Source organism: Sylvia atricapilla, chromosome 10 (genome assembly GCF_009819655.1).
Source record: "Sylvia atricapilla isolate bSylAtr1 chromosome 10, bSylAtr1.pri, whole genome shotgun sequence".
Taxonomy (NCBI): Eukaryota; Metazoa; Chordata; class Aves; order Passeriformes; family Sylviidae; genus Sylvia; species Sylvia atricapilla.
The window spans coordinates 11,191,509-11,333,321 of NC_089149.1; the positions used below are offsets into that span (position 1 = coordinate 11,191,509).

A 141,813-nucleotide genomic window follows, 5' to 3' on the forward strand; every position below is an offset into this window, starting at 1 on the left:
CCTCAGCACTGGATTTGGATAGTCTGCTGGGCTTCCTGTACACCTGTGTATTCTCACTGAGCATCATGAAAGCATTTTGGCAAGCATCACAGGTAAAAGTTCGCTTCTGTTACTAATATTCTTTTTCCTGCATTTTAATTTAATTTCCCCTATCATTCCTTCTTTTTCCACTGCACATTTCCCCTTGAAAGCTAAGATTGCATGAACGGATGGATATTTTTTTCTCCCCAAGTGCATGTAGCCTTTTCTGGTGTTTGAAGAAATTAACATTTGGGTTGTAGTGTACCTGCAATTCCCATTAATGTAGCAAAGTGAAACCAATCCACTGGTGGAAGGAAAGAAGCTCTGAACTCCCTTCCTCTGACAACAGATCTTGTGAGGAAAAGAAAAGGCCCCAGAAGATGGCAAGGGAATCTGCTTTCCATGCCTGGGCAATTTGTAGGGTGTATGGCTGCTGATGGAGCCTGCATGCCATCAGGAGCTTTGCTCAGGACAGGAATGCAGTGCAAACGATTCTTTTTAAGAATTTAACTCATACTGGTATCACCCATAGATATGTGACCCAGATGGATGAGCTAAAAACTTCTGCAAATGAAACTGTGTACGTGGAAGCTCTACAGGTTGGAGGAAAAGGAAAAATGAGGGGATGGGGTGAGGGGAAGGAAGTGCCTTCTTGAATTTAGCTATGCTGCTGAGTGGTAGGAGGTTGGGAAGCAATTTTTCCTCTGGTTGTTTATTTTGTGATCAACCATGTAGGGCACTTTATATCTTACCCTACAGTTGCATTTTAGGATTTCTGTTTGGATAGAAATATGTTGCACACCAATGAAGAAGTCTAAAATAGAGAGGAGGCACACAAAGAGGAACAGTGGCAATTTTGCTGCTTAATAGTGCAATGCTGGGGTGTAATTCTGGTCCTCCAATCCAGTAAAAATGAGTAAAATTGTCACACAATCTGTGCATGAAGAGCAAGTGGAAAATAAAAGTTTTAAAGCATTTAAGTCCAATATTCCAGTCAAATTATTCTTAGCAAAGTGAGTCAAGTTATTTATTAAGAATGCGTTTTGTGAGGAAATAACTCCTCTGTTTTGTCCTTGTCTATCTGTTCTTTCCCAGTGTACTTGTTTTTTGCCAGATAATTTGGACAAGCACAGTTGTAGTGTGTTTCTGCTTTTGTTCATATAAGCTGATCCTCATTCCATGTTTGTGGCACATCCAGATGATGGAGTATTTTCCTCTTTTCTGAGAGGAATGACCCAAGTGCTATGGAACTGCTGGTAAGGCTCACAGAAGAACAGTTTGCTTTGTGTGAGGAATAAAGCAAAGTCTCCAAATAAGACCCTGGGTTTCAAGTGCATGCTGTGTCTTGTTAGTGGATCAAGCCCTGAAAAGTTACTGGGGACAGCAGGGGGTGGAGGAAGGATGTCCATACTGTGCCATGCAATGTATGTCTAGGCTTTGCCTTCCAGTAAGGCTTCCCCTTGCTGCTCTCTTAACACAAGATTGTGAAAACCCACCTGGTGTTTAGGTATCTTGCTGGCTCAGGTTACTAAAGATAAGAGCAGTGTATAGGACAAGTTTTCTCTTATCCAAAAGGTGGATCTGTTTTGCTTCGGGTGCTACAGGAGCTGACTCATGGGGAAAAGGTGAAAGAGTTGAGAAAGGAGATGGCACCAAACTGATTACAAAGTGTCCACAGAGAGTCTTTTGCAAGAATTGCAGGAAATGGGAATCTTCAGGCTCTTCACCTATGCTGTCTCATGTCTTGTTCTGAGAGCATGAAGGCTGTGTGCATCCCTTCAGTCTGTAGCAGGGTAGCCCATGTTGATGAGATTCTGTGGAGGAGCTCATCTTCAGCCCTGGTTTGTTCCAAACAGTTGTGTGGACTGCTACTTATTAGGATCTGTAATGTCCTGCTCCTGCTTTAGCCATTCCCCTCAGACCTCGGCTGCTGACAGTGCCTCAAGATTGTTATATCTTGAGGGCTTTGTTCTCAGCCCTTCTTCGTGGTGGGGGCCTTCTCCAAAATACTCTTCCAGCTCTCCTTTCTGTGTGCAGCTGACAGGGAGTGTTGCCTCTGCCAGCTGGAGCAGATCATCGTCTTCCACCTCACACCCTGTATCTTTTCCAAAGGATGGCTCTTGGTGCTTTGTGCTGGGGATTGAGATCAAGGTAGGATTGCACATCTCCATGGTGGGCAGCAGCCTCAAAACCAGCTGCTGCAGCGCTTTCCTTTTTCTGTGCAGAATTCCAGTCATACTTGCATGATAGTCTTCACTGTGTGAGGCACTCAGAGGATTTTACTTTGATGTAGGAAGGGTGGGTAGGACAATATTGTACCAACACAGTCGTTGTGAGTGATAGATACGATACACATTTCTGTAGTTTGAATTTCAGCACCTCAGGAGTTCATCTGAAAATAGGCGGAAGGAGCAGAGGAGACTTTAGCATGGGAAGGAAAAAAATGCAGAACAGATTTTCAGCCTGCAAGATATCTGGATCCAAACTGTGTTTTTTTCTTTTCTGTTTCTTTCTTTAGAATAGGAAATGAATGCCTGATTCAAAACTGTATTCCTCATATAAATCAGGAGTAGCTGTTCAAGCTGAAAGGGTTGAAAGGGTTTAAAGCAAACAGGAGCAAACCTGGGCCTTTAAAGTTCAATGGACTGTTAAAGGCAGGGTTCCTGACATCTCAAATTGCTGCTCGCTGTTGCATTGTCTCTCAGTTGCAGGGATTGATGCAGCAATGCAGTTTGGGTTTGCAGTTTCTAGATCAAGGCATTTGCAGACCCCAGCAAGCCAGAATACAGGACATGAAAGGAGAACAGGGGAAAAGAAAATGAAAAATAAATTGCATAGCCAGCTGGCAAATATTCCCAGGCCACAATTGTCTTTGGCACCCCTCCGCCCCCCAAGGTCTCCAGTGGTTCTCTGGCCTCCACCACAAGAAAATCAAGGGTTTAAAAATGCAATAATTAAAGAAAATCTTGATGTCATTACGGTTTGGGAGTATTTGGACATTAGTGTGTGAGCGTGTTTGCACGTGTACACCCTGCTTTGCTGAAGCCTGAGCTGTTCAATGGCTGAAAACTTCTATCCTGGGGGCAGAGGGAGGACGTTCCCACTTGTTCTCACTCTGAGAATCTGAGAACTGGGGGGATGATAAGGCACTTCTTGTGGAAGAACTTTTAAGGTGACAAGTCCCCCCTTTGCTTCATGCCAGCTCCTCCCTCCTGACCTTCGGTTCCTTTGCAGGGGTGAATAAAATGTGTACACACTCATGGCATGGTGACACAGTCACCTTGATCCAGGTGATCAGGTGTTTTGTGGTTCCTTCAAATGTGTACAGGAGCAGAAAGGTGATGGGGAGGGTTCTGTTTGTACATAAGTTGTGGAGCAGACCCAGGGAGTGCTGACTGGAACCTCACCTGTGGAAGGAGGAGACAACAGCATGTCCAACAGGATCATTCATCTGCTCTATCCAAGACAGTCTCTGCTGCAGTAGGGATCCATTTCCCTTCCTGTCCTGCTGGCATCCTTTACAGACAAAGCAGTTTCGCCCCTGAATCTTTTTTTATTCCAGAATGGCTGGGCCTCTGCTGCTGCTGCTAATGGGTACAGGCAACTGTTCTCTCTGTGGAAGTGCCATAAATGTGGAAGAGTAGTTTTACCATTAAAAATACTAAAATCTTCCATATGGAAGAAAGGGTTTGAATTTTCTTTTTTGGTGTTTTAATTGCTATTTATTTTTCTCATTGTGCCCTAAATATACATAGCACCATCCAGCTGGCTAACCACAGTGCAGAATAAATATCTGCCCATCCATAAAGGCACAAACCTATAAAGTGCAGATGACAGACTGAAATTTCAAATCTTTGCTCTATTCACATATATGGAAGTTTACCATTGGCTTCAATGAGATCAGAACCAGGAATTGGCTTACATGAAAAAGTGTTTGCCAAATGAACACAAGCACATGAGTCAGAAGTTTTGGGTTGATTCCTGATGTTCCACTGTTTGGCTGATTTCTTCACTGCTTTCAGCCTCAGTTTCCCCTATTTATCAGTGCATATCAGGCTAAGGATATCTCACCTATTTACTAATTTAATTAGAAGAACAAAACTCACTTTACTGGTTTGTAAAAGGCTTTTGAAACTCTACAGGAGGTGTGATTTGTTTGGCATAAAACCTGTTTGCGTCATAAGCACTATCACTTCTGCCATGAATTTGTTATTCCCCATGGTTGTGTCTACAAAAAGACCATGGCATTGTTTATACTGCAGATGTCCAGGTACAAAGAAGCCACAGTCATACTTAGTGTTTGATTTTCTAGAAAAGGATGAGAGCAAGGAGCTTCCCATTTCCCCCACAGATTGTAGGTTGGTTTTGGGAGGTGTCTATCTGCAGAGGTTCTGCAGCCACAGCTCCAAGTGAGATGAGGTCACCACTGCAGGGCTGTGGCTGTGGTCAGCACAGACACCACTGTGACCATCTGAGGGCTGAAATCCACGTCCATGGCTTCCTAGAGAAAGCAGAGTGGAAGAAGCCACTCAATGGTATAACTTGGTGTTATTGTCGGCGGATTTCAGCTTCTCTCTCAGATGCCATCTTTGTGCTTGATGCATGGTTTATCTGAGAGTATTGCTGTGGTTAAAGTGCAATCCACAGGACAGCAGGGTTGGTGTTAATAAGGCAGTAATTTAGTAATGGTTGTTCCTTGATTCAAGCACAGCATCTCTACTGCTGAGATAGAAGTATTTTTTTTTCCTGGACTCCAGAGGCTTTGTGTCACCCTTCAAAAGCATTATTTTTCTGTTTTTTTAGCTTTATTATTCTAGATCCTCAGATCTCCTGCCAGGCTGAGATTATATCTTTTTTTTTTTTTTTTTTTTTTTTTTTTTTTTTTAATATATATATTTATTTGGTTTCCCATTTAAACCATCCATTCATCCAGTTTCCATAAAACCCCTAATAACTATTTTAAAGTTTTTGCTCTTGGCTCTTTCCAAATCTATAAATGCTGGTTTGAAACCCAAGCTGAGTTCTGTGCAAATAATCCTCTCCACCATCTCTTTTCCTCCGGTTACAAGAGGGTCCTTCAGTGTTTTGCTTCCCAGCACTTGTTAGCCATCAGCAGTCCACATGCCTCTTGTTTGGGGGTGAAAAAAAAGTAGATAAGGCATGTGATCCACCTGACAGAGGAAATATGAAATACGATGGTTGTGACAAAAAGGAAAATAGCAGCAGTTAAAGTAGTTTTAAACACAGTTGCACTCCAAAGGTGCCTTTTCTTTTTTGCCTTCGTGCAACCCCATTTTCTCATGTGGGAGCCCCTGAGTGAGGAGACAATTCTGCTTTGGAGCAGCTCTCAGCCTTCATGTGGCAAATACCAACCAAGCCCACACCTGTGCAGTGAGTGCTGCTCCTGCATGAGGGACTCCTGACCTGCCCCCAGTGATCTGAATTCAGTCTTGGGACGTGTTGGGTGGGTGTGGAGAGAGGAGACTGCACTGCCACGCCCAGGAGCTGACCTGTGCTGCTGTGCAGCTTGAGACTCAGCATGGAGGGAGAAGCAGTAGAGAAGTTCCAGCAGAATATCAGTGCCTTGGAGACACAGGAGAGGTCTTTTGGATGAGAAGTCAGCCCTGTTATCTTTTTCCCTGAGATTAAGACTTGGCATTGATAGCTAAGATGATGTCTGCTTATTATGGGAAAGTTTTGTTCTTATAAAGAGCAGAGCCTTTCCTGCAAAGCTCATCCCTTGGAGATTTCTCGCTACAGTTGTACCAGTGATGGTACGAGCGAAATCAAGATGCAGAGAGAACTGGCATGGATCTCAGGACAAGTCTGTCAGGAGAAGATTAGGATCAGGCTCTTCCCTTTTCTTTGTGTTGTGTTTGTTCTCTACATTGTGAAGGTGCTGGCTCCTGATGGCAATGGAATTGCCTTTACAGAGTCATTTAGGTTGGAACAGACACCTGAGCCCTTGGTTCAAACACCACCATGTCAACTAAACCACAGCACTAAGTGCCATGTCCAGTCATTTCTTGAACACATCCAGGAATGGTGACTCCACTGCCTCCCTGGACAGCCCAATCCAATGTTTAACAACCCTTTCAATGAAGAAATTCTGCCTTTTTGTGCAGCTATAGACACTGGATTTCCTATAGCTATCAGAGGCAGCTCTTCACTCAGCAAGTGCCTAAGTGAGCTGGATCCACACATCCATTTCAGGCCCTTCACAGATGCTCAGACTAACTGGTATCACAAGCAGCAGGCCAGACCTGGAGCTCAGTGGAAAGAAATCCATATGTCTTCATATCTTTGGATCTGCACCAGACATAAAAAAAAAATCTTCCAATACACTTTTTCTGTGTAGAGACCAAGTGGGGCCTCTGGCCAACATCTCAAAAACCAGGGCCTAAAATTAGACCCCTAAAATACTGAGAGCAATGTGTGGTTCCAACTGATACCAAGTTAGGAAAAAGGGCCTGAAATAAACAAATTCCTCAGTAACCAAGTTCCTGTTTTTGAGACAAGTGTTCATTCTCACAAGTCAAAACAAGAAGAAACCAAAAAGAAAAAAAGAATGAAAACATCAAATCAAATCCCAGCAAACCAATGATATTATCAGCCAAAACATGTCTTACTAGAATGTTTTGCAAAATTCCTCTGGGAGTACCAGTGAGCCATGAAGAGGACAGTGCTCTTTTCCAAAGTAATAAACTGGGGGTCTTTTGGAACACACTGCATTTATGTGACAAATCTGTTCTTCTTTTAGATCCTGCATCTGCTCTATGATTTTTCTCCCTTGTGAAATATCTTCCTTTTCGGGCCTATGCTATTGTATATATATTTAAACCTTTTTTCTTGTAGCCTTCCTGACTTCGTGATGGTTGGTGTGCTAATTTGTCTTTTTTGGCAGGTGAAGTAAGGAAGCACTTAGCTTCAATGAATACTTTGTTGAGACAATAAGATTCATGTCCAGGGACTATCTTGCTTTGAGAGGTGTGTGCAGACATTGTTCAGAGCAACCCTGTTTCCTGGCTAAAGCTGCTGGGAGCACCGAAATATGAACATAGAAAATTCTAATAGGAATGACAGCAGTCCTGAAAAGATCTCTGACTTCTTTAGAAATAGCTGTTGAATCTGGTTTTCAGCCCTCTTCTAAGTTGGTGGATTTGTTCCTTTCTGCGTATGATGAAAGTGGCCATGGTACTGCATTTAGTATTATCTTTATGTCTCAGTTAGGAATATCTATTTCATGAGTTCAGGATGAATGACCAAGCAATAAGGTGTAGGAAGCCTTACAAGATGATAAGCTCTCCCCTTTTTTTTTTGTAATTTTATACATAATTGTATATATTTAGCATATATTTATTGTTGTACTTCAATTGTTGTATTGTCCCAGAACCCTTCTTGTCAGACAAGATCTCATGGTACAGTTGCACAACCAGAAGACAGCTTCTGATCCAGGAAATGAGGCTTGACTCCACCAAGGAAAGGAGGTTTCACTCAAGAGCTCATTCATGCAGTCCCCAGAGTGAGTGCATGGAGCAGTGCAGGCTGCTTTGTGCATCAGCCTATTTTTGGTGTGAATCTGGAGAGAAATTGGGAGAGTGAGTGTGATTCCTGGCTTAGCCTTCAGGCGTTTTTTTTTTTTAAATATAGATTTATATAAGTGACATCTCTGAGAATATGCCCCATGAAATCCACATGTGAGGAAGCACTTTAAGGGCACCTTGAAAAGAGCAGCAAAGAAAAAATGGTGTCTCTGTGGCTGTTCAGTACCAGAAATACAAACTCTCCTCAGTTTTGCAATCTTTTGACTTGGTAAGGCTGTGACCTGTTTTGGGACCACAGTGGGTGGCTTAGCTTCTCATTGGCATCTTGCTGTTCTGCATCTCTCATGCAAGCAAAATTGGTTTGTCACCTCCAGCTTTCTGCACAAGAAATAAAATTTATGCTGTCCATCCCCATCCTTGTCCTTTAGCAGAGGCAGAGGAACTTGTTCTGCCTCGCAAGGAATATTCCTGAGAAGCACAGAAGCATGGGTGTGAAATACTAGGGCACCAACCAGCCCAGAATTGGATGTTGACCAGTTAGGGTTAGGGTTTGCCAGCTGAACGCATGGCAAAGGAGGGACACAGCTGGAGCCATGAATTTCTCGCCTAAGGGTGGAATATCAAACATCCCCCACTCACATCTGCTGAGGCAGCCCCTTTTCCAAAAGCCAGTGTGCTCAGGTTACACAGTGCTCAAAAGCCCTCGCTGTTCCCAGAGTATTTCCTTGGCTGGTTTGTCCAGTGAGGGGCACAAGGGAAAGCAATTACTGCAGCCAAGGTGGAAAATGGAGGTAACGTTCAGTCTAATCACCACCCCACCGTGGAGAAAGCTGCATCTCTCCTAACCACAGAGGAGGTGTTTAGTGCTCAGGCTCAAGGCAAATATTTCCTCTTCACTCAGCAGCAGTTAGACAGGACGTGCCCAAGCCAGCCAGGTCATGCGGCGTGAGGAGAACGAGCTGCATGGAACTGTCATCAGCAGCAGGAGTCCCCGAGCTCAGGCTCAGCTCTCCTCATGGTGCTGAAACATGACAGCCACAGTGCACACATGCAGAGATTAAACAGGCCTGAGTGCAGAGCTACTGGCTGGTCTTGCATTTAACTCTTCGAAATGGCAAATGACACTAGTACCCTTCTAGCTAAAGTCTAAAAAACGCTAACCAACCAACCAAGTTGGCAATGCCAACTTGCCAGCTTCCAGGGGCAAGTGGGCTGGTGCAGTGGATCCGTTTTCCTCCAAATGCTTGCCTTTGTAAAGCATCACCAGGTTTGCGGAGGGGCAAGAGGGGTTCCTTAGGAGATGTGCTGTGGATGTTCTAACATGATGAATGTATGGATGGCTCCAACATGCTACAGTTGAACTGTGATCAAACTCCTACCCAGATCCAATGGTGGGGGTTTTGTGTATCACCGTAACTATTTTAATATAATTGAGCTGGTTTTGACTAAGGTATTGTTCATTTTCTTCACAGCAGCTGGGGTGGGGCTGTGTTTTGGACCTGTGATGGGAAGTTCTGAAAATTCCAGGGGCGTTTCAGAACCCTATTGCTGAGCAGCACTTACACAGAGCCAAGGCCTTTTCTGTCTCACCTCCCCCCAGCAGTGATGGGTCTGGGGATGCACAGAAAGCTGGGAAGGGACACAGTGGGACAGGTGACCTCAGCTGACCCAAGGGATATTCCAGACCACCTGACATCATGCTCAGCAAGAAGCTGGAGAGAAGGTAAGGGTCAGGCAAGGCTGCTCAGGGACTGGCTGGGCATCAAACAAGAAATTGTTTTCATTTGTGTCACTAGTCCTTCCTAAGGGTTATTTCTCTCATTCTGTCCATCACCTTTTCATTAAAAAATTATTATTGTTATCCTATTTCAATTATGAAATTGATCTTAGCTCACCAATTTTTTTGCTTTTACCCTTGGAATTTTCTTTCCCCCACTCTGGGGTCAGAGAGTGAGTGACTGTGGTGCTTTGTTCTTGAGTGGGTTAAACCATGACAGCAATGAGTAAAGTGAATGCACAGTAACAGCCTGTCTGTGTTCAGATCTCAAAATAAAGATACAGACCTGCATGTGCTTTAGACAAAGTATAGACTTTTCCTTTGAAAATGTGGGTCTAAAGCTTAGGAAATCCTGCTTGCACTGTTGTAGACTATTGCATCATTTCAGACTGGTGTCCTGCATGTTGAACTCTTTCTGCTGGCCAGCATTAGTTCTTTACTTTCTCTCTAGATTAAGTCCCAGAGGTGGTATTTTATTCAGGAGTAAATTGCAACTCAAGTCCAATTTATGACAGAATACTTGATGTAGAGGGTGCTGAAAGAAAACCATCCAAATGAACCTTCAAGAAACTTCAGTATAAATTATTGCTTCTCTGCAGATTGATCTACAGATTTATATACAGGCATGCCAGACTGCACTCATATACTGACTGTTCATCAGGGAGGGATGCTGTGTACCAGCTATTGGTACCTCATATGCAATTTTTAAGCCCCTAAAAAGTTATTAAAAAGACCTCACTAATTACAAAGGAATTGTATGAAGAGCAATTAAAAATGCCAGTTAGATATTTGCAATATCAAATGCCAAGCCACGTAGTTTTGTTTAATGAAATCAGTTTCCAGTAGAGTTCATAACATCATCAATGACCTAAGCAGTGCAGCTGACAGCTCAGCTGCCATCTCCAGCTATAAATCTCAGTAACTAATGGTATATCAAAGAAGAAAAGGTCAATAAATGCAGAAATGTGTGGAGAATCTAGTCTTTCCCTGGCACTTGTTATTCCTCCCTTCTCCCTCTTATTCTATAATCTGTCACATTAAACTAGTCATGCTTGGCCAGAGCCTGATCAGGACAAGTTCCTGATAAAGCTGCATCTGTTCTTGCCACACATCATCTGATGGACTAAGGCAATACATGACTGCAGCCCTGGAAACCTCTCTTCTGGAAATGCAGTTTAAGAAGGAGCCAAAAATGTGTGTACATAAATTAAATTTGTGAAAGAGAAGGGAGAGATTACAGAAGTCACTCATCTCTTCATGTACAATTTAAAAATTTTTATGAGGTTGGTTTTATTCTGAATAAAACTGCTACTGTTGAGAACAGAAATGTCTTAGGCTTCTGAGCAGTAGAGCTGGTAGTCTTTCTGTCTGCCAGCACATTTTTTCCCTGCTTCACCCAGTCCAGAAAGAAATGACTCAGTCAAAAGGACTTCCTTCCTGTCCCTTGGGTGATTATTCCACAGCCTATTAGGTCTCCCCATTAGGAAATATTTCCAATATCATTTTCCCTGCACTTACTTTTAAAGCATCCTTCTCTGACTAGAAATTATCCTAAACAGTGCCTTTCCATCATTAGTGTTTCCATTTCTCCTGTGCTTCTCTGTGGTTATCACATGTCCTGTAGCATTTCACTGGAGTTTAGTTGGGTTACAGATGTTTAATGTATTTAACTTTTCTCCGTATGCCAAGCACAGGACTGGCACCAAGGCATTTATACACCATTAAATAAGGGAGGCGCCTGCTAAATGTAATGACTTTCTTCTGGTATTTTCATGGTAGAGGTTGTGCTAGAGAACAAGGGCAGCTTCTATTCAAACTCCATGGAAAAGGTGCAACTGCTGAAGAAGAATGACTTATAAACAGACTATATATAGCAATACATTAATTTAGCATCCAGTCATGATAAAGTCCACAGGGGAAGCAGTGAAATTTAATTGACATTGGCCTCTCAAACAAAGATGTTGCATGTATATGTGCACACAAGAAATTCCAGCCAAACTGAGGAATATCATTAAGTTTACTAGGATTCTGTATTTTTACTGCAAAGGATACATCTAAACCCACCAGAGTCTTTTAGACTGTGGGAAACATTGCAAATGTCACCACACTATGTCTGGATGCTTAATATACACATATTCTCGTGTGTTGGTTAATTTGAGTTCTTTAAATTTTAAGATTTTTATCTGAATTTCTTCAGCTCACTTCCTGAGCAGTTATATCATTGCTGTACTGTACATTACCCTGAATTGTTGATATGTGCTATCCATTTAAACTCCAAATAATTTTTTTAATTAAAGACAAGGATAATAGTTCTGTCTCTAATTGAACTTCCCTTTCTTTGTTGTTTATGAATTTACTAAATTTTAAGTCTTTGTGTTGCAACTTTCCATGCCAACGCTATCTATTGAACAAAATATGGGGGGTGTGTGAATGTAAATGATCATTTCAGGGATTTATTTTTTTAGGTTTTTCTGAGAACAGAGCAACAGGAAAATGTGATATAAAAGTGCAAGAACAGTCATACCAGGTCAGCCCAGGCATCTGTCTCGCTCAGAGTACTCACTCTGACAGTGGCCAATCCTGCAAGCATATTTGACACTTCCTTCCAATATTCTCCCAGCTTCCAACAATTTGTGGCTTAGGGATTTTAGAACCAGACACAATATTTTGTACTTAATAGTCTCCTTGAGGGATTTTCCTTTGGTGACTTTGTTTTTGAATCTGTGTAAGCTTTTGGCATCTAGAATGTAATTTGGTGAGGAGTTCCACTGTTAAAATTCACTCTGGTTGACAAGAAGTCCTTTCTGGTTTTTAAGCGTATTTCCTGTCATTTTCAATTCAAGATCCCAAGCTGTTACATTGGAACCAATCATTTTGAGAGCCAGCTTCTGCCATACCCCCTCTTGCTCCTCATTTCGGATCAGGAGCAGTCAGCTCAAAGCCCTTTGCTATGCAGACAAAGTAGAAGTATTTAGGATTGTTTCTTCCTGTGTGCAGCACTTCACATTTATTGACACTCAGTGTCATCTGTCCATTTTCTGGGCCAGACAAACCATCTTTCACCTAAAGACAAACCAACCTTCACCTAAAATTTTCCACAATCATTCCTTAATACTTTGGAATACCTAATTATTGGTAGCAAACTGTCTTCTAGCTATTGTCTGTCTTTTCTAGATCATTGCACAAAGCTTGTTTTTCCAAGTTGAAAATGCCAAGAGGTTTTTTTGAGCAGCTTTAGCCACTTCATATGATAAGAAAGAAGAAGGTGGGAGTCAGAACTATGCATATTGCTATGCCCATGAGCATCCCAAAATTTCATGAGCCGTGTAAAAGGGAATGTAAATTCATGAATCATGTAAAAGATTCTTGACAGCAATGATTAAGCAAAATTGCAGATGTTCTGTTTCAGTGAAAGATTAGTACCTTTTATTTATGTAACTTTAAAGAGATGACTTGAGATACCACAGGCCAATCGATTTTGGTTAAAAAAATTAAATAGCAGACCCAGAGCTGACTGAAATTGAGAGTAAATCTTGCTTAGAAATGTGCTCTATCAAATGTAAAAATAATGTTCCTGTTAAGAATGAATAGGAACTAGTCCAGGAAAAAGTTAAATGAACCTTCAACTGTACATGCTTGAGTAAATATTTTCAGTGGGGACACATATTTTGAAATTGAAAATCATACCTAAATCCTTTGCTGGACTTTTTGAGGAGTTGTATAGCTGTTTGCAAATATTGAATTTATGTGAATTGTTTGAAATAGATAACCAATTTGAAAATAACTACTTTATCAGAGGGCTTCTGACTGATCATTAGTTGATCATTTGTTTTTCATGGATGTCTCCTAGGTTCCCTGTGAGCTGCAGACTGAGAATCTTCTCTGGGGTCTGGTTTGGTCCCTATGGAAGTTAAAAAGTGGCAAAGTTCACCAAAAGAGTATCAACAGGATTTTACTTTTTTTCCTTCAAAAGAAAGTTTCTTAATCTTCTCCATTCCTTCCCCCTGTTCCTCTCCAGGAGATCCATTTCACACAGACCATTGTGGAATTTTGGCCTCTGCCTTATATGCGTAAGAAAAGCAAATTTCAGAATGTTGGAACTTCCCACAGATCAGAAATTCCCTTTTCCAGACAGTTCTTCATGAAAGCGTCCTAGTGGCTTCTGTGGCACTTGGTTTCCTTATGTAGGATTGTCAGGCAGATGTAGGAATCCCTGAATGGGGGAGAAGGAATCGCAAGGTTACAAACCCATCACCTTGCAGGGGGTGAAGCTCCTTCTGCCCCTGCAATCAAACTGGGGACTCCCAGCCCTCCTGTTCTCCAATCCTTTGTGCAACCTGTTCCAGACTCTGCTGAGTCAGTTTAACCTCTCCAGCTCTAAAGGAAGTGAATATCTTCTTAAGTGATGGGATTCTCACAAGTTCTGAGCAGGGCAGCTGCCACCTCTGAGCAGCTTTCACGGGAACTTTTCAGTCCTAGCCTGGCAGTAAGAGGGAATTTTGAAGTGTGCCAGGAGGTTCCTTCTTCACATGATAGCTTTTCCCCAGCATAGAGGAAAAGAAATAACAACAGAAGCAGGAGATTTTAGTAGTTAGTAGAAAAGGAATTTAAATTGTTCTAGTGTCTCCCTTTACATTTTCCCTGCTGCTTATATTTTGCCTTCCAGTGTATTTTTTTGTTGTTGTTGTCCACTCTCCAGACTACTCTGTTAAATTTCCTGTAGGAGTATAACAAAGCAAAATTCAACTGAAATGGAGTAGAAACAGGGATAAGGGGAGACAGGAAGCTCGTTTTTTGTATAAAAAAGATAGAATTTAAATCGTCTAAGAAATGCGTCTGGTGGCAAGGCATGGGCAGTGTGAGGGAGATCCTGAAGGAGTTCTGCTCCTCTGCTGCCACATCCTTTCCACACCAACTGTGACTCTGCACATGCATTATTGAGTGTAGGTGGGCCACTGCTCCTTGTTCTCTGAAGTACATCTCCTGTAGTCATTTCCACGAGTAAGAGAATATGTAAAAAGCCATGTTTTCACTGTTTCTGATTTGTCTGTTTGCTTGTTTTCCATAGAAGAGGGCAGTAATAAGTTCACACTTATACAGATGACAAAATCACCAGAGCAAATTTTATAACACTTCCTTTCACAAATGAAAATGATTGGCCTTTTCTGTGCTGGAAAATAATAATCAAAGGAGGCCAAGGTGGTCTGATTTGTTTGCAGCACACTTAGTCTATGACTAAGTCCATCATGAAATGTTCTTACAGAAGTTGAGCAGTGAGAAAGGAATGATGAAATACTGACTAATTGAGAAAAAAAAGAAATTAAATTCTTTCCAATGTGTCTTAAGGAACCTCAAGGCTCCCTGGATTTTCTACCTTGCACCTAGGGAACATAAATATTTTGACCTTCTTGAGCATCTTTGTGAAAGACTTACCAGCAGTGGTTGAAGAACCTTCCACAGTTCTAGAAGAGAAAAGGAAATCGATTCCCCCACAGCAGCAACTTCATGTGCATTTAGTCTAACTTTAAAAATGATCAGGGAGGAGAGATAAAGACAAAACCAAGGAAATGAGTCAGATTCCCAGAGAGAGGATATGAGGGATGGTGGGATGAAGGTATGTGCCTTTCAGAGCCTTGAAATAAAGGTCAGAGGAGATTCTTTGGACATGCCTTTCATACCACTGCCTGGCACTGTAAACTCTGATTGTGATACCCCAAAAGCTGGCTGGCTGCACTTTTAATAGAACTGCCTCAGAGCTGTCCCTGAGGACGTGCTGTTGGAAAGGGAGACAGAAAATGGTTGTTTCCATTTATTCTGGTGGAGATTATCCATGGAAAATACCACTGCTGTAAGGCAGAAGCTGCTTTATATGGCTCAATTCAGGCCTCAGTCTGCTTTTATCCAGGGCTAACTCCTTGAATTTCAGAAAATTTTGTTTTTCTAGTTGACACGAGTACGAAGAGAAGAAAATCAAGTGATAAAAATCTCTTCCAGTAAGTGATCCTGGAGCTGTCTTTGCCATTAAAGTCTCTCTTCACAGCAGGGTCTTAAGCAAGTTCAAGGCAGGCATGTCTGTCAATTCAGGAACAGGCACAAGAAGTGCCTTCCTGAACCACTGCCTTAAAATAACTCCCCCAATGGCCTCTTGTGCAGTGACATTTTGGAATTGTGCACCACCTTATTAGAAAATTCGACTGTGAGTACCAGGCACTCTACTGAGGTTCCTGGGATGTCAGTCCAGGATCTCAGCAGCCTTCTCATCTCAGCATAGCTCAGAGAGGCAGTTTTTAAACTAAAATCTTGCTGTAAAATAACTGACATTGTGACATGGGAAGCCTCATAAATTGAAAAATGTCAGTTGGTTTTGCAGAAGTTGCTTACTAATTTTCACCTCATAAAGATTTCAGAGGGGATTCTAGCACTCTGTTAAACTGCTGCAGTGAAGTCTCCCATGTTTATTCATACACACCTAGTAAACTCCCTGAAGTAGCCAAAGGGCCTGGTTTCATCAGCACACAGCTGGGGACTTATCTTGTTTTTGTTGTGCTGAATTAATGTTCTCAAATGTGAGCAAAGTGTGTACATTAAATGCAGATGTTTGTTCCCAGAGGAGCTGTGAGAGCTCAGCTCACCTCTCTAGTCCAGGTGCTCTTGTCCAAAGAGGGCTGATAGTTAAATGCCCTCCTTTGTGTATCCCTACTTTTGCAGCTGCACCCAAATCTGTTTTCTCTTTGGAGCTATTGGCTTGATTTCAGCCTCTGTCCCCTCGGCATCTTCCCTGTCACACTCAGCACAGGTGGGTCCACACTCTGCTCAGGAGCTCAGAGGGCAGGATCCCAGCCTAACACAGGTTGGCCCCGCTCCAGCCAAGTCTATTGCCCAAAATCTCAGCTGTTGGGAAGTTGAGTTAATTTAACATCACTGTGAAAATCTCTGCAGTGATTTGTTTCCCCTTTCAGGATATGTGCCCCATGGAAAGCTCCTTAAGCTGCTGGAGTAAAGTAGTGTTTTCTCTGTTTTCAGCAGGTCTCAGGGTCCTCCAATCCTCCTGAGCCACGTTTTCATTTCAGTTACACCAAAGTAAATGCCACCGAGGACAGAGGAGCTACAACACCAAAATAATACTGTGAATACAAGAAACCTTATACTTTTTTTGCTAGTTTATTCTTCACCTTGTGCTTGTGTCCTTGTGTGTCCCTGACCCTTGTCCAGCAGGATCTCCTCAGGGTTCCTGCCCCAAGCTTCCCCTGGCAGTGTTCCTTCTCAGCCAGACAGGGGTTGGCTCTGGAGTCACTCACAGGGGCACTCAGGGTACCCCTCCTGAACACCCCCAAATGCATTTTGAAGGTAATTTTGGTGGTTAAGCTTTGCCCCAGTGCAAGTCAGCAGGAACCAGCGAAGCGAGCAGTTTGGGGGCAGTGAGAGGGAGAGAAGTGTCAGGGTTAAGCTGCAGTGCAGGAGGTTTCTGCATGGGTGTTAAGGGCTGTGCTCCTGGCAGACTCAGCCAGGGTAGCTTAACTGTCTGGACAACATCTCCTGCATCTGTGAGGGTTTTCTGCTTCATTTTTTCTGTTGAGCCATACACCTCCCTCGTCTGGAATGCCTCCATTGGTTTTCGTGGATTTCTCAGGATAATCATCCCCTCTAAAGAACATTTAGTTCATTGCTCATAGTACTGACACTACCTCAAGCCTGCAACAACTGCAGCAGATGGGCCAAAGGCAGAGTTGGAGTAGGCAAGAATATCCTCCATTGGAAATTCTGGGGCAGATTTTGCAATCCTCTCTGTGCAAATTGAACCCAATCAGCGTGTAAGCTGGCCAGAAAAAATGTATCTAAACAAAGCTGGTATGAAGTGGGTGTGCAAAATGAGTGGGACTTCCCTTTCACTGGGGCCAAGGGGAGGTATTGAACAGCATGAAAGGAGAACTATAATGCAGAGATGTGTGTGGGCATTTTGCTGCATGAAGAACAAGGGAAAATAAAACCCTGTACAGAATTATGCTATTGGTGGAGCTAGCTGCTGGTATTTTGGTGAATTATTGTTGCTATTACAGCCATCTGGAGCATGGAACAGGGATGAAACTTGTCATTTAAAAAAGGCATTTAGGACAATTTTCTTAGTTGCCAGCTCTTTGGAGGGCAGTACCTAAAGCAGTTCTTGTTCACTGTGGGAGGGGAAGGGGCAGGTCACCTGCTGGGGGCTCACCTGCAGGATTCTGCTGGGGTCTCCTGGAGATGCAGCACTGGCTGCACTCCTGGGCTCCCCAGAACCTGCAGTGCCTGCCTGGGTGTCAGTGCTCAGTGTGCTCAGGGGCTGCTCCCAGCAAGGCACATGGGTCCTGCCAGCCCTGAAATCCATCTCTGCCACTCAGGTTTGATGCTTGTCCTCGTGCTGTGCTGAGCACTGACTGTGTGGGGCAGGTAAGGAGCATTCCCTCTCTCCTCTACCTCCGGAGTAAGTGTGACCTCTGCTGCCCTGGTGGAAGGGGAAGGGAATGTGTTAATGGCTCTGTGTGGAGAAGGATGATTTTTCCTGGCAGCACTTTTAGGTTTGCTTCCAGAATTTGTACAGTTATCATTTATGTGCCTTTAAATTCTTTCCTTTGCTCAGAAGAGGTCAGTGCATAGAAAGAGAATTTGGATTATGAGGCTGCTGGCACTGACCTGCATTTTCCATTGTGTGTGCTTGGAATACAGGTTGGTGCTCCCCTCCTCAATAAGATGTTGGATTTCTCTTTTAATGATAAATATTTTAAAATTTTAAGTGATCTGTTAAATCACTTCTTTAATTTCTCTGGTAATCTTAAAGGTTGCACATTGCATGTCCTGAAATGTGAAGAGCCCAGTGAAATGATTGAGGGATATTAGTGCTTTAGTCCTCAGTGTGCTCAGAAAACACCAAACTTGTGTCCTTGCTACTGGAACAAGAGCTTTGAAAATGTGGGATGTGGTCCTGTGAGGTGTCATAGCTGTCACTCTGAGCTGGTCAGTTTGCAGATGGGGAAGCTGCTGATGGGTCTCTGGGAAAGGAGAGCTCCTGGCCTTCTAGTTTTGAACCACTGTTAGTGTCATGATAAAAGCCACCTTGGTCTATGTGATATTTTGGCTACTTGGATTCAATGTTTTTCAGAAAGTAGTTTTATTTAAAGGTAGGAAAGTTGGTTTTTTATTATGAAGATAGTTGTAACTAGGGAGTCTCCGTGGTGCAATCCATCAGCGTGCTCAGCTCATAAATGAAAACCTGAGATTCGAGCCCATGCACAGGTGGGTTTTCCCTTTCCTCTGCCCATGTCAGGAAGGTTGGAATTAGATCACCTTTAAGGCCCAGTTCAACCCAACCCATTCCATGATATTGGGCTGCAGGGGTTTGTCCACACAAGGCTGTCTGTTGTAAAGTGGGATCTGTGTTTCTGATGGCAGTTCCCAGTACAGAAGAGAAAAGGAGTTGCCCCTGTACCCCCACAGTGATCTCAGGGCTTGGGAGTGGGGAGATGGTGCATGTCCTGCCATGTGAAATGACCAGGGATGCCTATGATGGGATGATAATAAGTTGTGGTTCCTAGGAACCAGTCCTATTTCAGAGCACATAATGCAAATAATACTGCTTCTGCTGCTGTTTTGCTCTAAAAGAGATATTAATGTAAAAAATAGAGTAATTTTGAAATAAGTGTCTTCTCCCAGCTGGCTGTCATGACAGCAAAAGCCCCATAACAGAGCCATTCCCTGAGCCAAGGTTATTTCTAAAATGCTTTTAGTTCGTGGAAAACAATTTGCAAAATTTTCAGTGGTTTGGGAAGAAGAAAAGTCATTTTACAAATCATTGTCTGCTGCAGGAAAAGCAATTGTCATGGACATAAAAACACAATATGGGTGTTTTTAGTGCATCAAATCATGTGCCAAAGCAGAGGGCTACCGGAGAACATAATTCAACACTGTCAAACAGCTTCTGCTCTGTCTGTGCAGCAATTATCCTCTCAGTTTGCACAGATCTTTGCACTCCTGTGGTGCTTTAACTACATCACTGTAACCCCCTGACATTTGGGTAACGTGAGGAGCAGGGAATTCTCACAGCACCTACAGTCATCAGTCACTGTCAGCCCTGAGCTGAGTTTCTCCTCTCTAACTGGGGCTGCATGGCTCAGACAGCTCTTTCTGACACTGTGCTTCCCATGGCCCCCAGAAAACAACCCGGAGAGTCTCTGGATGATGTGCCTGACTGCCCACAGGCAGCAGGAGAAGGGAGAGGCTTCAGTTCATGAACCCTGGCTGCTCCTCAGGTGACTGACGCTGCTCATATCGAGTTATTCGTGTGGCAGGAGAGCGAGGGACCTTCTTGGGATGGAGGGGAGGGGGGAAATCCCTCTTTGGTCCAAGGAACTTACAAGACCAAGTGGTAAAAAGAGATGGTAGAAGGGCAGGGATGAGATGCTTCATGTAGTGACTGTGTGGATAAATGCCTTGAAGAAAAGGCATTTTCTGAGTTTTTCTCCATTCAGTCTCTGCAGCCAGGCTCTGGCCTTGTTTGTACTGGGGTCAGTCACCGTGCCTCTGCTGACCTCAGCGCAATGACAGCATCCTCTGCTATCAATGTAGTCACTTGAGAGCAGTTAGTCCACTTCTAACATGCCAGAAGGGAAGCCAGTCCCTTGTCTGGGCTAGGAAGAACCAGGGATGGTGAGTAGCCTGTTTGTTTGGTCTCCTGTGAACTAAATTCATCCCTCCACGAATCAGGCACTCCCTGCTCCTGAGAGCATTGGAGCTCTCTGTGCGTTCTGTGTGAGCAGGACTGACAGCAGTGGTGTTGCTGTGTGCCCAGGGATGTCTGTGTGCAGCCAGACACGGCTCCACCCAGGGCAGGGCTTCTGTCCCGCGGTATGAGCAGAGATGAGTTACCTGTGGCAGTGTGCCAGCTCTGTTACTCTCTCAGTAGCAGCCTCAGTAGCCCACCTCATTTTTTATTTTTGTTTAATTTGCTCCTTGTGTTCTTTATTGTGTACTTCTATTATGTGTTACTTTCTTGCATATTTTGCACAAAAAAAGTCAACCACTTCTATGTTTACCTTAGACACATCTAATGTTCACAGCTTCCATGCTCTCCCAATGCCATTTTTCTCTCGAAGGCAACCAGAGTTTGCTGTGGTAAGGCTGGGCTGTATGGGCTGTGGTGAGTGTAGATGCTTCAGATCCCAGAAGGATCCTCTTATGATGCAACATTCCAGCTTGTGTTACATGATTTAGTCCAGTAGCCCAGCTCCAGATCATCTCTGACTGGTCACTGCAGTTGTGTGCTTGGTGGCAATGTGCTTGATTCGGGGCTGTGAGACAGGGTGTGGGGTGCCTAGTCAGTATTTATCTGTTCCATCTCACTCCTCTGGTTGGTTAGTTCCAAATATAGTTTGGAGACCTAATCATTCCAGAAGAAATTTCTAGAAGAACCTCAGAAAAACAGTCCCCAGTGTATAAATTACTGTGTTAATGTGACTGAGCTCCTGTGGCTGAGATTGCAAATCATTTTCAGATGCTGTCAGCATCTTTTTTTTGTGCTTTGTCCCTGTCCTCCCGTGACCATTGCTTGGAGAGCCGTGTACACACTCAAAGGAATTGCTCTGGGGAGAGAGCTCAAATATCAAAGTGGAAAAAAAGCATTCAAACCTAAAAGCTGACCATAAAGCCCAGCACATCATTTTCAGGAGCAGAACATTGTTGTTACTCTGCTGACAAACTTCTTTTGAGGGCAGCAGCACGGTCCAGCACCATTTTAGATTTGTGTTGAAGCCGCACGTAACCAAAATAAATATATGGTTACATAAGAAACTATATTATAGTCTTGCTCCGTGGTTCCAAGTGTTATTGTAAAGTAAGCACAAATGCAGTGTGTCTGCCCCTGTGGAGGCTGAGGGCAAACCTCCTTCCACACACAGTTCTGTGGGTTCACACCTGGGATTGATGAGCCAAGTAGTGCAAGGGAGGTGAGTTTTTCCCCTCTTCTCAGGCCCTTGTATAAGATGTGGAGGGCTCCTCTGGAGGTGAAGACAAGGGACAGGTCGGGAGAGGCACCAAACAGGCTCCAGAGAGCAGCCACGTTGCAGGGAGGGCACTGTGTGGATTTTGGACATCGCTCAGCTTGGTGTGAGTAACTGAAGCTCAAGAGGATTACACAGCTCACATGAATCCCTGGTGATTTATGCAGCTGGTTAACATGCCAGCAGCAATGCCTGTAGTTCCAGGGACTTGCTGCTGCATGGCACGAGCCTGCTCCCCACTGTGTGTGAGCAGGGGAAGAGTTGTGCTGAGGAACTGTGGCAAACCTGCACTTCTAGAGCTGGGCTTTGAAATCTGGCACATGATCATTGTGCTTCTTTGCTCCTGAAGGTGTTGTGAAAATATATGAATCATTGTTTATTTTCAAAGGGCTTGGACACTGTAATTTTGAACAGGATAGAAAAACCCATGAAAGAGCCCAGAGATCTCCATGAAAGAAAAATCTTGGCCTGCAGAGAGGAAAGGTCTGATTGTGTGGCTGGCACAGTGCAGAGGAGGACAAAGAAACACACAGCAAGAGTAAGCTGGCAGTGTTAAGACCTTGAGTTTTCTGAAGCTGTCAGTCTCTCTGTTTTGATCAAGCATGAATTTTTCAGTTCCATGCAGAAGGAACTGGACTATGTTCACTGCCTTGTACTCCCTATGGGATTAAAACTGGGGTTTCTCCCTCATTTTTTGTCTAGAATACAGCAGCCAGAGATGGGAAAAAAGCTGTTAAGATGAAAGGACATTTTTCATGTAATAATGTTCTGAACAGGACTTTATAGCACTTGACCATGGGATATTATACAGTGCTCAGTCTTCTGTCCCTGTCTCTAGGGACTATATACATACACACATATATATAAAATAATATAATATATATGTATGCATAAGCACCTAAAGAAAATATAAATTAAATACAATCTGAGGCACCTGAGCAGCAGGACAGTGACTGCTATAAAAGCCCACATGGAAGTGAATATTGCCAATATGAGGAGCCACACATTAAAGGAGGATGATGAGATATTTACCTATGAAGGACAAACTAAATAACACCTACATCAGGTAACAAATTTTGAAATTGCTTTACAGAAGAGATCAGTGATATCAACACTGTGGAAAGCAAGGCCCAGAGAGCTGAATCCCAGGCCAGCTAGTCAAGGCAGAAGTGAAGCTGAGGCTAACCACATGCACCTACACAAGCTGTGGGCTGAATATCTGGAAAACAACTTTTAGAAAAGACTTGGGGGTCCTGGTGGATGCATTGACCATGAGCCAGCAGTGACCTTGCAGCAAAGAAAGCCAACAGCACCCTGGGCTGGGTGAGTGTGTGCACACCTGGCACTCTGGGCTTCCCAGTATAGGAGAGGTGTGGGCATACTGGGAGGGCCACATCTTGGAGCATTTGTCTTATGTGAGCAGACGGTGAGAGACCTGGGTTGTATATCAGAGGTGACCTCATCAATGCATATAAACGCTTCATGGGGGAGGAAAAGACAGAGTCTCTTCAGTGGTGTGCACTAAAAGAGGCAAAGGGCACAAACTGAGTACAAGAAATTACATTTAAACATCAGCTCTTTTTTTTTTTTTTTTTTTTTTTTTTTTTTTTTTTTTTTTTTTACTGTGGCAGTGACTGAAGAATGAACAGGCTGCCCAGAGAGGTTGTGGAGAGCACTGGCAATAACTTGCTTTTGTTGACCTTGCTTTCAGGAGTGGTGTTGGACTAATCAATCCCCAGAGGTTCCTGCCAAGCTCCACCACGCTGTGATTCTGTAACAGAACACAGCTCTCCTGAATCTCAGGGTAATGATTGAAGTGAAATGTTTGCTGGATCCTGGGCATCTGCTCTATTTTGATTAAATACTGCACACAGAAGTATATGCTCAGTTATGGAGCTGCACATGTACAGGTGGTCAGTGCATATTGCATGGTTACCTGCAGAATCCCTCCATGTGCAGGCAAACCAGCACATCCAGCCAGCCTGTCAGAAGAAAATGTAAGTGACTGCTAAATTCCACCTAGATGGAATTTCCAGCTGGAAAAAAAGAGGAAGGATGTGTCTGGGGAAACCTGGCCATGTGCTGTTCCTGCCTCCAGGATCTTGTGTTCAGTCTCTGCATAGAGCAGCTTCTCCTTAAATATTCACCTAATCAAAGAGGGGCTTTGCACACCAGGAGCAGTACATTCATGACTTGATTATGTGGTGGGTTAACTTATTCATCACTCTTTGTATTCTTCTCTTTAAAGTTTCCAATCTGTTCCAGACAAGGGATGTGTAATGTGAGTGTGTAGTTGTGTAGAAAGGCTTGCTGCTTTGCTCATACCAGCACACCCAGCTCATGTGGGCGCAAGCAATTCCTGCAGCTGTGCCACTGCTTTAGTTTATGCACGTTGCTTGAGAAAAAGAGTAAGCTGTAACGAGTTTAGTCTGGCAGTTACTTTTTACTGCTTTTTATTGGAGTTGTGTCTTACAGTTCTCTGTCATTTTACGTGTTTCACCCCTCTCTGCAGTCACACGGCTGCAAAATGCGTGGAGGCAAAATGCTGCCAGCTGGACGAGCTCGAAGGCGGAGAGACAAGGAATATCGGAAGAGCTGGGAACCGGCACCCAGCCCTTTGTGCCCGTAAGAGCACCTGGATCTATCCAAACCATCCAGCAGCTTCCTCCCGCCTCCTGCAGGAGTGCCCGGGCTGTGGACTGCAGCGAAGCCGCTCAGCCCCGCGCTCCTCTAGAGGGCGGTGATGGCCTGGCGGACCTTCTGCTCCGGCGGGAGGATGTCCGAAATATCCCGCGCTGATCCAGCCGCGAGTTGCAGCTGTTTGGGGAATAGCAGCTCCCCTGCAGAAAGGTGCAGAGTCTAGCAGATACAGCTCTCTGTCCGGGTGAAGCCATAAAGGAGTTCAAGTGGATAAGTAATGTACCAGAATTCGGTTCAAGTGTTAGGATAAATTTACAAACTCTAGTGAGATGGTTAATTCCCAGAAACAACAGAGACCTCCATTTCTGTAACAGCATTGGTTTGCTGTTTCCTCGTTTGCTGGTTCCCTTGAAAGCACCAATCCATAAGCACACGTATACTAGAGCAAAGCAGGGAAAAATCAAATCGGCCAGCACAAAATTCTCTGAACTCCTGGGTTTACAGTAACAGCATGCTCTGTTTGGATTCCAGCACAGCACAGTCCTGCTGTGCAAACCACCCTCCCAGGGGTGGACTTACCAGGAATGAGGGGATTGAACCTTCCTTATTAATACCATTTGGTGCAGGAATTATTTCCATGGAAAAACAGCTTCCCAGCCCCACCTTTCACATGACTTCCTTTACATGTCAGGTAGGAAATGGGTGGGGAGATTTCGTGCAGCATCCTGTGATGCTGTGAGTGGTGCACATGGCTCTGCCCAGCTTCCACACCTCCGCATCTGACTGAAGAGTATCTATCCCTCCTATCCTTCCTATCCTTCCTTTTTTTCCCCTGTCTGTTGTCATCATTTTGCTGATTAGCTGCTTTCTTTGCTTCTGCATCTCTTCTCCTTGTGCCAGTAAACAAAACTCCACTGCTCTCAGTTCTGCAAGAAAATGATGAAAAGTTCTTTGAAATAAAGTGTGAGGTGAGGACAGTGTTTCAGGGCAGACACATCTTTTCTTCTTTGAGCATTGCTAAATTCGACCTGCTGCTGCACATTCAGTGCTGTGCTGCATGGCCACATTTTGTGCCTGGCTCTGGAGCTGAAGTGTGCTCGGCAGCCAAGGTGCACACTTTGCTGTTCTGTGCTTTGTGCACTGTGACACCAGGGTTTGTGGGCCACAAAGAGTTTGTTTCAGTGACAGGGGCCATCAGCACACAAGCCTTTGACAAGGCAGGCAGTGTGAAAACATCAACACTCTTCCCGCCCAGAACAGAAAGATGGGGCTGGTTCCCAGTTTGTTATCTTTATATTTAGCATCAACTCCAAGAAGTGTAGTTAGAGGGGATGGAAGCACAATCTACGCATTTTCATTTCTGTGTTGCCAGTTGGACCAGGCTGTCACTGGCCCAGAACTATCACCATTTGCTTGGTACATTGAGAGATCTGTATGGTTTTGTTACCCCTTGTCCATTAGCTCATGGACCACTGTGCCCATAGCACAAAAGGTCCTGTTGCTTTTCTTGGCCAATTTCATTCCTCACGTCCTCCTTGGGCTGGGATCCAATGGTGTGGGTACCAGAGATAAAACATCTTTTATTTCCAAATACAAACTTCTGCATCAGAGCATGCCTTGCCTTTCAAGAATCTGTCCTTTTTGGGACTTTTGCTTTGTTTTTTAAGAGCTTTTAATGAATCCATACATGTCATGACCCAGCACCTGTCACAAGCACATAACTACAGCACAAAGGATTTTTAAAAAGTACATATATAGAAACTGCTAGTAGGAAGCCTAACATTCCTAAAGATTGTTACTGTCTTCAGTGCTATTTTCTACCTTCACTTTGTGGGGTTTTTTCCTCCAACTCTATCTAGCTGCAAGGATTCATCTTAAATGGAAGAGACACAGCAAAACCTACTTTGATAGTTTTCAAATTTAAAAATAGCTGCCTTAATACAGGTTTTCCTTCCAAGGTAGGATGTAGCTTCTATTGGAAAACATTCATGCACATTATTAGTATAGGGTCTCTTTTCCATAGTCTGTCTTACAGTGAATCATCTGCTCTCTGGGTCTGTGTATCTACATGCAAATAGGAGAATAGCTTGGTTTCTGAAATTCTCTCTTTTGTATTGACTGAAAATCTGGGGTGGTTATTTTTAAATGTTTCCCATTCTCCAGACAAGATATGAATGCAAAAGCAACAAAAGTAATGTTGGATGTTGTCCCTGTACCAATAATGTAGCTGTAAAATGCTGTGTTTTGATTAATCTGGTGGAATGCTATTCCTCTTTCAGACTGGTGTCAGAACCAGGCCAATTTTTTCTGAAGAGTTTATTGTCTCAAGAAGTAAAAATAAATTGAAGCCACTGTAGTTTGGAATATCTCAGTTTTTTATCTCAGGGCTATATGAATCAGTATCAGCTGAGCACCTGGCTCATGGAAACCAGCTCTTTATTTTGAAGAAGGTAGTTTTTAATTTAACAAGAAAAGAAAAAAGCACTTGGATTATTCCTTAGAATTTTGGGGCAAACTTGCTAACCTGGAAAAGATGTCCACTTTTGCTAACTTCACTGTGGTGTTGTTCTCCCATGTTAAACAGAGAACTGGACTATTCCTGATGACACACTCAGTGTTTAGTGAAAATATCTATAATCCCATTAATCAGAATGGCTCAGGTCACAAGCCTTTACTCCATGCCAGATGAATAAAAAAAATCTTGAGGAAAGTTCTTTTGCTTTGGCCATAACAGTTGCTGGACCTGCACTGTTCATGTTGATCTGTGAGTGACAGATGTGTGATGCTGTGTGAGGAATCAGTGGTTGCTGGAAAGGGTTACACAGTTGGAAGAGGCTGGAAGGTGAAGTTCCCATGGGATATCTTAGTGACAGGAGGAGGAGGATCCTGTGTCTTGGATCACAGGGATGTAACAGCACTGCTGCACGTTTTAGTGGGAGAACGGAAGCACTAAAAGTGCAAAAGTATCACGTATGGTGCATTCATGTCCCAGCCCTAAGCCTTTACAGACAAGGTCTGACAACCCCAAATAGAGCTTCCACAGGCAAGGGTGCTGAAGAACAAGATTGCTCAACCTTAAACAAGTGAACCCCTGCTAACTCCTGCTCTCTGAATCAGAACTGTCTACTTAAGGAAAACAGCCAGCTCAACTGATTTGCAAACCAGTGTTGAAAGGTTTATGGAAATTCTTGTCTGACCATGAGGGCAGCAGGGAGGTGAGTTTGTTTTTCTCTTGGATGGTAACAAAAAGATCTTCGTGTCTTGTGTCCTTACCTCCTCCAATTTCTTTTTTTTTTTTTCAGAGTTGAAAACAAATCACATTATATTTTTTTATTCATTCATGGTTAAGACAATAAAGACTCCTTCCAAACTCTTGGTTGCCCTAACTTAATTATATTCTAAGTATAATTAAACCACAGTGTTGTTGAGGATATTGAGAAAATTTTGATGCCACTTCTTTGACATCCTCTTGGAGCCAAAGGAGGTGACACTATGGCTGCACTTTTCCTGCTGTTTTCTCTGCAGTCCTCCCACTTCTCCCTCACTCTTGTGAGGTGCTGAATTGTACATGGCTGAATCTCAGCTGTTCTCCAGACTTTCCCCTGTGTTTTGAAGCACCAAAACACCTTTGCTGCCAGCACTCAGGTCTCTGTCATCAGCTCACTCACAGTGTCACAGCCCAGGTCTCCTACCAGCCACATCAGCACCAAGCATGGTGGCAGAATGGAGTCTGCTTGAAGACCTCAAGATAGGACCTGTAAAAACTGCCAAGAGGAGTAAATGCCTGTGAGTGCCACCTTGTGTCTTTCCAACAGAAGAAAGAAGAAAATGAGTGCCTGGAACTGCAGTAGCTGGTCAGCAGCACCTTGTGGTCATATGTCACTAAGGTACCCCATGAACTAATAATACCTCATTGTTAGATTGTTTTTATCTTTTTTCCTTTCTTTCTTTCATTTTTTTTCCCCTGACATCCTGCTTGCTTGTTTAAGACACATCAGTCAAGTGCTGCTGTGTCCTTGGACTTTGCAGTAAAATGGACCTCAGTCCAGTTCTCTTTGTGCAGCTGCATTTTCAGCTGTGTTTCAGCAGTCTGGTGGTGTTTGGCTCTGCTCTTTTGATTCTCTTGCTCCTCCAGTACCCACAGAGCTCATTTGGACTTCTGCAGCTGCCATCACTATCTGTTACATCCTGCAGTGGGGAAGAGTCTCAACCTGCCTGACACTGATGTGGCTGCTCCTGTGGCCAACACATTTGTGTATTTCTGCACTATTTCTGCACAGTTTCTGCACTATTTCTGCAGATCTGCTCCAGGCCACATTCCCATATCAGCCTGTACTGAGAGGTGCTGTAGAAACACAGAACCCCTTGGTTTGGAAGGGACCTTAGATGTCCCCTAGTGCCACCCCCCTGCCATGGGTAGGAACACCTTCCCCCAGACCAGGTTGCTCAGAGCCCCATCCTGCCTCACCTGGAGCATGTTCAGGGATGGGGCAGAAGTCCTTGCTTTGCCTCAATATTACAAAACTCTTATTTTTCTCTAATCACTTTGATCAAGACAAATGAAATCAAAGCATTTGCTTCCTGGCTGGCATTTTTTCCCCCACATACTGCAAATTTCTTTTTACTGTCTATGGCTTGTAGGAACAGCTTTTGGCAAGTCAGAGTAAAAACTACTGTGAAAATACTGTGCCTATCTATTTAGGGAATAAAATCACTGTGAATTAACTCTGGAGGAGTCTGCACTGGTTAGAATTTTAAATCCTGAAACAGGTCTAAAATGTTCCACAAATCTATTAAAACCTGAGATTTTTAAAAGGGGGCAAAAAAGAAGATAGACTTATTCCAAGGAGGCAAACAGGGAAAGAAATATGTCCTCTGGTACTGCCTAGGAAGGAGAAGCATCTCCAAAGCTCATGCTTTACAATGCAAAAACTTAACAGTAACAGAAATGAAATGTCTGAAAGACTTAAGTTATTGTCACTTGCTTTACAAATCACATTCCTTTTCTAATGCTTAGCTTACAGTGCTGTTTAGTCTACTAAAAACACACTAATTTCTTTCTGAAGCTAATACAGTCCTTCTGATGTCCCCAAGAAACAAAGCTTTAAAAACCCCTCAGGAACAACTCAGGACATCATGTTTCTGTACTGCAGTTTACAAGAGTGAGAGTTTAGAGGAATGGTGATGTTGCTGAAAATCTTTCTATTCCCATGACTGTCTGAATCTTGAAATTAAATTTAAAAAAAGGAAGAAAAACCCAATCAGAACAAACCTCTAGACCCTTAATTGTAATCTAATCATTTTGATCACAGCAATAAATATATCAAATGTGAGACAAGTATGTGTGTGAGAGTGCAGGACAGAGAAAGGTTTAGGGCAAGGATCAGTGGAAAATCTTTAGAAATGATGTAAGAGAAAGCAAAGGCAGGGATTGGAGTTTGTAGCCTACACCAGAGACTATAAAAACTCTGAAAGAAAGCTGAACATTAAGGATAAGTTAGGAGGAAGAACATAGCAGGGCTATTAAGGTTGGAATTGATTGCATCCAATGCAAGGTAAGAGGAGTGAGGGCAGAATGTGTTGGGGATGTTTTGTGTCTTCTGCTTTCTTTACAGAAGCTTTCTTCCCTTCCGTGTTTTTTGTTTTGTTTTGTTTTGTTTTGTTTTTTTGGCGGGGGTGGGGGGGGGGTGGGGTGGAGGGGGTGTTTGGTTGGTGGTTTTTTTTTTTTGTGTTTTTTTTTTTTTTTTTTTTTTTTTGTTTTTGTTTTTTTTTTTTTTTTTTTTTTTTTTTTTCTTTCTACTAACAGACATGCAAAAGGTATAAAGGTGCCCAGATCTGATGGGAAAAGCACAACTACTTTTTCCAGTTTGGAATTAAGATAATAAGGTGCCTATCACCTAGGATTTTTGGTAGTAGAACTGAGCTAATATTTAGTGGAAACTTATTTCTTTCAGTTAATCAGACAATATTTAAACAGAATGTGTCAGTGCATTTTACAACAGTGACAAATTATTTTTATGCCCTTGCAGTGCTTTGCTGTCTGTGTATATTGTTATGGATTTTCCTTTTGTGTAAGTTATTGTCAAATGCATATTACTTCTTAGAATAAGCTGAAGAGCTGTGACAAAATAATTCTTTTGCGTTAATAAATATCATATGTGGTAGACAAGTTTGCTACGTCTAACATATTCGAAAACATGAGATAAATTATTTAGGAAAAGTCTCATTTATGGATCTGCAAAAGGGTTTTACTATATCCAATAGTAGATAAATGATCCAGATTCTGCTGCATTCTTGCAATAGTAGAATAACTGCAAAAACATTCCTACACCACCAGAGTAATTATCATTATCCAGTGATCTGACTAGTTCAGTTTTGTACTGCTGTAAGTGAAGGCAGATTCTGATTCTGTGATAGTCATTGTAATTTCTCCATTCTGAGCTCAAAGCTATTTCACTGTTTTTTCTCCTCCCACACCGAAGTTGTATAAGTAAATACATGCAAATAACATTTAGTTCAGATGTCTAGAGGCTACAGTAAAGTTCAGAATCCACTAATTTTTTAAGCACTAGCATGCAGTGCCCTTAGCTTTCCTTACTTGGTTTTTCAATTTGAAATTATTATTCCCTCATGGGGAGTGCAGAGCTGAAAGCTGAGGAGCTGAGAGGACATTTTGTGCCTCTGCCCACTCCTTAACTCAGGAAACTTATTACTGCATTTATCTATCTCTGCTCACCTGTATTCACAATGCAGCTCTATCTACTTTTCCTGTAAAAGACTTTGAACATTATGAGGAAGAACAGGCAAAAATCCTCAGTTCAAACCAAGCAAATCTATGGTGTAAATTATAGGAAAACTGCAAAACACATCTGACTGGACCAGGCATTCTTCACTTGTTATAAATACCTGCCAATCTGATTTCAGCAGATTAGGACTTTGTTTTCACTCTTTGAATGAATGACAAATGCCTTTCTGGGCTTCTTGAACAGCCAGTTAAAACACACAACAGTTTTAAGAGCTCTGTTTTTAGACCCTGTCAAAGATTACAAGTGTTTGCAGCTTTCCTTTTTTTCTTACTTAACTCAGAGACATGGGTTACTCTCTAATTTACATTTGCAATGCATTTCCACCAAGACTTTTCTTCTTCAAGCAATATCCTTGATTAGAATGTTTAAATGTTTATCCAGTAAATCAGTATTCGTGTTTGAATCTTGTTAAGAAATTCCTATGCTATTCTTGTCTCTTAAAATCTTATCTTGAGTGATATTTTTATTATACTTTAAATGGTCTGGGTTTTATTGATAACCTATTTTGCTAATATACTCTTTATACCCGGTGTGAAGATCTTCTACTTGTCAATCCAATGCTGTTAGGAAAGAAAATGATTTTTCTAATGCAGAAAACCACAATCTATTTCTTGATTTTTCTTGATGGAAAGGTTTCTTATTTTTGCTTCAAATGCTGAAGATGGCACTCTAACAATGAAAAGTTTTTTGGCTTTTCTGGTAAAGAAGAAAAAAAGCTGAATGTCAAGTCATTAGAAATGTTAAGAGAATTTGGCATGTTTAGTCAGTACATATATAAATAGTGTAGGGTTGAGAGCTTGTTGGCAATGAAGAATAGTCTAATAATGTTTTGTTTTCCATTGTACACACCAGGAATACTGCAGCTCACTCAATTATCTTTTGAGAAAAGGTGCAAATAGGTTTTTCCCACTAAGAGATACTTTCTTGCACTTCATAGCTTCCTTCTTTTTTAATAACCCCTCAGCTTCTAGATGGGCTTCATCACTTCTGTTTGTCTGTTGCTTCATGCTCTCCTACTTTTATGGTATATATGTGAGATTGGGGTTTTTAATTTTTGAAATCTGTTGCTAAAAATGGATTTATTACACAATGTATGAGTGTAAAAGTGTCGGCAGCTTTGCAAGATGTCCAACCTGTGTCTTTCCTGCCTACCCTAAAGAAAATTGTCCTCATTTGTTCTGTATGACCATTTGGTTTCATGCCCTGTTTTCAAAGGAAGAGATGAGAACCATGGCTGACAGTCTTTCACAAGTGTTTTCCCACCTCTGTCAGTTAATTTGTTCCTGAATCATGATTGTTTCTGTTCAGCAAAGGTGTCCTGGCAGGGCTGTGTTCATTTGTGCACTTCTTGAACTCCTCATGGGAATTAGAGGGTCATCTTCCCATCCTTTCTTCACACAATGCTGGTGCTGGTCTCATGAACGTTGTGTCCCTTGGGCAGGGTCCAGCTGAGCCCTGCAGCGACCAAACCATGACATAAATCTCTGGTTTATCTGAGTACACGTGGTAGGAGCAGCTCAAGCATCTTCTGAGCCAAAGCACAGCTGCCAAAGAGGCAAAGGTGACTAACATGGTGATACAAGAACATGCCAGGACCGAGCTCTGGAAATCACGTAACAGGGAATGCAATTATTGAAATGAAGACTTTGGAAATCAATCAACAAATCGTGACTGCCTTGAGAAATCTTGAAGGAACTTCATTTTCAGGAAGTGGAACATGCTTGGCCTTGCAATACTGTCTGACAAAAAGTTTTGTTGGGGACACAAAATACCTAGTTATCTCAAAATAGCTAATCATAGGTCTCTTGCATAAGTTTATGAATTGAAAGTTCTCTCTAGTTCCACTAGATGAAACCTGCCTGCCTCTATTTATCTATAGAGTCAGGGAACAGAAAATAGGAGGAAATTGACATTGTAGAAGTTGTCAGTGTCTGTACCACATATAACAAAAAAATGGCATTGTTTAAAAATCTACGCCTACTCCAGAAAACACATTATTAATAACATAAAGGGCCTGACACTGGCGGCTTACATTTCATTTTGTCACAAATGTCCCATCTTGCAGTGTGTGGCCTCAGTATGTTTTAGAAAGCAATATGTGAGAAATGCTCCATATCTCATCTGTGGGATGAGGACAAAAACACCACTCTAACCTATTTTTGAGTCTTGCTTTTTTTTTTCTGAGGATAGGATTTGTTTTGATTTTTCTCCCTTTTCCTCGAAATTTGCATAACTACAAGATTGCACCTGAGAAGCACAGGGTCCTTCAGCAGCTCTGAAATCATTTGGATTGGTAGTAGGGGTAGTATTTCTGGCCTTGTGGAGACACCTTTTAAAAATGTTGAAAGTAAGTCAAATTTGTTCCAGCAGGAGCAGACTTAGAGCTTCACACTAGCCATTTTTAAGTTGTTCTTTTGGTAAAATAATCATCCATAATGATCTTTTTGCCAACGTATATTCCCATCAGGTGTGCTACACGGACATAGCAAAGCCAGTGTGAGTACCTGATCTGATTAATCAATTCAATTATGATAGGTTAATCGCAGCAGTTGATATTCTTTTTTGTGGTGCTGGAGTAACTAAATAGCTCAGTAAGTGGCTTGCAGACACAGCTCTGATTTTCCAGCTGGCTGGAATCTGCACAGTCCCAGAGACCTTCCTGACCAACGGGTGAAGAAGGCTTCTCAGTGCACTGGAGGCCAAAGAGGCACTGCCAGGAGCTTCCCAATGCCTTTGGGACAGCCAAGCCTTGGCATCAGGTCATTTTGGCACCCAGGGCAACCCCTCAGGGGTCTCTGGGCTTGGCCACAAGGTGCTCATTGCAAGAGCAAGGTCCTCGTTTGCACTGACTCAGGCATGTCCCGTGCTGGTGTCACAGCACCAAGCAGAGCACAGACATCAATACAGAGTGGCAGCTGGAGTGAAGGATTGCAGAGCAAGGCATGATATCTTGCCTCAGTTCTCTTGTTAACAGGCCAGTAAGAAAAATAAGTCCCTTGTGATTTATGCTTGCAGAGTAATCTCCGCAGTAATGTGAAATATCGTAGTTCAAATGGGTAAGAACAATGATGGCTGTTGCCATTTCTGACAGGCAATGGGTTTGGAGCTTGGTGATAAATTACATTCTGTCTGGGGTTTGTTCAGCCCACTTATCTTCAGGATGTCATTTTGGGTTGGTTTTTTTTTTCTTTATAAGAAAAACATCTTTTAAGTCCTTTGGTTTGATGTTGGACACTTAACAGTTTCTGTTTGGTAAAGCATTTTGCTTTCTTGTGATCTTTTCTTGGAAAATGGCTCTGCACAGGTTCCCAAGCAAAAGTTTTGTATATTTATCCTCCTTTGATAAGGTAGAATACTGTTCTTTCTTTTATCTTTAATTTTTATTTTAATTGGACCTGAAACAAAGATACCTAATTATATGAGGAATTCCAGTTTTGACACATTTCAAACTAAAGTATCACTAAGGCACATAAATATGTCTGAATTTCAGATTTGCAATTACATTTAGAGAAAGGAAAAAAATATTTTATGTCAGATAACACAAGACTCTGAGATACTACAGACATGGAATTACACACCAAACCCTTGACCTAGCTCTGTGAAGTTGTTGGTGGAGAATTTTCTGGAAGGATGGAATTTCAATACATATAGTCAGGGTGCATCTTGAAAAGCTTGTCAGAGCTTTGCTTATTCTCCTTCAGTAACAAATACTGTCCAGCCTGTCTTAAAGCCTCTCTTGGAATGTGTCACGGTAAAATATGGATGGGGTGAAGCAATAGCCAGTGCATGGCTGGGAAAACCCCTTTTTGGCCAGAGGGCTCTGCTTGGCCAGCTGCAACAAATGAGCTCAAGGAGAAATACCAATAACTTCTTTAATAACTAAGTCCTGTGACATGGCTGAAGGTGGTAAAACTAAGTGCCAGACTGGCAGAAGAAAGTGTGAATTTAATTGTATTTACATAGTCCTCACTGCATCATTAATTTTGCAATTGCTTTTCTACAGCCGAACTACAATAACCCTGCCTTTTTCTCCTGCCTTGGTCCCATTGCTGCATGAAAATCAGTACAACAGGGTCCTGCTGGACTTAAGTTTTTCTCCCTTTTCAGTCAGTGACACCACCTCTTCAGCTGCTTATTTCTTTAAGAAGTAGAGCCAAACTTTAAGTCCTTACAATTTCCTCCACTTCTAATTTCACTGGCATCGAGTTCTAACCAGTTAATCAAATGTCTTTAGTGTTGCAGGTGCCTTACTGTTTATTTTCATTAGTGTACCAGTTGCTATTTTTAGCTCTTTAGTCTTTGAGTTGGATGAATACCAGCACAGATCTTAAACCATAATAAACATATGCTTTTAACCTTGCCATTTATTTTTACATCTCTGTATCCAAATAATCAGGATGTGGTTACCTGTGAAGGTAGTAGACTGCTACTTCAAATTTCAATGCACACCCACATACAAAAATATACACTGTAGAGTGTTACAGCTTTAAAAACACCCAGACAAACCCCCGTGTTTATGTCAAGCAATGGCTGTTGCTGTCAGACTAAGAGACAATGGTGCCACCTGGCTTAGTGCTTTGACTTGGTCCTTTGATCCCAGTGAACTGTCTGCCTCACCCCTGCAGAGTAACCAGCACCTTTCTTCCTAACTGCCCATCCCTTATGGACAATAGAAATAATAATTATGTATATATATATATATATAAATACACTCTCTGTGTTTCTGCTTTTTCCAAGTGGAGAGTCAGCAAAGAATGGCAGAATCAGACTTGAATTATACTCTGGGGCAGGACCTGGAGACAGGGAAATCAGCAAATTAGCAGATGCCTTTGGCAAAAGGCCCCAGCTCAGCTCTTCCTAACATCATCTGAAACATTCCCACTTGGGAAATTGGAGAGGCACACCAGGTTTTAAGATCTGGATCCAAACAAAGGCTTAAACTCTGTAGGTTAAACCCATGTCCAGAGGTAACCAAGCCCCTTCCCCATCCTGAGCCCCCCAAACCTCCCTGAATTATTTAAAGGCTTGGTGGGCATCCTCAGTTCTGCAGCTGTGACACATGGTCAGCCCACTCCCAGTCTCAGCAGCACACCCCTTTGCAAGTTATTGTGAATAATTTGATTGCAGGATGCCACTGGAAGTTGTGGCTCCCAGTAGCTTGTGTTGAGAACTAGCAAAATGCAGCCTTGCCCTCAAAATCCTCCTGGAGGGATATATGACTTCTGTCACATGTGGGGAGGCCAGGCTCAGCCTGGGCTACCAGCCAAAGTCTCGCTGCTTACAAGTGACCATCCAGTTCATCTGGTTTTAAGGCAAGCTTGCATTCCTCACTGCTGCTGCTGCAAGGATTGCACCACTGTGCAGAAAGGAATTAAAACTGGCAGAGCTGTACGGGAAGGAGCAGAGCAGGGAGCTGATTCTGCATGCAAGGGTGAAGAGCATTCAGATGGCATTATCTGGTTGTTGATTTTTATGCAGTGACTCAGAGATAAAACTTATTAACAGCCATGGGGAGAGTCTCCTTTTGTTTTTACTTCTTTAGGACCTGTGGAGCAAGATTCCTCCGGGGATGCAGCTGTGGAGTCATTTACAGATTGTTCTCCTTTGCAGATGCTGCAGCTCCAGCTCGTGGTGGTGCATTTGGCCCTTGTGATTGCCTTGCTGTGGTGGGACTCCAGCTCTGTGCTCCTTGCAGAGGCAGCTCCAGAGGTAAGTGAAGGTTTCTGGTGGCTGTCACATAACTGCTCTTCCTTGGCCGTTTTTAGGCACAGAATGAGGAAGACACTGGAGTATCCAAACACTGCTGGGAGGTGAAGGCTCAGTATTGACTCAGAAAGGGCCAAGGAGGAGCCTCAAGAAGAGAGAGATGCAAATTTCATGGCTCTGGGGGCACAGACTGAATGCGGCCTCAGCCAAATTCTCACAGCCTCCCAAAACACCTGGGGATTTCCTTTGTGTTCGAACATTGTCCAGTGGACAGAGAGCTTCCTGAAGAGGGCAAGGGGGTGATGGCAGGGGGCAAAGTAAACCTCTCTGACACTGAAGGGAAAGTTTAATTCTTCTTCTTAAAGACAAATAATAGCATGAGAAAGTTTCAGCTTTCAGAAGCCATCAGGAGATCCCTGGGAGAAGACCACCTGCACAAAAATTATGAATTAAAGGAGATGGGCTAGACCAGGAGGGGGAAGGAGCAAAGTCACTTGCCTAAGCTTGCAAAGAAAAGCAGCAGATGAAATGGATGAGTTGTCTCATGTTTCACCCAGGATGATATGCAGGGGTTGCACCTGAAAATACTTCTGCTGCATTCCCTATTTTTGTCATCTTGACATAAGGCAGATTTGGCAGAAAAGGTGTTTATGTAATTGTTCCATGCCATAAAAAAAAAGTCAAGTATCTAAGAGTTTACTCAAAGTAGCACCGTTTGCCTCTAGGGTTTTCACATAGGTTTTAGAATCAACTTAAACATTAGATGGCTACTGAAGAATACTGATGTATGCTTCTACTTTGCTCTCTGTCTTCACATAAGAACAACCTGATTCTGCAAAAGTGCTGTAGCAGCTGCTGTTCTGGTGCCACAGACACCTGGTATCCTGCCTCCATCAGCAATAGATTTCTGTGAAAAGAATATAAGAACAGAACACCTTTGCAGAGTTCTAGATCTAGAGACTTGCTCTGGATCAGGACATGTTTCTGATGATGGGCCAGAATTTTTCTTTGAACCAGTTAAAAATCTCAGTATTCATGACATTTTTTGGCAATGCATTCCCCTTCATCTGTGTGCTGTGTTTAAAAAAATAACTCCTTATATTTATTTTAAATCCACCATCTGGTGACTTCACTGGATGGACTGGGAAGCTCTTTCTCCTGAGGAAAAAATCACTAGTTTTTATTCATTTCCTTGCTGTTCCTAAGTTTGCAAACCCTCCACTATACCACCTACACCCACTCTAATCTCTGCTTATCTGTGAAACTGTACTTTGTTCAGTGGTTCACCAGAAGAAAATTGTTTTCTACTTCTGATTATCATTTTAGTTGTCACTTTACTTCTTAGAATTCTATTTTATCTTCTGAAGACGAAATAAGTGGAGTTGCAAGGTATTCAAGAGCAGAGGCTCTTTTTGCCCCTCTAGTTTCAACTGTTAGTGTAGATATTTATCCCCACGAACCAGAAGGAGAAGTTCAGTCTTTTTCAAACGCATCATTTGGTTGTAAACCTCTATGAAAGTTTTATAACCCTAAAGGGGAACAGAAAGGACTGTTCTGTGTACTTGAGGCTCACAAAAAAGCAGAGTCAGGGGACAATGTGAGATCTTATAAAGGTTTCAGCAGAGCTGCACCATTATGTGTGGTCATTGTAGTCGTGTGCTCCTCCTTGTATAAAAGTCACAATTTTATGCACTCATCACTGTCTGCCACCCATCAGCAGTGGGAACATCCCCACCACAACTGGAGCAGACAAGGATGCTGCATCATCCATGTGCTGCCTTCCTGCACACTTGTACTAAACACACATGTATGAATAACAATGATAGTGCTGTGCTTCTAAAGACAGAATAAAACCTGTTTGATGGTGTCACTTGTAATGTTTCTATCTAATTCTGTGAGGATCAAGTGAACAAAAGGTGCATTTCATGCAAAGAGACAATGACTTGGGTTTGCTTTTGTAGACTAACTGCTGCTCTGCATTTTTCTGTTACATGCAAAGCAACTATTTCACTTTGATTCATTTTATTTCTTTCTCAATAGATCCCAGTATTCTCAGCTATTCTTATAGCAAAGTTTGGTTTTGAAATGGAGTTAAGTCTAATGTTGTAATTAAGGTTCAAACTGCTGTGTCAATTCAACAGTGTTCTTTCCTCCTCCTCATGTAGTGTTACTACAAAGTTTCTTTGAATGTCAGGGCTTAGCAAGTTTTTGGGGACATTTTTTGCATAACGATTAATTAATCTGTCAGATATGGATGGAAACTTCTGTAGAAGTTTTCATTACTACTTATTAGCATTCGTTTAGAAAACAAAAACCAGTTTCCTGAAGGAGTCAGGCAATGATGATTGCATTTTCAAAAGGATTAAATTACTCAGCTCATGCTATAAGTGATACTAATCACAGTGTTGAGATAGGAATAGTGGGATGACCTGCAGAAATAAGCTTTGCGAAGTAACAAATTTTAATATTTACTCAAATAATGATGAAAACAAGTTCAGTTCTATATTAAAAAAAAAAAACCACAAACAAACAAACAAACAAAAAAAAAAAAACAACAAAAAACAAAACCAAAAAAAACCCCAAAAAAACCAAACCAAACCAAACAAAAAAAAAAAAAAAAAAAAAAAAAAAAAAAAAAAACAAAAAAAAACAGACTTTGACAGCAAAATCCTGTTGGTGGAAAAAGGCCACATTTCAGAGAAGGAACTTGGTTTTAAAACATTGTCCCAATTTCACTGTCCTGGTAGTTCTGTATTTACAGGACTGCTCCTATGAACCTGGTTGGGGTTTTTTTGGTTTTTTTTGGTTTTTTTTTTTCTGGGACTTGAGCACTCAGCAAACTGAAATTTTACTGCTTTTTCTGCAGCCTCTGGAGCCTTCTTCTGCTCTGGGCATGGGAGACCATCCCCTTGCCAGTGAAGAGCAGTCAGCCACCAACCTGGCAGCCAAACTGTTCCTTCTTGATGACTTGGTGTCTCTGGAAAACGAGGTGACCGAGACCAAGAAGAAAAGAAGCTTCCCAGGATTTGGCTCCCCAATTGACAGAATTTCTTCTTCCTCTGTGGATACTAAAGGCAAACAGAGGTAAACTCTTAAGTGCTCCTGCCCCTGATAAAGTTGGAGGAAGGCTGTTGCTAGGTACTCTGGACACAGATGGGTTAGCTTTAGCCCTCAGCAGGTTTGCTGGTCAGTTGTGAGGTGCCTCTGATCAGAAACCATTCGCAGTGTATCACCCTTCAGCTGTGATGTATAATGTGTGCACTAGCTCATTTTCACTATTGATCCCTACAGTGCTGCACAGCTACCAGACAACATCCCAGTACGTGGGATTTTCCAGTACATTTCTTTCCACTGGTGTGAACTAACATTCAGTTTAAAACTACATTTCTGATCATGAGCTTATTTAATGCAAAAAACGTGCCTGAGGTTCACAAGCAGAGGGGCAGGGCTGGGTGCTCCTGAGACTGGGATGGAAAGAAGGTGTGGTGGAGTGGAGGTTTGGAACAGAAAGATGAAGGACACATCATGAAAATGGGCAGGCAGGCAGTAGAATGAGCTTCATGACCTCCATCAGCTTTGGATAAGTCAGGGTTTAATTAATACAGCAATTTGTGTTTGAAGATAAACTTGTTTATAACAGGGCTAAGCAATGAATGATGCCCGATGTGGCTGGGGAGAGACAGTGAGTTTGGGGCACAGATTTAGGGGCTGCTCCCTGTATCTTCCCTGTCTTGTTCTGCTCTCCTGGTAACTGTCTTCTCTTGGATGGAATCCCTAATGCCAGAAAGTATTTAATAACATGCTTAAAGCCTAATCTGGAAATGGAAAGTATTCACGAGAGCCAGTCCATATTACAAGTACTTTTGCCAAACAAAGTTTTGCAATATTTTCTTGTTGTTTTTCCGTTTATCCACCCAGTCTGCCACTAGGACTGTCTGGCTGCAGCCAAAAGTGATAAAATACAAAATTCTTAAAACCTTAAGTATAATTATTCTGTTCTGTCCACCTCTTCAAGATATCAAAATCATCTCACTCTTCACTTGCTTCTTAGCATGTTTTCCTTTTCCAGGCAAAGGGGGGAAAAGGACATTTTTTAAGCTATGCTTTTTTTGCAAAAGTACATGATATTCCAAATTTTTCTCCTTTGTTTTTTTTTTTGTTTTTTGTTTTGTTTTGTTTGTTTGTTTGTTTGTTTGTTTTTTGTGGTGGGGGGGAGATGGAAATCTTCTATTCCATGTGCAGTACAAGGGAAAAACTAAATAAAGAAGCAAACAAAAAAAATCCCCAAAACAATTAAAACAATTACAATAAGCAAACAAAAAAACAAAAGGGAAATAGTGGTGAAAACCAGCTTATCTCTGAATAATGAGCTGATGAAAATGAGTTACACGCTGCACAAAATTCCCCCTTTCCCAGCAGCATCAGCACGGTTTGCAGCTTTGAGTTGGGATTATCATTTGGGGCTGGGCTGTTTAGCTTTTAAGTTTGGTGTTGAACCATTTATTAGAACCACCTGAGCTGCTTTGCTCACTGTGGTGATAGTCTGATCCCACCACCAGCATGGACCGCAGAGCAGATGGATGCTGTGAAAGAGTTATAGGGCTTTTGATAGAAAAGTACCTTTGGATAGAAAGGGGCAGAGGCTGCTGCACTGAGAGGAGCAAAACCGACGTCTGAGCATCTGTCTCTCGACCAGGAGATAACAGCTCGTTCCTGTACCAGCTGAGCCGGTCACCTTTAGAGCCCACGACCCTAATTTGTGAGGGCGGATAAATGGATTGAGCCCCCCGAATCAATGCGGTGTGTGCAGTGCCTGGCACAAAGCAGAAACTTTGGGAAAGAGAAGGTCAAATGTTAGTGCAGATTCTGGTCTGGCATCAACATCCATTTGTAAGGCTTTGAAAAGCACGGGAAAAGTGGGCAGGGAGGCAGGAGAGACAGAAAGATCCTCAGGTAGACAGAGAGAAAAAACCTCCGAAAATCCTAGACAAGGCTGTTTTAAGTAGAATAAGCCACTTTGTCCCTTGTAGGCGATGACACGGGGACACCGCGGAGCGGAGGGCGCTGCCGTGCTGAGCGCAGCAGGGGACGCTCACATGGCACCGCTGCGCATCCCTCGGCATCCCTCGGCATCCCTCCTCATCCCTGCACATCCCTCCTCATCCCTGCACATCCCTCCGCATCCCTTCTCTGAGCGCAGAGCACGGCAGAGCACAAACACCGTGTTCTGGGACACAAACACCGCCCTACCCCACTGTGGCCAGCCGGTTCCAGGCCGGGCAGTGAATTCCCCTGTTCTCCAGGCAGGCAAGGGATGGCTCTGACGGCCCAAGGCTCCCGCCTGCGCTTCCCCTGAGGGAACAGGGTGAGCTCTGCCTTCCCCAGGGCTCGGTGCTTGAGGAAGGGACAGGCCGAACTAAAGGCTTCCCTTCCTTTGCCATGTCCTGTAATGCTCCAGCCCCGATGTGGCGCTCCCCTCACGCGGGATGCAATTCCCATTCCCTGACCTCATCTGAAGAGCACATGGAAAAGAGTCAGCGGAGCTGGAACGATGCACGGGGACTGCAGCCCATGGCCGAGAGGTGTGAGGGAAGGAGCCTGCTCAGCCGAGGCCGAGGGCTGCACAGCTCTGGGTGGGGTGTGCACAGCCCCAAAGCCCCAGGGGAGGCAGCTCGGCAGTGCTGGCACAAAGTTAGGCTGCAGTGCACCACAGCATTCCCTCCTGCTTGTTGCTTTGCAGTCACCAACTTACAGAACAAAACTTATTTTTATTTATGTTCCTCAGCAAGGACCAATAAAGAATTAATCTTCCAGGGCTTCTCTTGGACTTGCATTTTGCTGGCAAGTATTTCTGAGGGCAAAAGCTGAGGTTATTCTCAGCTGCAGGAATTCTTGCTATTTCCACAACTAATTAAAATAAAACTCCTGCTGGTGGAAAAAATGCTCCAAAAATGCTGAATTAAGATAGGAAAACTTATTGTTTTATATAAAAAGAATTGCAAAAAAAATATAGCTCTGTAGATGTTCTTTCAAATGTTCCTCATGCCCTCATTTATCAAATTGTCAGGAAATTTACCATACAGAGGGAAAAAAATCAACCCCAAAATCTTCCCATTTTCAAACTCATCAAAGGACTGCTGCTATACAGTTTTAATGAACACTACATTGACAGAGAACCTATATAAAAACTCTACTATAGCATCTCTGTCTTGTCCCTTCTACTGCTGTGCAATACCTTCTACCTCCTTGCTTATCTTAGCCCCAGCTGGCCCTGGAGCTTTCAAAGACCCAGGCAATGGGTCACCTGCAGTATGTGATACTGTGCAGGAAATGGCTCCCCTTTATAAATACAATGTATCACCTCTCTTTATGAATAGCAGTTAACCTGTAAAGTTAGTTTGCTGCCAAATAAAAATAGGGATAGTGGATCAAGCTCAGCTAGTCTGTAAAACAGCTGCAGCTGCAGCCTTTTGTTAGACAAGTGCAGCATCTTATTTTTAAACACTCATATCTTTGGCTGTTCCTGCCCACTGTTCTATCTGAACAATAAGGTGTTAGTGGGATGAATGGAGGGATCAAACATGTAGTGACATTTTGATTATTCATAGATGTCTTTCCCCATTTGTTTCCCTCCCTCTCTGCTCATTTTCCTTGTGCAGGAAAGTGCTTGAGCTGCCTAAGAGAAGGTTTGGGGTTCCTCTGGACAGGATTGGAGTGAGCCAACTTGGCAACACCAGGGGTTAGCAGTTCCTGCAGGTAAGCCAAAGTATTGCAGGCATGGGCAGGCTTGGGGAGCCCACCTGTTCTCTGTTGCTGGAGGTACTCAGTCATGTCAGCTCGAGAGGAGTGACTTAGTGAATGAAGGCTTCTTAAGATATGGGATGCCCTAATTTCCCACTGAGTACCTCTCTACAAGCAAACAAATATTCCTAACATTTCAATTTCCTCTACTCCACCTTACAGTGTGTTTTCCCCAGCCTTGCATTCCTGACACTGGAAAATGCAATGTTTACTGTTTGTTTTTTGCCTACAGATGCTTCTATTCTGAATGAGTGATGCTGTATTGGAAACATTACAGAGACATGGAGGATGCCTCACAGCATGTCTTGTCTTTGCCTAAAGATACAGCACTCAAGGAATTGACCTCCTGCAAAATCTGTTTCAAGTTGCATTTTACAAATGTTGCATTTACAGATAATAACATAATTAGTCCATCAGGTCAGAATGCTCTCACAGCTGCTCACAGTGTCACTGGTAGGAGGGAACACAGAATATGTATATATATTTTATTGCATGGCATTTTTCTGTTAAACTTGTAGAATTTTATTATCCTAGTCAGGACTGAGATTTTTTCGATTGAAAATAAAACTTCCAGAGATGCCAACAGCAGTCCATGACAAGCAGAGAGTTTGCTTTACACTTTTCTTTCTGGAGGGGAGCTGTTTGGAAGATGAAGGGAGGATATAACAGTTATGGGACAAAGCTAAAATGCATTTGATCTGCTGTTTGGGAGGAGATGTTTTCTGCCTTCACTCGGAGTTAGTCTGAATAAGAACAGTGACAAGACCTTAGTATTTGTCCTGATGTTTTGAGTAGTCTTTCTCTTATCTCTGCACCATATTTAGACATGTTTTCATCATATGGCAGGTCCTGAAATGTGGTGAGACTTCTGGTTGATGAATACATTTCACTCCTCCCTATGTGTAACATAGGAGAGTGTCCAAATATGAGATCATCCACTTCCAAGGTCATCTGCATCATATGCCTTATTTTAGCCGCTTGGTGTGTGCAGGGCATGGTCAGAATTCAGCTCTAAAAGTTCAAGTATTTCTCACTCTGGCAAAATGTAAACATGTCCTCTCCACTTCATTTCAGAGTAAAACAGGTTATCTTAAGTCCTCTTTCATCCTTCTTTATAGATTATAAAATATAGCTGAGAAGAGCTGCATGCTGACATCTCAATGCTCAGATCCCTAGCTGATGGTTTCTAAACCCCACATTCTCTCTCCTTCTTGGACTGGGGTCCATGTCAGCTGAATTCCTTGGATTGCTATTCTTGGGTACAAATCATCCTTAGCATTGCAAAAGATCAATTGAGAAAGGAATTACGCAGGATTAAGGAGAAAAAAAAAGTTATTCTTGCCAAACACCTCGTGTTGGGCAGGAAGTAATGCTGGAGATGGGAATTAAGTGTTAGTTTCCTGATTTTTTATGAGGCACAAAGCACCTGGCCATCAGCTAGAAAAATGGGGGGAAATAGAGCCAGCTAAAAAAAAAAACAAAAAAACAAAAAAAAACCAAAAAAAACCCAAAAAACACCACACAAAAAAACCCAACAAAACAAAAACAAAAACACACACACACACACAAAAAAAAAAAAAAAAAAAAAAAAAACAAAAAAAAAAAAACCACCACACACACACACACAAAAAAAATAAAAATAAAAAGGACTTGGGAAATCAATGAGACTCAAAAGCTTTTGTGAAGGTTGGGACTTTGGGATAATTGCCATGGTTCAGCTATGGTGGGAGGTGAGACCCTCACTCAGAAGGGCAGATAACATCTAACTTATATTTTCTGACAAATCAGGGGCCCTTCTCAATTTCCTCCTTGCCTACAGCCCTGTACATGGACCAAGACTAGTCCAGATAAAGAAAATTTGCAAGGAACTTCACTTTTCTTGATATTTCTGATATAGGCTAATGTGCTGAGAGCAGCAGCACAAACCAGTGACTCACATCAAGAGGTGTCCCTACCTTTGCCATCTGCCAGAGCACTGCAGCTGAGTTGGGAGATCATTTTCCCTTCGAGTTTGAGAACTAGACACTCAGTGGGTTCCTGTAGACTGACTGACTCAAGAGTTTCAGTCCATGCTAGAAGCAAGCCTGCGAATGCAGCCCCAGGCAGTCCTGTGCAGTGCACTGCCACCATCCATCCTGAGCCTGCCCTGCAGTGTGGGGAACATTTATCTATTTCCACTGAGCTCATCCAGACAGGCTACAGATAATCTGCTTGCAGGGAAGCCATGTGTATGGGGCTTGGGCAGATTATGGAAGTGGTGACCTGCCACTCAAACAGCTGCCAGTCAAAAAGAACCATGGACAGGGTCAGTGTGTGACATATTTTTGGAGACTGAGACCGGAGAAATCTAATGCTAACAGCAGCTTTGCAAAGACACTGCTAGATCATAAAAGTATTTAATAGTTGACAGGTATTAGCTAGGGCTTCAAAATAAAAGCAGGGTTTTAAAGGCTGAAAGCTGTGCGCAGAAATTGCCTTCATCTGAAGGGAAATGTGAAAGCAAAGCAGGACAGAGGGATCTCTGGTGGTGTTGGTAACTGCGAGCTGGAATCTTCAGTCCTGCTCCCCCTGCACTGTGTGGATTATCTGGGAGAAAGCAACAGTCTTTCTGTTCTTTTGCCTCATCCATCAATGAGCACACTGAGGCTTCCTGTGGCTCAAGAAGCACTCTTTAAAATCTGTAAATTGGCAAGTGCTGTTTCAAATAGAATGATGTATGAAAGGCCAAACACCATAATTTGTTTTTGTAGACAATGTTGGATGGCTCCAGCCATTGTGCACAGTATGGAGATCAGCAAACATGAAATGAGGATAAACTGCAGCATCCATTGCACACTAGACTTGCCCTGTGCTGCCCGGATTCGCAAATCCATTCAGATGTCTGTGAGGATTTTCTTCTAATAAATCCACATGATCTACTAGAGTGTCTCAGGGAAATCCCTTTAATTATTGCCTGTGGGTCATTAACTTTAGCAAGAGTGACTGCCCAAGCATGAGTAGGGTGTGAGCAGCCACTCTGTGGAGGGGAAGGGTTTCTGTTTTGTGTTTAGGAGAAAGGACAGGACGCCCACAGTGCCATGTAGAGGGTAAGCCTGGGGGATACAACACCACCTCTGCTTCTAATTAGTTAGTGAATTGCATTCAATACATGCTGATCTCTGCAGCACAGGCAGCTAATACAGCAGCATAGAGTGCCTGTCAGGAAATAGGGGGTAGTTTGGGTACCACAAGCACTTAAATAACTGCACTGATAGGATGTAGCAGAAAATCACTACTAAGCAGCATGATGCATTGCACTCCAGGGAATTCCTGTCTAAGGTCAGAGCAAGCTGTTAAATATCCGCAGACCCGGTATTTGTTTTCCTGACTTGCTGATGAGTTGTCACATGGGGTCAGGAAGGCATGGCTACAGCAAACAGGTGACAGATGGAGCCTGCTGCTTCGGCCTTTCCTTGCACTGGGATTTCCTGCAAGCTGAAATCATCTGAGCTCAACACCAGCTTGGGGCACTCAGTGCAACTCTTGGAACACACCTCCCTTTCAGCTGGAGCACCGGACTTTTAAAGAAAGAGAGAGACTATTCTTGTCCACAGGGTATGATTTTTTCCTGGATTTGGTGCCAATGTGAGGGGATGTGAAAGTGTGCTCTCACATACCTTTTCACTCACACAAAAGCAGCAGAAAATGGGAAATGTGTTCTGAACCACCACCAAAGAAATAACAAACAACTAATGGTAACAGGAAACTGTATTTTGCATGTCATTAGACTTCACTGATACAATCAGGCAAGCTGGCTTTATTCCCTAGATGCTGGCTTTGGCCTGCAACAGGATGAATAGGTCTCCTGTTAATGAAGTACTGCAAGGTACTGCTGTGGTAAGGGTGTGCTTCTTGCCAGAGCCCAAGGCAATGAGTGTAGGATGCCAATTACAGCTTTGGGAGAGGTAATGTATGGAAGAATATGCAATATGCAAGCTGCAGTTAAATCACATGGCTCAACAGTTCAGTGCTAGTAAAAATCATTCCACACATTCACAGTGGCTACCAGATCCTGCTCTCATTTACGTTGTTGGAAACCGCAAAGTTAACATCAGGATTTATTTTGAATTTACATTTTCGGGAATGAGGTCCTTTGCTTTTACAAATAGATGTGGGTAAGGTGACTTGAGATGAATATATGTAGAAGTCACTAATGCATTGTGATCTTTTCCTTTTAGACAGGGCCAGATATAATTCTGCAGTAGAAAAGGCCAGGCTAGCACCTGCACTGTCCAGCCAGATGAACCAAAAACCTCTGCTCAAAACATCTATTTGGGGTGAGTAGGTAGAAACCAGTGTGTCTAGTCCCATCCAATGAGGACAGTAGCCCATAAATATCTATGGAAAAGATCCAGCTCTCATTCCTTATCCTCGCCAAAAACAAGGGTCTCTTTCTCAGGCACATTAAAACCCTAGGTGTTTAATGGGAGCCTTTCTTCCATTGTGAACTCCACATGAACCATTAAGGTAACAAGAGCCGACATCAAGGGAAATGTGCTGCATTTTGGGTCCCTGCAGGGCCTGAGAAAGTAAATAACACGTGCTTCTGTGCAACAGAAAATCTTTATTGGAATGGTATCCAAAGGATCCAGAGCTCTCTGCCTGCCCTCCCCTGTGCACGCTGTGGGACACGGCGAGGAGCAGCTCCGGCTCAACATCCAGCCCTGAGCCCTTCACATCACACCCAGCCTGCCTTCCTGCCCCAACAGCGGCCACAGGGCAGCTCAGAGCTGCTCAGGAGGCGACAGGAGCCCCAGACACCACCGAGAGACACGTCTGCAGGGGTGGGCAGAGCCCCTAGGCTGGGGAAGCTGAGCTAGTGTTCGGTGCCTCAGGGGACCTGGTGAGAAGGGGGACAGTGAACAGTGGCAGCAGCCTGAATGGCACACACAGGACAGCACAGGAAGTTGGGAAGCATCTTCTGAGTAGATCACGGTAGGTTAAACCTGGAAGAAAGGAACAGTAGAGAGAGGCAGTGGGCTGCCAGCTCCTGTCATGTCCCCTGTTAGACTTGGCTGTGGTGCAGTCGTGGAGGATGGCTTCCAAATTAGCAGCACGATGAGGGAACAGAACAAATTCTTAACATGTTAATACCCAGCAAGGCAGTTTGGGGAAGGGCTCATCTTCATCCTCCAGTCCTGACAAGCCTTCAGATGCAGTATTTCCAAAAGCAGGCTGTGGAGAGATACAAAAGAAAGATGTCAGCATACAAGGGACTTCTTCCAGCTTCCCACATAGCCCTGGAGAATGTTTCAAAAGACACACGTGTTGAGAGAGCTGGAGCATGCAGCCAGCATTTTGCTTTCAGGACACATCTCAAAAACCAGCTTTGAGTTCATATAACATTTTTAGAAGGTGTTTCTTTTAGCCCCTCATACTGTAAACATGGGGTCTAAAAGTTATCTTTGTGTTGCTTGATTTAAAAGGTTTCCTTTTGTTCTACTTCAGCAGTGTCAGGGCCCAGCTTTTTCTCTCCTGTCTACTGGTCAGCAGTTTTGCTGTTTCAGATATGTGTGCAGGGGTTTTCACCTTGGCTGACTGGAAGAACAGGATAGTGACTTGGAGAGACTGGATCAGGTTCTTACTTTTTTTTAAACCCAGTCATTACCACTCTGCTACCAACCATCCTCCAAACAACATTGATTTCTTTAGAATCTTCTATGACTAAATTAGGGAAGGATGTATATTTTGGTGTTGGAAAAAGTAACTGTACCACAACCAGCATGAATCCCATGTGAGTTTCCTGTTATCAAGTATGAGAGGAGATTTATACCTGGTTTTGAAAGCAGGATCTTGGAAGAAAACTCCTACTGAATCAGCAGTGCTCATGCTGAGACATGAGCTCCTCCCAGACTGGAAGAACTTTAGATGAAGACAAAAGATTCCCTGCTTTCATTTCTGTCAGAATCTGATTTAAACCTGGCAACGGGAAGTAGTTTTATCAACATTAAACCTTCCAGACTGGTGGGGGCATGAATTACATTAGCCAAATTAATGACAGCCTCCAGGGGTGCTTATAAATTGCATATTGCCTAAGGATCACCTAAGCAGCTAAGCAAGCCTTGCACAAAGGGATTTTCTCTTGGCTGTCTGGCTGTTGTCAGCTTCCACGTGCACAGAGCATGTGGGCTGAGGGCAGAACCAGCTCTTTTGTTTTTAGGCCAGATCTGTCATCAGTGACTTCTGGTTCACAGCTGCTACTGCTTTGTGGAGGAATCCATTGAAAGCCAGTGTGAGCAGCATTGTCCATGTGTTTGTCAGGGGCAGCTTCACAGGAGCACTGGGGCAATATTCTCCTGAGCCACTGCACACAGAGAGGACAAAGCTTGGAGGCCAGCTGAGGGGCATACCAGACCTTAGTTCCCTGCATTCTTGGTTGATTTCCACATCCTTTTTAGCTGTTTTTCAGCAGCAGACAAGTGCTCCTTTTTTCTCTGTGGGGAGGCACTGACCTTGGCAGAGGGGAATGCCTGCAGTCCACATGCCTCATTATGCCTGCAGCAGTTGCTTTGAGGCCAGAGCAAAGCGAGGGGTGCACTGTGGGGACGTGTTCATACAGAACCTCCCCTCTCCAGGGCAGGCACTCATGGCTCCTATCACCCCACGTTCTTCTGTGAAAAGCAGGATGTGGCACTGCCTTGCCTCCTTGAGTCCTGGGTGTGCAGACCTGGTGTATCTGCCTTGACAGCACACAGGGTTGGGGGACACAATCCTTCCCACCAGCTGCTAAACCAGCCAGCCACAAGAGAGAACCAGGACTGCTCAAAAAGCTGTCAACCAGCTGTTTTTCAGCATATTTGGGACATGTTTACTGTGACTGTCTTTGTTGCACAAGGGAAGCCCTGGAAATGAGAGTGGACAGGATGGCTGCAAGGCTCAAATTCAAAACCTACCACGTTTTTTGGGCTGGGATGCTGAGAGACTTTCCAAGGCATAGGCCACCTCCGACCCATCCTCAGCTGAGAGCTGATCCTTCAACTTCTCCAGCTGTTTAAACAGAGAAACAGCAGTAAACAAGGGCCCCATCATGAGGAGCTCCACAGAGTGCTGGGAAATGCAGGGCAAAGGAGCTGTAGATTGGTTACAAACATGCAGATTGGCAGGCAGCATCACTTGGAAGAACAGAGTGTTCCCTGGAGCAGGACCATTCCCAGAGGATCTGCCTTTGGAGCACTCATACCTCCTCATGGCCTCCTTCATTAAGCTGCTTGTTTGGTGGCAGTGGTGTGGGCACTCCCTGCTCTTTCCCTCCACTCTGGGTGTGAGTCCCTGTGGAGAGGAGGCTGTGTAGAAGGATACTGCAGTACTAAGGGTCAGGGCAGTGCTGGGGCAGGTACTCTCCAGGTATCCAGACACTGCAGCGGAGGGCATCCATTCTCCATTGCTCTGGGTTGTCCCTTCTCTCTCTCCCTCACAGTCCTTGCTACCTTCCCTTGGTTTAATGCGGACAGTCTGCTTCATTTCTTCATCTTTAGCTACCCTTTTCCTGTGGACTGGGAGCATCTACAGCCATGACCCCGACTTTTGCTTTGGCAGAGATACTCTCAAACAGTCAGAGCTCGTGTCCCTCAGAGCTAGTGTAGGACCTGGAGAGACAGGCTAGTGTAGGACCTGGCAGCCTCCTGCCTGGCATGCTGCAGTGGTATTTTTCAGTCTGAAATAAAAAGTGCCATGCAGAACTCAGCTGGACCTCCAGCACTCATACAAACAGCTGGAACAGCTGGACCTGGCCTGAGAAGGAGAAAAAAGCACTTCCACTGCTTGCAGGGTTTGGGCCTCAGTGAGAGCCATGCCAAGGTTCCTGCAGACCTTTCCCTGTTCCTGGGTGGTGTAGGATTGGGACTGTATTTGTGTGTGTGTGCTCTGATCAGCCCAGCAGGGCTCTGACCTTGAGTGGGGCCACTCTCACAACCAGAGCACACAAAAAATTCTGGTTTAGGCAGGCAGTGGATTTCCCTCCAAACTGTTAGCTGATGCAGCCAGCTCACACAATGCCTAGGAAGGCAGCATTTCCTCCTCTTCCCACTCCCTTCTCTCCTATGGAGATTTCATTTCGCATTTAATTCTTTCCTGGCTTGGTCTTCACTGGCCTTTCACTGGTGACAGAGGCAGAAGCTGCTCAGCTTTTATTTCACCAGCTTACAGCCCTGTTCTCTTTCCACCTTTTCCAGCTTGTGCAGCTGTTTATCCCAGGTTCTGCTTTTCCCTTTTCTCGATGCCATGTTTAAATTAGAGCAGCAGGGGCAAGGGTAGCAGGGTGCAAAGATGGAAGGATTGGGCATAAAGACAGCTTACACAATTGTTTAACTGCCCATGCAAGAACATGCATCTGTGTGTCTGTGCAGTTGCTCCTCTCACCTCTTCAAGCTCTTCAAATTTCTTTGCCATCTCCCAGTCTGCAAGAAGGGAGAGAGTAACATCAGTAACTACATTGTTTCTTGAAGCTCAAATTATAAACTATTTCTTCATTTGCCCTCTCCAGGACAACAAGCAAAGACCTAGTTAACATTTAACTCCTGTTAGTGATCTTAAAATGAATGACAGCAAAAACAGACAGAAAAGCAGGTTTTCTTTGCTGAATCCTATGGGGTCTTATCCTAATTCTCCATTATGAGGAAGGCTTCTTTTCTGCTCACCAGGCCATTGGGGAATTGGCCCAATGAGGTCACTTACTGTGTGATATCAATTCAGGTGAAACTCTTGGCTGCTTTCTTATTTTTATCCTGCTAACTGCAGATCTCTGCAAAACTGCTGGCTTTTCTGTCACTGGCTTTTATATGAAATCCCATTGCTTCCTTTAAGAATTGTTTATCCTCACATCACCCATGCAGGCAGAAGTCAGAAGACACAAATTTATCCTAGCATAACTTACTGATTTATAAGCCAGCAAAGATCTAGGCTGGCGGAGTGGAGCAACAGGAAAAGTCACATAGCAGTAAGTGCATGGATTCCACACTTCCAAACATTAGGGGAGCACGAGGAGCTGGGGCCCAGCCTCATAGATCAGGCTTAGAGGGCTCAAGGCTAATTAGTAGTGTACTACTGTCAAAAAACTATGCAGGTGGATGAATGAACTGCCCGTGCAGAAAGAGGAGAGGGTTAGGTGCCTAAGAACAGGATCTGAAACATCCAGTTGAACTGAGAGGAGCCTGGAATAGCAACAGGCAAAGCTGCAGAGGTGGGGAATTTCACTCTCACTGCTCTGGAGGACTGAGGTACCTTATTCCAGACCCAAACTAATGTCATAACCAGCTAATTTTTTAATAAGACAGATGAGCTCAGTCAAAGCTGAGTGACTGGCTACAGTAGTTCTCCTGGGAGGGGAGCACAAAGGGATCAGCTGGTTTAAAAGTGCTAGTTTGGGAAAAAATGCACTAAAATAAGCAGAAGAGCCAGGAAAGAGCTAAAGAATGTTTTTGCTGGGCCCCACAAGCAAACCAAAAAACAGTCCCAGAACTGGCTCTTTTCTCTGTTCCTAACGTGGCAGCAGGCATTGGTCTGGATCATCAGGGGGATTTAATACAATTCCCCTTGATTTCAGATTTCAGATAAGATTTCAGCACACAGCATGCATTGCCAGACTTTTTTTTTTAATGTTTGAAACTGAGCAGGAGAGTGCCAAGAAAGAGCTGACTGCCCTCTTGGTTTCTCCTTCAAGAAAGAAACAGTTTTGTTGAAAAATCCTGAATATTTTCTGATACTCATCCAATGGTAAAAGCAGCAGTTCCTAAGCAAATCCATTACATTAGGATTTGATTTGAAAAATGAGATGGGGATGGGGGTGGGGATGGAATCAGGAGGTGTGGCCTCTGTTCCTGGCACTATCAGCAATGACCTCAGGCAGATTCCTCCTATGCCCATAAGGTAGAGACAGACAGACCCTGGCATATCTATAAGTCAAAAGTGTTGGTTAAGAATTAACATTATTGTTATTTTATTATTATTAAAATTTTTACCTCTTTCAGAGTTTCAAGTGCCTGTTTTGGCTTGACTGTTTGCAAACTAAGTTTGGCCAATGACTGCTATGAATAGAAAATGAACAGCGGTTGAAATTTGGAACAGATTATCTCAGACAGGGAGAAGGAAGTTAATTTATAGATGAAGCCTTGAGAAACTGCCTGCTGTAAATCCTCTGTCTGTGCTCTGCTCAGAGATTCATTATATTCAATTGTCTGGCAAAAAAATGCAGCCTTTCCTCTAGGAGTAATAAGTGCAATAATCCATAAACTTATCATAAAAATGTTATTTCTTGAATGTATCCCTTTTGCAAGAAGAATGCCTTTGTTAGTATAAGGGCTTGATTTATTTATGTTTATTTCTTTGTCCCAGGCTTGTTTAACCACTGCCTTGCTGCATTAACAAAGGTCTGGGGAAGAGCACTGAGTGAGTTTGATAAATGGATTTGGATAACGGGTTTTGCTGGGCCCCCTCTCAGCTGTTTTCACAGAGAAGAGCAGCTTCCTGTTCTGAGACCACCACGTCCAGCCCAAACCCTGCCCTGGCTGCAATGGCCGTGGGAAGAGCTGACCTCTGAAATCCGTTTGGTGCTTGTGATCGCTGTGCCTCAAGTCAGGGACAGCCCAAGTTTCTCTTCAGCAGGTCTGAGTTTAGCCACTGGCAAGTGCCTTTTAAATTTGGTGTCTGTTGACAGAGCACAGACAGAAGGAGCCTCTCCCTGGCTCATCTTTGGTGGCTGTGTGGGAAAATCCAGTTGTCTCAACCTCTTCCAGCAGTAGCAGGGACTTAGGCCCAGGCAGGAGCTCCCCCTGCCCAACTACAAACCTGCCTCAAACTACACCTGATCCCAAGGGATCTTACTGGAAAATTCTGATGAAATTCCCCTGCCCCAAATGATAACAAGATGTTGCTGTGTCTCAAAAGCACACAGGGCTGTGTGGGGTGTGGGCAGAGATGTGATTCCCAAAGCTGATCCATGCACGGGGCAATGCACACAACATCTAAGGAATGGCAGGGCCACAGGGACTCAGCAGAAAATTTTCTTGGGTTTACTTAAGTACAGACACGTGTTCCAGCAAAATCTTGTGTGTCTGAGGATCTAGGGTACGTGGGTTTTGGTGGCTTTACTTTGCATTGCAAAAGCAGGTCCCAGAGCCCCATGACAGAGAGCATCTAACATCAACCACATGCAGGCACCATACGAGGTGCTGCTTCCACTTTCTGAGCAGTTGGTATGTCTGAAGAACCTGAGAAGCAGGTTCCTTGCATCCATGCAAACACAGATTCAAAGAGCAGAGATCTCCCCTCCCCTCCACTTACCAATATTTTCTGGCCTCCGCCATGCGAATTTCTTATTAAGGAGCAGAGTCAGCAATGTGTCCTCGTGATTTGTGTCTTCTCTTTCTGGAAGCACTCGGTTCTCTGCAGCACATAAACCACATCTTTCTCAATCTCATCAAATTAAGAATCAATTAATCAATTGATGCCATTAATCTCTTAATCAAATTAAGAAGGATAAGAAGTGGAAGGAAAACGTCTCCTGTCAGCGCTCATCAGGGTGGAAGGAGCACGGTGTAAAAGGAAGGTGTGTGAGCACAGAGTACAATGTCCAGGCAGCGAGGGCTGCGCAGTGGAAGGGTGTGGGGTGGGGAGCCCTCCCTGCCAGCCCCGGGCTGCTGGCCAGTTCCACTGCAGCCTCATCAGCAGGACTAGCTGCAGAGAGCTGGAGACACCACCTTGATTTACACAGTCCCGAGCTCTTCTGCAGGGCGGGTGGAGTAGGCGCCTCTGCAAAGCCAGACAAGAGCCCACAACATCCTCTCCTCAAAACTGCAGGAGTTCCCCCGCTCACTCCATGCACCTTCCCAGGGCTGACAGAGGTGGGAAGTCCCTCCCCACCGAGCTGAGGTGTGGGTACCACAGCTGAAAAGCTCTGCAGCCTCACAGCCCTTTCTTTCAACCCCACTCGGCCATGGGGCTGCTCTGTGTGATTGCCAGCGGTACTGAAGGATTCTTCCTGAACTGAGCTCAAGAGTGGAGGAACTTAAAATAAGACCATGCAGAATTTTTCCAGGAAAAGCCTCCCAAAGTTGCTGTCTTTAAGCAACTTGGAGCTCTCTGAGGCCCCTTTAGGGCACTTTCTCAGTGGTTTTGCTTTAGTGGTTGTGGCTATACCCTCAAATGAATGGTTGTGAAGGTCAAGGGTTCAGCAGAAACCAACAGACACACGGGATGGGGCTGGTCAGTGCCCTGAAGGCTCTGAGACCCTCCCAGCTCTGCTCAACAGATTTCCAGAGTCATCTGAGACTAGAATGTTGCACTAATTTTTGAGAATGACAGAACAGGAGCCAGACATTATAGGGAGAGTAGCCATTCAAAGAAATCTTTGGTCTGAACAGCCCCACCCCACACTCAGACCCTACAAAGCCTTAGAAGATGTCTACAGAATTCCATGGCAAATACTAAGAAATTATACAGAAAGGCTTTTTTTCTCTTCTTCTAGAATTTTTAGGACTTCTGCTCAGTGCAGTCTCATATGGCTATCAGCCCCTCCGAGGGGATGAATGCAACTATTCTCGGTGCACACAAAACAAAACGTTGTAGCAGACGAGGCTGGAGGATGCTCAAGGAGAGTGTGTGGGAATCAGCTCCATTAGCTAACGTCACATAAGTCTGCAGAAGCTGAGGGACTCTGGCCAAAGGGATGCTCCAAGCATTTGGCCAGACTCAACCCTGCCTCACGCTGCGGCTGAAGCCGCTGGTCCCGATTGCGATCTCTGGAAATAAACCCAGGGGAGTGAGCAGAGCGACCTGCAGTTAGCATGGAGTGCCATAAACCTCATTCCTAACTATGAAGGACAGCTATAATTTTAAAATAGCTACTTTCAGTTGTTTGGGGGATTTGCTACAGGGGAAAAATACCCAACACTATAAACACTCCAGTGAAAGCTAAACAGAAGCAGGATTTCGATAGAGTGGCCCAGGGAATGTTTTGGTTGTAATTATAAAAATAAATAGGTGATATAAGAGGAAAAATAATTTGAAAAGCAATGTTATTTTCAAACCTCTATTTAGTAGCTCTTTCTTTTTTAACACTGCCAAGCCTCTCTAAGAAAGAGCACTAATGATTGACATTTCCCTGCAGTATAAATTCAAGTTAAGATTAATTTAAATTATGGGACAAGTACATATAAAAAGAAGTTTGCGAAGAAAAAAAAAAGTTCAGCATCGCCAAACTACTGACATTTATGAGCTGTCAAATCTCATATGGTACATACTGGAATTGCTACTCCCTGATACTTTAATTTTTATTTTTTTTTTTTTTTTTAAATGGAAGAGAAAGAGCTACCCTTACCAGATTTTACCAGATCTGGTATTTTCACTGATTAGCAGAAGGTGTCATACAGCCAGCTGCAGAGCAGAAGGACAGCTTTAGCTCACAATAATATGAACAAGCCTCTTGCTAGCACCCATATTAACAGATTGTTCAATATAGCTCCAGGTTCCTTTTGTTTCCTTTCCCAGAGAAGTGAGTGTTGCATTGGCCATGGCAAGCAGTGAACAAAAAGATAACCACCTACCTGTGTCACGTAGCCCATCTTGCAGCTTACCTTGGAGTAAAAAAGGGTCTCCATGAGTGGATGGGACACACAGAGCCATGGTCAGGATGGTTAGCACTGCCAGACACAGCTGGGCAGACCACATCTTCTCCACGTTCCCAGCACCCAAAAGCATCCTTCCTTCAGGCACCGTGGAGGACTTCAATGCAACCAGCGCCAGATGAGCTCACTTTTAAGAGGCAGTGGATGTGCTGTGATTGCAAATGGCCTTTGGAGGAGGGGAGAAAAATATCTCTTGAGATATAATTCAACCTGTCAATATGATTCACTCTGTTGGGAGTGGACAGAACAACCCAGTAACATATGTCAGATGGAACCTGTTCAATATATCTCATATCAGACTGATCTAATGAATTCTGATGTTCCCACAGGCGTGCACTGTTCACGCACGTTGATATACATTCCATACATACACACATTAAAAATACTTTTTCAGGGCTGCTGCTTTAACAGAGTTCAGGCATGAGGACTCCCACGTTAGCATGGAAGATTTGTCTAATGTAAAATTTGTCAATTTGTCTAATGCTGCCATATTTTGCCAGTTTGGACAGAATCAGGTTAATGGGGTTTTGTAATTTATCATCTCACTTCCTAGTGCCTGTATTAATTAATGTGAGATATAATGAGTGCTGAAGTGGTGGGAAACAGAGGGGGAGAGCCCTTTTCATTTAACTGATTGGAGAATGTTGAGTGTGTCTTGCTCACTGTGACTTATGGCTTTGTCAACGGGAAAGGCATCACACCCTATTTTGGGATTATGTCTGAGTGGGGGAGTGCAGATTTGGCAGTAGGTATGGAATACGTCAAGGATGGGCAAGAGTCTTCAGTTTTTTTCTTGGGGAAAAAAAAGAAGTGGAAGGTCAGATGCTGGTTCTGGCTACACAGCCTTGCTTTATAATTTTAGAGCAAAGTACTGAGACACATTGCATATATTCCATGCCTTCTCAGGCCATGACTGCATTTTGGTTTGACTTCCACTTGTTGCCTATCCATCACTATTGATCAGAGACCTGTTACTACTTTTCCACAACAACCTTAGCAAGAGAAATATTGTAATAGTGACACTGCTAGGCTTTGTTCTTCACTTCTCCTCTTCCTGCAGAACTGAATCATCTGTACTTGTTGTGGTTTAAGCCCAGCCAGGAACTAAGCACCACAGAGCTGCCAGCTCACTGCCCCCATGGTGGGACAGGGGAGAGGATCAGGGCAAGCTCTGATTTGTACATACACTCCTAGTGACTCACTGTTTGTGCTTTTTTGACACTACGTCATGCCAGATTACCCAAGATAGCTTCATCTGATGGTACCTGCACTTCATCTCAACTAAAAGACAGTATAATTTCCATGTTTGGGCTTTTGGCTTCAGGCCTCCAGCTCTCCCTACAACTTGTTCTGTGCCTTGGATCAGTATTGAATGACAAGCCTTTTAATAATCCTTGTAATATTTGATATATTATTAACAAAAAATCGAAGGGGAGAGGCTCAGACTTTTTGCTGGGCATGCCTATAAAAATGAATGTGGTGCTTCCATTAATGAAGAGTTTGACACTGAGAAAATTTTCCTGGAGACATAATATGTACAAATTAACCAAACTCACAGTTTCCCTCAGACTTGAGAACTACTGAACAGCTATCTGAGGTGCTCACCTTCTTCACAAAGTTCTGTTTGGACTGAGGGACACCTATGTCCTACTGGAACACTTTTCCAACCACCTCTGTCTCCCTAAGGTGCCAGTTTCACACTGGTCAGAGGTGAGCAGCTCCCATGAAGCAGAGGCCATAACTTGATGAGCACCACTTTGCACAGGACTCCAGTCTTGAAAATAGCAGCTCTGACTTAAAACTACATCCCTAAGGGAAGGTCAAGTCTATTTTGATTTAGTGCTAAATGGCTAAATCTCAGTCCATCTTGGGATCTGCTGTGAAATCAACTTGGCCTGGATACAGAAGGTGAGTTTGTCCATCTCATCTAAGTTTGTGCAAAATCCACAGATCTCTGACACTTTTTCCTTATCTTTGGATGCAAGATCTCATGGGCTATTGGCAGGCTCTTTCAGGAAGTTGAGCTATTCCTGGGATTTCCTCTCTCACTGCAGAGGAACTTCAGTTCTGGATCATTGCAACTGTTCAGCCCCCAAAGCAGCTCATGTAGAGAGTGTGCCAGACCTTTCCAGTGGTGGCTCTGGTGAAGGTGAGGAACTGCCATGCTACATTTACATATGAGAAGGGAGATGACTGGATGCTGTGAGGAGTGGATGCTTTCAGGGGATGGGTTGGGGGAGAGAAGCCTGGCAGTTGCTGCCAGACATTAGTGGAATTTTTTAATTTAATTTTTTCCATTTAGGAGATAATTCATTTGCACTGTTGGGCTTGTCTAAGCTCTCACCTGGAAAATTCCTTTACTTTTACCCCATTAGTCCAGGTGCTGCAAATAAGATCACATTTTATTGTTCATAGTGAAACAAGGCATTCTCCACATTCTTTCTATTACTTCACTCATTGATTATGTCTGATAACTGATAGTGTCATTGATAATCATCCATTTATCTGGAGTTCAAGAAAAATGAGAACATGAAGATGGGAGCTCCATCTCTACCTCCCACGGTCCCAGTCTGTCCCTTAGCATAGAAGTTTCTCTTTTAACAAAGCTGTGCAGACTTCAAGTAACCCAACACAACCAAACCGGAAAATTGGCAAGAGTCAACAGTCCAGAGGGCAGGAATAGAGAAGATTTGGTTCAAGCAGTGCCACCAAATCCAGCTGCAGCAGCTCTCAGTGTGAGAGAGATGAATTGGAGTGTCAGTGCCTGGAGGATGTTAATGGTCCTGAGCATCCTCAGGTGGGGCCTTAACACCCTCTCTGCCCATCATCTCAGGAGACCCATTTAATCTCAGCCTGGTCTCCTGGTTATCTCAGAGCTATGCTGGAGGAATTCTGGTCAGGAGTTCAGCTATGTCTTTGCCTGACCATGGTCCTTATTGATCTGGATTCAGACCTGCAAGTGGACTTCCCTGCCTGACTGTGGGTATGTCCCCTCTCTGTGCACCTGTCTGGTGCTCACTGAGCTGTGTTTATCTCTCACAGGCCTGATGCTGACCAGTGTATTGACTTCCATCTTGACCTAGGATCTGTCTCATCATCATGGGCTTGTCTGAACCCTGGGGCTCTTGACTGAACCTGGCTGCAGTCTCTGATCCTGCCCTGCTTTCCCTCTCAGCATGGGTCCTTGTCCTGCTGTCAGCATCACTGCACTTGGCTCCCTGTTCCTTAAGGAACAGCTGGCCCTTGCTTCCCCCTGACATCATCTTCCTCAAAATGTTCATAGACTCCTCTTCCCTGCCAGGTGGGTTGGTAGATCTTGCAGCAATTAAGGTTTTGGGATATGTTATATAAAATCCCAGTTTGTCTGAAGTTGCTTTGGGCTTTGCAGTTATCTCTAATGAAAGTAGGACTGCAGCCTCCAAGAAGCCTAACCTGAGTTTAATGCTAAAGCAGCTACCCCTGCTGTTCCACAGCAAGCCTCAGATTGATGGAATTCACTGGAGGGGGGAGTGAGTGACTTGATGCAGGAGGCAGTGTTGAGCTGCTGAAAACAGGAGAGCATAAAAGGGCTACTTTCCAGAGCCAGCTTGGAGTGGCAGGTTTCCAGACCACTTTGTACACTGTACATTTGGGGTTTGGAGTAAAAAACCCCACAATATTCTCTCTTTTTCAGAGTTTTCTGAGAACACATGAAACATCACATGCACCATTTATTTCAGCTGAACCTCATCAGCATCCACAGACTTTGTCATGGTCTTATGGACTCCACTTAACCATAGCTTGTTTCATCCCAAAGCAAACAATGTGGTGAGGGAGGACCTGTCAGGGAAGTGCCTTTGCTTAAGGTGCTTAAGAAAGCACATATGAACAGTGCCACAACCTGTGCACTGACTGTGGGATTTGGCTGCAAGTAGGTAGCCTCAACTGGTGGAGACAGGACTTCAGTCTGCATATGAGAGAGATTCATGTATCACTGTTTTCCTGCCTAGAATGGTCCTAAGAATAAGATGAGAGAGAAGAACAACGAAGAAATTTGGAAATGGGGAGTGGACATGCCTTGTAGAGGGGAAGGCAGAATGGGGGATTGACAGCACCAGCAAATCAAGGAGATAAATGCTCAGGTGAGCATTTAGCAAGCAAGAAAAGAGAGCTGCCCTTATGGTAGGGGTGAAGTGGGCTTTGTACACAATGTCAGAAACACCAGAGTCATCCTGCTCTCCATCCTGGGCAGTGGCTTAGTGTTCCCACTTGTCCCATCACATATCTCTATCCCCTCTGTCTATTCACTTGCACAACAAACAGTTTCCATCTTCTAGCCAAGTCCTTCCTCTCTCCCACAGTGTCTGCCTTTCCTGCCTGTATCACCACTGCACACTTATTACTATTAATCTCTTCTGTCTACATTCCTATTGCAAGTCTGTTCCTCTGGGTCTCCAACTGTGCTTTATCTGGTAGGAATTAGAGGAGAAGGTACTGAAATGCACCCTGTGCTCTTCAGCCTTCATCTCTTATGCATTTAATGTCTGATTTCTCCTCTAACCAAGTCACTTCTATGCTGAAGTCAACTTGAGAGAACAAAGCCCACTCCAGAATGTTTATAACTGAGCACTGGAAGGTGCTCAGATACCCTGCTGATGTGTGTACAAAGTCCCAGCCAGAGCAACTTGACTGCAGAGAAGAATTAAAATATTGTGCTCATAAGCCAGGAGACTAACTCCTCTTGCAGCTTCCTGAGAGGAGGGAGTGCATAATGGGGAGGGAGATGTAGTCATAAAATGAGATTCTCTGATCCTTAGGGGACTGTTAATACCAGCCAATATTTATGAAGCTTTTAGTCTGACTCACGCAATTTGTTCCCCTTTCTATGTGCTTGTCTTTGGGCTCAGCTGTTGCTTGGCCTGTTACTGATATAAAATCAGATGCTGTGGTTCAATTGCATCCTTGCTCAGAGAAAGAAAAGGGAAAGGTCCAAGGCAATGTGTAGAGAAGCTCAGCTGCCACCTCACTGCAGGCAGCCAAGGATCACACACAGAGGGGAAGCATCACCAGCTCACATCCCATGGGCATCGTACTAAAGAGAACCAGTTCCTCGAGGTTGAGGCTGTGGAGGGAAAATAGTGAAGCTGGGCTGCTTGTCTGGCTTTCACTTCCAGTCCAGGGCTTGCCAGGAAACCATTCAACTCCCAGAGAGTAAGCCAGCTGCAAAGTGTGGCCTGGAGTGAGGGGCTGAAAGAGTAAATCTGGAATCGAAAGGTGTTGGCTGTGGGAGGAGGCAGCCTGTGGAGAAAACAGGGAGCAGAGACAGTCATGCCCCAGTTCTCACTTCTGCCTCTTAATCCTGAACTGAAACACCTCCTCTGATCTCAGCCTCCCTACTGACTGGGGTGACTTGGCTGAGGTTCCTGGTGAGGAGAGGAAGGCATAATGGAAACCTCCTCTGCTTTGAAATGTGCCATGACCTGCTGCTTTCAGAGACACTTCCAGTGATGCTCCTGAACGGTAAATATTGGTGTGCCTGTGTAGGACTAGTCTGACCTCCATGCCAGGATAGTGTCCTGAAGAGGCATGATCTGGAATGACCTGGTTAAATCACAGATTTACCCTGAGCTTGACCCCTGTCTCTTATGACTTGCCTTCTCCAAGCCCCAAGTTCATCCAGGATGATGAATGTAGCTTGTGCATATATTACTTTGAGTAAAGACAAGGCTGGGTAATTTCCTGCTAAAAATAACAGTAAGGGCACTTTTAAGGTGGTGAAGGTCAATTCTATCTGCTAACAGTGCCAGCTTTCACTGTCATTCTCCTTTCCCTCTCTTCCTGCTCTCAGTTACCATCTGATGTTTTGGTTTATTGAGAAATGTTGCCCATTTTTTTGGAAAACTGTCACTACAGATCACCCAAGGGAGGATTTGGAGCATACACAGAGCTGTAGTGTTTTGGTGAATCTTGTGCAGGTAACCATAAACTTTACCTTTTGGAGAGCCCATCTTCTTAACTTTTCATTTGCACCCTGACCTACTGAGACTCTGTGACAATTCTGCACATGCAAAAGGGCGTTCTGTTGAATTAACACAAATATTTTATGGCTGTAGACTTGCATATACAAAGTGACTTGAAATGAGGGCTCCAACTGAGTCTGTATTCATGCCTTACCACCCTGCAGCTTGGGAAGCAAGTTGGCACAAGTGATAACACAGGATTTTTTAAATTTTTATCTTGTGTATATATATATAAATCCAGAAGAATATGGGCACCTGCAATCATATTAGATGATTTTTTTTTAAAGTAGACCTAGAAGTTTTTTTCTGAGTGAAATATAGCAAAGTCACTGCACTTACTTCAGCCCTCACCAAATTCCCTTTTACAAAATCAGTGTTTTGAGGTTTTATGCAGGTGGCAGTGGCTGTTAATACCTGAGAATAACCAAGATGCTTCATCACTAACTGCCACATTTGTTGTTTCTTATGTCTCCATTGCCTGGGCTTGCAGGCAACTCCCTGCAGTGCACTAAGTGAATAACTTATTCTGGTGGGTTTTGTTCTTCTGACATAAGAGTAAGGAATGGCACATTTAGCTACTTTTTCCTTCCCTCATCTACTATGTAACACTTTCAATAATACTTTCCTCTAAGGGAGATTATTGGAAGGCATACTTCATTTCAGATTGCACATGTTTACTCTCCAACATGCCAGTCAAAAAAAACCCCTTGTTCTGTTGTGGCATGGCTCATGATTGTTCTAGTGCTCCTCGTTATGTTACCTGCAAGCACAAGCTATGTTTCCTCTGCTCATTCTTTGCAATCACCCCATTCATTACCCCGGTGAGCTTTATAATACCTTAATCCTTGCAGGCTTCTGCTCTCCTTGTTCTTCAGGGAGCCTGAATTCCCACAGGCACCATTCAGCTACCTACGGAAATTACACACCTGCTTCTTGGTGCTCTTTGCCAATGCTGTAATGTTTGCTTCCTCTCATCCACCCCTTCTGGCACAGGACTTCAAACCTCTCTTGAGGTGATTTAGCTCAGAAATGCAGGGAGGTTGATGTCTGAAGTGGTTTTTTTTTTTTCCCCTGTCTGTTTTTAACCCTGCATCACTACATCACCTGCCTCCCTCCCTGGGAGGCCCTGCAGCATCCTTGCCTTGGGCTGGGAGCAGGGCCTGTTTGAGCCTCCAAACCTTGGTTTTTATTTATCCCAGGGGGAAAACAATGCACTCACATCCTTCAGGCTTCCTGCAGATTGAATGGAGTCCTGTACTGTGTTTTATAGTTTTATACAAGGATTTGACTTTGGAGAGAAAAGCCACAGCCCGTGGGATGGTTTCCTCTCTGACTGCCCCAGAAGGGTCAGTTCCCTGCCATCAGTCACTACCAACACACAGGTTTTGGACATGGCCTTATGCAGCACCTGATAGCATGAGAGACCTAGAACCATTTTTTTTCCATCCCCTTGCATTAACCATTAATGGATGCACAAGCTGCTGCCTGTAGGATTATTATCCTCTGTGTCTATCTGGACAACAGTCTCATCAGTTGGAAGTGAGCTTTGCCGTCATTAAGGAGACTTTAACAAAGACTGTTCTGTCGAAAGTGAACATCTTGATGAGACTTAATTTATTTCGCAGTTGTTGTTATGCTGTTGACCTAAAATGACAGCAGGAGACTTGGAGAGGTGCCCAGTTTATTTAAGAAGCTAGCACAAAACAGTCTCTCCCTGCCTGGAGAAATATCTTAGCAGCATAAAGCAATCATAGCTCCTCGTCTCAATGCTCTGTCTGGCACCTCCTGCTCATCAAAGCTCACTGTGGCTTTTCTGAGGGCCAGTCCAGATTGTGTTGCTTTTTTTCCTGTTTTTAAGTATCCCAGCCTCTCCTCTGTGCATCCTCTCAGGAGTGTTTTCAGTGCTGTGAAAGCTGGGAAAATGTTGTGTGGTGTACCAGCATAAGAGTCTGGGTTTACTCCAGTGTATAGGGGCAGATCAGGTGTCTGGATGCAGGTAGGCAAAGTGCCCAGTGCTGGAGCTCCCTGGTGTTTAATACTTGTGTGGTGGCACAGTCCAGCTGCTGTGCCATGTCTGAGCCCCTGCCCAGGTGTCTGGTGGAGCACAGAACTTCAGAGATGTGCCTGGTAAATGTGATCTGCCATGGAGAGGGGCAGCTGCAAAGCAGAGCCAAACTGGACACACAGTGCAAGGACAAGCATCCAGATTTGCAGGCTGCAGCCAGGAGAAGTCCACAAAGACACAAGGAGAAAAATCACAGTGGGAGATGGTGTGACCTTTAGCCTTGGACACTTCCAAGCCTCAGTTGGGGAAGGCACTGAGCAACCTCATCAGATTTTGAAGCCAGTCCTGCTTTGAGCAGGGGGCTGAGTAGTGCCCTGCAAAATCTCTTCTGAATGAAATTACTCCACAAGAGAAGAGCTAAAGTCAGATCAAATTATGCTTTTTTCATGGGAAACAATATGGACTTTTCTTCCAACAGAAGATCCTGTGAGAATAAGTACCTGCTTTTATAAAAGATTGGAGTGTCATTGTCTTGTTATCTTCAATAAAAGTAGTGGTAACTTTTCCCAGCTTTTTTGGGATTCTCCTACCTATTGCAACATGTACTGCTTGTCAAACTAGGGGCTGTACAATTTGCACAGGAAAAGCTGATGACAGTTACTCATAACAAACACCTTTCATGCTTTTTGCCTAGAAGTTGCAGCTTGTAGACACAAGTGAGAATTTGGAGGGTTATTTAAGATCATCACACTGAGGAGCCCTTTGGGGGAGCCTAAGATGTGACTGCTGCAGTGCTAGCATTACATCAGTAACTCATTCCCTGGTTCCTGTTTAATTCCTTCTTATCCTCAGTCCTGCTGTGATCATTTTTGGATCTTCTATAATCAAGTGATTCTTGCCATCTTCCAGTTTCAGAGACATGATCTGTATAATCTCTCAAAACTCAAGCTAAAATGAGAGAGAAATCTGATGTCAAGAAAGCAAAGAAAATACACTGCCTTAGGGAACAGGTTGACAGTGTTGACAGGGTTTTGCCTGCATTACCCTTCCCAGGAGCCTGCTCCAGCCTTTCTGTGCTCTGACAACTGGAGATGTTCCCTGCATTTCCAGGAGCAAGAACAAAGTGTCACTTACTTTGTGTTCCTGTAGTTTCCTTAGGTCCTAACACAGCTCACCATCCACTGGCTATCACTGAGCTTCAGCAGACCTTGCAAGATAAATAAATATAGCTACAGGAAGGCATGAGGAGCCCATAATTTGTGTAATAGGAACTTGAAATCAGGAACTGCTCTGCCGTGACTTTGAGCACTGGGTACCAGATCTCACTTTACTGAAGTTAAAAACATCCAGGAAGATGGTTCACTCAAAACAGCGGCCAAAGCCACATCAGCCCAACGTGGAACCTCCTGAATGCAGTGTAGATTTATTACTAATTTATGTTGCTGGTTTTGGCCCTAGACAGACAACTTAATATGATATAAATTCATTACTGAAGACTAGAGCAAAGAGCAGTGCATGTGAAGTAAAGTGCATGACCATTGGGATGGACAGCTTTAAAGCTTTATTCATAAAAGTAGGATCATAAAGTGGGTCTGTTGCATTAAAGCTGCTGTGTAAATGTGAATGCTCCAGAATTTCAGCTTCTGCTGCTTTGACTTTGTAATGAGAGAAGGACAGGAGAAAACTGTACTCTGGGTTTGGAAAGCTGTGACTTGTGTTAGATCAGTACATTCATTGCCACTTCTCCTGTATAGTCCTGGTTGCTTGGCCTCTTCTTTTGTCCTCACTTTTTCCAATAAAAATCTTATTAAGTGATCAAAAAGCTTGGTAATGATGAAAGTGAAGGATGTCCAGAGGAATATACTGAGTTCAGAAAACCTCTGATTTAGGGGAAACTAGAAATTAACCTGTCATTAGCTTGGAGCTGGCTGAAACCATGGGGATTATTTGCAAGAAGTCCAGTTGTACTACTTGTGTGGATGGCAGAGGGATTAGAAGGAGCTGGGCAGAGCTGGGACTGTGACAGGAGATAATCTGTGTGAGCTGCCCCTCGGAGGGGCAAGACGCTGCGACTAATCCTCATCTGTGTGATCATATGGAGAACCTGTGGAGTGGGACTCAGCTGTGCACCACTCACCTCTCTGTAAATACATCCCTCTAGGGATGTACCACATCCCTCTAGGCAGGAGGCCCAACAGCTCTCAGAGTGTGCCAGCACACAGGAGAGGTGTACTAGGTGTGTGCAAAATGAGAAGGGATCACAAATACACACAATTCTGTGGCTTTTTCTGTGCAAGAGGCTAAGAAGTTGAAGGGAAGGTGAAGGCAGTCAGATTTAAGAGTCTATGTGTACCCACACTGGGATTGGTGAAGTATCATTTGAAAGGGGCCGAATTCAGGACAGACAGTTCCTGAGTTTCAGGAAACAAGACTAGAAAATTCAGGAGTAGCACAAGGATAACCTTCTGGAAATAGTTCTTTGTCATTTTCTTTAATGTTTTTGCTTTTTAATAACATTGAAATATTATTCCCTTTGATTTTCTTTCTGTCTTCCTACTCTATCTCCCTCAGCTCCCATCCCAGTAACCCACAGCACAGAGCTTCCCAGAGCCTGTTGGAGAGGGGGAAATGGGCTCAGCCTCTGTACCCGCCTGCTCACCAGTGGCATGGAGGCCATGGGCCATGGAACAGGCACTGGGAGCAACTAATTTCGAATGTGGCAATATTAACTTTTTCTTCTGCTCACATAGTTCTCAGAGTTACACATTTATGATCAAACGTAACAGCTGACATAAGTGACTGGTTGTGCTGAGCACAGCCCAGAGAAGCTCAGACATCCCTAAACCCCAAATCCTCTTTCTCTTATCTTCTCCCCTTTGCCAAGTGAACATCATCCGGTTCTGTTTCTTTGCTGCCGGCAAATCAAGGTGGGCAGCAGCTGCGAGTCTTCCCATCTTCGTCGAGCGCTGGCACCAGCCCGTGTGTGGCAGGGCACTGCTGGGGTTCAAAGGCCTCTCGCAGCGCTCCGTGAGCGGGAATCTGTCCCCTGCACTGCCCGGCTCGAGAGGGGCCCGTCCCAGCCCTTGTCACCGCCCCCGCCCTGGGGACAAGGTGCGGGGACCGTGCCCGCTGGGCGGTGGCTCGGAGGCTTCGCCGGGACACGGCTGCTTTTCCCGGCCGGCGAAGCAGCGCGAGCAGGGGGTGGGATGCTCTGGGGATGAAGGGGCAGAGGCAGCCGGACCCGGTGCGGGGGAGCTCCGGGGGACCGGAGCTGTCCGAGCGCTCTGACAGCCGCCCCGGCGGCGGGAGAGGATCGCCGGCCGTGGCCTCAAAGCGGCCAACACAACCAGCGCCCCCACCAAACAATAAAACATTAATAAAAAAAAAAAAAACCGAAAAAAACCCAAATGTATAAATAACTGGCCTCGGAAGCGGCCCGTCCCGCCGAGCGGCCGCCCGAGCCCCGGCGGGGAAGGGGAGGTGGCAGCAGCCCGGGACGCCCCCGTCCGCCTCCCCGGAAGGGGGGCGAGGGGCGGCGAGGCGGCCCCGCTCCGCCCCGCCCGGCGCTTTCTGTCCGCTCTCCCGCGCCGTACGGCCCGGCCGCGCCGGCTCCATCCGCTCCCAACTTTGCGGTGCGGGGCGCGGGCGGCACCGCCGCGCTGCCCTCAGCCGGGCCGCCCTCCGCGGGCCCGGCCATGGCCGGCATCGGCATCGACCACTCCAAGCTGCCCGGAGTCAAGGAAGGTGCGGCTCGCCCCGGCGCGGGGAGGAGGGGGCGCTGGACGGGACGGGGCGGCGCGGGGGAAATGGGAGCGAGGCAGGGGAGAAACTGTTGGTTTGGGGTGCTTTTTTTTAAAAAAAAAACAACATTGTTATTTTACGATTTCCAGGCGTCGCGGCGGTTCGCGGCGCTGGCGGGGAGCCGGGTCCGCGGGAGGGGACGGGGCGCTCCGTGCTCCGGCCCTGGCGCTCCCGGGGCTGTCCCGCTGCCGGTGCGGCGTGCCCGGCGGGTGGCGGGAGGGGACGGGAGGTGGAGGCCGGCGGCGAAGCGGCGGCAGTCGCTGGACAGAGAGCCGCGGCCGCTCTGCTGGCCTCGCTCCCTGCTCCCCTCCCCGGGCGAGCGGTGGGGGGCGGGCTGGCAGCGCCGCTTCTCCCCGGGAGAAGACGAGGAGCGGCGCTGGGGGAGGGCGCAGCCCTTTGTCTGCGCCGGGGCCGAGGCCGCCGCCTCCGCCGCGCCCGGGCTGCCGGGCTGGGGCCGCGCTCCCGCGGGGGATGAGGCGGCCGGGGCAGGCACCCTGCGGGACATGGACGAGCAGGGATGTCTGTCTGTCTGTCTGTCTTGTCCCTCGCGATTACGGCTCGGTTTCGAGGCTGCGCTCGGAAAAATGGGAGCAGAGCTGTGAATATCCACGGATTTGGCTATTTGAGGGGGTCTGGTGATTTTGAGGGCCCGATTATAAACACTTAGGCGTACTGGTTTTTATGAAGACTGGCCTGCACTGAGCTTGGGAGCGCCGAGCAGCCTCTCCCGGCCCGCAGACCCCGTGTCCCCATCGCTGTCCGGGTCCCGCTGGCTTGGCCTGTGCTCAGAGCGCGGATCCACCTTCTCTTGGGCCGAGCTGGCCTCGGCTTCCCTGTTACCGCGGCGTCTGCCTCACACGTGTGCCTTTGAGCTCAGTTAAATGTGCCCTGGAGCTGCTTTGGGTTTGGAAAGCTTTGTAGGAGATAGTTTGTTCTTTCTGACAGTGATTTGTTATACAAACCAGTAGAAGCTCTGTCATAATCGAGTTAGTTTTAGATTTACTCTCTAGTAATAGAGAGCAATGGTTTCCTTCCTAAAAGAAACCAAACTTCCTTAAACTTGTTCCCCTTGCCATTGGACTTTTTTTTTTAAATTTCAATTCTTACAAAATAGCAGTTGTGAATTTGATGATTTAGCCGGCCAAGAGTGGAAAACATATTTCTGCGCAGGCAGCTGGAGATTCCTTTTGACCTCCTGTCAACCTTTAATGTTTCACTTGGTGTTACTGGGACAAAAGTTGAAGCTGACGTTTTGGGGGTTAATGTTCGTCCTTTTAAGTCATTAGCTGAACTGTTATTGGCCGTTTTAGTGTGGTCAGGATCTCATCCTTAGAGTCTGTCCACACATGGTTGGCTACTCAAGAAAATGAATCCAATTAACCTTTCCAGTGGGTTGGTTAAAGTGAGTTAAATCCCTGTGTAGATGCTCATAATCACAATTTAAGTAGGCTGGATTTGATTTACGCTTATTAATTTTTTGAATTGAACTAACTGGACTGAGCTAAGGTCGCTTACATTCTGAATGAAAGTACATTTACAGCGTTACAGTGTAACTCAACCGGTCCATGGGAAATTTGCACCTATGGCATAGTGTGGATTAAACTTCAAGGGTGTCCTATTACTACGATCTGTTGTTACTTGATAGCAATGGGATTAAAGTAGTGTCCCAGAGCAACGTGCAAAGTACATGAGGTTTGAGCCATGTTCTGCAAAGCCTCAGGCATGTATCACGCTTTTAGCTTAATGGCATCACTTGTTTTTGTTTTGGGAAGTGTTGAGACTGAGCTATGATTTGGATTAGGTCTTTTCATGCCCTATGTCAATGCCAGCCAAGGAAAGACATGCATTGCCTGCCGTACCGAGGGAAGTATTTATTGTTCCTAATAGAGAAATCACTGTTGATCCTTCTGGAAAAAGCATTCCCTTTCTTTGTCTGGGGTAAAGGTAGGCTTAGTCATTCATTAACAATAAAGAACTGCATTTTGGTTTGAGTACTTTGTTCTTCTTCAGCTCTGCTTTGGGAGAGGAGGTGCTGTGTCCGGATTCTCCCTGTCTGCAGGTAGCCAGGACTGCTGACTGCTAGTGTCATCCTCCTCTTCTGGAGTGAACTCAAAAGCTCTTCTGAAAGTGGGACCATTTCAGTGCAACAATGGCAGTGAAAATCTGGGAACTGGAGCTAGGTGCTGCAGGAAGTCTTGCTCCTTGTGTTTACTCTCCTCTTTTATCTCCAAAAGCATTTATATCAGCTGAAGACCTGATATGGATGGCATTTTGCTGGAGAAAACCACTTCAGCTGGTCCAGTTTATTTTGTGGGCAGGGCCTTACTGGTGCAAAATAAACCTTCAAAACACATTTTTCCCAGTATAAACTACACCTTGCTGCTGCACCCTGGTGTTACAGACCCGTTTTTCCATGAATAGTAGAGTGGGTCTGACCTCTGTGGTCAGTAAACCTCTTGTAAGTTACTAGCTGAAGGTTTTGGTGTTAGTTGCAATCTGTGGCCTGTGCTTCTCTGCCTGCATTTCTATTCACCTCCCAAGAGTCTGTGACATGTTTGCTTTTCACAAAGCAGTCTTTGCTGTTTGCTCTTTTGACCTGCCTCAGGAGATTGCTCAGCTTTGTGAATGTAGATCTTTTTTACTAGAGGTCTCATTTATGAGCCTTTTGGTGATAATCCTAGAAACATTATTCTGATTAGCTACTTATAAAGGAAATAAAACTGTCTTTGGCTCTGCTTGATCTCTGATTGCCTCTCATCCCTTGTGACCTGATGCATTATTAGGGGCTGTGTTTGTTGTGTTTTTGACTGCCTGCTGTGAGTGAGCCCTTGGACTTGAGAGGCATTTCTGGCTGCTTGCAGGCAGGCTGAGCTGCACGGGAGGTGTTTTGGAGCTGTGCAAACCATACCCCTCTCTGGAGGATGTACCTGTGGTCCTGTCTGCTGTTACCTTCCCAAAGGACTGAGGCAATATCTTTATGAAGGGAAAACCTGTCTGCTCAGGCTGAGGCTCAGTCCCTCATCCACTACAGTCTCCAAGAGCCATCAGTTGTTGGCAGCAGCAGAAAAAACCCAGTTCGGGCATTCTCTCAGGGGCTCCTCATCTTCCTGTCAGTTTGAATTGTCTGTGAGGAGAGAGAAAAGGGAGAGGTGGGATGGGGGGGAGGAGGGACTCTAAACTCTCCCCCAGCAGTGTGCAGCTCTGGAGAGCTGTGGAAATTTGCAGTGGGTGAAGTGTTTTTATTGAATTTTATTTTTAGCAGTACTGTAAAGAAATGCAGAGGTGGTATGTGTGGGCTGATGATTAGAACTGACCCTGCCACTGCTGTCTGAAGCTCCAGCCTTGACAAAGGCTGGTTGTCGCACCTGTGCTTGGAGAGATACAACAATGCTCACACTGTGCCTTCTACTCTTTGTTAAGCACCTGATTTGACTTTTGGGAGCTCCTGAGCTGTGCATTCAAATGCTGCTGGTTGTAACCTGCTGCCCGAGAGGCTGATATCCCAAATGTGGTGGTAAAAGATACAGCTCTGACTGCGACCCTGGGGAAACAGGAAGAGTTTGAATATTTTCTGTCTTGGCAAAGCATTCTCTGGGCCAGGCAGTCTGGCTGGCTCTCTTTTGCCTTAGCATAAATTGAATAGAAGTTTGCTGTTAGCATCAGTCTTCCCCTTCCTCCCAGCTACAGCCCTTTCTGCTGACCTCTGCAGCTTAACATGACCTGTGCTGAGACTCCTGCAATAAAAACCTCCTGGCTGCTGACCCTCCAAGTGACTGCATGAGCTCTGAGGTGTAATGTGTCAGGCTCCCATAGAAGAGACTGAAGTTACTGGCTTATAACGAGGCCGTTGGTGCCTGTGTTCTCAGCAACAGTGGACAAGAGAAATTTGATGTCTGTCAGAGGTGGAAGAGGATTGAGGAACTGTGAATGGCTGGCATGGTGTCTGATGAGGAAAGATTCTGCTAGGGGTTTTTCAGGGGAATGGTTTTGAGGGATGAACTGTCAGCTGTATTCATCTGAAGGAAGCATTGGCCTTTAACTGGATTAGTATAATCAGGGCAACAATTCTGAGAGCAGCTGAGGGTCAGCAGGGTCATTGTGAAGCCACCTGCCCCATGCCCTTAGGCTTCAGCTGGGATTTTTTCTTGCAGCATCATGATTTTCTGCTTTTTGACTTCCTTTTTTAAGAGCTCTGAGAAATTCAGGCAAGATGGATGGCTTGAGGGCAGCGGGAAGGTGGAGAGTGATGGGACAGAGACACAGGTCGCTGGTTCACATCCAGCTCTTCTGGGTGGTAGCAGATCTGTTTTTCCAGCATGCATGAATTCAGTAGCTGAGGCTGTGGCACTCATTTCACTTCTGGTTAAAGCTGGGTGAAAGTTTCATTATGCATTCAGTGGTTCTGGGTCTGCAGTACTTGGCAGAGATGGGCAGGATTAGCATATTTCATGCTCTTGGCTCTGAAAGGTAACTGAGCAAGCAGGTCTGCCTCCTCCCATCCCTAAATCCTTAACACTTGTCCTCTCTGAGCTGCTGTGGAGGTTGTACTAGGCAAAAAAATTGCTTGAGAAGCAGTCTTTGGCAGAAAGACACTCCAAGACTCCTGTTGATGCTTTTTGCAGAGATGTTTCCTTAGCTCCTGACAGATTTTTGGATGGGGTAAGAGGGGATACGGCCTATTTTTGCACTGATTCCTGGGGATGCAGGGATAGCAGCAGGGGGGGTTTTCTCCCATTACATTGTCCATCACCCATAGCTGGTCTCCGAGTAAAGCTCCCAGCTGAGGGGTGTGTTTACAGTCACCACGAGGCCTCTGTTTAATCCTTCATTTCCTGTGGCCATGGGAAATGTCAGAGGATGCCAGGCAGGAGCTGGGGATGGCTGCTACAAGGAGCAGGAAAGGCCAATTCTGCTCTCTCTGGTGCAAGAAAAGCCCCACATGGAAAAACAATGAGATATGGCTTGGGGCTATGTGAAACTTCTGTATTGCTGGAATAGGCTTTCTTTTTCTTGCTCAGAGTAATCCAGTTAACATGAATGTGGTGATTTATAGGACGAAGTAACAAGTTCCCTGCCTGCTTCCTTCTCCCCTTTCCAGTGTGTCTCTAGCTGATTGGCTTCCTGCTCCTTCACTGCTGCTCCTTGTGTAGTGCTGGTTTGAAGGCTGAAGGACTGTGAGGAAGGAGGTTGGTCTTCTTGAGAAGCTTTAGGTCCATTTTCTGGCGTCACACTTGCTGCTGGTTTGACCTTCAGCTGTTGTCCAAGAAGGTGATAACGACAGCTGCAGTTCTGCTGCTGGTTGGCTGCATTGCAGGGAGCAAAGGGCATGTTTGCTGGACATTTCCAGCGAGAAAGCTGCTGCCTCCCTGGAGGCTGACGTGTGTCAGCAGTGCTCTCTGTTCACCTTGCAGCCCTGGCTTTTCCACAGAACATGTATAGGACTTTGTTAAGGTCCCTTGACACTTCGTTTGTACTTCCTTTAAAGAAATAGGAATTGGAACCTTCCTGCTGTTTTTGTTCTCGGTACTTGAAAAGATACCACACAGCTCACTGGGTGTTGTGTGGCCTTGACACTGTATGGCTGCTGGGAGAGACTTTTAGCAGGGCTGGAAAGAGAACAGGAGAGTGCAGCATCAGGCTGTCTGTGAAAGGGATGCAAGGCAGTGGTGCTGTGAGCCTTGCCTTGAGCAATGGGGATCAGTTAGGCTCATAAAATGTACCCTGTAACCCCAGGCACCCTGTGAATTAAGCTTGCCAGAAGTGTTACTCTTCCTAGGGAGAAAGGTGTAGATGAAAGCCTGCTCAGAGCCTAGCACAGCCCTTCTACACCTGCCCAATTATTTTGTGTCAGGCTCCTGAAGCTCAACTGATGATTATTTTAATTGCCCACCAACCCATGATGTCACTGACACAGTGCTCTGTCAGCCAAACTAAAACAGTGAGATCTTTAAGTCTTCAGCCTGGGTTGAAGGTAGAGATTTGGTTTTTGTGCTCTTGGTAGCTCTGCCCTGCATTAAGTGCTCTTCAGGACAGAAAGTCGAAGTGGGCTTGTAAATGAGTCACTTTTCTTCACTTCTCTTTTCAAAAGAGGTGTAACAAGCCATGTGCAGTAAAACTGAGTTCCTGTATGCATTTTCGTTCATCCTTTCCGGAGCCCTTTTGCTGAACCAGAACTTGGTAGCTAGAGGAGTGAACTCTGGAGGGAAATGTTCTGTGGGCACAGTATGTGGTGTTCAGTAAGCGATGACAAAGGGGAAAAGGACGTAAGTGAGGAAATATATGAAAACACTGAGACACAGATGTTCCATAAGGACACTGACACGAGTGACATGAGAAGTAATGATGGGGCAAAAAGGGAAGAAGGAAGTTTATGCAAGCAGGAATATTTCCTGGCAGTGAGAAGGCAGGGGTTTTAATTCCTTTTTGCATTATATGTGTAGCATTGGCTCTTTACATCCAGACAGAACAAGAAACGGGAGAGTGCTCTGGCTAGAAATGCTCCTTGCAGAGAGGGACTGTTGCCACTGACTTGGCACATGAGTTGGGGTAATGCTGCTCTGGCTCAGGGCAGCCTCCCCAGGTGTGGATGGAAAGCCTCTCCACCTCTGCACAGCACAATGACTTTGCACTGCAAAAGCAGCTTATATCTATCTCTTCTGGATATAGTAAGCATTTCTTGTAGCATTCTGGTGCAAAGAAATGGCCTCTGCTCTGGTGTTGGTTTTATTATTGGGGTGCTGGCTGGTGGATTGGGAAGGATTTGTGTCCTAAATTCACCAGCAGTTCCTGGAGCCTTTGGCAGTGCTGCTGAGGTGAGGTGGTGGAACACAGCACAGAGAAGGTCTGGGAATTTTCCAAGGCACCAGGGTGTTGGCTGTTTTCATGGCAAGCAGAGAGCTCTGCCATTCTCAGGGCTGTGCTCTCCTGCAGGCCATCTGGTTGGCGCCAGGTTTCCGAAGGAAGTTGATGCTGGGAAGAGGCTGGGCTCTCCTGACCTTAATTGCAGTGCTGGAAGGACTGAGTCCTTGGCTAGGGCTGCACAGCCCTGCCTGAATTTCACACATCCCCAGTGCAAGGTGGAAAAAGCAGGTTTGTCTCCAGCTCAGTGCTCAGCTGCCTGGTATTCCAGGCAGCTGGCATTGCTCATAGCATCAACTCTGGCTGTCTAACAGGTGAACTTAACTTCATCCTGATTTAACTCTCCTTTTTTTTTAACTTTTTCTCCTTTTAAGAATCTGTAAGTATGCAATATCACCTGAAAGTTATACAGTTCCCAAAGCAAAAAATATTACCTTTACTGACCTGGACCTCATTTAGTGCTCTTGGAGAGGAGAAAAGGCTGCTAGCCTGCTTCTTCCTCATGCTTTTCAATGCATTTGAGCTGTGGGCTCAGATGCCACAAAGCAGTTTGCTTCAGAATGATGCAGGGAGCTCTGCCTCCCTGTCCATCTGGCCTCAGAAGCCAGGGACTTATTCTTACCCTTCTTTGCCAGTGTTTTAAATCTGTAGTTGCACTTATGGCAGTGTGCCAACACAAGGCTGTGACAGGAAAGGGGACATGTATTGTTAGTGCTGCAGCTTTACTGATTTGTGACTTGTAGATGGATGTGGAATTTTGACTGATCTGGGGCCAGCTTTGGTACTTTGTGTTCCCCAGAGCTGACTAATAAACCTGGACCACTTAAACACAGGAAGCAAGTGGGGAGAGTACCCATGAGGAGCTGGCAGAGCAAAACAAAAGGATTTTGAAACAAACCAACAGCCTAGGTTAGTTAGGGGACGGATAGTTGTTCTTGCAGAGCAGCTTTGCAGTGCTGGCAGCAGCTGAACGGGTGGCAGGCAGGAGTCTTTGCTTGCATCCTAGCAGCCACCTTTCTAGGGAAAAGGAAGTTGATGGGTGTCTGTGCAAGAATTGGAGCTGACTGCAGGATTGGTTCAGATACCTTCAGCTTCAAATGCAGCAGCTGGCAGGGTTTCTGTCAAGGCTGGGAGGCTGCCCAGAGGCCCATCCTGCTGGAGCTTTGCCTCTCTTGGTATCTGCTCTGGAGGAACAAAACCTGGCTGGTCTGGATGTGCACTGACACTGGTCTGTCCTTTCAGCTGCAGCTCTGGTTTATCTACAAGGCATGGAGCAGTCTCAGGGTTGGCTTTAGTCGTGGCTGTTTAGCAGTCTCTAGTCATCTAAAGACTGAAGAGAAAGTGGCATCTCTGGGGACTCTTTATTCTGCTTGTTTTTTTCCAGAGGTTCTTGTTTCTCTATAGAACTGCAGGTCACTGTCCTGTAAAACCACACTGTGGGGCTTAGAGAGGAACTTGAACCTTTTTTTGGCACTTCACCGCATCTGTGTGGGTGTGAGGTTTCCACAGTCAGCCTTTTGTAAGCAGTCACCAAACTGAGTCAGGGCATGAAGTTGTACCAGAGGGGAATTCAAACCTCCCTTTTTGCATCCTGTCTTCCTTGTATTTTGCTACATTATCTTTCAGGATTAAGCTGGAGGAGAATCCTGTGAGAGCTGACATTTTGGATTATCCCTCCTCCCAAATGCCTCTTTGGAGCTGCTGTGTGAGGTTATTCACCACAGCCTGAGAGCTGAGAAATGCTGGTGAAATATCTGCAATCCGGGGTGCCATGGCTTGGAAAGCCACCCTGAACCACAAAGTGGGCCTGCCAGCTCTCTGCAGAGAAACTGCTGAACTGAACAAGGGGGTTAGCTGTGCATTCATCAGAGAACGGAAGTTTTGCCTACCTGGGAAATTTAGCATGTCCTTCTGAAAGTTTTGTGTGGTGTAGAATTGGCTAAAATGATGAAATAAAAGCTGAATTAAACAGATAAAGCAACAGAATACAGTGATTGCCATTGGAGGTTGGTTGGGTTAAGGGAGTGTACATATAGTGCGGATCTCTTGAGATGCAAGCTCCATGCCCCAGCAGTTTTCTGAGTGGGTGGTGTTTTGAGTTGCACTTGAGAAGAGACTGTTTTTCTATTCCCCCTCCCTTGCACCAGTTTAAATGAGTGGTGTTTGGCTTAAAGCTAAAAGTGCCATGACATTGTGTCTGCAAAAGAAGCCAAAAATCCTTCCAGAAAAGGGGTATTGTATGATCCACGGGGCACAGCTGAAGCCATGTGAGCTAGAGTGGTGCTCAGGGATTTTGACCTCTCCTGGTGAAGGCAACTCCTGCCCTGCTCTGCAGTGTTGTGTATGGTAGTTTGCCTTTGTGCTAAGTGAGGGTAGAGCACAGCTGTTGGAGTCAAGTGTTGTTTGTTTTGCTGTGGTCCATGTTTGGGAGGCAGTGGTTAAAACTGACTTCTAGGAAAACTTCTCCCTGCCTTTATTGTTGGTTGTTCCTTTTGCACATGTGGTATTAGCTGAGTCAACTGAAGCTGTGTCAAATGCTGGAGAGGATGAACTACACAAACAGCTTTTGTTCTTGCTGATGATTGAGATTATCTTCTTCCATACACAGACTCAGTTCCATCTCAGATGTTGTGAGGGAGGCGTTTGGCTGCCTGAGGTCTTTTTGGCTGTGGTGTCAAACCAGCCAAGGCATACTTGACAAGTATACCTACCTTGAAGTTTACCTAGTTGTCCACCTGGTGTTACTGGTGGGTCCGCAGTGCAGTGGCTGAGCTCACTGGTGGTCTTTTGGGTGTAGGCAGTCCTGGACAGGTGGTTGGACATGGGGCAGTCAAGAAATTTCTGTGGAGATGAGTGTTCTGAGCCTGGCAGTAATGAATGACTTGCAGTCATTAACACATATTGTATTATCTATCTGCTCTCTGCTTTAAAGTGTTAATATATTCTGTGTGTTGAGCCCCTGCAATAGAAGACAGCAGCTGTAACAGCAGTGTTGGCTGTAGGACTTGGCAGTATTGGACAGTTCTTGTGACTCAGGGTACTCTGTGTCTGAGGGCCCAAGTGAACACGGCTGAAAAGGGTGAATTTTCAAAGCATGGGTGTCATTACTTCTTAAGGCTCAATGCCACTTTTAGGTACATCTGGGAGCCTTGGCACAGAGCAGCTGGAAAGCTGCCCAGTGAAAAAGGACCTGGCGGGTGCTGGCTGGCAGCCTGCTAAATATGAGCCAGTGTGTGCCCAGGTGGCCAAGAAGGCCAGTGCCATCCTGGCCTGGATCAGCAATGGTTGGCCAGTGATGGCCAGAGAAAGGCAGTGAAGCTGGGAAGGGTCTGGAGCACAAGTCCTTGAGGAGCTGGGGGTGTTTAGCCTGGAGGAGTCTCAAGGGAGACCTTATTGCTCTCTGTAAGTCCATGGCAGGAGGTTGCAGCCACATGGCCATTGGCCCCTTCTTCCAAGTACCAAGTGATGGGACAAGTGGAATTGGCCCAAGTTCTGTCAGGGAAAGTTTATATTGGATGTTAAAAAAAAACCATCTTCAGCACAAGGATGATAAGTGGTTGAAACAGGAAAATATTTGCGTCACCGTTTTAGGTGATATTAAAAAGATGTGTACATGTGGCACTAAGGGATATACTTTAGTGGTGAGCTTGGCAGTCCCAGGTCAGTGATTGTACTTGATGACTTTATGTTTTTATCAACCTAAGTTATTCTAGGATTTTGTGGTTGAAATGCTCCAACTCAGCATTTTCTTCTGGAAGTCAAAGAGATGGTCTTTAATATTTTCGACCTATGGGTTGTGTTTTAAGCTTTGGGAATGAGAAGACTTGCTCTTATCTGGAAACATTGTAGGTGAAACCAGATAGGGTGGAATTATCCAGTGATGAAAAACACAGCAGCCTTCTCTAGAAAAGCAGAATGATAAATCTTACCAAATTTTGTGTCTAGGCCTTGCTCGAAGTATAACCTTATGAGGTGCTTTGTGGTATTTTTCCACTATCTTGAGTATCTCCAGCTTCCTGTTTACACTGCAAGCACATCGCCTTCTGCTTTGAGGTGTTCAGCAGATACTCTCTCAGATACTCTTTTGAACTGGTCTCTGGTACAGTGTGCAGGCTTCTTTACAGAAGTGAGATTGCTAAACTAGTGGCCTTGGAGAAGATATTTCATGAATGTTGATGATTTCTGTCCCAAGACAGGTTAAAAAAATATTCTGCAGGTTTGATTCCAAAAAAAGTTTTGCGGGTTTGATTCCAAAGTGCATACAGTCTTCCTTTTTGAAGCATTGTTAGGCAGGTGAGAGCCTAATATTGGAGAATGGTGCAGACAGAGCACAAAAGTCTCATGGCCTTGACCTCAAGGCATTTAGCTTAGAGCAGAGAGGATAACCTCCTCCCCAAATCCCAAGATGTTCTTAGCTTTCAGGCCAAGACTGCTAGTAAAAAAAAAATCATGGTGATTTGGTGATTTATGTATTTTAATTGTTATTAATTTGCATGCTTACACTTTTCAGAATTAGGCTGAGACCCCTCAGTTTGGTTCCCATGGAGTCACCCAGTCTCCTTGTGCTGCCTTGTAGCTCCCAGCTGTGTGTGATGCTCTGGTGCTGTGGCTGAGAAGCAGAAATTGTTCCTTTTTCACGCTGCCCAGACCTGCCCTCTGTCTGGGATCCACCTTCTCCCTGCATGATTTTCTGATTTCCTTGGTGTGGTGGGGCCTGGTGAGCAAGGCCCTAGGAATGTCATCTGTGTAACTACAGCAGGCAGACATGTCCTAGCCAGCCTCTGTCAGCACCCACGGGTGGTAGCAGGAGCCTGGGTATCTCCTGGTGTGATGGAAGAGGCAGGGCAGAAATGGGAATTGCTGAGGCTGGGCCGTGTATCTCAGAGCAGATTTGCTGGGAAGGAAAGGCCCCAGTTGCATGTTTTATCTGGAAGCTGCCCTCAGGGCAGCCCCTCACCTCCAGCTGGGTGGCTCCTTGGTCAGGTTTGCTTTGTTTCAAGGACATAATTTGCAGATTTTGGAGATTTACCTGATCTGGAGTGGCCTGACGGGTCCCTGCTGGTAAGAGTCTCTAAAAGATCCTAACTTGCTTTTTAATTTGCCGGAACTTACATAACTCAGCATCCTCCTGATACTGCTGGATTGTGCAAGGCTGCATTTGCTGCTTGCCATTAATTTATCAGCTCTGTAGGCCCTAAAAATGATCTTCAGCTGATGATACTTCTTTTTCGTGTTACTTTTGTCTTTTTTCTCCCTCCTGTCCTTCAGATTAGGATTCAAGAACTGCAGATGCTCTAAACTAAGTATGACTCAGCGCTAGTTTATTTTGTGAATTACCCAGCTTGCAATGCTGACTGGGAAAATGCTGGGAGTGGAGGGGGTGGGGAGCAAGAGATGGTTTTTTAGACCCAAAAGGAAATGCTTGGAACATGCATCTGTGGTCCCTGGATCATTGAATTGGCCTGTATCCTGGACATGTTATATGGGCCACGTGAACCAAGGGGGCCCTTGGGACCTGCAGTGGATGTCAAAACGTGATCTAAGACTTCAGGCAGGAGTGAGGGAGGTGTTTTGCTGTGAACCTTGCTTGAAACGCCAGTGGGGGCTGACATCTTGCTGAGACTGTGTGTTCCATACCACCCATTCTTGGGTGTTACCTACCTCTTTGTCACACACCTGAGTATCACTAACAACATCTAAGGCTGCCTTTGCTCCTCTGTTGTGGTTACCTCGATCTGTTTGAAGCAGTTTGGGATGTTAAAAATGCTGAGCTGTGGAGCTGAGGTAATACTGTAGAGAATTAGTGAGGTGGGTGGCAGAATAAAATATGGAAGAGGTTATTTCCTGGCATTTTGCTGTACCTAGGGACTTTCTTATCTCAGCCATAAAGGTGAGGCTGCAAGCCATGCTTCCAAGAGCCTCAGATACACCTATGCACAAAGAGGCATATTTCCAGTGAGAACTACCAGAGGAGAAGACCTCTGCTTGGAGCTTGCAGAGAGGATTGCAAGAATTCCTCAAGACAACTGAGCTCCCTCCTCCATGTATGGATTTTGGATCCTACCACTGTTAAGGTGATGCTTTTGCCCTCATCCTCCCTAGCTGGCACCTCTGCTGGCCATGGCAGCTACTGGGATTCCTGGGCAGGCATTTCTTTATGGACAGCTGTGCCAGAGTGTATTCCTGGCCTGCTCCCTGCTGTGCCAAGGCAGATTGGCTTAATCAGAGTATGGTAAACCTGTTGTGAATATTTCATGCTTCACTGGACTTGCCAGTTGTAGCTGCTCTGATTGCACCCCTGCTACTTGTTTGCCTGCCTGGTGGCTCCCAGCTGGGTCCGAGGGATGGGAAGTCAAGTTAATTTGCAACAGTGAAGGTAATATTGATCTCACCTTTCATTTTTTAGACACACAGTTAGGTAGCGAGGAAATGGATTTCTTTTCCCTTAAATATGAAGCCTCTCAGTGAGGAGAAATTGAGGCTGTTGTCATTGAGGCCATCCTATTTCTCAGCACAAACCCAGTGTATGTAATACCTAGTAATGATTGTGCTGTAGCCTGCTGAGACTGTGCAGGGAATGAGAACTAGTGCTGATGAAACTTCATTTGGGACCATGCCTTGCCATTCCACATCTCCAGTTATTGCATAGTTGCCTCTTTGTTGGATGTGAGTCTTCAAGGATTGTTTCCCTTGGCCTCACTTGCAGCTGCTGTCATGCTTGGCTCAGTGCCATGGGTACTGGGTCTAGTTGTGAGGGAATGCTCTGCACTGCCATCAGCCCCAAATCTGCTAGGGAGGTGCAGGTGTCCCCATCCTTTGCCACCTGGCTGTCTGACAGTGCTTCCTTGTGTTTGTAATAGGATGTTCTCATCTTCCTTAGCACATTGTTCTCAGGCTGATGGGACTTGAGAATAATGTGCTCAGATGAGTTGGAGGCAGCCAGCCCAGCCAAATTTCTGACAGTGACGAAAGGTCTTGTGCTGCCTGCCCTGCCAGCAGCCACAGCAGCACAAAGAGAGGGCTGTGTGCTCGAGCTGTCTGTTTGGGTTTGTAACAGGGGTGTGTGTGCAGCCAAATGGCTTCTTCAGGAATGCTCAAATAATTCCAAATGTGTGAACAAACCCAAGGCTTGCTGCTGCCCCACCAGTCTGCTCCATGCTGTGTCCTCTGTGAGATGGGAGTACGAGGGAACCTAGACACTGAGGAGCTTCCAATGTGCATATCCCTGGTAACTGTCCAGCTTCCCTCTGTCTATACTGGACCTTGGTGGGTTAATATCCCTGGTTTAAGACTCAGGCCTTTTATTCATGTCTAAGCCCTACAACGTGGTGGCTCATCACAGGGCAGTGTCCCCACTTGCTTCATCAGTGTTGTGGGGATGTGGGACAGGCAGTGGCAGGGCACAGCCTCAGGTCTGGGTGCTGTGGCCTTGTTAGGAATGGACCTCGGTGGCTTTGGCTCAGGAGCTGGAAGTTGCACCAGGGGAAGGTGGTACTCTGGCCTGTATGTGCTTCTTGACCCAAGCACTGAGCTTCAAAACAACCTGAACAGGGGCCTTTGTCCCTGTTTTACATCAGTGACATCCAACAGCTTTCAGCTGTTGGATGTAGTAGTCTGTAAGAACTGAGAATTTGAGGAGTTCTGCTTGTTTGTTTGGAGAGCCGGGGGCAACTTCCAGCACTTCTCTGGAGGAGCAGTTAGAAGAAGCAGGCCTGTCTATGCAACACAAGTCTGTATGAACTTTGCCTTTTTATTTTGAGTCCATGCTTCTTTAGGAAGTCTTTAGTGGCCTGTCAATCCAAAAGGGTTAAACGGTCATTGCTGCATTGTAGGAATAAAGCTCAGTGATGGAGATGAGACTTGTGGGGTTGGTGCAAGACTGTCAAAAGTCATGAAGCAGCATCCTAACATGGCCCTCCCACTTTCTTGCCCATGTGCCAAGCATGTTTCTGCAATGTGTATTTTTCCAAATAGAGAAGTGTGTCTGGGTGTGGGTAGAATGGAGTAAAATGAAAACAAAGCTGAAGTCCTCCTGTGCTCATGTGCCTCTCTGGGGAGGAGCAAAGGTCTGTCAGCACCATGACTGACTGACAAGACAGAGCTCTTGACTACCACAGGGATCAGGGCAGTGTGTGGGCCCGTGCAGGATGGATTTGGGAAGGGCTACAATATACTTCTATAAGCATTTCTTATAGCAGTGATACTTACGGAAAGAAAATGAGTAACTCTGAAATGTTCATCCTTGCTCCTGTGCTGCCTGCCTTGTCTTGCTGGTACAGCTGTTCAGGCAGCTGTGCTGTGGGCTTGCTCAGAGACCTATTGCAGTTAAAAATAGTACGTCCCGCCCGTCCTCCCATTCTCTATTTTTTGTTTGTTTATTTGGTTTTTTGTTTGTTTGTTTTTAAAGGGTCAAGAGTAAGTGCTGCTTTTTAAATACATGAGAGTAATAACAGCCCTAGATTTGGGCAGACTGGCTGTGTGCTGGGGTGTCTTCAGTTAGCTCTGAACTCATGGTAAGGCTCAAACCTCCCAGCTGGATGTGTCCTTTGAGCAAGCCACGTGCTGCTTGTGAGCAGAAGGTGGTTGCTCCACTATTGTTCTAGGAAGCTGAAGTAGTATTGGGGATCACAGAATTAGTCTCTAGGGCAAGATTCCCTTGCCCTATCCTGTAAAAATCATGTGTTGGTGACCACCAAGCACTCTGAGTTTGTCACCTGCAAATAGCACTGCTGCCTGTGACTCAGCTGTGGCTTTTCCAGATCAGTGGCTCAAGGCAATGTTTCTTTCTTTGTACAGAAATGGCCACTGGAAGCATTTCAATGCTATTGAGTTTCATATCATCTTTCCTTTTTTAAAAGAAGTTGCACTGAAAACAAAGCAACAACAAAACCTTAATTACACCATCCAGATTTGTTCATGCTGAAAGTGGGCCACTGTGGGATCCTGTAACTGTAACCTTTGTCCTCATCTCCATCCTGCTGCGTGTCACTGTCCTTCCCTGAAGTGTTGCTCTAGCTGTTAGGAGCTTTTGTCATCTTAAAACACCCTTCAATTCAGACTGAACCAAAAATTCCATTGAATATGGTAAAGCATTATGTGATCTCTTGGTACAGACAACTAGAAACTCTTCCAGATGTTTTATGAGGATACCTGGATGTGGAGTAATGTCTTCTCATTATGCTTCTCTAGTGGAGCATGTGCATCTGTAAGAAAAGGGAAGGCTTGTGAGATTGTGTCTCAGGAAAATGCATCTACTCTCTCATTTCCTTTGTGGTGATAGAAATGTTTTATCTTTTTTGACTCTTAAGTCCTTTCACAAACAATCCTCATAAATTCCCTTTGTACTTTTGATGCATTCTAAGGGTTTTGGAGTTATTTTCAGTTTATCTTTTAGGCTGAGCCTGTGCTCTGCTAAAGAGAAATCTTGGTCTTCCCAGAGGTTTTGCCAGTGGAGTACAGCAGAAGGAGTTTGTAATTCCCTCTGTGGCTTCAGAAGCACCTTGGAGTTCTTTGCCTTGTGATGTTTTTCAGGGAGATATCCCACTCTGTGGGTGCTGTTAGGCTTCTTAACTTGTCACATTGAGGGAAAAATAAGTGACTGACCTCTCTAGTGTAAATTTTTTGGTGTCACTGCCCTAAACTCCCCTTGAAGCAGGCAGAAACCCCAGGTCTGGCAGATGGGTGAAATGGGACCTATCCTGAAGTCTGAGGGGGCAAGGCATTGTTTGTCTTTGGTTCACAGAGAAGCTGATGTGGACCTGCCACCAAAAGGCTGAGCCTGATGCTGTGTGTCTGTCACTGTTCCAGTATGTATGTGGCTTGTGTTTTGTTGTCCTGCTGCCTATCATAACAAGTTAAAAATACACTCTGGTGTTTTTCTACAGTGTAGGTAGAGCATTCCTTTGAAAGTTCAAGTGGAAAAGTGATAGGTACTGGCAAAAATCTGCTGCTTTAATCTGGTGCCAAAGGGAGTTTGTCTGTTTCCCATTTCACTTGTCTCAAGGTCATTTTCAGCATCTTTTGAAGAAGTTGTACTTATCCCTGCCCATAATGCTGTGGTTGATCCCATGTCTGGGTTCTAGGTGCAAATCCAGCATCTGCACTTCAAACATTCAGTGAAGCTTACAAGAAACAGCTGAAAATGATGCCTGAGCTGATAGAAATGCCTTGCAGTGAGAACCATGAAGCTCAGTCTGCTCAGCTTTGGAGAGGTGCCAGCATGCACATAGCCTTTGTGCCATGAAAATACTATTCTCAGACTCTTTAACCTGGCACAGAAAGTCACAGTAAACACAAATGCTTGCCCTTGGTTTTAGCTGAATGCAGTCAGTGTGGGCATTGGTATAAATATATAATATATATTCTGTTTGAATGGAAGGCAGAGTTTTGTACCTAAGGTCTGATCCAGTGGTAGCTTGGACAGTTCTGTTCTTGAAGTGAAGGTCGAGGGAAGAGTAGAGAAGGCATTTTATGCCAAGAAAAACAAAGAAATAAATGCACACAAAAATAGGCACAATGGCAGGAATAGGGAAAAACACAAGTCCAGACCTTGGCTGGTAGAAAGTGTGTCAGAAGTCCATATGTCTCTATGCTCCCCTGACTCCCATAGCCCGTTTGATAGTTTTTTGTTTGGTTTTGTTTTCAGATGCTAATTCTCTTTACTTTGTTTCCCTGTCTAGTATGTCGAGACTTCGCTATTCTGGAAGATCATACCTTGGCCCATAATTTACAGGAACAAGAGAGTGAGTAGCAATGATCTTCAGAGCAAAATGAAGCAAACCTGTCCCAACAGATATCTGCCTTTATTTGATTTTGCTAAGAAAAATGCTTCCTGCTTTTATTTAATTTTTTCTTTTTAATGGAATGCAGTTTATTATTGCTGTTTTCACTATCCTGTAACCCTACACTTTGCTCTGCTCCAGCTCACATTGTACCCCAGAGATAGTTGTATTTCGTGTTTCAATTTTGTGCTCTCCTTTAGAGTTGAGTTTGTTTATGCCATTTATGATAAAATTGCGTGTGGGAGTGCACTTGGGGTTTTGTTGCTGTGCAAGGTTTTTAGAAATGACTAACAATTTTGGAAGCTTCAAATTTTATAGTCTCACCTGAAGTACAACCAGAAGAGGTCTGTTTGTTTACTTATTTCAGAATTGCCAGTGTCTGCCTTTTGAAAGGAGCCTTCATTTTCAGATGTGTTGAGGTAGGGCAGCTGTACACTCATAGGGTTTATAAAAGAGGAAAAAAAAGTACAGTCAGGAACTTCAAAGTGACTGGTGCTTTTTTTTTTTTTTTAATGATTTTTTTTTTACATAGTTATCTGTTACTTTGGATATGTTTACGTTGCAGTTTCAGGTGTGGTGGCCTCTCTAGTCAGCCTCTCACTAATTTGGTATCTGCCAGTACCAGGTGCTACTGCCATTCCTGCAGCTCCACCAAGGGTGCAGCTGCTCATGCCCTTGGTGCTGGAACTTGAGACCGCTGAGACCGCTGAGTTAAAGACTACTCTGGGCTGCAGCTCATGTAGCCATTTTTTCTGGCAGGCAATATCCATGTATGGTAAAGGACTCACTGGAGTACTAAGTTGGCTCTGTTGCTAAATATAAAGGTAGGGAGATTTTTGGAGCCAATTCTGCTGAGAGTGAGAGGAGTTTTCTTCTGTAGAGGTTCTTGAGAACAAATTAGAGAAGTATCCATAATAAGTGGTGTAGGTTCTGCTCATCCTCACTGGCCTCTGGTGGTCTCTCCCAGACCCACTTCATTCACCTAGGGTGATTTTCTGTGGTCAGAAAATGAAATTCAAAGCCTAAAAACTATTCCCTATAAACCTGAATGTGTTAAGATATGCAGAACTTGTTTTGGTAACAGACACACATACAGCCCCCTCAGTGCTGAAAAGAGGCAATCTCAAGCTGCTAGCGTAATTTCAGTTCAGGACTTTCCCACCTTTAGAGAGATTGCTTGGTGTTTCCCTGCCAAGATCTGTCTTCCTTTCTGGGCTGGAATCTCCCTCCCACTTGGTTTATCTTGTTCACACAGTGAAGTTCTGCAGCCTGATTTGAAGGTTCTTGCCTGTGTTTATTTCCAGTTGAGCATCACTTGGCCACAAATGTTCAGCGTAATCGTCTGGTGCAACATGACTTGCAGATGGCCAAGCAACTGCAAGAAGAGGAGGATAAGAAAGCCCGTGCTCAGATCCAGAAACACCGAAAAGACTTGTGAGTTTGTGCTGGTGATCCTGGGATGGGAATGCTAATTCCCATTTGGTCAGAGCACTAATATCAGCAGCTTTGAGTTGACAGTCTGTGGGGTTCATCAGCCTTTTGCTTCTGTTTCTTTTCTATTTTGGCTGTTCATTGCTGTAAAAGTATTAATACCAGGCTCTGGCACAGAGGAGTGGGAGCAGGTTTTCCTGGAGCCCATCCTGCCTTCCATGCTGTTGCCTGTCAATCAGAAGGAACCTTCCCATTGTGCTCTTTGTTGTCAAAATGGCGTGACTTGTCCACTTGTGTTGACCTCGTCCCTGGCTGAAGTTTGAGAGTGTTTTCCTTGCCACAGAAACACCCAGTGCTACAGGGGAATCTCCATTATGTGGAAATGGCAGATATTAGTGTGTTTGCCCTGTGCCTGATTAATGCTTTCGAGGAGCTGGGTGTGATGCTTTTTGGTGTCCTGCTGTGCTGGCAGCTGAAAGCCCCTGCTAGTGCTTGCAGCTATTCAGTGTGAAATGACCTGGGAAGGGGAATTGCTGCTCCAGGGTGGCTCGATGGGGATGGGTGTTGGGGGACAGGCCTTCACTTGAGTCATTGACTTCTGCAGCAGCTGTGGGAGAGTGTTTAATGAGTGATCCAGTTTGCTCTGCAGGTTTGCTCAGTCTCCACTCACCACATCTTAACCCTGTGGTCTGTGGTTTGGCTCTCTGTGCCACGGCTCTCAGCTGTGGAGATGGTATAGAAGTGAAACATGGCAGCACAGGGCAAAACAAATGGTGCTTTCCAATCCAGAGTGGACTTGCAGAGCACTGTAAGAGATAGTTCATGTGACAGGACTCAGCCAGATCCCACTTCTGAGAGGTGGCTGGATGGGGCACCCTCCAAATACAAGATCTGAAAGCAGGAAGCACCTACAGCAGCTGTGCTGCGTCCTGGGTTTTTTTGGGCTCTGGGATGACACCCACCAGGTGCAGTTGGTGATGGATCACAGAGCCTGGGTGGCTCATCTGACAGCACCCGTGACAGAGCAGAAGAGCTCTGTGTTGCAGATGTGGGAGATACAGGACTGGCTTCAAAGCAGCAGCTCATGAAAGCTTTGAAGCTGAGGCGTGACAGATCAGCCACTGTTTTCAATGTTCCCAGCACACTGGGACAGACCTTATGTACATGTCTCTCTCAAGTCTGCTTTTTTTCAATAGTATTGTCTTTATTACCAATTAGAGATGTGAGTGAGTAAATGACAACATAAAAATTGATTTTGTATGGCAGACATGATTCCCTTTGCTGGAAGCTGCAAACAGTTTTCTTGTTGTAGGACTCTGTAAAATGGGATTTATGAACTTTTGTCAGCTGAGGGACAGGCAGAACTGCTGATGTAAAATGTTGTGTCAGCAGCAGTACTGGATCTGAGAGCAGGAGCTCTTCTGCAAAAATAGTAAAGGGAGTCGGAGGCATCTTTTTGTAATAGGATCTTTTTCTTCCTTAGTTCTTTGAACATTCTCACTGCCTCTTCCTTGTCCAAGAGTAGCATGTTCTGGCAACAAAATAATCCCTGTTGTTGCTTTCTGTGTCATCTGGGACAATTTCAAATTGACATTACAAGGTGATGGGAGGAGTAAGAAGGCAGAGCTGAGGGGTCTTTAGAATAGGAAATAAAAAAAGCTCTTCAAATTTATTTGCTTTCTTCTCTCTTTCAAATCCTAATTTCTCTCAGAAAGACTTTGTAGAAGTAAATGAGAGAACAGAAGCATTTCTTTTTAAGAATTTAGGGAAGCATCAAACCTGATTTTTTTGCTTCTTTAAAAGCATCTCTCACATCTAGCTGAGCAGCCTGCACACTGCTAAGCATAGTAGCAAGATTACTAAAATAAAATAGTGTGAAAATATGTTCTTTCCCTGTTTTGCTCCCAGTGCTGTGATAGTTCTGTTGCACTGATGTGAGCAGTTCCTTTGAACAGTTCCCTTAAACATCCCCTTTTTTTCTCTTCATCTGGCAACAACTAGTAGCTGCAGTCACTGTGAATGGTAGGGAGCTTTCTGATCACACAAACTTTTAGGGTTTTTTCTCCTTTTAATAAACTGATGTCGAGTTTTCCCAACATTCTTAACACTCCTGGCTGCCTAGGAGTGAAGGACACATGAGTGGGATGTTGAGGAATGGTGATGTTTATGTTGCTCTGGCTGATTCCTGGGGTTTGATGGGCGCTGGAGCTCACACTAAGGAAACAGAAGGACAGGAAGAGCTGTCAAAGCTCTTGAACCTATTTTCTTATGCTCACACAAGTTAATACATAAGTTTATGTTGACTAATCAAGTCTCAGTATTTAATTACTACTGAGCAATAAACCCCCAAATCTAATCCTCTGTGGCTCTTCAGTTCTTAGGAATTGATGTGGGGTATTCCAAGATGCGTCATCAGAAAGAAGAAAACACTTTTGTGTTTGCAATACTTCTGGTGTTCATTTCTGCTAACAGAGAAGCAATGACCTTGTAGCCTTGGCTGTGAAAGATGATTAGTTGTTTTCCTGTCCTGTTTGTCTGCAATAGGATGTATTTTAAGCATTTAGCAAGTCCGTTTGTGCTGATGAACTTGGCACATTAGCTCTGCTCACAGGTGCCAGGGGAACTGGAGACGTGCAATGCCTCAATGTGTCTGACCTTTCTAACTTATTTTCTACCTGCTTTCATGTCCTCAGAGCCTGGGGTTGTAAAGGATCCACTACCAGGCCCACTGGCAGCCTGCTCCCTAGGACTTGCTTATTCAGCCATTGTTCTGCTGGTAGCTGTGGTTCTGTGCTGGTGCCAGATTTGCCAAGGTCCCTTTTTAAAAACCAGGCTCAAGAACTACATGTGCTGCTGTGTGAATTCCTGTGGCTTTGAACACATCTGTCCCCAGAGTCAAATGAATCACATATAAACACATGCAAAAATTACCACCAGGTTTTATTACCTGAATGAAAGAAACTGATGTAATGAGATATTTAACCTGTTGATAACTCCAGCCCGATTGCAAGTCTGCTTCCAAGGAGCTGTTGACAGAAATCATCTTCTTTTCCTTCCTGCTGTTTGTGCCTTTTTGTTGCCTATGACAAATTAGTTGTTTTTTAGTGACATCTGTCCCTTAAACCCTCTTGTTGCAATGTCCTTCTTCTCCACCTTCCCACATGTCTACCCTTTCTGCTTCTCTCCTTCTTCGCTTTCTGTAAAAGAAGGTTCTGTTGTGCCACTGGCTGCTCCAGCCATGCCAGATTTCTTGGTTTTACAACAAAAAATGCTTGTCTGCACTTAAAAGTGTTTTAACTTCCCCTTCTCATGTCCTAGATTCTCTCCTAGTCCTTTGCCTCCAGATTCACTCGGTCATTTATGCCCAGATTCTTGCTCAAACTTAGAACTAGTTTCTCCAGCCCATGTAGTGCAGCTTTGACATAGCTCAGTTTGCTTCAGTTATTTGCTTGTCTTCCACTCTTGGTACTCTTGTTGTCACTCATCTGATCATTGTCAGTGTATTCTTTAAAAGATTGTATTCTAATAAGGCAGGCTCTGCTTGTTGCTGCTCCCAGTTCTCCTGTGCCTTGCCTTTCAGTTGTTGCAATTTTAGGGTTGCCTTTTCTGACCTGTTTAGAGCTGCTCTTTAGCTTAATCTCAACCGTGCTGAAAGGGAGAGCTTTTAGTCTTTCTTTTCAAATCCCCCAGCCTGTTTCTGAATTGCCCTGAGGAATCCTTGGCCATTGTTCCAACCTGTTTGCTGGACATAAAAGCATGCTGCTGAATGTGGCGCTGTTCTTGCAGATGCTTTTCAGCCTTCCTGGTCTGTCTGCACAGCCAGACCTCTCATGTCTCAATTGCTCTGATCTCTCCCTGTCCTCAGTTAATGCAATCCTGTGTTCCTGCGTCCTTACTGGCACTGTGGCAGTGGCTCCTTCCCACTTGTTTTGAATCATGTTACTCCCTTCCCTCTTGGCACTGGTCCTGCTTCTGTGTCTTGTCCCACCTCAGTGGCATTTCTCATTCATTACTGAACTGCCGCCTCCAGCCTCCACTTGACCTATGTACCATATTCCTGCACTTCCTTCTCCTTGGCTTACTGGGAAGCCACTTCCCAGAAATGCCTGGGAGCCATGCCCCATAACCCCTTCTTTGATACCACATGTGCAAAAACTCAGCAGAATTAGGTTGTTTGCAGACTCCTGAGCACTACCTTGGCCTGCCCTATTTTGTGGTACTTATCTCCTTTCTTAGCAATCTGCCCATAAATCTCTTTTACTTTGTACTCCGTGGATGTTTTGAGAAGTATGTTCTAAATTTGTCCACCAGTAAGTACAGGGAGTCCTGGTCCCTGATGAGGATTCATAGCTCCTCACTAACACTGAGTAACAATTCTTTTATGTAAATCAGGTGGGGTTTTTTTTTAGCTCTTTTATCCCTTTCTCCAGGCTGACTGATGCCTGCGACTTCAGCTGCCTATAATCCTTGTCTTCTTGCCTTCTAGGGAACGACAGGACTGTGAGATTGCTCAGGAAATCCAAGTGAAGCTCGCCTTTGAAGCAGAGGAGCGCCGCAGGCAAGAGGAAAAAGACGAGGTAACCTTTAAAGTTGCAGGGATGGCAGGGCTATTTGTAGCAGCCCTTTTAGGCCAGACATTTCATAGCCAGTAGCTACATGAGTTGGCTTGCATGGTGGCAGTCCCTGACTTGACAGATCTCTGTTTGCACAGAGATTTTGGGGAGTCTTGTTACAGGAATAAGATACAGTCATCGTCCTCACACTCAGGGGTTATAAGGGTTGTTGGTGCCAGTGGCCTTGCTAATGGAGAGGGCAAGTAATACATAAGTCTTGCTGAGGTGTTTATTGCCCTGCTGTAGGAAGTTGTAATTGTTTATACACTCTGAGACCCACTTGCTTCCTCAAACGTGAGAAGACAGGTACTGCTCTTGGGTGAATCCTGGGCCATGATTAGTCTTTGATGCAAAGATTCAACAGGACTCTCAGCCCAGCCATCTGTTTGTGTCTTCTCCATTCCTGAGTTTTGTCTTTCACAGGCTGAACACTCTGTTACAGTTTCTAGCTAGCAGATTGCTGTTGTAACTTCAGAATGTTTCTCTGCTGCTTTTGCTTGGGAGTGGGTAGGGTGGTTTGTTCATACTGTACAAAGGATTTTGTTTGTTGGTCACCTCAGTGGATCAGCCTGTCAGACTGAGTTTTCAAGAAACCCACAGAGTAGAGGAACATCTGTGAGAGCCTGGAGTGTGTCTCCATTTTTGATTTCAGATGGTTTCCTGAGAAGCCTGAGCTGTCTCAAGATGTTCAAGAGGCACCTGGTGGCATTTTCTGTATAGGAAGAGCGTGAACACAAGGCTGTATTTCCTGGAAGAGCCTGAAATAGGAATATGCCCTTGCCTGACAGATGCATTAGGTTTTTTTTGCAAGACTTCATTTTCTTCTTCCACCATTAATTCCAAGCAAGTACTGAAGGGCTGCCCAGACAGATGGGAAGGCCTTGGCTTCCAAGTGGAGCTTGTGGTAACAGGCTGGGAGGAACACTTTGGCTACAGGACTTATGCTTAAGAGATAGTAATATGTCATATTTTTATCAGGAAGGTGGAGGAGTTGCAAAGCTAATGTTGGCTTGTGGAATTGCACCTTTCCTTCCGGCTTTATGTAGAGAACTGCAGGGATGTCAGCAGTCTGACAACAGGTCCTTGCAGCCTGTCAAACCTGCCTGCTGACCATCTTGTGCAGTTGGGAGCAGGCTTCAGCTGACTGTGGCTTAAAGCAAGGAGAAGTCATAAATATTCTATCTCTTCCTGCTGGTACGTGGGAAGTTCCCAAATGTGGCTGAAGTGTAGCTGAGGACTGAGGCAGATCCTTTCTGGAGTGCAGAGTTTTTAAATGAAGCCCTAAGCCTGCCTGCCCTGCCTGCTTATGAATCCTGTTTGTAAGAAGTGGTTTGTGTGGATTTGCAGGTCCTGAGCTGTCTCAGGCCTAGAGATAATGTGCTTTAGCTCATATATTTATAGACTTACTGTACTTGCTAGAAAGGTTAACCTTGTCAGGGGAAGGAGTTTGTAGAGCTTTGGAATGTTTTGGTCTGGTTTGTTGTTGCTTTTTTTGGGGTGTGTTTTTTTGGTGTTGTTTGGTTTTTTTTTTTTTTTTTTTTTGGAAGGAGCCTGTGGCATCCCCAGATTTTCCACAAAGCTCGTTTTAGAGCAGATCTTACCTGAATCCTGAAATAATAGTTTGTACTTCAGCAGCCATCCAATGTCCTCCAGTACTGGCTTGGCTCTGGAGGGTGTTGACTCTTAGTTTGCATTTCAGCCATGCCTTTCCTGCCTGTAGTGTCCACTTTGCATGCATGGCTCTGTAAAGGTCCTGGGGATTAGGAAGGCTTAAATGAATAGCATCCAAAGGGGCAGCATGCCCTGCTGCTATCTCCCAGCTTTGCTCCCTAGCTCCAGACTGGCTTCACTGACTCACAAGCTCCTGGGCCTCAGAGGAGCAAGCCCCAGGGGGCTGTTTGCAGTTCCTGGGCCTTGTTGATCCATTAGTCATCTCGAAGGAAAACCAATTAGGAAAATGGAATGCTCTTCTCTTTGGCATATCTACCAAAGCTGTGACAGAAGACAAACGGCTGCAGTCCCTCCTGTGCTCCTGCCTTGTGCCTAGTTTGCTCTTCCTAATGTCCTTTCGATTTTCTTTTGCTTCAAGTCTCTGTCTGTCAAACTGATGCATTTCTCTGCCTGGCATCCTGTAGTCCCTGAAAATTACAGCTGGTGTGAAGTGAGTTCACGGTTTGCTCTGGGAACTCCTTCCAGTCAGAAGTGCCTTTAGCTGGACAGTTTTGCCTCTATGTTTTTCTTTCCCTGGCAGATCCAGCCCACTGCTGGGAGCAGGTGTGCAGTACTGTGGCTTCCAAATGCTTGCTGAAAGCCTGAGTTTGCACACGCGGCCCTGTCTGACCTGCTTTGGCCATTAGGGCTTAGCAGGCTTGTGTGCAGGAGGAGCAGGGGCCTGTGAGTTTGCCATGGTGTTGGAATCTCAGCACTGGGCCTGGGTGAGGTTGAATACTGGTTGCTGACATGGTCCCTTGTTCACCCATTAATTTGAGAGCCTCATCCAGCCCAGGGGTTGAATTTGAGTAACTGTTATTGCTGTGTCTGAAAAATTAAACTTTATTTTTTTGGAAGGATTGTAGTAATTGAATAAAGAATTTGACTAAAAGAATCTGGAGATATTTTTAATGGTGATTTAATGTCTGTTTTCTTCCATCTCTGCAGGATATTGCCCGTCTCCTTCAACAGAAAGAGCTGCAGGAGGAGAAAAAACGCAAGAAGCACTACCCAGAGTCCCAGGGACACACAGGCTATGAAGAGAGCTATTATGCAGAAAATGGAGGTATGTTTCTGCAAGATGAAAGGTCAGGATAGTGGCAGTGTAGGTGAACCTGGTGGTCTGACAACTGTTTAGGAAACTCCCTTTATCCTGCAGTCCTGTATTTAGCACTGTAGCATTACATCAGTTTCCAGGGTCAGAATCAGGAAGTATTCAGTTAAAAAACAAAACAAACAAACCTGAGATGACAATTCAATAGTTTTTGTCCTTGAAGGTGGCCTAAATGACAGGGATAAGGGAGTATGCTGTTTGTATGTACAAGTACAGCCACACATGCATGTTTTAAAAGTGCTTGTGGAAAAAGGCAGTGGCTGATGAGGCAGTTACTGCTGTGTGATTCCAAGAGTGTGGAGGAGAAATGCTGGTGAAATTCCATGCTTGCATTTGAAGAGAGATGGCTCCATGTGCTCATTTGTGATGCTGGCACAGCTACATGAAGGAATAAATGCTGGTTCATGGAGATGTGTTTCAAAAATAGCTCCTTGCAGGTATGTACCCAAGCTGTAAAATTAGCACAACTGCCTTGAATGACTTACTGAAGAACAAGGTCATCTCTACAGAATGTCTCTGCTGTGATTATCATCTGGGACTGTACAGTGTGGAAATTATTTGATCCACAGTGCTTTATTGCTTCCTTTTGGTCAGCTTCTGTGATTGAATCCAGACCTTCTTTAAACTGGGAGGAGAGAATCAGGGTGTGTTTAATTATGGAGCAATTTGGGGATGGCTTTGCTGTGCGCTGGTGGTGGTTCCTGTGTTCTTTCTTCAAAAATGTGGTGGGGAAGATGGGTTGCTTTTGATTAACAGATTGTGAAGATGAAGATCAAACCTCATTTCTCAACATTAATGCCATTTGCAGTTTTAAAGTCTTTTTATTTGAACTTACACGAAGTATTTTAGTTTCAATTTGGAAGAAGTTCAAAGATAGCCCAAGAAAACACAAAGTTCAAAAGTGCACAACAGTAACCAAGTGGAAACTTCATAATCACAAGTCCTGCTACATGCACAGAGCTGGGAAAAAAAAAAGATTTTGGAGTCTTATGTCCAACCTACACTTCAGGTTTTCAGAATTAAATGGGAGAAGTCTGAAAAAATGCAGCATAGGTAACAGTGTACATGCAGAGGTGGTGGGACAGGATGGATTTTTGTAACAAATCAGCTGACAAAGCCTGTGACTTCCTGAAGTAAGACTGTGATGTGGATTTGGAGAGCAGGATAAATTCTGGGTCTGAGTTTTCTTTCTGCAATAATCAGTAATTTTGAAGGTGAGGTAGGAGATGTTTGCCTGACCACTCATAGGAATGCTGCTCTTGATCTGCACTCCCTAAAAGCTGTAAAGGGCTGGAGTGGATTTTATGCCTGTATCATCTAGCTTGTTTTTCTGGAAACTCTTAGTTACTTGAGCACCATTTGATTAGGCTTCAGCAGCTTGGTTTGTATTGTCCTCATTAGTTGTGGATTGAAACAAATAAAAAGCCCTTTAAGCTTCTGTTGTTTTGGTGGGGTTGGGGTGTAGTTTTGGGGCTTTTTGTTGTTGTTGTTTGAGACCGAGGTAAAATTTCTCCACGTCCAGGAGGAATGTCGATTAGGCCTATTGCTCCAAAGCAATCTGAGCTCTTTAAAAGTGGAAAAATAAACATGAGAAAAGGCAGAATTCCTCCCAGAAGTGTCTGTTCCATGAAAAACATTTTTGTATACACTAAGTCACTTGCTGCTTCAGGGAGGAACACCAGGGTGTGTGGAGTGTTTACATGGCCCCTGTGGAAGGTGCCACAGGAACCAGCACCTGCTGATGAGTTAAATCACTGTGAGATACCCCGAAAACAAATCTGCTTGGGTTGTCTGGCATGGCTGTGTTACCTGCAGCAATCCTTTCCCAGCACAGCCAGGCTTTGCTCTTTCAAGTTTGCCTGCTCTTTGCTCTTGTATTTATTAAGCTTTCCTCAATGACAAAATAGAATTAATTTTTAGACCTTTGTGAGTATTGTTCAAAACCTGACTCTTGCTTTCAGGCTCTGGTCTCTGTTGTTCAGTAAGTCACTTGGATTGTTTGATTGGGTATTTGTTTTCTGTAATTCATATGAATGGTCTAAAGTTGAACAGAAAAAATCCAACCAGTTAAAGAGCAACCACAGCAGTTTTCCTGATACAGTTCTTGGACTTTCAAAAATACACCTGTTCTGGATAAAAGTCACACAGACTTGTTTTGAAGGTGGATTTTCTGTAGGCTTTATTTTTGCTGGCTCTGAAAAAGTTTTTTCTGAATAGAATGACTCGAAGGGAACATTCAGTTTTGGTGTGAGGTTTGTTTTTTTCCCTCTGAAATATAGATAGATTGTAAGTGAGAACAGAACTATTCATTAAAACAAAATGCAATTCATGTGCAGTGAAATCTATTCTGAATATTTTGAGATACTATAAAACAAACTCTGGACAGTTGAGAGGAAAGTGTTGCTGCAGGGTTTCTTTGGTGGGGGTTGTGTGTGTAGTTCTGTTTCAAATCAATCTCTGCTTCAAGGCTTTTTTTTTCATCTTGAAAAGCTGCTGTACAGAGAGAATAGTTCACTCAGTGCAATGTTTTTTCTTAGCAAATAAGTTAGTTGAAAAAATAAATCAATTAGTAGGTTGTATACAGGCAGACTGCTGCAACCTCCTAGTTGTTTCAGCCTTGATACTGACACTAAAAGCAGAGAAAATTTCTACCTGCTTTCTGGAAAGCACAGAGGAAACAACCCCACCAAAATGCCAGTTAAGCAGCTTTTCTAGTTACAATGCTGAGGTCAGGAGTCTGGGTTTTGTGAAGTCTTATTTTGACCTAAAATTTCTATCTGTAACCATCTTTGCATTCAGAGCTGAAACTTCTTTTTAGACAGTGATTAAGTGCAGGCCCTGGAACTTGTGGGTCTACAAAAGATATGAGACAATCTGTGCTGGAGGACGTTTGGACGCTGCAGCTATCCTGTTCTTGCATTTAAAGAGAAAAGAAGTGCTATCCTACCTCGTTACTTCTTTTCTGCTTTATGTGGGTCTTTCCCTCAGTTGGGTGAGACTGTTTTTTCTGATGAAAAACTTTGTGCCTGAAGCCAGAGCAGGGCACCTGTGCTTATAAACCAGGGTCCAACCTGACCACTCTGCTTGGCCCCTCCTGGCCTTATGCCCCTCGATGTCTCCTAACCTTTCCTGCATCTTGTGCCCTGCTTTGCAAACATTTCCCAGGTGGTTTCAGGATCCTACAGCAGTGATGTATCATCAGGAGATGAGCTGCTCTCTTGGCTGTTTTTCAACCCCAGTAGCATCATTAAAAGTCATTTGTCTCCATATTGACTTGTCCTTGTCTAGGAAGTGCTCAGACACTTTTGGGTTGGACCTGTGCTTTCTGCTCCAACCCCGTTGCCTCCTGTGCTGCCCTGCTAGCCAGGCTGCCATTTCACTTTGTCCCCTCTTGTACCTTACCTTACCTGTCACTGTTATTTTTCTTTTTGTTCATCATGCTTTGCCTGTGTTTTCAGCACCTTGTATCAAGCTCCTTAATCTCCCTGCTGTGACTCTGGCTTCGAACCCCCATTAACCCCTGCACCACTAACCCCCTCCTTGTTTGTCCCCCCATTGCTCAGAGCAGCCCTGGGGTGACCCCAGAGAGCAGATTTCTGAACCTCCCAGAGCACACAGTCATGGCAGGCGCAGGCACCAGCAGAGAGAGCACCGAGGACCCCCCTCACCTTTGCCTGGTGGTGCCCCCAAACACGGGCACCCCACCTCACAGGGCCGTCGAAGATCTCCTCAGCTGGGAGAGGCCAGCCATGGCCATCAGCAGGAGCACAAGACAGCCAGCCAGGGAAGGTCCAGGAGACATCCCAGCCTTGACCTGGAAAGGGAGAGTGAGCACCGTGCCTATGATCACAGCAATAGCTGGGAGCTGCGGGAGAGGAGGACAGCTGGCAGGGAAAAGGAGAGGAGACCTCTCAGCCTTGACCTGGAGTCAGAGCATGGATTCATGGAAACACGGCACAGCAGAAAGCCACCAAGGCAAGAAAAGCCACCAAGAGAAAAGCACCTTCCCCTCCTTGAGATGGAGCTGGAGGCTGAGCAAGAGAGCTGGCATCGGCATGGCAAACAGCACCCTGAGAAACACAGATCTCACCATCAGGGCCACTCGTCACACGGGATGGCACGTGAGGAGAAGCTCTATGATGCTGAATCTAGAGATGACCATAGGAGGGGTGAGGCAAGAGCCTACAAAAGGGCAGGACACATGAGACACCCCCCCTCCCCTCATGCTGTGAGCCAGGGAAAGATTGGAGACTACCAGCGAGACCCAGGTAACCAAGTGATGGGGAAGGTGTGCGTTTGTGTGGGGATGGACCTTTGTGTGCCCCATACTGGTGTCTGGGATATGTTTGGCTTCCTTGAAGATGCTTCTCTCCAGTATCTACCTGCAGTGTGGACACAGGGAATCTTACCTAGATTTCTCCCTGATCTAGCAGGATTCTTCTTATCCATTAATGTTCTTGCTCTATGTCCTGATGTTCCATGCCATTGGAGAGGATTATTAAGAAGTTATTGTTGGAAGTGGTGCCCTTGGTATCCTTTTGTTTAAGAAAGCATTCTTGCTCCCCCTCCAAGAAAACCAGCATACCATCCCCAAATAAAGACCCCAAAAAATCTCCGACCAGCATCCAGCTTTTGTTTTTGTGATACATTTTATGTGGTGGCCTCCTTGTACAGGAGAAAAAAATGTAACAAAACCCTGAATGTTAGGTTATGGTTGTGTTTTGTGGAGTTGAAATGCAACTGTAAATGAGGGCACTTTGCTTAAGCTCTAAGAAACCCAGCAATTTTCATCCACTTCTTATTGAATACCCTGCTGGCAACTTAATTAGTTCACTTTGGGCAAAGTTCACTAGTGGTACTGAGCATCCAGCTGCATTCTGTTTGTAAAATTCATGCCAAATTCTGTGCAAGTGGAATTTTCTGGAAAATGTGTACCTGTGTAATTCTTGCTGAACAAGCACTTGGGGATTGGAGGCTTTAAAGATCCAGATCCATCTTCCTACTTTTAAAGCCACAGTGGAAGTAGGGATGACCTAGTGAAAGTAGGAGTTTAGAGACTTGGATCTATGTCTGGCAAAGTGTGGGGCAGCTTATGCTTTAAGCCATCTAACTGATCTTCACGTGAGTAAGGTAAGGAAGATAATGTGTGCCTGGAGATACTGGGACAATTATTCTTCTTCCTCATGATACAAACACTTTCCTTAGGGAAATAGGAGTTGTTAATTAGGTTTAGCTTTAAAATAACAGCACTCTACACTCAAAACAAGAACTGAACATCATACAAACTTCAAAAATGCTTGCTTGTCTGTTTTCTCATGGAATTGTAAAATTCGTGGGTCATCCCAAGGAAGAAATTGTCTGAAAACTCATGTGAGCCTGTCCCAGGTAGCTCTTGCAGCTCATGCTGCTTCAGCAGTGTGTTCAAACTCTGCTGTGCTCATATCAAATGTTGGGCTGCTCTCTGCTGCCCAGTTTTGCCGCTGTATCAATGCAGAGAGCAACAAATTACATTTCTTTTGCTAGCATTGCTGTCACCAAAGACTGCTTCAAGGGACATGGCCTGTTCTGCAGTGGAGTTGTATTTGTTATCTGAGACAGGGTGTGTCAGATACTGCTGAGTGCTCAGAGAAACCTCAGCTAAAGGTGCTCTCACACCAGTGGTGTGGCAGGTACACTGTGGTGATCTCTGGTTCTCTTGAGTGGGGGGGGTTGCAGGTGGCTGAGGATATGGTGGGGATCTCCTTACCAAAGAATTTGGAGAATGGTTGAGTTGATTGTTTTCTCTCAATTCTATAGGCACTAATTTGAGGGGGATGAAACAAGCCATGTACGATGGACCCCGAATGGAACAGGAGTTGTCTGATGCAGAGATTGCTCGGAAGCTGCAGGAGGAAGAGCTCCTGGTGAGTAGAGGGGATGCATTGGTCAACTGGAAGGGACTAAGGGAACCAGCATGGACAAGTTTAATTTGTAAATCTTTAGTATATGAGAGTGACTGTAGGACCTAAGGTCTTGCTCCTGTGCATTCTGCTAATTATCTTTATCTTCCACACGCATGAATATGGAGTGATAGCTGGCTTCACACTAACAAGCCCTATTTTTTGAAATAAACACCCCAAAATTAAAGTAGTGAAGCAGAATGATATTAAATAGATGTTTCCAGGCAGGTGAAGATGGTTGTAGGCAGTGTGAACAGCTCACAAGTGAGACAGGCCATTTCCCATCTTTGAGACAGAAGGCATCAGAGTGGGAAATGCATTTTGGTGTGGCCAGGCAGATACATGAGAGCAAAATTCAGCTGAAAAGCTGAAATTGCAGATTGGAGTTGGCTTGTGAGGTAAGTATTGGGGTAACTCAGTATGTTTGGAGAGGATGATGGTGTATTGTATGGGCACTTACTTGCCCTGCCCAGTAGGTTAATGAGTGTGATTAATTCAGAGGTGGTAATTCTTTACTCTGTTTTTCCTTCCTCACTCCCCCCCCCCGCCACCCCCACCCCAGGCTAATGAAGCAGATCAGAAGGCAGCTCAAGTAGCCCAAGATGAGGTGAGCAACAAGTCAAATACTTGTGGAATTCCTTTACTTGCAGAAGCTGCTGAACAGCCCTCGTTTCCTCTGAGCTTCTAGTTGCTCATTTCTGTCCTTGTAGGGGAAGCTTGAGGCTCCAGTGGGATTTTCTCCCAGATAGGTTTCGTGTATATGCTCAGCCTGGCCAAGCAGGGAGTTGCACTGCCTGTTGGAACCATGACAAGGGCAGGAAGTTCATGGTTCTGTAAGAGCATTTTTTGTAACTGAGTCCCATAGGAGACTATCCAAGATGCTGTGAGATAAACCACCAACCCCTTTAAGGAGGAGGAATAGAGGGCAGAAAGGTTCTGCAAATGCAGAACCTTTCTGGTAGATCAGGGAGTTATTGAACATGCTGCATGTCACCAGTCTTAAGTTTGCCCTGTCCCTTGATTTCTGATCACAGATGGATGAAATCCTGGATTTGCATCGTTCCCATTTAGCAGCTTTCCATGGGAAAGGGTTTGAATAACTCAAAGCCACAAGAGCAGTAAAATTGTCTGACAGAGTCTGTGTTTCACTTCTAGGAAATTGCTCGGCTCTTGATGGCTGAGGAGAAAAAGGCTTTAAGAAAAGAGAAAGAAAGAGAAAAGTCTTCCTTTGAAAGGAGGAGGCATGATCAAGATTGGAAGGTATGCCAGGCTTCAGGAGGCACCACAGATAAGGTGCTATAATGTTATTCCAATTTCCAGAGGGAGGTGAGTGTGTATGGTGAGACTTAAAGGTGGTGATGCATATAAAGAGTCTTGCTGTCTGTTATTCAGCTGTTTCCCAAGCCTTTTGCAGCCACCTCCTTGGATGCTTTTGGCTTCAACCTCAAGCAAGATAATCCTTGGGCTCTGACCTTGGAGGATGGCACTGGTTGTCACAGCACCTTGTGGCCTCCCCGAAGCACTGTCAGTCCTTGCTGCAGGAGCTTCCCTTTGCTGAAATCCTGACTGCAGCAACAAAAGCAATAATTGGTTCTGTTTGTGTAAGGGCAATGCAGCTGCTTCATTTGTCACTCTGCCCCACAACTGGCTGTGTAATGAAAGCCCCAAGTCTGTTGTGCCTGGTTTTTGTAGGAGTAACACCGGAGAGGCTTGGCTGGCCAGCATGGAAGGGGATAGGAAACAGATTTTATGGTCAGCAATGCTAAAATGCTAAAGGGGATGTGGTGTTAATCTTAGGGCCATATGGTGGCAGGTCTGGTATTTTCAGCCTCCTTACTGAGTTTCAGTGCTTGCAGGAGCACAGCTGCCTGCAGCTGGTCCTTTCTGCTCAGCCCAGCCTTGTGCACAGTCATTACACCCAGACTGTGTTCAACCCCAGCTTTAAGCTGTCACATCTTAGCTGAAAAATTGAGTTTGGCTCAGTAAGGCTGGGTTTTGTTTACTGAAAACGAGTCCTGATGCTGCCATTTGCATGTCTGGCTGTAGTTAATTTTGTGTGTAAACCAAGCACAAAAGTACTGTGTGGAACTGTGGCAGTCCCAGTGTACTAGCTGGTGTGTTGCACATAGACAAGCTGATTTCCCTTCTTCCCATCAGCCTGATGCAGGCGAGTCCACGCGCTCAAGGTCAAGAGAAGGGCCTGAAACTCAGCGACACAGAAGTGACAGACCTTCAAGGTGAGCTCGAACTGGCTGGCAGGAATGGGGAATGCAGTTGGGAAGCTGCTGGGAAGCTGCTGGGAAGCTGAGTCCTTGGGAGGAGGTGTGGGATATGAGCAGCCTGACCCACCCACAGGGGACTCAGTGGAGAGCAGGGCGATGGGGGCATGGATCTCATGAGGTGTTTGGTGACGTGGATCACTCACTGTGCTCGTGGCACTTGTCCATCTTGGTCCCCGTGCCCGGTGCTGACGGAGATTGATGAGCTTGTGCAGTGACATTTGTTAAATGCCAGAGAAACATTGAGAGGGTTAAACAGCTTCTGGGGATGTGAAACCAAATGTCATCCCTGGGCAGGAAGGAGTAATCACTGTGGCATTTGCACAGCTGCTCCTTTGGTCCTTGCTCCCAGTTAAGTCCTGTACACAGCTCCCACTGCTGCCTGTGAACACCACCCTGCAAGCAAGAGAATTGTTATTTGGGGTGTCTCATACCAAACTGGGAACATGCTGTAGCCCACTGCTGCTTCTGAATCCCTTGATACTCTGGCTCAATGTTCTTCATGAGGTACTAAACCCTGGAAGTAACCCCAGTGGCTTTGATTTCTGTTCCAGAAAGGAACTTAGAAATTCTTGTTGAACTTGCAGAAAAAAACCAACAAATGGAGTGTGCAGGTGGAGACTGAGAGAGATCATATTAAAATACTCTGGGGGTAAAACTGGTGAGCATTAACCACTTTAAACCACTGCCCTATGAGTGAAGTTTACAGCAAACTTCACAATGGAAATTCTTCATTTCCTGACATTTCCATTATTTAATGAAAGAGGTCCATGACAAGCAGTAAATACTCTGCTTTTCTCACTGCAGAAACAGTAATGGGCTGTGCCCAGAGGAGCTGTTCTGCAGGCAGGAGGTCTGGGCCAGGCAGGGTTTGCATGAACCTGACAGTAACAGACCAGACAGCTGAGATGTCACTCCTGCTACACTGTTGTGCCTTTGAGTTATTCCTCAACATACATTCCTTTTACACTGTGCTTGGCAGGTCACAGCCTCTCCTCGATGACTTTGAACGCTCTCGGTATTACACGAGCCAGCCCAGCCCCTTGCGCCAGATCCCCAAACCTGAGCACTCTCCTAAAGGTAGGATCAACCCAGGGCTGCCCAGCACGTGGGTTATTGTCAGCTGTTTTCCTCACACCAGGAGCCTGCAGGGGACAGAGTGATTGAAAGTGATGCAAATAGAGAAGTGGAATAGGAATTAATGCCCCAGCAGGCAGGTGATGCTGGGCAGTGTTTGGGTTGGACTTGCTGAGCACATTGCAGGCTGAGAGACTGAAAAACTGAATTGGTTTGCCTGGAATTTGTCAAGGTGCTGTCTGCATGTCCTCTGTGATCTTTTAATGATGAATGACTATAAGTCCAGGTAGCAAATGACAAAGGAATGACATGAACACAACATTATGATGGATTTTAGGTGACTCACTACTCTCAAACAATCCAATACAGAAAGACAGAACCTCACCTGTCTGATGAGCAGATGGGATGATTAGACAGAAACTTGTCCTGAGAGGAGGCTGGTTTTGTTCCTGTAGCATCTCAGCACTGCTTTGGTAGTTTGTTTCCTGAAACCACTTGGCACAGAGCAGTGTGGGTGGGGTTGCCCCTGCACTTGTTTTAAATCTGAATGCCCATTGTCTGAGTTGTCTGTAGAACCTCTGGGAAAGGAATGGAGCTGTCTGAGTTTAACTCAATCTCAGATTTCTTCCAACTCCACTAGTGAGATTTAAATGTGGACACTTCCCTTTCCAAAATTTAGTTTGGTAAACCTACGTTCTGTCTTCACCAAGCAAGCAGGAAAGTTGATGGCACTTTATAGGGTCTGTTTGATTTAGTGAGACTGCAGAGCCATTCGCACCCTGGAAGAAATGCACATCTGCCTGTCTTGTGGATCTATCCTTTCTTTTGCTTGAGTCATGTAACATATAGTTCCCATTTTGGCCTTTGACTTTACCAGTACCCTAGAAGTCAAGGGGGCAGGACAGGTAAAATATGACTGCAGGTAGTAATTTTTTCACCAAGATCTAGCCTCACAGACTGTTTCCTTTTTGTTTTGTTTTCCAGGTTCCCATAGGAAGCAGTAAACTGTGCTAGCCTTTGCTTCGGTACTGACTCTTCTGTAGCAAACATTACTGGAATTGCCAGGCAACTTTCTCGATTCCTGACCTGATGGGAGGCCCACCCTCCACTCCCAGGATCATCTCTTTAAGTGTCATCATATTAAGGAAAATTGTTTGTTTCAATTTCTTACTTATCTGTGATGACTTGAGCGGTGCAGTATAATCTAGCTGCCACTGAGCTGTGCAAATCAACCAGCTGTCTCAACAGCTCCCTCATACATTCTTTTGAGGCTTTCTTTTTATTTTTAAGTTTGGCTGGAGCTTTGACAAATAGAACAAATTGAGATGAATGTACAATGGAGGAAAATTGAAAAAATGAATTGGGTTATGGCAGTGCAGGAGAACATCAAGAGTACAAGTCCTCTCTGCATTGGGATAACTTAGCAAAGAGAGCTGTAAGAGGAATTGTGTTTCTTCCTGTGTTGGATAGGGCAGCTGAGCCAACCTGACAGTCCTGTGAGCTTTCAGGAAGGAGAAAGCATTATAAAACATATACCAGCAAAAGCCAAACCCTGAGACTAGTGAGGCAGAAATTGCCTATGAAACAGAATTTTTTAACTGCTGTATTTCTTTCTGTGGTTTCCAACAGTCTGAATAGAGTGTGTATCAGCATTTAGCTCTGGGATATAGAATAGAACAGTTAAAAGGAAAGACAATTTCAACTGAAATTAGACCTTGTGTGCATGACTTTTAAGAGTTGCCAGGGAATTCATGAAGCTGTGAGTTGAGGTTTGGGAAGACTCCTACCAACAGATCTATGTGTCTGAAGGGTCCTCTGGTTACCTGCTTTGAGCTTCAGTGTGGTAGAAGCCAAGGAATTTCACTGAAGCCAAGTAGGATCTCGTGTAACTCCCAGCTCAGTTGTTGATGCACTTGAGTAGAGTAACTTGTTTCTGAACTTGGATATGTCTTGTAAACATGGGGCTGATGGAGGATGGGTGTTGAGCATCAAAATCTACAGTTACAGGCAACCTGAACCAGACGTGGAATGCTGAACAGTCCACATGATGTCTGTGCTGACTCCTTTCCCTCTCCACTTCTCTATCCAGCATGCCAGGCAAGCTCCAGTCAGGAATAAAAAAATCATTGCTCCCTAGGGCACATTAGGGTCTGCAGGTTTGTTGTCTATATAGATTTTCCCATGCAGTAATTCACTCCTGGCTTTTTTTCCATCCACTCTTTGAAAATAATTTTTCTCTTACACAAAAAAGTAGCCTTTTCCCGTGGTCTCCTCTCATTTCAATTCTTTTGTCTTTTTAATATTTTTGCCATTATTTTCAGGTGTGTTTTTAAACTATAAAGCTGAACATCTGGACACTGTCTTGGAGTCTGTTCAGCCAGGGCAGGCTGGTTATTCAGGGCCCAGCCCAGTTCATGGCAGAGAGCTTGGATGCCTTGTCCCTGCAGGCAGCACTAACTTCAGTGCCAGCACTGAGTCTGTCTCACCACTCTCTGTTGTTTCTGGCAGCTGCAGTTCTGCCTCTGGCTCTGCAGAAGAGGGGAGACACCTTTGCCTGGGGCATGGAAACATGGACTTGTCCTCACCACTGATTTGCCTGGGAAAGGGGCCTTGGCAGCTCTCTGGAGCTTTGTGGGGAGGGAGCACCACTAGGAAATAGGAAGAGAGCATGGCTGTCTGTTGTTCCTCTAGTGCACAAATCAAACCCCTAGGCAGCTGTAAGGCTTTAACCTTGGCTGTTGTCCTTGGTCAGAATAGTTACTAGGCCAAATCACTGGGAAGGCAGTGCAACTCCTTTTTCACAGAAGTTGCAGGGGCACAAGCCCATGTCTTGCCTTGACCAACAACTCGAGAGACTTCCATCTCCTACCCTCACTGGCCCATTGGCAGCAGTTCAGTACCTGTGAATAGCCACGTAACCCCAAAAGATCTCTGCTCCAGGGATACCCTAACCAAAACCCTTGCCATGTCGGATTTTGTGTATGGGCAGAATCCTGCTACCTGCATTCCCTTGCTTCCAGACTGTGGCTGACCTGCCTGCATGGACTCCTAAGGGACTTTCAAAGTCTTGCTTGCCGCTGCTTCTCAGGAAATACCCCAGTCAGCTGCTAGATTTTACTGTCCTTGCCTTGCACCCTCTTCTCATTCTGTCTCTGTCCATTCAGAAGTGTTCATGTTGTTTAAAAGGATTCAGAAAAAAAACAACATAGATGCTATCTTTTTTTTCTTACTTGGTCACTTCAGCCCAGTGTGGCAATCTCATCCACCAAGGTTTTATTTTGTAAGAATTTATTTTTGTATTTCATGTAACAATCAGATGTCTACTGCTGAAAATGCCTTTTTTTTTTTTTTTCTTCTGGGATTTTTCCTTCCATTGCCATCAGAGTAATTATTGAATTGAAATGGATGCAAGAATGCCTTTTTTTTTTTTTTTCTTCTGGGATTTTTCCTTCCATTGCCATCAGAGTAATTATTGAATTGAAATGGATGCCTGGTGGTTTGTAAGAATTAATACTTCCTATAAACTCCCTAGTCCAGGCACTGCTGCTTGTGCTACCAGGTGCACTTGTGACAACTGGATGGAGAAAAGACCTGCCAAATCAGGAGGAGGTTGAGCTTTGTACTGGCTGTGCTTGCTGAAAACTGGTGACTCTCTGCAAAAGGCAAGGGGAAATTACCCCAGGGGGGATGCTTGGGAGTATCCAAGTTCGGTGTCAATGGTAGTGAGTAGATTTAGTAGATTTAGTTTGGAAGCTGGGTAGAGTCTGAAGAACACCTCAGTGCCTCCTCTGTGGAGCTGTAGGATCTTCGTAGTGGCCAGTCAAGCTCTCTAGCCAAGACACTGAAAACAAGAGCCTGAGAGAAGGATCCCAGGAGCAGTTCGTGCTTCCGTGGATGCTTTTCGGGGTGCTGAATGCTTTATGGGCTGTCTTGCTCTGTATCCTCCCTTTTTTCCTCATCCTTTTTTCTTTCTCCCTACCTTTATTCATTTGCTGTCCCTTGTAAGTGTTTCTCCTGTTTTATTACTGCATAGTAATAAAACCCCCTTGTGTAAAGGGGGTTCCTAAGGTTTTGCTAGACGGGGGAGAGAAATGCTAGGAATGGCAGCTGAGGAAAGCAGGTGGTAAATGGATAAGAACAGAGCAGTTGTTCATCTTCTACATGTTGGGATCCTCATGCAGCCATACAGGTTAGATACCTCCTGAGGCAGAGGTTGCAACTGGACTTGTACATTTAGTGACTGCTTTTGAAAAGGGTTTCCATGGTCCCACCGAAGTCAACAAAAATTAATATTATGGATGAACAAGGAGACACTTTCCTTGGGGCTCAACAGCCACAGTTCTGCTGAGACTCAAGAAGATGCAGCTTGTGTAGGTGAGATGCAAATCAGCACCTTGTACATGTGTTCCTGGAAAGAGGCGCAATTAATGTGATTTTTAAAAAAAACACTCAGAGCAATATTTCTTTCCTATGACAGGAAAATGTTTAAGTAACTTGATTTTTTTACTTGTTTACTCTTGCCAAGCTTCAGTAGCTTTGCTGATAAGTTTGCTCTGGATTTAGTAGCATTTAGTTGGAGCCCATGCTGGGACCCCTGCCCGGGTTGTTCGGGTCCTGCATCCCTTTCTGACTCTGTGCATTAACAAGGCATCCAGCACCACGTGGAAAATTCATCTCTTTGAAATCCTGGCACTTCCTGACCTTCCTAGTTAGGCTCATCTCATCAGCAAGAGCTGTCACCACCTCCTCACCTCCGTCCAAAGCACAATGGTCTGCAGAAGAGAGGTCAGGTGACCTGGAAGGATCGTGCCTTACACACAGGGATACTCGATGTCTTCAGCAGGCTGACCTGAGTCACCTTGCTATCAAACACTGTCTTAATGTGGACTGTACAGCTTCCTGCAGTAAGAAGCAGTTGTCGTCACAGGGATAGATCCAACAGGTTGATTTCATCTCTTTTTTAAAAAAACTTCATGGGTTTGAACTTGGTGGCGTGAGGAAATATCAGCTGTTAAGGGATAGATGAATTCTCATCATTGAATTTCTCCTCTTGGGGAAGAAGGATAGAAGTTACAGATGCTGCAGTCTGCCTCTCTCTCTATAAAAGGGATCTTGTATGTACAGTATTTTTATATCTCTGCATTCCCGCCTATCAGGATTTGAATCAGGATTGATAACATCCTCTACTTACGGAAAAAAAATGGGTTGTTATTTTTACAGTGCTAGACCTCTGTGTGTTTATTTTGTGCCAAATTATAGCCACTGTTACATTCTAGCATTTTCATTCAGTTTAATGCTGTTCATCAATATGTATATTATATATTTTTATTATCAAGGTTTTTATTTTAATTCATATTATCCTGTATGCAAACTAACTGTGGACTGCTAATTTATATATATATAAAGGGGAGCACTTGGAGACAGTGTGAGGATTCCCCTACTTAGTTTACACTCTTGTGATTGAGCACAGCCAGTCCATGAAACCCACTGCTTCCTTCACAGAGCAATCCCCTGTGTGTTTGTCCCCTGAGCAGATGGCTCCTGCTGTCCCTCCTGGCAGCAGTGACATTGCAGGACTGTGTGGGGTGCAATGGGAACAGGAGCACAGCTTCCAGCACAGCCTGATGGGTGCCTGAGCTCAGTGCTGTCCTGTGCCAGGGCAGGTGCTGCAGCAGGAATGCCCAGCAGGGTGCTGCTGTCTGAGGTTTGCTCTTTACCTGTCCCCAGCCAGTGGACAGTTGGCTTTGCCCCACTCTCCCAAGGTGTTCAGGGCTTAGTTTTGCAGTTGTTTTGGGAGGTGGGTGTGGGACACAGTCCCTCGCATGGAGCACATCATGGGCAACTTGTCTTCTTTTTGTTACAGAGGACAGACATAAATAACCCTGCAGAGGTTCCAGTTTGCTGCACTCCTGCACGTTTGTGTCTGTGCAGCACTGCTGGGGAGGTACTGGCTGTGCTGCTCACAGGTGCCACTTGGACTGCCCTGCTCAGAACAGGCAGTTTCATGTTCAGGGGCTGCCCAAGCCTCTGCTTCTGGGCTGGAGATACAGTCAGCTACTTCCTCTCCATCATTAGCATAGGGCAAGGCTTAGCTGGGCAGTTTGGGCTCTTCAGGGGAGTCCCAGAGAGGACAGTGGCACACACAAATGAGTATTTTTTACTTCATGGTAAACAAGTTCCACTGTATCAGTGTTCACTCTAAGTAGACGCCGTGGTCTGTCTCCAGCTGCATCTGTGCACTGCAATATAGTTAATTGCCTCAGATAAATAACTGCAGTTGTCTCATTTAGCTCTTCAGGGTAAACTTTCAGCCTGTTGAATCTAAATATTAGCCATGCAGTGAGGTGGATTAGTCAGAAGGCTTAAATTCCTCAGAGCTGCAAGTGTATCCTACATTGTAACAGTTAAACCTTAAATATGAATTGCACACTGACAATAATCTGTCTATGCAAGCCTATTCTTGGTTTTATTTTGACTGTTCACTCTATAATTTTACCAGGTTTGGCATAGAACTTCTGAATGACGTTTAACCAAAGTATCATGTCTGTGTGTGTGTGTGCAACATGTTTTGTTTCATACTCATCGAATGTAAAGGGAACATTGCCTTGCCCCATTTTGTTCAATAAACAGCTGTATTTTGTTATTCACCACTTCCTTCTGTCCCTCTGTGTGCTTTTCTGGAAATCTAAGTGGATTTCACAAAAGCAGGGGAAAATAAGACTTTGTTCCACCCTTTGTTCCTGAAACTTAGCTGCTTCTACCAACAATTATGTTCTTCCACGGTAATAGATGTAGCAAACAAACAAATCTGTATTTAATTTGATTATTTTGTTGACAGACAGATGGAAAAAAAGGCTGTGTAATATCTTGGAAAAGATCTGGACTGTTTCATTTCCTGAGACTGTGATACTGAAAAATAAAGCAGTATGATTATTTGCAAGGATAGGATGCTCTTTCTTATTTCATTAACACAGCTTTTGGGTTTGCAAAAAGCCTGCTTGAAGATTCACTCAAATAACATGTCCCTACAGTGGTGGGACAGAATGCAGGTAGGAAAAATGGCAAATACCCTGGGCCTGACTGCTGTTTTCAAAGGCCTTAGCTGAGGGTGCAGCCACGTGCAGCTCCAGCATGAGCAGACCTGATCCCACTGTCATGTCACATACTCAGCTTGTGGCTGAACATGCTGAAATAAAGAGGAGGTTACAAAATACAAATTCTGGATCTTGTATCTAGACTCCAGACCTTTCTTAGATGCTTATTTACTCATTTCTCTCTGCTTGCTAAGACTTAGCATTGCACAGGGGAGCAGAGAGCCCTTTGGCACCCCAGCACAGGGTGCACCAGGCTTTCCCTCCATGGGCCAGAGGCTTGGGCTGCACAAGTGAGTGCTCTGACTCCATCAGGGTTCACTTTGGGGCTAGATTAGGGTCTGTCACCCCACTGCCCCTGTGCTTCCAAGTGCCTTGATGTCATCTTTACCTTCTACCAGCTGCATCTCAGAGTCCCTTGGGTATTAGCAGTGAGTGGAAGTAGCAAAACACACATGGCTGGCAGGGGAAGAGCCCAGTTGTAAAAACAGCTCTTGGGGCTGCCAGGAACTCTGCCATCTTACAGCCTATTGCAGCCTCTTGTCCGGAGTGACTGGGTGAGTTTCTTCTCTCTGAAAGGCTTCTTTCATGCCAGCCTTGGCACTTGTTGAAGCACTAGGCTGTGGTAGGAGTAGGGACAGCTGGAGCCCTGAGAAACATCTTCCACCTGCTGCAGTGATGTGCACACAGAACTGGGCGTGGGGTCCACAAAAAGAGCACTGAAGAGCCTCTGGGGACTTTTGTTCTGTACCAGAAAATTTAGATCTCTGAGTTTCCAAGCTGCATACAGCTCTCGGGCTGTGAGTGTGCCATGGTGGGTGGACCCAGTGTGCCACTGGATGGATCAAGGTTTCCAACATATCCTCCATCTGAAAATAGCCAGTGGAGATTGCTAAAAGTCACCATAGCTGGGTGCCCAGCAGCCTGACTGCCCCTTTGGCTGCTTCATCCTGCCCTGCAAGGGGGGAGGTGCTGCACTCTCCTGCCTGTGTGTGTGTGTCCAGATCCTCATCTCCCATCAGCTCTATGCTGGTGGGGGTTTCCTACCTGGAACTGATGCTCCTTTTGTTCAGATGGCAAATCATGGCTGCAGAGACCCAGAACCTGAACCAGGTGAGGTATCTGAGCACAAATGACCCACTGTAGTACACAGGGCAGCTGTGTACCATTCCCAATTCATTTTCCGGAGACCTGGTGGGTTACAACCTGGCTGGAGGTGGAGAAAATCCCCTCTGCCATGTGAAACCCTGGCTCACTTCTGAAACTATTCCTTCTCAACCTCAGTTGAGCAAAGCTAGTCTCTACAATCTTTGCACCATCCTTCTAGCAGACAAATGACAGCTCCTGCCACTAGGCAATTGTCTCAGGCCTGAGGTACACATGTCCATCACCCTGATTCCTTCTTTCAGGAACAGTGATCCTTGAACAGTGCCCCGAGTCGATCCTGAATCACTCTGGCCAGAATTCCTGTCACAGTTAATGACAAAAATTAGATTTACTAAGTGAGATCTGGATCAGGCTGCAAACCAAGTTTAAAACAAGCACAGAACTAGAGTCTGGCAGCTGGGGTATTTGTTGAATGTCAAGTGCTTCCCTGACCCCAGAGAGCCCCAGACAAGCACCCAAGCAGCTCTGCCAAAGCCTGCTCGTGTTTCATGTTGTTGCTGGTGAGCATCAGCTCTGAGTACTGACACCAGTTTTCACAGTCTCCTTTCCCCTGGCACTACTTTTGCTTAGTAATAGCTCCCATGATGCCCTTTCCCCCCCAAAGAGATCCTGACTCTCCCTTGGTGACTCACCTTGTGGCCTTTCGAGGCCAGGCTTCAAACACAGGCAGAGAGCCCCTGGCTGGCACTGAGGGCTTCAAGTCACCCAGGATTTCTATTTCTATGTAAACAGTGTCAGGCCACGTCACAGGACAAGTCTTTTCCTGGCTATTTTAGATTTGAATGGTTTCTCATTTTTCTGAAATCATGGTGGATATAATGCAGGGTTTAATTGTGAGCCAGAGGAACTCGTGTGTGTCTCACAGATGGGGTTTGTACCCAGGTGAGCAGAAGTGCACCAGCATCTCCTGCCCTGGGCTGAGCTTGGAGCTGTGACAGGTTCTGACCCAAGAGTGCTCTACACTGCTGCCTTCCTCCCCTCTTCATCCTCCCCAGGTGCAGGCAGTGTCCAGAGAGTGCTGACATGGCCGTACCTGTGCATGACACCAGAGGCTGCTTGGGGGGTGTGAGCTTTGTCCCAGCAAAACTGAAAAGGAGCTTTAACAAGTGCTGGCACAGCAGCTGGAGGTTTACCAAGAGGAGGTGGAGTTTGAGGAGAAGATGAGATGCCCACATACTCAAGGTTTATTCCCACCACTGGCACTGGCTGCCAACTGCCACACAGCACATCCCAAAATGTTCTCTCTGCCTGCCAAGGGACACAATAAACCCCTCTCAAGTACTTTCACTTGTGTTTTTTTATTTACTTGTTAATTACTTACAACAGATGAAGCACTGAAGGCCAATCTGAAGGTGCCTGTTAATGTCCAGGAGCATCCTGCCCATCAAGTGTGCAGGCAGGTCTGGAGGAAGGAAGGGATTCCTTGCAGTCCCTTCTCCTCCAAAGACAAAGGAGGGCACCAAGAACAAGGGTTTCTCAGTGGCCTGTCCAGGCTGCTGGCAAACCTGGATACACTGTCCTACTGGAAAAGTCCCCAACCTTAGGCAGTGAGTCCTGTGCACAGACAGGACTGTCACTGTTGCCACAGGCAATCTGGAAGAGTCACTGTAGAGCATCCCACAGGAGCAGAGGGATGCATTGCTGCCACAGCCGAGGCAGAGAGGACCCACAGCTGCTCTCCAGTGTGGCCATGGCTGCAGATCTGACAGAGCTGTGTCCTGTTAACATCCCCAGGGGATAACAGAGACCAGGAGCAGCAGTGCAGCCTCTGGGGTGGGCAGGTCTCTGTTTGCTAAAGAAAACTGGAATGCCCTAACAGCAACAGAAAACAAGGTTCTTCTGGTGCTTGCTCCACCTGGAAGCTAAGCCAGCTCTCCTGATATCAGGAGTTAAACCAACTGTGCAAAGGTGCACATCAAGGTGCAAACCAGCTTGTCTCATCCACAGGGATGCTGAAACAGCCAGCCAAAGCTGCCCCCTCCTGGCCCTGCTGGTCTCTGTTTTCTGCTTTTAGCTGTAGAAATACAGGAGCCCTTGTGGGTCCAGGCTGACAGCGGCGGCTCCTGTTGGAAGCAGGTAAACCAAGAAGGGCTGGTTTTCTTTTCTGTGGGACACAGTGCTAGCTGGTCTTGGGAAGGAGTCTGCTTGAAATCAGGGTGTCCTGCTTGACAGGACCCCAGCACCAGCTGTAATTTCCAAGTCACTCTGTGTTTCGGTCCCAAAGTGGGAGCTGTGTGAGCAGAGCTCAGAACTGCAGCATTCCAACCCAGCCTGGCAGCAAGGCAAGCATTAAAATACTGCGTTGCTCTACAGTATTTTAATGTTTTTTGCCTTCAGATAAAACTCCACCTAAAACTCCCTAACTCCCATGGAAATGCTTTGATACCTCTATCCCACACTTACTGGGTGTATTAACAACCTTTACATTTCTCACACAAGTGAACTTTACATAAGGAATGGGAGAACACCATGGCAGTTTACCTACCAATCCAGATCTTCCTTGGGAAATGAAGAGCTAATTAAAAACAACGTCTGGAAATTAACTTGGATTAATAAAGATAAAATTTAAGAATTTTTGGGAGGGGAAAAAAGAAAAGGATCACAAAGGTAGAAAAATGCCTTATTCTGAATTTTTAAAAAATACTTCTTTATTTTTAAAAGTTTTATTATCGATTTTAAGTGACTATCTTTGCCCGCAGGCCCAGGATGCTCCAGCGGCATGCAGTTTTATCCCAGGGCTCTCTCTAGTGGCCGGAAAGGAAAGGCTGAGCAGGCGCTCAGCAGAGGCAGCGCTGCCCCGAGGGACGCGCACCTCACAGAGGGACAGACACCTGTCTGTGGGTCTAGGGACACACACCTGTCTGTGCACTCAGGGACACACACCTCACCCAGGGACACACACAGGGACACACACCTCACCCAGGGACACACCTCACAGACACCTGTCTGTGCCCACAAGGACACACACCTGACACAGGGACACACACTTGTCTGTGGGTCTAGGGACACACACCTGTATGTGCACCCAGGGACACACACCTCACACAGGGACACACCTGTCTGTGGGTCTAGGGACACACACCTGCACCCAGGGGCTGACATTTCGGGTGCTGACAGCCCCCAGCACACGGCAGAGAAGCCACCGGCTCCCCTCTCACGGCTGTGCCTCCTGATGGGAGCGGAGGAGCCCAGAGAAATGCAGCCCACACCTTTGGGGTGTGCAGAGAGAGGAATGAACCCGGGACAGACAGGGGGTGCTTTAGTCCTGCCAAGTCCTCAGGTAAAAAAAAAAAAACAGTGCAAAGGGGTTGTATTGGATGGAGGCATTTGAAACCCTGCAGAAGTCAAACACTGCTGGGCTGAGCATGCCTTTAACAGATGGGTGGGGGCAGTTATTCACTACAAGGCTGTCAGGCTGGGCACAGACAGCTCAGTTGGAGCTGTCACTCTGCCTTGCTCCTTTCAACACACTGCAGCTGGGAACTGACAGCAGAGAGAATTCCTCCTCTAGGCTGACCAGCAGTCTTTGGAGTCCTACATTTCTTTAATTTTTTTTTTTTTTTTTTTTTACATATATCATTTGTCAGTGTAGGGGGTAGTAGCCATCACACCTAAACTATTGAGAGCTGGCAGGGTAGTATTTAGGCAATTTTCCTATTTACAGTATTGCACATCTTCTGTGTATTTCATTATAGAAACTGCAGCAAAATGCAGATTTTAATAATGTTGAATATATGGCAAAGCCAAGCACCCAAAAACTTTAAAAAATAGCAGAATTGAAGAGATAGAAGCCCCTTTGCCAGTACAGTGTAATCCAGGGAAGATCAGGGGCAGTACTTTTTCCTGGGCTCTTGCCTCAGGCCCAGGGCAAGTTCACTGTGAGATGAGCTGTGGTAGAGATGCCATGACCTCAGACTTGTGATGGCAGCCACAGGAATGCTGTTCACTACCAAAACAACACATCAGCTACTAGGACACTGTGAACAAAACCCCAAAAAATAAAAGAAAATTTGACAAGTTTTAAAACATTACATGAAGTCAAAACTCCCCAAAGAACAGGGAGTTCTGCTTGACAAATAACACAGCCACTCACACCCAGCTCCAGCTAGGAGCCAGAGTCTCCACCACCTTCCCCTATAAGCTCTTAATGCCCTGAAGCGACTCCTCCCTTTTATCACCAGCCCTTCCCAGCTTGCTAGCCTGGGAACTGGCTTTTTCACACTTGTGGAAGACTCTTTCCCATCCTTCTGATGGATTTCAGCTTTTCTCTCCTTTTGTTACGAAGTGTTTTGGTTTACTCTTCAGAGGATTAAAAATTGGCTCTTACATGCTAAAATCAATTCCCTAGCTTACCTCCTCCATGTTTACTGTAACTTTTGGTGTGAAATACTTCAGCCTGTGGTTCAAAGGCAGTAAATGGCTTTCTCGGGCTTGCAGTGCTCTCTGTTTAGAACAATCTTTTCATACTGTGGTGTGAATCCCAGAGAAACCTGCGGCTGCTGCTTTGAGGCTTGCAGTGACATTTGGATGTGTGACACCTGTATAAGGCTGCACTGAACTCCCATGTGCCAAGCAACCTGTCTGAAAACTTGGCCTGGCAGCCTCCCTGCAAAGAGGACAGGAGTGAGTGGCTTCTGCAGTGCAGGAGGGTCTGGTGTGAGGTATGGTCTGGAACATGGCTGCTGTAGTAAGTATTTTAAATGTCTTACTGAGCTACCATAACCTGTGGAAGAGAGATATTCTGTAGCAAAACTACAACTTAATACTGTGAACAACCGGAAAAAGCACTGAAGGAAACTTTTTTCTTGCTAAACCATTCCCTTTTTGCTGAGCATGGAGGCAGGGAAAGCATCACTGTTGTGCAGAACATTGGGAAATTCCATTCAAAATACTCATCCCACTGTGCTGGTGCTGTACCAACCTGAAACAGAAAAGAAATCCTTATCCCAAACTGCTTGAGGTGCACATATAAGGGAGGGGCAGTCTAACTCTAGAATAATATCTTAATCACTCCAGTTATTGAGATGTTATTCTAGAGCTAGACTGCTATAGAAGTTCTGATTTCATTTGTTGTCTTTAATAGCTCTTCAGGAGCACAGCTGCAGCTGTAGGCCAGGGTCCTGTGGACTTAGGCACATCACTATTCCTGCATCCAGTTTGTCTTTAGGGTTTTTTTTTTTTTGTATGTCAGTTTTTATCCTGTACAGCTTAATTGGGTTCTGTGTTACTGAAAGCTGCTTACTACTTAAAGATCATTGGAGAGTTGCACTGAAATATTCATGTCCAGTGCATTACTTCATTAAGGAAATGATCTAAAATGAATGGAGATTGAATTATGCCCAAAATGCCTATAAAACTGGATGCTGACTGATTACTTAATGGTTCTCCTGATACGTGATGCATTAGAGGTCTCTGTTGCCTTTAATTTTTCATGGGCTGAGCTCAGTCTTGCAGCAACTCCAGACTGCTGGTTAATGGCATTTTCTTGTAACTAAGCATATTGCTCCTTTTTTTTTTTCTTTTTCTTGACACACATGGTGTTTTCATGATATACGGATTGAAGTGTCAAAGCATGTTTTGTGCTTGAGAATGTATTTGGGGTCACTAAAGGGTTTAGCCCCATTTCAGTGCTCAGAACCTGTTCTGAAAATACTGCAGCATCTCAGGAGAGCCCTTGTGATGGGTTTTGCCTTTAGCCATGTAGAGGTAGCTGTCTCAAAAGTACACTGGCTGTGGTAAGAAAATGGTTCTGTAGTTAAAAGTCAAAGAGTTTAATCTGGTGCTAATCATTCGTAAGCATATTTGGAAAGCAGAGAGCTTTTACCAAATCTTTGTTTCCAGGGCTTATAGAAAGCTCAGTTTGGTCTTCAGTAACAGAGAATGGGTTCTTCCAGCTGTGATCAGGTTATGCCAGCAGCAATATAAACGTTACAGGATGCAGAGGAACACTGTTAGAGGTCTGTCAGACTCTTCTGTCCTCACTTCCAAACATATTGCATATTCCTCTCTCGTCCTGAGCCTTCCTTCCATTTGTTTCATTCCTCAGGTTAATCATTGTGTGCTTCCACGGTGGAGATGCTCAAGCCTGTGTGGGCTGGACAGGGCTCAGGCTGAATCTGGGGACAGCAGAGGCTGCAGTAGTGAGCTGGGGGCTGGCAGGTCTGCCTTGTTTGTAACACTGCAGCATCTTCTGCAGCATCATTCCTGCTTCTGAGGACCTGTGCAGCGCCTGTTTCAATACCTGGGAGGGATTTATTCACCCACAGACAGTGTTAGCCTGGCCTTCTGTGGGACAGGAGTCCTTTGAACCTTCACTAGCACAAAGGAAAATGTCCAGGATTTAACAAAAATGCCTTTTTATAACAGAAGTTTCAGCTCTGTTTCCCTTTGGGCCTGTCTCTTAATCTGTCTCATGCACTAGGGAAATCCAGTCCTCGCAAAGTTAATTTTATTAATTGATCCTTATTGGATTATCTTTCAAATCAAATGAGCTTTAGCTGGGTGAGCTGGAAATAAAAAACAGGCAGGGACTTAAAAGCAATTCAATTCATTAGTATCCATCTGCTAGTAAAAAGTAGCTCCTGAAGAGGCCAATTTCCTGAAGCACTGGGGATTCCTCTACAGAAAGGACAGTTGTAGCAGAAAATGGGAAATCTGGGGCCATCTTCCAGTTCAGTGGAAGTGCAGTGTTGGCAAGGCTGAGGGTAGCAGTGCGAGGTGCCTGGTGCCAAGCAAGGTGTATGAGACACATTGCCGACACCAGACCTCTCCAGGGGAAGTTTGGGGTTGCAGAAGCATGACTTAAAAGTTCAGTGTGTTGACACACTTTGGACTATTCACCAGGAAATGTGTGTGGGATGTGCCTGGCTCGGGCTGACATCAGCCCCCGTGGCCCCAGGAGATGTAGACACCCTGCAGGCAGCACCCTCTGCTCTGGCACAGCAGTGCCCTGCACCCAAAGAGCGGGTGGCTGCCAAGCTGAAAAGCTGGGGTTTATTCTGTCTGCTCACTGAGAGCAAAGCCATGTCTCCACTGAGCCAGGAGAGTGTGCTGGCTACACAGGTTTGCTCTGACAACGCTCGGCTCTCTAGGCCCTGCTGCTCAGGATGTGCTGCTTCTGGATGGATTGAGCTCCCAGACCAAGGGAAGTGCTGCGAGGGGGAGCCTTAATGTCCCTTGAGAAGAGGGGAGTCCTGGATCATTCCGGCTTCTGCAGTAATCCAGGCTCTGGCAGTGTCACTGGATTAAATCCTGAAATATCCATGGTGCAGGGAGCCAAGCTCAGCACTCACCGGATGTATAGTCCTGGGGCACATGGATGGAGCTGATGCATGTGAGGATTCCAAGGGTCCTCTGGGAGCTGTATCCCTCTGCACGATGGCAAGTAGTGAGCCTGGGGGCCAAATGCAGCAGCCAGACAACAAACAACTGTGTGGATAAATAATCAGAGGGAGATGAAGGGAAATCAGGATTACTATGGAGTGGAGCATGGGGGAAAAGGCCAAAAATGCAAAGGAAGGAAAAAGAGCATTTTTATTGTGTTTCTTCTAGAAGAAACTGAGGGGGTTGCTTTGCCTTTCCTAGGGAAAAGGGAATATCTTACCTAAAATACTCCCTGTCTCACAATGCAATGAAAACCCAAAACAAATCTCCCGACTCCTGACAGCGTGAGGTTTTTAACACAGTAAATAGAACAACATGTTTTCTCAAAGTCAAAGAAAGGACCTGTGGTTTGTGACAAAAGTTATTAATAAAAAGTGTTCTCCTGGGCAGTGAATTCAGAGGCTGCCTCATCAGACAGTTATTATCAGCCCAGCACCACCATTCCTGAGACAATTGAAATTTAGCCTTCTGACAAAAAATTGATTTTGAAGATTAATTGTCCCCTGTAGCACAGTTTTAGACCATCTGAAACACAGAGAGGACAATTGTCCTTTGGGTTTAATAGAGCTGTCTGTTTGATATCCACAGAGCTGGAGCAGCTCTATGCCGTTCTGTCCTGACTTACAGACAACTGGGGGCAGTTTCAGAGAGATGCCACAGCCAGAGGAGGGAACACCCATGGGTGATGTCTATCCCAGCTGTACTCCTGGAACCTGTGCTGAACTGGTGGTAACGGCAAACAAACTTTGTACTTTAAAGTGGGATTTCCTCATGCAGCTCTGACTGCAGCAATGTCAGCTCTTACAGACTGCACAGCTTTTAAACCTGAATTGGGAAGACAAATCCAGCTGGAAAGAGTTTATCTGGATGTCATTTTCAAACATGTATGAAAGGGCACTGCTGGGAGCCCAGGGGAGCTCTGGTCTCCCCAGAGAGGACATTTAAAGTGCAATAAAATGAGTTTTGCTCTGTCAAACACAGTTATTGTCTAGCTACTGTGGAGGTGTTGGCTTGAGCTGGAGAAACTCTCCTCTGTGGAAATTCTTTTGGGATTTGCCTTTTTCCTTGCCTGGCTTCCTGTGGTTTGAGCTGAATCTTTGTCAGTGCCCCTCTACCCTTTGGACCTACAGTAGGTGAGCTTTAGTGAAATTGGGCACAGGCATCTTGGGCACTGCTGTGGGTGCTCAGCAAGAAAATCCACACTGGTCCTTGTGAAGGAAAATAGGTTTGGCAGGTTCTGCTGCTCAGGAAGCAATGCTCATGTGATTGTCCCCAAGCCAGGCAGCTGAATTTCGGTTGGGTATTAAACCTCCACAGGCAGCAGTGGGAGAAGTGAAGATGTGTCTTAGGGGGAAATTTGTCATGATTTAATGTTTCAGGACTGCAAGTGCTGTTGGTTCAAATGAGTGCCTGAACCTCAGTGTGGAACACTGGTCTCTTGGCAGGTTTAATCCAGGTTTTCTGTAACAATCCCATCACACATGCTTTCCTTTTCACATTGGCAAGTTTACAGCAGCAGGGAGGCTGAGAGCTGACCCAGCCACGTCCTTGGTGGGTCCTGGAGAACAGTTTCTTCTCTGCTCTGTGGCTGAGGACAGGTTTCCTCATGCCTTCAGCCTGGCCTCTCTATTCAAGTGTCCATAGTCTCTGTCCCAGGACTCTTCCTTCTTCCTCCTTCTAGGAAATTGAAAACTTGAGGAGTTCCTTGTTCCAAGCAGGAGGGACTGATTGTGCATCTAATTAAGATGGTTCCTGGGGAAGTGAAAAGCTGGAGGCATGAGCATGGTCTCAGCTCTTTTGCAGAGTATGATGGGATGGGAATTGCTTGGGAGTGGGAAAGCAAAAGTCTCTTCTGGAATAGCACTGCAGGAAGTAGAGACCCTGTTGTGGTGTTTCAGAGTTGAAGCACAGAAAACCTGTGAGGTTGGCTTGCAAAAGCTGTGACTGTTCTTCACCCAATACCTGCACACAACACTTGTCCCATTATTCCTCACCCTCTCAGCTTCTGGTGTGAGAGAAACCCTCTCTAAGTCAACTGACTCAATAAAAGAGTAAGTTGGCTCTTACTACTAAATAGTAGTCAATTTAGTTTATACAGGGAGAAGGAGAGTGGGGGCAGACTCCAGGAAATAAATTTGCACAACTTGTTTACTGTGATGCCTCTCTTTCCTGAGCACAGGCCCCGGTGCCAGGATCTCCCTTGGCAGGTTTTTGTGTTGAGGGGTTTTGTCACACACCCTGCAGGGGCAGTGTCTGTGTCAGCTAGTGGGTGTGTACATTCAGCCTTCAGGGATCACCTAGTTTCTTTTCTGCACTGTTTGGGGTTTTCTTTTTGTTGTTCTATTTAGTGGGTTTGGGGGCTGGTTTGGGGAGGTTCTTTGGTTTGGGTTTGTTTTTTGTTTTGTTGTTTTTTGTTTGTTTGTTTTTGTTTTGTTTTGTTTGGTTTTGGTTTTGTTTTTTTTATTTGGCTTGTTTTTACTAGGCTTATAATCAGAAGACAGAAAGGGAAAATAAAATGGAATAATGTTGAGTAAAAACATGGAGAAAACAATCCTTGCTGGGTTTCAAATGGCCCAACTTTGCTTAAGCTCAGATGTTCCTCTCTCCTCCCAAACCTTCCTCAGCAAGCCTGCAGTTTGCTCAGTATGTGCAACTGGATTCTTTGGCCACTTGATGTCTCTGTGGGTTGTGGAGAGCCGTGGGTAAATAAACAGAGGTGATGCTGGAGCTGGATGGAGGCAGCAGCAGTGATGGGTTTGGTCCACAGAGAGGAACCTTTGGTAGAGCCCTGTGCCATTCCCCTTCCCTGCTTGTTTCTGTTAATGAGCTTCAGATTTTCAAGACAACTGGAAAACCAGGAAGATTTGGTTAGCCAGTTTCCACAGAGAGCTGATGAGGCTTTGCACCCATCAGTGCTGTAGGTCTGGAACCTGCTACAGAAATTTGGGACAGGGAGTCTTGGCCAGCCCCATCTCTGTCTGCTTCCTCTCAGAAATGCAGTGGCAGAAGAGGGCCAAGATGCCAGACTGTTCCAGTGTATCCCTATAGAAGATAAGGCTTAGCAAATTTGAGGCCAAAATCATCCCTATTGCCTGGTGGGGTCTTGCTTGTGGGAATTGCTGTGTGCTGCCATAAGCAGGAAACCCAGCTCTGTGTGGGAGTGGGACATAAGGACACCTGGGATGTTCCTGTGGCTTTGCAGTGTTCCAGTCTGTCCTCTGGGACTGATCACCCCGTGATACTGGCACAGACTGAGATTTCAGGTGGGACAGAAATGCTCCTTCCAGTCTGACACCATCACAGTCCTAAAAATAACATTTGCCACAAGCCTTTTGCTTATGCATTATTAAAATCTAGATTAGCTTTTGCTAGAACCAGACTGTGACATCCCTGTGCCTTTGGCTGTGGAGACATGGATGGGCCTGAGATTGCTTTGGGCACTTTACAGATAAACTAAATGTGATTATAGTCATGGTTCCACATGGAAATGCCTCAGCAGAAGAAGTTTCCCATACTCATTTCTGCCCATGGTGATGAACTTCCCTGTGATAGTAGCTGGAGGATCCAGCTCTCCTGTGTTAAATGCTGTTAAGTGTGTGCACAGCTGGCTCTTCCTTCAAATCCTGAGGAATTGGAAGCTTGTTGTTTGCAAAGCCAGATCTGCCAGTGCAGGCTTTTCCTCACGGTGATTCAGCAGGACTGTTGCTGTTCCCCAGGAATGTAGAGAACCTTTTTAGGCGCAATTAAAAGAAGTCCATTGACTTTTTTTCCAACTCAGTAAGGAGTTCTGAGATTTTTTTTCCCCCTCAAACAAGCAGTTTCAGCTCACTGTATGGGTTTTTGGTTTGGGCCATTTATAAAGCTTTTGCCTGCAGTGTATCCATCACTTTTCCCAGAGCCACTTCAGAGGGAGGAGAGCTTTGTGTTGGAAAGATGGACTGGGAAAGTGCTCATCTCCAGCAAAAACAGCTTCCAGAGCCACTTCCCAGCCTCAGGGCACTTGAGCAAAATTGCACACAGGGCTCACACTACAATTTGCTGTTACTTGTGTGGGGAGATAAACTTGAAACATCTCAATCTATCTGCTAAACTGCAATTTATGAGCTACAAATGGCTGAGTCTTAGAGGGGAATAGCAGATTCAAACCAAAACTCTGCAATTCTGTCCCTGGAGACAGAGAGAGACCAGCGAAAAAAAAACTGCCTTGAGTGGAGCATATGGATTTATAGAGGTGACAAACCCTCTCAGGAGGTGTCAGCAGTGCCATGGGCTCTGTGCTGCAGATCAAAGCAGTTGAGGCTTAGAAGTGATGGGCTTAAAGTGAGTGGAAAAGGCTTGATGAGGAAACAGTCTGGGAAATACAGAGAAATAGCAAAGGCTTCTCTGTTCACATACTCTGTTACTGTACAGCTCACATGAGAAAAAGGGGCACTTCGTTTATTAAACATCTTTCTGTGTCTTATTAATTCCATTCATCTGAGGACAGAGCAGCTCCCTCCAGAATGTTTGTTATTGCTTGCCTGGAAATCAGTCAGGGTCTGTCCATGAAATAATGTTCTGGTTGAAGCTCCTTGTTCAGTCAGTAATTTATGCAATTGCTAGGAGACTGCTCAGATGGCTAAATTACTTCTATTTAACATAACTTTAATTCTGTACTTTTAACAGAAATAATTTATGCTTCCTCTTTCTTCAGGACCAGTTATTAGACTTCAAGTCCAACTTCTGGGGAGACATCAAGGCTTTGTCTTTTCACCAGTGACTGCCTCAAGTTTGCTTTGAGGCTTGAAGCTGCTTGAATTTTCTCAGTAGCCAGACTGGGAATATGGAGCAGGTCTTGGCAGGTATCAGTTCCTGAAGCCTCTTATCTTCTCCCAGGGAAGTGTTTGTCAGGACTTAGTTACACAGATAATTGTGGTCAGGTTGGTTTCCCTGAGTGGGTGCTGGTGCTTGCAAACTCAATCAGTGCTTCTAGTAAATGTTTGAGGTTTTGACTGCACTTATCTACTGAAGAATAAAGAAATTCTACTGATGCTTGGTGCAACAGCTTCTCTAATAGCTGCTGTGGTCTCTCTCATTAAGGCTGATAGCTGTGATTTCCTGCAATAGCTGCACCAGCTGGTGCCCTGCCATGTCTCCATTTTTTCCCAATTAGAACCTGAGCCAGTTCCCCATGGCAGATTATGGCCTGCCAGTGGGCTCTAGATAGGAGGGAAAAGTGCTTTGAAAATTTAGGACAGAAAGTACCATAGAGGAGATTTAGCAAGAGGTGCCTATTAATTATAAAGGTGGTATAAATTCCTAATCTACAAGCTGTTTTATTAATGGTGACCATCATTAATACAAAACACTCAGCTAAATGTTGCATGAGTATGGAGCAACAGATGGGAGATTCAGTACTTGCTTTGTGTTAAACAAAACCACATGAGCACACAACAGACGGGGTGGGGAAATTCCTGAAGACTTGCTTCTTCCATCATCTCAGAGGAGAGAGTTTTAATTGAAAATAGGCACCATATGTGGAAGACTCCAGCTGGAGTCCTTCAGCTGGATTACTTTGTAATGCAAAAGGGGAAAAAGTCTATCTCCAGTTATGACAATATATTTTGCCAGCCTGCACTGATGGAGTGTTGCCAGGGAAACTCTCTAATCATCAAAGAACATGTTAGTGTTAATGTGATTTTTGTAGGTCTCCTAAGAGAATGGCTTATGTCCTTCCAGGAGAAAGGCACTGCTGAATAAATCATCCAGCATTCCTTACCAATGAGACACTCCTAAGTCTACTGAACAAATGAGGATTATTCTCCTGAAAGGAGACATGGTTCTCCTCTGAGGAGCACACCAAGGCATGCTGGCAGCAGCTGCTTGGAGACATGTGCTTACACGGATTTTTTCTTGGGGGATGCTGCCCAGAGAGCCCCTCAAGTTAGCAGGTGGCTGGTGGGACAGCAGAAACCTCATACAAGCAGGTCATTAGCCCTTTTGGGGGATTATGAAACCAAGTGGCAGACAATTCTAGAAATGCAGCTGTCCTGTGCTGCTTTGTTCTCCAGGCGTCCTTGCATATGGCTATTGAGCTTTCTGCTTTCTCTGCCCCTGCCACCCAAGGGCTTTCCTCTTCTTTTGTACTGCTGCAGAACTGTATCCAGACAAGCTGCAGAAGCTTCTCCTAACCTGTGGAGAGCTGTGCCTGAAGCAGCAGCCACGATGTCTCCCTAAGACTGCAATGAGCTGCCTTTCTCTGCAGCAGGCAGGAGGTACCCATGGGTGTGGGGCTGCCAATTGCAGGAGTTTATAACTAACCAAACCTTTCCAGGGGTATGCTCCTTTGGATCTGGGCTTTTGAAGGAGATCACAGCAGCCCAGAGACTGTTTAAATAAACTATTCCATTTTGTGGGAGTTAGAGCTGGGAGGTTTCCCCTAACTTCAGGGGTCAATAGGTACATGATTGGTTTAGGACTTTGGGTGCTGGTTATGGACCTCACCTACATGAGACACATGGTACCAGAGTGCCACCAGCAGCACCCACCATGGCAGAATCCCTCACAGATACTGTGCTGCTTTTCCCTCTTATTCAGTGCTTTATGTGAAAGTGGGAAGAAATTTGGGCTCCTGTGCATTCAGTCCTCGGGTCTGCTGGGGACACAGCACAGCCCAGGTGCTGAGCAGCCTGGCACAGGCAGCCTCTCTTATTCATCATGTTTTATTAAGTTTTCAGGAGGTGAAGGGGGAAGCACATTCCTTGCCCTGTTTGGGTTGAAAGACTCACCTTGAGGTCAGGCAGACTGTTTTATTCTATGCTTGCAGACAGCCAAATTAATTTCTAAGGCTGTTTAGCCAGAGCATAAGGTTTACCAGTGTGTTGTCCTGGAAAGCTCTTCTAATACACAACCTACATCAATTATACTGCCCTGCATCAACTGCACTGTCTAAAGATGTCTTCCCTGGGTGACTTGCTTTGTTCTTCCCCTTCTCTCCAGCTTTGTATAAAACAAACTACCTTGGTAAAAGTCAAAGAAACACAATCTTTCTGGATGTCTGCCCACAAATATTCCCTGCTTATCCTTTGAGTGTTGGGGGGTGAGTAGTGAAAGCACATGGGGCAGCTTTGGCTGTCTCTGGCTCCAGGGTCCATCATTCCCTGGGATGCTGCCTGCAGAGCAGACTCTTAGCCCTGGGGCTGTGTGGGCTTGGATGGGTTTGGGGCTGTGGGGGCTGAGCTGTCTCAGCACAGCCCAGGGAGCACTGGAGGTACCTCTGACCAAGCTGCCTCCTCTCTGCCAGTGGCAGACAGGGCTAGAAAGCTCTAAATGCTCTTTTTCTTCATTTGTGCTGTCAGGCAGGTCTCCAAGTACACAGACAGTGCCCAGGAGTGGAAATCATGGAGAGAAGGAAGGAGGAGAGGGAAGATGTGTAAAGGGGTTACAGCCAGAAGCCAGAGAGGAGCTGGCAGCCCCAGTGCTCAGCTGAGGGGTTTGCTGGGTGCCATGGAAATGGGTGGGAGCATTGAAAAATTTGTGTTCTACATTAAGCTGGAGACCACTGGGACTCAGCAAGGCAGCACTGGGAACCCTTCAAACCCTGTTCCTGCCCTTGGGCCAAGCTGTATCCTCTTGGTGCTTATCCAGTAACTCTGGATAAGTTTGGCTAGTCATGTTATGTTGCACTGTCCCAGTGGAGACAGAATGGGAGAATTTGGCCCATTTTACTTTTAACAACTGATTAACCAGATTTTAACTAAGTGTGGCTGGTTTCTCATTGCAGATAACACTGATGACAAACCATGCATGGTTTTAAGAGGTGTTCATTAAATGTCAGATATAATGTTCTGTATCTCTTCATCTCCTCACTCTCCTTCTCTTTTCCAAAGCACAGTTCATGTTTAGATTGTTTTCTACTTTTTTTAGAGCTCTCTAAAAATTAACTAATTAATCCTCTCAGCCCACTATACATATGTTTTAATTAATGAGCACTCATTTACTTAACTCACGCTATCTCATTAAATATAAATTGAATATATGTTTGGGAACTTTAACTGGAAATATTAGTGGAGATTTATTCAAAGAATGAATGCAAAATATGTTAATAGTAGCTGGAGGCAGCACAATTCAAATACTAAGGTATTTAGTGAAAAATATGTCGTGGTGTCAGTGAGTGTCAGTGAGTAGAGTCAGACAATTAGCTGTTCTTACAAGATGCATATGTTGTCGTGACCTTGAAGTCATCATTCACTCCCTGTTGTTACCATAGTAATCCTGATAATTTGCTTCCTATAATGTCTGTCTTTACACTTTGTTCTGCTAGTCGAATTTTTCAGGCTTACAGAAACTGGGCTGGCAGAGGGCTGTGAGTTACTCAGAGCTGGAGTGTGCTGACACAGACACGAAAATGCTGATGCTTAGGCTTGCTGTGGACACTGGGCTGGCCTTCTGCATTGTCATCCACCCAGCAGAGCAGCCTCGAAACTGGTGAGTGTCATGACAGCCTCGACAGCTCTGTCTGGAGGCTGCTGCTGGCAGGAGGAGTGAAACAGAATGTGTCACAACTTCCCATTACCCAACATCACTCCTGGAGAGGACAGGGCATTTACTGCTGCACGCTGACCAAACTCTGCCTGGAATAACTGCCCTGTCACAGCTCCCTGCAGTTATTTAGGGCTACGCTGCCTTGGGTGTCACTGAGAGTTAGAGCCAAAGTGCTCCTGAGGATTTGGGCTGTTTTGCCCAGGTATAATTCTCTTGGCTCTGTCTGGTCTGGTTGCATCCTCAAGCACTGAGCAGTTTAAGTGCTGCCTGCCACCCAGGAGGCAATCACAGCTCAGTGATGACTGAAGTGTTTTCCTATGAATAAATCTGAAAATCAGAAGAGGAAGAGTTGAGGGTTTTTATAGGGTTATGAGTGTCATTTCTGTTGCAGGCATGTAGTTAGAGATGAAGTATTATTTGGACACCTTAGATTTGGGTTAAGTCTCCTAAATCCCATAGAAGTTACAGAAAATTATCGTTTGAAGTCTCATGGATTATTTAACTTTTTCCATTTTTCCATTAGCGGGAGAAATAGTAGGCCAGAATTTTGACTTGTTGCCAGGAGACATCTTCAAATGTAACTGAACCTTTCCTTGATATGAAATTGAGAGGTTTTTCTCCTAAGTTTTGTTGCCAAATGGTAAAAATGTTTTATTTCCCTTTGTTTTTAATGCCTCATGAATAGCTCACTCTTTGTGTGAGAGAGACCCAGTGATGAGTGGTGAGAGATTTCTAAGACCTGTTCTTCTAGAAAGAGCAACATCAGGCCCACTTCAGTTTCGATAAGTTTTGTACATGCCATTGCAAATTTCAATGTGCTTTTAAATAAGTAAGAACTTTCCATGCACAAAAAACCCTCTTAGTGATGTCTGATCCTACAACTAGAAATATGTTTCCTTACAAGTTTTGTGTTAGCTTGTTGTCCCAAAGACATATCAGGGATCTGGGAGCTTTCTTGAGTTTCCTCCTTCTTGTGACTTCCTGCATCAATAAAATTCTTGCAAGCTGAATGTAATTGCCTTATGCAACATCTGACACCTTCAAGAAGGCTTTCCCTGGGTATTTTACTGAGTCTTTGCAATCGGTGTTCCTGGTGACACAGAGAAGAGGGCAAAGTTCTTCAATTTTAGGGCAAGTGGGACTTGGGAGGGGCAGAAATGTGTTCTGTAGCTCAAGCCAGCAGACTTGTGTGAGAACACACATAAAGAGCATTTCATATGGCACAGCAACACTTCAAAGCAAGCTTCACTCTAAACTGTGATGAGGAGCTCGTGGCATGACACCAAGGTTGGTACTGGATCAAGAAGCATGATTTCATTTTGGAAAAAAACATTGTAAGCACTGTTTTCCATTGAAGTTTATACTTCTTTCTGTTCTGTTTTTACCAGAATACTGAAAGCATTCGGTAACATTATTTACTAACCTTGTTTTTCCTCCCAACAATCTTTTGTCTTGTCCAAAAAAATCTTATAAGGATGTAAGAATAAACATGCTGGATCTATCCCAGTGTCTCATTTACAGCAGCATACAGGCAAGTATAGTAGTAATTTTCTAAATAGCCTTGCTTCCAGCAGTTTGTGGTGCAGGCCTTTTGTACAGCAAAGGCACTGTCTGTCTTTGTACTTTATTCTTCAGAGAAATGTTCCAATTTTTAGCCTGTGTCAACTTCTGTCATCCACAACATTCAGAACAGTGAGCTCCTCAGCTGCAATACACCTTTATGTAGAACTGCCTCCTTAAGATTGTTTTGAAGCTGTTCTTATGGTTTTGTCTGGTAGCCCTTAGGTCTGATTTGGAGACAGTGCATGTGCAGCCTGTACCTGTTCCCTGTCTCCATGCCACTCCTGATTTTATGGATATTTTTGTATTTCCCTTAGCTGCTTCTTTTTAGGATTGAAGAAACCTAATCTTTTTAGGCTGGAACCATTTCAACTATCTTTGACTACTTTCTCAGGAAGGTACAGGTATGTAGAGCTGTCATTCAAATAAACTCACTGGCTTGTCCTTAACCTGTGGGAACAGGTTTACTGAAATCAGTGCCATTCTCAGAAAATAAAGCTTTGGACAACAAGGAGTCAGACTATTCAGACCAGTCTGAAGGCACGTGAATAAGGTCACCTTGCAGGACGGTTTTTTGTGTGTGTGTTGTTTTTGTGCCTGATGAATATGGGGGAAAGAGCAAAAATAGTTTTCCTATTTTTAAGATTTCTCCGGTAGATTGCAAGTGTGCAAAACCACAGCAATAAGCAAAGGAAAAGGCTACTTAGAACAGTGAAAAGAGTGTAGGAGGGGATTGATTATACTGCCCTGTTCAGAATGATAATATGGGTTTGGAAGAGATTTGGAATGTGTTAAGATGTTAGTCAAGTCTTACTGATGCTTTTTAATTTTCATTTGGATAGCTAAGGGTAATTTATTTTGTTCCAGCTGGGAACATGTCTAGTGAAAAGGATGAAAAGTTGAATTGAAAACCTCTTAAGGCAGTTGCAAAGAGAATAAGCATTGTCTGATAGGATGTGCATTGTCAGCCAGCTCTTAGACAGTTGGTGCCTGTTCTGTGATCCTAGAATCCTAGAACTGTTTGGATTGAAAGGGACCTGAAACAACATGTTGTTCCAAACCCCCCCCCCCCTGCCCAAGGCAAGGATTTCTTCCACTAGACCAGGCTGCTCTAAGCCCCACTCTGTCTGGCCCTGCAAGAGATGGGACATCTACAACTTCTCTGGGCAACCTGTACCAGTGTCTCACTACCTTCACACTAAAGAAACCCTTGGATATTGTGATTTGAACTCCTTCCTTGTGACCCATCAGTTCATCACAAAATTTCCTATACCAGACATTATTCAATTCTCTTGAATAAAGCTCCTCTAGTGCTGCCCTGAGGGCTCTTGTCTCTTTCTGGGTAGATATGACAGCTCAGAGTCCTCAGGAGAACATGAAAAGGGATTTCTTGGAGTCTTGGCTTTTAATAACTAATGTCTTAAGTGGCAGCATTTTTTTTTTTCCCTGTGACCTTTATTAGAAAACACTGAGGGGGAAACAAGAGAAGTTCTTAGTGTGCTCTGGTCCTTGGAATTCTTAGTGTGCTGCTCTTTTGGACACTGTGAGACCCTGACTGCACTGGTCAGGCTGCCTGTGTGGGTGTCCATAAAGCACCAGTGACAAGGCCAATCAAAAGCCTCTGGAAAGAGGGACTCAGTGAACTAGGTGTGATGTAGAATCCTCTGGATTTGTCTGGACAAAGGCAGGTTCTAGTTTGTGATTGTCTTCCCTGACAGCTGGTGCTTTTTTTCTGGGCTTTGCCAAGGAATGAGAAGACCAAGAAGTTTGATAGCTTCACCAGTCATACAAAACATAGGTGGGAGGAGAAAAATGCTACAGCCCAAGACTCTGCCTAGCTCAGAAAACACTGGGATTGATGCCTGTGGACTGTACCTGCATGTGAGTTTTCAGTATCTCCCAGAGTCATGAATTTTGTTGGGAGCAGTTTAAAAGAGATGGAAAACAAAATTTCATGTGGCTTTGGTTCCAGTTCTATTCTTATTTTTCCCCCTTATAGTTCCATTTTCCTCATTTAATGCTTTTGTTTCTTGCCAGAATTCTTAGATCAATATTTGCAAATAGGATTTTATGGGGGATCAGCTAGAAAAATAATGCACAATCTTTAGTGTGTATGCAAAAGTTGAAGACCATTCTTCTTGGCCAACTCCAGAACAGACACCAAGTCAATGTCTGCAAAGAGTTTGCATGATTAAATTTCAGAATTACTTCAGTATGATCCACAGAAAAGCCTCATCTCTTGCTTTCCTCTAGGAAAATGTGGCCCCCAGAATTTAGCAACTCTCTTCTTGGAATGAAGACATACAATATTAAACCCTCTTACTCTTTTCAAGCTGTAGTATAAATGTAAAATGCTTGAATAATCCATTTGAAGCTGCTACTTATGAGATCCTTCTGGAGCCAATTTTGTAGCCTTCAGAAATACCTGGGCTGAATTTACCTGAGAAGAAAATTACTTTCTGCTTACCTAAATCCACCCCCACACTCCTGCCACAGTTTTCACTGGTTACAGGAGTCTGCTATACTTCAAAGCCTTCCCCAATTTGCAATGTTGCTCTGGATTGTTAAGCACACAGGACCTTGTCCTTCTCTAGTGTTAGCACCACTGGTATCTTGATGAGTTCAGAGATAAACGCCTCCATAAAGCCTGTCTGCTGCTTCTCCATTCACCTCTTTATTTTTCAGTGGGGAAAAGAACTATTTTAGTTCCTTTCATTTCAATAAAAAAGAGTAATATTGCTTTTTTAATGGATCTGGGTTTTTCCTCTCTGCAAAAACCTCTTGGGAGAATGTGGTTAGGGAGAGATGACTTAACTGTTTTTCTGTTTTGTGGGAGATATACCGGAGGTGAATGGGGAAGATTCCAATTAAAATGCCTTTTTTTCCTTGCTCTGTCTTTGGCAAAGTATGTAGAAGGAAGATGAGAAACTGTTCCATTTTAGCAAGGCAAGTACTAACAATAGAAGTCACAGGAGTTAGAGAAAATTGGGTTGGAAAGGCCATAAGTCTGTGCCTTTCTTTCTGTTTAAAGACAGGATTGACTCACCTTGCTGTGCCTCTGAAAGATCCTTTTCTAAACTCTTCATGTAAGATTTTATGTCTGGAGCATCCAGATCTCTCATGCACTAGAATTTCCAGTCCTCCATTTTCTTTCTTTGGCCAAAAATTAAGAATATTTTTGCAATTTCCCCTACTGCAGTCCAAGCCCACCCCTTCTTGCCCAGACCTCGACAGATGGACTTGTAACTTCTTTTCTGTGGTAATCTTTTCTTTGCAGAGCACTGAGTGCTTCCTCTCTCCTTTTTCTAAGCCAGACAGTTCCTCTTTCACTCTTTTCTGGCTTACTGAATTTGCTGTACCTCTGAAGGTTTTAGTCTGCATTTCATCCACGTGTTTCCAACCTGAGGTTCCAGACCTGGACACAGCTCTGCCAGGGCTGGGCAAAGAGAAAGACTTTGTGTCTTCTGGAGGGTTTCTGGCTTACCAGCAGCTCTCTGATCTCCCTGTCTCATGATCTTTGCCCACCTCAGCCAGTTGCTCTCCAGTTTGATGCCAGTGAACTATTCCAGGTGAAACTCAGACAGGGTTTGTTTGTCCTTTATTGAATCACATTGGTTATTCTTTTTCCATAACTTGCCAAAATTATTTTGAATTCTTTCGCATCTCACAACTTGCTCATGGCTCTTCTCAGCAGTGTCTGCAGATGGAGTAAATGTGTTTGTTCCCTTCTTTGTTCCCTTCTGGAAGTTTCCAACAGTAGCAGACCAGGGCTGCTGGCTGCTGCCTTTTGGTCTGTCAGCAAGCCAATCGAAATGGCTCCTGGAGGCTGGTTTTTTCCTAGCCCCTTCTGCTCATCACAGCCCTACCTGAAAATGTTTCCACAGCTTGCTTATGGCAACACCTCAGGAAGTCAGGATTCATTGGTATTTGTGCTTCTTTACCCACAAGATATTATTATTCCTTTAGAAAGAAATTAGAATGAGTTTAAGTGGTTCCGTTTTGACAATTGTCAAATTAGTCTAGAGTGTTTCCCAGCTCACAAAACACAGAATATTCTGAGTTGGGAGGGACCCACAAGGATCATCAAGTCCCACTCTCTAAGTGCATGGCCTGGATTGAACCCATGAGTTTGGTGTGATCAGCACCATGCTCTGACCAGCTGAGCTAATCTCCTATGGCTCTGTGATTTTTAGGTGATCTGGTGAAAGCTGGCACATCTCCAACACCACAGTTCCTCCTTCATCTCTCTCAAAAGCCTCTCAAAGGACCCTTCATCCTCTGCTGATTCCCTGCAAGGTAGCCATATGAGGGGTGACTTGCCCAGAAACTGGAAACAATGAAGAAAATAAAAAAAGTAATTTCAAATATAGAAGGGAAGGCTGAACACTTCCAAACTAAGACCTCTTTGTTTTCCTCTTGTCTTCCCCCCTCTTCTCAGAGCCCTACCAAAAAATAAAGCCTTTTTTCCTCCTGGCTTTCTCCATGTTCAGAGGGAACTGAGGCAGGAGTGATAAAGGCTTGGCTGAGGGGTTCAGGGAGGTCAGAAAAATGAGAACAGAAGAGTTATCAGGGCTGAGTTAATACCTGGTGCTCTGAGGGCTTCTTTGTGAGCTGGTGTTGCCTGGTGTGCTGAAGTCTATTAGCTGTGATCCAAGCTCCTGGCTGTCACATATCCTCAGGGATATTACTGATGTGCCTCAGTTTCTCTCTCTTTCAAAATGAAATCCATGATCCTGAAGACCTCTGCAGAGAATTTTGAAAGCCAGGGATGAGGACAGCCAGGGGTTTGGTATGCCTGCCCTCAGTGGAGGTTACAGCCTGAGGACCAAGGACAATTTGCCTGGATTGCTCATTTCAGACCTTTGGGCTGGCACTTGTGCTCAGACACATCTGTCTGGGGTTGGTAGGGAGCTGCCTCTGGGGTTTGAGAGAAGGAATGAACTGGCTGTTTGCTACACAAACCAGAGGGTGTAACTGGGTCCAAATTAGCCCCTAATGGTGCACATTTGTCCCCATAAGTCTCTGTGTGGGTCCTCTTGGAGGTCAGGGCAGTGATAACACAGCCAAAGTGCTTTGGTTACCTAGAATATAAGTATTTTCTACAAGAACGACTTAATTTGACTTGCTTTTAAGGAGTGGTAGACTAACTTTACCAATCCATGGAAATATTTATTCTTTCACAATCCCATAGGGCTGCTCTTTTTTCCTAGGCAGCTGTTTTTGTCCCTTTGTCAGAGGGATTTGTCTAGCTTTATTAGCTGAATTTATATTCTTTCCAAAGCAAAACTGCAACTGATATAAATGAGCACCTCATTTCTTTTGGGCTAGAGCCATCTCAGAGCTGGGGCTGAGTAGCTGCTGCTGTGCCACATCATAGAAATCACAGCCCTGTGCTTGCAGCTACCCAGACAAAATCTCTGGCAAATTAGATGAGCCCCAAACATTTTATACAGCTGCTGCACAGCCAGGGACCATTAGATAATGCAATGGGGAGAATAATGGGCTTGATCAGAGGTAACCCCACACCATCAAAATCCCACTGCTGAGACATGCCTGGGAATACAAGTGTGCAGCTCTGCAGCTCTCCCTGCCAGCATCAGGAGATCCCTGTGAGCTGAGCTCTGCCTGCAGGAAGGGCAATAGCCACTCCTTTGCCTGTCTTTTATGATCACTTTCCCCCTGTGGGTCATGGGGATCACACAGAGCTGCCCTGTGGTCTGGAGGGAGTCATGGACTTGTCTGGATGTGTGCCTAGATCTGCATTGCCATCTTAAAGGTCTCATCTCTCCTGGGAGGGAGGTGCAGCTGTCACTGATGGTGGCAGTCCTGTCCTGGCTGGGAGATGGAGCAGAACAGGAATGATGGCTCTCAGGTAGATTCTGTAAAGCTGAGTGTTGGACTAAACTGTTGTTTCAATCAGTAACATAAATACACTGCTTTCTTGGCCCTGAGAAGCTGGGAGCTGTGTGAAAGAATAGGCATTAAGGTTATTTGTTGTCACATTGCACTGATATAAAATATTTGGCTTCCCTGGCAGTTTGGAGGCTTAAAGCACATTTAAACCCACTTTTGAAAACTTATTAAACTGAGAAAAATATATTTGAGCACCCATGCTTTGCAGTAAAAAGGACTTATCCTGCACCAAGGAATTTATGGTGCTTTGGTTACCTTAACACCAAGGCCAAATTTGCTTGGTAATCAGACATGCATTGCATTGCAAAACCATAACACATCTTCTCATTTCTGCCCTGTGTTATTGAGATGCCCAGGGAAGGGAAGAGCCCTGCAGCAGCAGGAGCTGAGTGCAATGAGACAACTGTGCAAACAAAGCCTGGCCTAGGTCACTGATCACACCCAGCTGAAGAGGATTCTGGAATTTAAATCACAGCAGATGACACTGGCAGCTTTCACTGGGGAAGCCTCACACTTGAATTGCAAAACTTGCAGCAGGAATAAATCCTGAGGTTTGTTTGGATGAGCCCCCCCCAGCACCTTGGAATGTTTGTTCACCTAACTCTCCAGTGGTGCTGCTTCTTCTCTTCTTGCCTCATGCTGATCTAACAGCTGGGCTGAAAAAGGGAATTTCCCCTGCTACTGAACTCCATTTCTTTTCCCGTTTTCCTACAATGTCATAATTTTTCCTACTGCTTACCATTGCTCACCCTATCCACTCCTTCCTCTCCAGGCCATCCCAAATATCCTGATTTGTCTCTGAGGTAGCAACTACCTTCAAGGGTCAAAACTTTGCAGGGAGAAAGAAAGCTTTTCTTTTTCTTGCCTTATTATAAGGACTCAAGGGCTTTCCTTCCTTGGCTGAGACTTGCTGCTGAAATATCTGGTAGTCCAGTTTGTTTATCTGGCTGCTGGCCTTTGAAGGATGTGCTGCCACAGAGTTGTCATGAGAGCTGCTGGCTGGAGCAAATGAGAACAAATGAGAGGTGGAGAGATTATGGCCTGAGCAGCAGCAGCCCTGCCAAAACCTGGCCCCACATCCAATAGCTCTTAAACTGTCCAGCAATTCAGACTAAAGGAGGTGCCTCACAAGAGGTGCTGGCAAACAGCAGCTCTGCCCGATTCACCTTCCAAGGGCAGCTCCACAGACTGCATTTCCAAGGTGCTGCAGGCTCGGAGCAATGGAGCAAAACAATGCCCTGCTCCTGCCGTGTGGCACAGCATCAGCTACCCCGGGGCAAGGTGTCAGCACCTGCAGGGCTGCTGAGGTGGTGCTGAGGGCTGGAGAGGGAGCAAGGGCAGGATGATGGCACCTGCAGCCCTCCTGTGTGAGGTTCTGAGCAGGTGGAAGACTGGGGCAGTGTCTTCAGCAGCTCTCACTCAGTTTTCTGCCCCAGAAAGATCTCCAGGCTGAACTGCAGCTTCATGAGAGGTGCTGTCTCTTTTTCCAAGCCCTTTCTTTGTGAGAGGAAGGACAGGCAAAGCCCAGAGAGGAGGAATGATGATGGGGTCAAAGCCTGCAAGCAAGAGCAGGGATCAGCTTCCCAAAGGCAAAGAAAAGCCACATAGCTGAGCCCTGTGGAGAGGGATGTCTACAAAAGGTGTTTCTGAAGACATCTGAAGGCATTGGCAGGAGTCAATGCCAACCTTTTCTATAAATTTATTGTATAGATGTCTTGCTGAAGCTGAGAATTACAGTAATGTGGATTTCACAGATATAACCAAGGTACAGGAAGGAGAAGGGCTCCTCCAGGACCACAGGGTGTGACAATGTTGAGACAGGGTTTGGTTTCCCCCTAGTGCCCTGAGGGACCAAGGTGCTGTGGAGCTCCTGTTTTAGTCCATAGAAAGATTCAGTTTACTCATTGTATTTCTGCCACAGGGAGTGGGACTGGCTGCATCTCTTTGTTGTCTTTCACATGTTTTAAAATAAGAAAAAGTATTTATAATGCACCTTTAAAACCAGAATTCCCTGAGCAAGACAGGAAGCTCAGGCTTTTATCTGCCATTTTAGAGTCTGTTTCTCCACAAAGTGGGACATAAAGTGAGTGGGCCTCAGAAAATAACTTTAAAAAAAAAAAAAAAGGTTCTATTGTCTTTCAAATTCACTTCCCTCCCAGTGAGAGAGGATCAAAGGGACACAGTTGGTAAGTGTCTGAAATGAATGTGTTCAGGTAGGTTGAAAATTTTTAAAATGCCTCATTATTTTAGTATTAGCCCTCAAAGCATCCCAAGGAAAGCAAAAGGAATCCTACATCTACCCTCAAAGCTTGATGGAATTGAACACAGCAGATTATTAATTGGTTTCTTATAGACACCAAGGAAAACAAATTAGACTGTTCACAGCAAAATTGCCTGTTTGGTTAGTAATTCAAAATATCCTTCCTGCCTCTTCCTCAGCCTGGAGGTCACAACTGTGCCATTAAAAATGGGATGTCAGGGAAACAAAAAATTGGGAACTGATAGGAAGACAACCTTTTTTGAATATGACAGAGAGATTCTAGAGGGAAAGAGGAAGCAGAGGAATTATCAAACTGCTGTATCAGTGAACCAGTTCTTTTTATTTTCATGGTATAGACTGAAAGTCACTAAGATTTTTTATTTTTAGTTTTCGCACAGAACCCTTCTTCTGTATTTAAGGGCAGAAAAACATTAGAAAAGAACAGAATGAGGAATTGGAACTTCATCATGTGATCTGATCCTAGACAGCTGGAGGTGATAGAATATCTAATAAACAGTTCAGGAGGCCTCAGCAGGAAAAAATGTCCAGTAACTTTTAATTCCAATATTTTTGAAAGGCAGATCTGTATTAGTCTTCCCCCACCCTGATTTACTCTTCATATGCCAGCCCAGTCTCAAAGAATTCTGGGAATGGTCAGGAAAAGGAAAGAAGTACCGGAGTTTTCTCTGCTGGTCAGTGACCACTTCTAGTTGTCACCCTACAAATGAGCCATCCCTTTAAACCTGTTCACTGTTCACTTGCTGGTGCTGCTTAGAAACTAATTTTCCAAAATCCCACATTTTTCAGTGTGCTGGCAGATAAACACAAAAGTAACTGATAACTCTGTGAACACTTCTGGCAAAGAAGGGGTAGGGTGCATTAATGTATGATGATGCAATTCTTGATGAGCTGAAATTTTGGGGGGTCTTGTTTGATGTGGGATATGCAGATCCTAATAGCCTTGGTGCTTTTCAATATTTGAGTCTCCTCTTCCTGAATTAAGATCATCTGCATCAGAAATATATGCAAATTTGGAATGCAGAAGCAATATTAATGTTTGCTCTGCATCCCTCAGTGCAGCAGGGCTGTGATGAAGCTGAAGCACAGGTTCCCTCTGTAGGGCTGTGCTGTGCCTGGGGTGTGAGCAGGCACCAACACCAGGGCTGCAGGATGTCTCCAGTGCCCAAGAGATGGATGTGCTCAGCTGGAGGCTGCTTTCTAAATGGTTTGCCTCGTGAAAATAAATAAATAAGGAAACAAAGCAAGCAAGCAAGCATGTGAGGACAGATGAGGTTCCTGATTTGCTTGAATGGCCAATGTGTGTGTGAAAAATCTGTGTGCAATTTTAGCACCACAGAAGCACCAGAAAAGGCAATCTTTATACTTTCTGTCTGACTCCTATTGCCTTGGGGATGCTCATTCTATACTTGCCAAGCAAACCATTTGATTAAGTACTAAACTTGAAAAAAGTAAATAGCCTATTTAAACATGTTAAGCACAACCTGTCACCTACTTAGATGCTATTTAAACATAACCTATTTAAATATGCCTTCACCTAAGTCCATGTGCATCTTGTTTCATGCCACATACCTTGTAAATGAAATGACTTATAATAACAAAAGCAAGGTGATAAAACACAAGTACCACCAGCTTTGCTGAAAAAATGCAACGAACAGTCATATGGGGTTTCAAATACGTTGTGCTGCCAGTCTGTGGCATCCATTAACGTCTGAGAGAAAAGGAAATTCATTAACAGAGCTCCACAGCTGGCACCTGTACTGCACTACCATCACTGCTCTTTGTCAGAGACTTTAAAATGTTTGTGTGTCTCCTTCATTTCACCAGGCACCTGAATTTGTCTTCTGTATTTTCTGTTGAGCTAACAATGCCACATGAGAGATTCCACCAGCATCTCCTCCAGGACAGGAGTGAAAGAGGCTTGGATTAGGAGTTTCAGTCATGCTGAAACTCATGTTTCAGTGCATTAAAAATGGAGGTTTGTATGAAGAAGATGATTTTTCCCCCTTATCTTATGGCTCCTTGTGGGAGTCCAGACAGGCAGATGGTTTTTTGCTCACTGTAACTGTCTGTATCAGAACATGAACGGTGATTTATTACCATTTCCATTAACTGCTCCTAATGCAAAGAGGAAATGTTAGAAGTCACTCCTCCCTGGAGGAGAGGTGATGCTTGACCTTCTCTTGAAAGAGGGAAAGGAGGAGGAGAAATGCTACGAGAGGATGTTCTGCTGGGATGCTGTCACTGGTAACAGCAGTGACCTTTTCCCTGTGGTCAGCAGGTGGCATCATGAAGATAAATTGCTTCAACTTGCTAGTTAAAGATGTTTGTGCAGAGCAAGAAAATTAAAAAAACCTTCCAAAAGTCAAAGAGCATTGCAACTTCAGTTCATGTTTTCTAATTTTTTTAATGGAAATAGTTGCTGTGCACGAATATGTGAGGCACCTATTGTAATTTGACTACTAAAACTGACTGGTGATGGATGTCTTGTAGAAGATTTTACTTGCTAGGTTACACCAAACTCCTCTGTCATTCTAGTGAGAATGAGGACAACTGGGAGGATTCAGGCACTCCTGTCCTTAGGGGTCAGTGCCATTTAAAAAAATAGGATTGTTCCCCCCCGCGCCCCCCCCCCCCCATTGAATTTCAGAGTCTCTTTAGGAAGGGTAATCAGTGACAATACATATGATTCCACTCCATCTATACCCATTTTCTCTTCTTAGTACTATCCACTCAGTAGAACCTTAAAGTCAATACAAAATAGAGTCTGCAGAATTGCTGTGGTGATAGCTGCAATTCCTCCCTTGTGGTTCCAAGTGATCTGGAAGGGCAGCCCTGACAGGTACTTTCTAATTTATTGCTCAACCTCATTTTCTGCCCATGGAGTTTATAGGGAAGGTCACTCGTCACATCTCATTTCTTTAACATTGTCCTTATTCTCTTTATTACAAAGCAAAAGTGGGATCAAATGATCAGGCAATGTAGGAGGGGAAAGAAGAGCAAAATTTTTGAGCAGCTATGGACCTTCTGCTGTTTTAGATGTTGGTATTCAGTGCCTGTTAGATTTCTGCAGGAAGCTGGACAAAGACAGGGGAAGTAGGACATGTGCTCAAAGGATGTGCACATGGAGTACTCAATTCTGCTCCAAACCAGAGCAGTCCCTGCCATTAGCAGCTGAGCAGCAGCCTTTGGTCTCTGGAGAACAATCCACCTGCTGTAATTAAACTGTGGGGTGTGCAGGCTGTCACTGGAGTGGGGCAGATCACAGTGGTGGCCACCAAATCCATCCCAGCTCAGGCTGCCTCTGCAGCT

General features: G+C 44.8%; 3 protein-coding genes across 7 annotated transcripts; 2 read left to right on the forward strand and 1 right to left on the reverse strand.

Annotated features, from left to right (window-relative positions):
* Positions 1-17,718: 17,718 nt before the first annotated feature.
* Positions 17,719-44,175, forward strand: OSTN (osteocrin). Of its 2 annotated transcripts, none has more exons than XM_066326458.1 (5): positions 17,719-17,766; positions 36,425-36,523; positions 39,387-39,604; positions 43,180-43,276; positions 43,554-44,175. In XM_066326458.1, the coding sequence occupies exons 2-4, from the start codon at positions 36,425-36,427 to the stop codon at positions 43,262-43,264; spliced, it is 402 nt and encodes a 133-aa protein (XP_066182555.1). In that variant the 5' UTR covers positions 17,719-17,766; the 3' UTR covers positions 43,265-43,276; positions 43,554-44,175. The 2 variants fall into 2 exon arrangements, with proteins under 2 accessions (XP_066182555.1, XP_066182554.1); XM_066326457.1 differs by lacking the exon at positions 17,719-17,766 and adding an exon at positions 29,256-29,563.
* Positions 44,176-47,959: 3,784 nt separating this feature from the next.
* On the reverse strand, positions 47,960-57,108 carry UTS2B (urotensin 2B). 3 transcript variants are annotated; one of them, XR_010744406.1, is made up of 6 exons: positions 56,929-57,108; positions 54,638-54,739; positions 51,719-51,756; positions 50,254-50,347; positions 48,455-48,535; positions 47,960-48,306 (listed from the first exon to the last, which is right to left on the reverse strand). XR_010744406.1 is itself a non-coding variant. In XM_066326459.1 (5 exons), exons 1-5 carry the CDS (start codon positions 57,050-57,052, stop codon positions 48,510-48,512), a joined length of 384 nt encoding a protein of 127 aa, XP_066182556.1. In that variant the 5' UTR covers positions 57,053-57,108; the 3' UTR covers positions 47,960-48,509. The 3 variants fall into 3 exon arrangements, 2 of the variants coding, with proteins under 2 accessions (XP_066182556.1, XP_066182557.1); XM_066326459.1 differs by having other exon boundaries at positions 47,960-48,535; XM_066326460.1 differs by having other exon boundaries at positions 47,960-48,535; positions 56,899-57,108.
* An 11,455-nt stretch (positions 57,109-68,563) lies between these two features.
* Positions 68,564-105,849, forward strand: CCDC50 (coiled-coil domain containing 50). 2 transcript variants are annotated; one of them, XM_066325979.1, is made up of 12 exons: positions 68,564-68,727; positions 86,322-86,384; positions 87,728-87,857; positions 92,341-92,431; positions 95,126-95,243; positions 98,855-99,559; positions 101,088-101,194; positions 101,793-101,837; positions 102,386-102,490; positions 103,388-103,467; positions 104,492-104,589; positions 105,571-105,849. In XM_066325979.1, exons 1-12 carry the CDS (start codon positions 68,679-68,681, stop codon positions 105,588-105,590), a joined length of 1,611 nt encoding a protein of 536 aa, XP_066182076.1. In that variant the 5' UTR covers positions 68,564-68,678; the 3' UTR covers positions 105,591-105,849. The 2 variants fall into 2 exon arrangements, with proteins under 2 accessions (XP_066182076.1, XP_066182075.1); XM_066325978.1 differs by lacking the exon at positions 98,855-99,559.
* The last annotated feature ends 35,964 nt before the right edge of the window (positions 105,850-141,813 follow it).

Coding starts and splice junctions, on each gene's coding strand:
- OSTN (XM_066326458.1), top strand. CDS start 36,425: ATGCTGCAGCTCCAGCTCGTGGTGGTGCATTTGGCCCTTGTGATTGCC. Junction 36,524..39,386: donor TTGCAGAGGCAGCTCCAGAG/GTAAGTGAAGGT, acceptor CTTTTTCTGCAG/CCTCTGGAGCCTTCTTCTGC. Junction 39,605..43,179: donor GATACTAAAGGCAAACAGAG/GTAAACTCTTAA, acceptor TTCCTTGTGCAG/GAAAGTGCTTGAGCTGCCTA.
- UTS2B (XM_066326460.1), bottom strand. CDS start 57,052: ATGCTTTTGGGTGCTGGGAACGTGGAGAAGATGTGGTCTGCCCAGCTG. Junction 54,740..56,898: donor AGATGGGCTACGTGACACAG/GTAGGTGGTTAT, acceptor TATGTGCTGCAG/AGAACCGAGTGCTTCCAGAA. Junction 50,348..51,718: donor AATTTGAAGAGCTTGAAGAG/GTGAGAGGAGCA, acceptor CTGTTTAAACAG/CTGGAGAAGTTGAAGGATCA.
- CCDC50 (XM_066325979.1), top strand. CDS start 68,679: ATGGCCGGCATCGGCATCGACCACTCCAAGCTGCCCGGAGTCAAGGAA. Junction 68,728..86,321: donor GCTGCCCGGAGTCAAGGAAG/GTGCGGCTCGCC, acceptor TTCCCTGTCTAG/TATGTCGAGACTTCGCTATT. Junction 102,491..103,387: donor GGCATGATCAAGATTGGAAG/GTATGCCAGGCT, acceptor TCTTCCCATCAG/CCTGATGCAGGCGAGTCCAC.